This window comes from Trichosurus vulpecula, chromosome 6, assembly GCF_011100635.1.
Source record: "Trichosurus vulpecula isolate mTriVul1 chromosome 6, mTriVul1.pri, whole genome shotgun sequence".
NCBI lineage: Eukaryota > Metazoa > Chordata > Mammalia > Diprotodontia > Phalangeridae > Trichosurus > Trichosurus vulpecula.
Genome location: NC_050578.1, coordinates 271650976 through 271791194, shown reverse-complemented (window position 1 = coordinate 271791194; position 140219 = coordinate 271650976). Strand labels below are relative to the sequence as shown.

The 140219-nt window shown below is 52.8% G+C and overlaps 4 protein-coding genes across 8 annotated transcripts; 2 read left to right on the top strand and 2 right to left on the bottom strand.

Moving 5' to 3' along the window:
• Positions 1-55011: 55011 nt before the first annotated feature.
• On the top strand, positions 55012-70957 carry FADS1 (fatty acid desaturase 1). Of its 3 annotated transcripts, XM_036763403.1 has the most exons (13): positions 55012-55283; positions 59332-59409; positions 60004-60114; positions 60682-60879; positions 62819-62920; positions 63007-63135; positions 65130-65190; positions 66460-66536; positions 66900-66997; positions 67107-67203; positions 67365-67444; positions 67772-67897; positions 68772-70957. In XM_036763403.1, the coding sequence occupies exons 3-13, from the start codon at positions 60052-60054 to the stop codon at positions 68821-68823; spliced, it is 1083 nt and encodes a 360-aa protein (XP_036619298.1). In that variant the 5' UTR covers positions 55012-55283; positions 59332-59409; positions 60004-60051; the 3' UTR covers positions 68824-70957. The 3 variants fall into 3 exon arrangements, with proteins under 3 accessions (XP_036619298.1, XP_036619297.1, XP_036619300.1); XM_036763402.1 differs by lacking the exon at positions 59332-59409 and having other exon boundaries at positions 55018-55283; XM_036763405.1 differs by lacking the exon at positions 55012-55283 and having other exon boundaries at positions 59034-59409.
• A 1274-nt stretch (positions 70958-72231) lies between these two features.
• Positions 72232-75868, bottom strand: FEN1 (flap structure-specific endonuclease 1). The gene is made up of 2 exons (XM_036763993.1): positions 75751-75868; positions 72232-73732 (listed from the first exon to the last, which is right to left on the bottom strand). The coding sequence occupies exon 2, from the start codon at positions 73715-73717 to the stop codon at positions 72575-72577; it is 1143 nt and encodes a 380-aa protein (XP_036619888.1). The 5' UTR covers positions 73718-73732; positions 75751-75868; the 3' UTR covers positions 72232-72574.
• A 140-nt stretch (positions 75869-76008) lies between these two features.
• Positions 76009-77794, top strand: TMEM258 (transmembrane protein 258). Its single transcript, XM_036764715.1, has 4 exons — positions 76009-76090; positions 76844-76953; positions 77186-77314; positions 77681-77794. The coding sequence occupies exons 1-3, from the start codon at positions 76088-76090 to the stop codon at positions 77310-77312; spliced, it is 240 nt and encodes a 79-aa protein (XP_036620610.1). The 5' UTR covers positions 76009-76087; the 3' UTR covers positions 77313-77314; positions 77681-77794.
• A 4033-nt stretch (positions 77795-81827) lies between these two features.
• MYRF (myelin regulatory factor) lies at positions 81828-132020 on the bottom strand. 3 transcript variants are annotated; one of them, XM_036762301.1, is made up of 27 exons: positions 131899-132020; positions 110578-110665; positions 108175-108453; positions 102206-102267; positions 100456-100762; positions 98905-99155; positions 98534-98657; positions 94725-94920; positions 93281-93357; positions 92222-92332; positions 92038-92128; positions 90051-90251; positions 89773-89881; positions 89271-89380; positions 88523-88683; positions 88360-88432; positions 88056-88144; positions 87719-87787; positions 87152-87232; positions 86723-86808; positions 86252-86407; positions 85910-86161; positions 85612-85699; positions 85409-85483; positions 85200-85305; positions 83549-83623; positions 81828-83233 (listed from the first exon to the last, which is right to left on the bottom strand). In XM_036762301.1, exons 1-27 carry the CDS (start codon positions 131942-131944, stop codon positions 83153-83155), a joined length of 3444 nt encoding a protein of 1147 aa, XP_036618196.1. In that variant the 5' UTR covers positions 131945-132020; the 3' UTR covers positions 81828-83152. The 3 variants fall into 3 exon arrangements, with proteins under 3 accessions (XP_036618196.1, XP_036618197.1, XP_036618199.1); XM_036762302.1 differs by lacking the exon at positions 87152-87232; XM_036762304.1 differs by lacking the exons at positions 100456-100762; positions 110578-110665; positions 131899-132020 and having other exon boundaries at positions 102213-102267; positions 108175-108414.
• Positions 132021-140219: the final 8199 nt, after the last annotated feature.

The following is a 140219-nucleotide window of genomic DNA, read 5'->3' as shown; positions in this document are numbered from 1 at the left end:
GATTAAGAGATCACTGTGACTTTGAAGAAAGAAGCTCAGTGGCAGGATGGATTGTAAGCCAGACTACAGAAGGTAGCCAAGAAAGGAAGGAAAGATATAGGAAGACAGCTACCAGGGATGGACAGATCGAGAGAAACAGGCAAGGAACCATAATAACATCTTTAGCATTTTTTAAAATAAATTTTTATCGATATCTATTTTTTACAAGACCAAAATTTTCCCCACTTTCCCCTTCCCTGCCCCTTCCAGAGAGCTATCCTATATAACAAACAATATCTTTTAAAGAAAAAGAGAGAGAGAGAGAGAGAGAAAATCAGCAAAACTACAGAGGAGTCCAGTAGTGATTTCCTTATATCTCTCTGCTTTGGGGCCTCCCTGGATCTTTGCACTTTCAGAACACAAACTTCTATTCGTTTTGTGGTCGTTCTTTCGGTCTACATCGTTGTTTTCCTGCATCAGCTGACTTCACCACATCACTTAAGTCTTCCCAGACTTCTCTTGGAGTTATCATACTGTTCATTTCTTACATCACAGTCACATTCTATTGCATTTAGGTGCCACGATTGATTTAATGGTTCCCCAAGGGATGGCCATCTACTTTGTTCCCAGTTCTTTACTACCACAATGAATGCTGCTATAAACATTTTATTGTATTTCAGGACTTTCTTATTTCCAATGACTTCCTTGGTGTATAAGCCTAGTAATGGAATCTCTGGGTCAAAGGGTATGAACATCTCAGTTACTTAACTTGTAAGAATAAAGCAATTCCCAATTGTTTTCCAAAGTGGTTGTACTGATTCATAGCTCTAACAATGCATTAGTATGTCTACCTTCCCATAATCCCAACAATGTTGGTGTTGTTCAGTTGTTGTCGTGTTCAAGTCTGTATGACCCTGAGTACAAAGCCCATGGGGTTTTCTTGGCAAAGATACTAGAGTGAATTACCATTTCCTTCTCTAGCGTGTCTCCATTTTACATATGAGGAACTGAGGTAAATAGGGGTTAAGCGACTAGCCCAGAGTCACACAGCTAGTAAGTGTCCAAGACCAGAGTTGAACTCAGGCCTGGCACTCTATCCTCCATAACACCTGTTTCCATATTATGCCCCCTTTGCCAATTTGCAGGATGTAAGGTAAAGTCTCAGGTTTGTTTTTATTTGCATATCTCTTATTATTGGTGATTTGAAGTACGCTTTCATGAGGTCCTTAATAGTGTGCAATTCTTTTGAGAATAGTTTGTTCATAAGCTTTGAGTACTTATCTTTTGGGGGCAATGGTTATATCTTATGTAAATTTGTTGGTTGTTTATGTATCCTGAATACCAAGACCCTTGTCTCACATCTATGGATAGGAAACAAATTCTTGACCAAACAAAAGACTGAGGCAATTATGAAAGATAAAATTTAAAAGATAAAAAGATACTATTTTATGTGTGAGAGGAGAAGAAAGAAGGCCAACGTCATTAGATCACAGAATACTTGGAGGGAGGGGGTATTGATTACAGGAAACTGAAAGTTTCCATACAAACAAAATTAATGCACCTAGTATAAGAAAGGAAGCAATTGAGTGGGAAAAATCTTTGTATCGAATTTCTCTGATAAAGGGTTGGTATCCAATACATGCAAACAATTAAACATACACACACACACACACATATGCATATACTTGCTTATGTGTATGTGAGATTAATATCTATTCCACAAAAGATAGGTCTTCAGAGAATATGAACAAGGTGTTCTCAAAAAAGGAATCACAAACTGCTAATAACTACTTGAAAGAATGTTCCAAATTACTAAAAATAAGAGACATGCAGATAAAAACAAACACATGCATGTGGCTAGATTGGCAAGCCTTCCTTGGGCTTGAGAATGCTAGGGAGAAATTGGAAAGCTTTTGCACAAACAAAATTAATACAACCAGGATAAGAAGGAAAGCAGTTGAATGGTGAAAAAAATCTTTGTATCAAATTTCTCCCATACACAAGCAACTAATAGATATAGATAAGACTGAAAGCTATTTATACATATCTTTTAATCATTTATCTATCGGGAAGTAGCTTTCGGTCTTGCCTATACTGTTAGGTGTCTATATATCTTGGATACCAAACCCTTACCGGATAAATCTAATGGAAATGTTTTTCCCCCCATTAACCACTTCCCTTCTTATCCTAGGGTTTGGGCTGATTATAAACAAGCATAAAAAGATCTCCTCATTGGTTAATTCATTCATTAAAGTGACAACCTAGTTTAGTCCAGTGAATCTGGTGAAGGCTTCCTTGGCTTATTCAGGACCACGTGGATCCTGGCACGTGCCCAGCCTCCTTGTACCTCCCACCAGCATGGCATGCAGCCCATCAAGCCACTACATCATCTTACGTATTTAAAAGAGATGAACAAATAAGATAGGTCCAGACTTGAGTAGGAAGAAGATCCTGTATAAATGCCTTCTAGGAAACTGTCCAGGACTTTCAGTGAAATGTTCAAAATGCAGAGGCATCTTAATCAGATAGTAAGACATCCTCTCCCGCAAAAAAATGTTTTGGGGATTTTTTTAAGACTTCATTGGGCCTGAAGGTCTTATCTCCATCAAGAAAATGAAGAACTTTATACATATATTGATATATTGAAATTTATAGAAATTGCCAAATGGAGATGCGATACTGTAACCCCATGACATAAATCACAAAAGGTTAAGAATTTATCCAAGACATAGAGATAAACATGCTTCAGTGGCCTAAAAGCTCACCTGGTTTAAACTTCACCGAAAACCTAAGGTGCATAATTATGGCTAGACTTGGAAAAATAGACTGTTCATCAAAATCTACTTCATATCCAATGTGAGAAGTCTGGTTTCATGATGAATGTTTAAAGAATGTCAAAAACTTTTTGAATTCGCTAAATCATGTAAAAAATCACGTGATTGAACCAAAAGGAGGATGTATTGCATATTGAAATTTTTTAAGTTGAAAGATGAATTATACGTCAATTTGATTTATCCCAGATAATTTGTGTATCCCAGGTTGGAGTTCTTCCTCTGCTACTTAACCATCTGAGTGACCTTGACAAAGTCAACTGACCTCCTGGTGACTCAGTTTCCTCATTTATATTCCAGCTTTTAGCATAGCACTTGGCACACAGTAGATGCTTAATAAGTGCTTGTTGCCTTGCCAGTTATCGAATGAACTTGACAGGTCCCCCACCCTGGACTAAATGGTCTGTAAGGTACCTTCTAAATGTTCAGTGAATTAAATTGGATTTTGAAGCATTTAACTCTAACAACTGACACAGTAACGTTTACAAAATACTTTACATATATTACCTCAACATACTGTAGTGAAAAGAACACTAGACTTGGGGCGGAGAAAAGTCGAGTTCAAACCACTTTAGACAATTCAATAAGCATTTAAATTGCCAGCACTTAGAAAATATTACTTTCCTCCTCTGTGCCTCAGTTTTCTCATCTGTAAAACTGGGGGGTTTGACTCAACAATCTCTGCTGGTTTTTTGATCATTTAAGCCTTCAGGCTCTAAATCTATGACCCTATAATAGACTGCAGGACTTGGGGGAGGGAAAACCTGGGTTCAAATTCTACCTCAGACACACTTATTTAACTGTGAGATCTTGGGCAGATCAGAATGTGTGTTTTAGCCTTTCTTTGTGCCTCAAGCCCTTAGCTTGAAGGTCAGGCACAAGGTAATTCCTTCAATGTTTGCAGACTGACACTTGGTGCCTCAGTTTGTCCTTCTGCAGGAAGGTGGAAGCAAATGTCCAGCGGCAGGAATGAGCTTGAGCTGGCCAAGGGCACTGAGGAAAACCAAGCTGGCAGGAGCAAATGATGTGTTTTGGGGAAGAAGTTTGGATCTCTTCATTTGGGCCAGAAGCACACATCCTGGTTCCTCAAGCCCTTCCTCACCTGGCTGCTTCCTGCTCTTTTAGTCTGGTGACCCTAGAGCACCGTCTTCCTGGCTCTTCCTGATGCTGAGCATTTTCATGTCTGCGACACTCTGCCCCTTGAACCCTTCTGCTAATCCCTCTTAATGTTTGTGATTTCCCTCTGAGATTACCTGGCATTTAGATGCTTTGTTTTCTTTGCAAACGGTTGTTGGCATTTCATTGGGACCTCCTTGAGGGCAGGAGCTATGTTTTGCCTTGCTTTGTACCCCAGCACTGAGCACAATGCCTGGCACGTAGTAGGCATTTACTAAATGCTCACCGCTTGGTGGTTTCTTGACTTGACGCTTGTCAAGAGGTCATCTTGCCTTCCCTTGAAAACCTCACTCCAATTGATGGGGGAGCCCAAGAGGGAGCTCATCCCACTTTGGGATAAACCTAATTTTGAAGAAGTATTTCCTTACCTCGAGCTTAAATCTGCCTCTTTAAACTTCCAGCCCCTTGTTGCTAGCCCTGTTTTCCAGAACAAGTTTATTCCCTCTCTCATATGACAGCCCTCCAAAGACCTGAAGACAGAGGTCAATGACCTCCATCACCAGCCTTCTCTTATCCAGGCTATACACCTCCAGTTCCTTCAAACCATCCTCATTTGGCCTGGTCTACTGCTGAGGCCCTTCAACTGTCTGGTGAGTTACATTGTGCCCAGGCCAATGCCCCGGCCTCTTCCTCAAGGGGTACTAGCCCACCACTGGACTTCTTCCTGCTCTAACATGATCATTCCTTCATGTTTGTGGAGCTGACATGGCCAGAGGAAGGCAGGGGAGGCTGAAGAGCATCCAGCAGTGCCCCGGCCCCTCCGCAGAGCAGGCAGAGTGAGAATCTCTATTGTTATGTGAAGCCTCCACAGCCCCAGTGCCAGTGAACCGGTTTGCCCTGCCAGGGTCCTTGACACAGTCTTTGGACTCTTTCAGAAAACAGAGGAAGCCAGCCCCAGGTGCCTCACATGCCACATACCTTCCTTCCTCCTTGGGCCAAGTGGGTCAAAGGCTGAGCTGGCATCTGGACAAAGGCTTTCGTTTCAGGATTGCTCAGAGAACACACACCTGGACTGCTCCTCTCCTGCAACAGACAAAGAGAGGGCTAGCCTCCTTCTACCACAGCCTCCAATGCCATCCTCTCCTATCAGCCAGGGCTCCATACAACCCCTGGGGTGGGGGGGGGTGGTCTATGGACAGATTTCCTGGGATCTAGGAACTTGGATGAGAAAAATGGTCCCTTTCTCTCCATATAATTGGTTTAGCCTTTAAAGACATTCTGAGAAGGGAATCCTAGGCTTCTCCAAACTGCCCTAAGGAGACCAGGACCCCAGAAAAGCTGAGAACCATGATCTAGAGGCTCAGCAACTGTGGAAACAGTGCTAGCTTCATAGTTGGGCAAGGCCTGGGTTCAAATTCTGCCCTAGACATTCACTAGCAAATCACTGTAACCTGTTGGTACTCTTTGCAACATAGCCTGTACCTTCAGAGCTCAGACGGGATGAAGGCCAACGCCTTTCCCTCCCCATTCTGCAGCTGAGAAAACTAAGGCCCAAGGGGGGAAGCCTTGCCCTGAGCCACCCAGGGGCAGCACCAGAATTCCAATACGGGCTCTTGGCTCCAGAGGCAGCCGAGGCCTCTTTCACCATAAATTGCAAATTAGGTGCTGCTCTGCAGGGCCCTTTAGAGTTATTGGTTTTTTTTTCTCTTTTTTAAAAAATTTTTATTTATTAGCTTATTCAATATATTTCGTTTTCAACATTGATTTTCACAAGAGTTTGAATTATGAATTTTCTCCCCATTTCTATCCTCCCCCCCACTCCAAGATGGCATATATTCTGGTTGCCCTGTTCCCCAGTCAGCCCTCCCTTCTATCATCCCACTGCCCTCCCATCCCCTTTTCCCTTCCTTTCTTATAGGGCAAGCTAAATTTCTACACCCCATTGCTTTTGTATCTTATTTCCTAGTTGCATGCAAAAACTTTTCTTTTTTGTTTTCGAACGTATGTTTTTAAAATTTTGAGTTCCAAATTCTCTCCCCTCCTCCCTCCCCACCCACCCTCCCTAAGAAGGCAAGCAATTCAACAGAGGTCCCATGTGTATCATTATGTGTAACCCTTCCACAATACTCATGTTGTGAAAGCCTAACTATGTTTTGCTCCTTCCTAACCTATCCCCCTTTATTGAATTTTCTCCCTTGACCCTGTCCCTTTTCAAAAGTGTTTGTTTTTGATTAGCTCCTCCCCCTATCTGCCCTCCCTTCTATCATCCCCCCTTTTTTATCTTCTTCCTCCTTCTTTCCTGTGGGGTAATATACCCAATTGAGTGTGTATGGTATTCCCTCCTCAAGTCAAATCCAATGACAGCAAGAATCACTCATTCCCCCTCACCTGCCCCCTCTTCCCTTCCTACAGAACTGCTTTTTCTTGCCACTTTTATGCGAGATAATTTACCCCATTCTATCTCTCCCTTTCTCCCTCTCTCAATATATTCCTCTCTCATCCCTTAATTTGATTTTATTTTTTTAGATATCATCCCTTCATATTCAACTCACCCTGTGCCCTCTGCCCATATATATATATATATATATATATATATATATATATATATATATATATATATATATATATATATGTATATGTATATATGCATATTCCCTTCAGCTACCCTAATACTGAGGTCTCATAAATCATACACATCATCTTTCCATGTAGGAATGTGAATAAAACAGTTCAACTTTAGTAAGTCCCTTGCAATTTCTTTTTCTTGTTCTTTTTCTTGATTACCTTTTCATGCTTCTCTTGATTCTTGTGTTTGAAAGTCAAATTTTCTATTCAGCTCTGGTCTTTTCAATGAGAATGCTTGAAAGTCCTCTATTTTATTGAAAATCCATATTTTGCCTTGGAGCATGATACTCAGTTTTGCTGGGTAGGTGATTCTTGGTTTTAATCCTAGCTCCATTGACCTCCGGAATATCGTATTCCAAGCCCTTCGATCTCTTAAAGCTGCTAGATCTTGGGTTGTTCTGATTGTGTTTCCACAATATTCAAATTGTTTCTTTCTGGCTGCTTGCAATATTTTCTCCTTGATCTGGGAGCTCTGGAATTTGGCAACAATATTCCTAGGAGTTTTCTTTTTGGGATGTTTTTGAGGAGGCGATTGGTGGGTTCTTTCAATTTCTATTTTACCCTCTGGCTCTAGAATATCAGGTCAGTTCTCCTTGATAATTTCTTGAAAGATGATATCTAGGCTCTTTTTTGATCATGGCTTTCAGGTAGTCCAAAAATTTTAAATTGTCTCTCCTGCATCTATTTTCCAGGTCAGTGGTTTTTCCAATGAGATATTTCACATTGTCTTCCACTTTTTCATTCCTTTGGTTTTGTTTTATAATATCTTAATTTCTCATAAAGTCACTAGCTTCCACTTGCTCCAATCTAAACTTTAAGGTGGTATTTTCTTCAGTGGTCTTTTGGACCTCCTTTTTCATTTGGCTAATTCTGCCTTTCAAGGCATTCTTTTCCTCACTGGCTTTTTGGAGCTCTTTTGTCATTTGAGTTAGTCTATTTTTTAAGGTGTTCTTTTCTTCAATATTTTTTTTCCATATTTTTTGGGACTACTTTAGCAAGTCATTGACTTGTTTTTCATGGTTTTCTTGCATCATTCTCATTTCTCTTCTCAATTTTTCCTCTACTTCTCTAACTTGCTTTTCCAAATCCTTTTTGATCTCTTCCACGGCCTGAGACCAGTTCATGTTTTTCTTGGAGGCTTTTGATGTAGGCTCTTTGACTTTGTTGACTTCTTCTGGCTGTATGTTTTGGTCTTCTTTGTCACCAAAGAAAGATTCCAAAGTCTGGGTCTGAATCTGGGTGCGTTTTTGCTGCCTGGCCATGTTCCCAGCCAACTTACTTGACCCTTGAGTGTTTTGTCCGGGTATGACTACTTGTAGAGCAAAGAGTACTGTACAGGATACAGGATAGATACAGGATAGGGGAGAGGCACGATGAGATCTAGCTATTTGGGGGACCAAGATCTGGAGGGGTTTAGGAGACTCTCAGCCCAAGGGGAGCCAGCAGCCTGGGGTGGGGCCCTGGAAGGTGACGGCAATCACACCAGCATAGCCAGGATGGCTGCTAGTGTGGGTTCTTTTAGCTGCTTCACTAAGGAAAGCAACTTTAAAGGGGTCAACAATCTGCTTTAATTACGTAAAATACAAACAGAAGAAATACAGAGAAGAGAAATAAAGACCAACAGATGGGGTTCTACTGCCTGAACCAAAACAATATATATACTTTACATTCACTCCTGAATCGAGAGAGCCTTTACCTCTGAGCAGTCAGGGGTCCGAACATGCCGCTACTTAGAGTCTCATTCAGGGAATCACAAGGTCCTTCTCTTAAGGAAGCCCCCATGGCAAAAGCTCACCTCTTAGAATATATACTCTTTTGGCTAACAGGCTCGGAGCCAGAAGGCATCACCATCCTCCTGACTCAGGGCCTAATTAGCTTAGTACCAAAAGGTGTGGAAGCCTTCCTACAAGCAAGCTTCCCCTAAGTAAGTTTCCCTTAATGGACTCCATATGAGGCCTGTTAGTGGGAGGGGAAGATCTTATTCCCCATAACTTTACAGAAGGCTCATGGAAGGCTGGGCTCTTTCCAGGAATAAGGAGAGGATAGCAAGGCTCTATTCTGCCCCAGACAGGCCTAGTCTGAGGGTATGGAGGAAGAATAGGCTAGGGCCTTGAATTCACATCATCAGTGATCAGAGAATGGAGGAGCTAGAAATGTCTACAGGGAGAAGAGAAGACTCAGGGGGGTGCACTGTAGGTGGATCCAACTATCTGAAGAGCTGACATGCTGAAGAAACATTCAACTTGCAGCATCTGGCACATAATAGGTGCTTAATAAATGCTTGTTGATTGTTGACTGACTGACCCGCAAAACCAGGAGTGGCAAAGACTTCAAGACTTCTAGACTTCAGAAGTTAGGGGGAAAAACTTCCTAAAGAGAAAAGCCTTTGAGAAGGAGGATGGGGGCCCTGGGGAGGCAGGGGTTCCCTCTCACCCTCTTTAAGCAGGGGCTGGACAATGACTTCTGGGTATGTTATGAGGGAGGGGTCCTTTCAGGTACAGGTTGGACTAGAGGGCCACTAAGCCCTTTCCCTTATTCTCTGACACCCTATTCACCAAATCTCCTGGCCTTCCCTTGGGGCTCTTTCTGCTTGGCCTTTTCTCTGACAAGAATTCAGAGTGAGGGGAGAGGGGTTAAGAGAATTGGATGGGTCCTGTGGAGCCACGGAGCCATAGGGCTGCTCCAGCCTCCTCACTTTGAAGGCCCAGGATAGGGAATGAACTTCCACGGGTGGTGACCAAGGTGGGGTTTGAGCCCAATCCTTACATTTCAAATTCAGTGTGCCTTCTCCAGCATCCCAGCTGCTTCTGTCAATAGGAGAGCAGTTGTGGTCAATCACATGACATAAGGTAATCTTGGAAACCCCAGGACAGCCTTGTTGGGGCGCAGGCTAGAGGAAAGGCAGCTGTGCAAAAGAAAGCCTCCTGAAACACCCCCTCCTCTTTCTCTCCTAGATATAGCCAAGGAGCCTCTCTGGGGGGCCCTGTAGAGATGCTCTGAGTCTAAGAGCCTCTGTGCTGGCCTTGGAACTCAGACTGCATGCACCAGGCACTCATACCATATCAGAACCTCAGGACAAGGAATGGCACAACAAGGAAAGACCTTAGAACAGGGAATGTCAGAACTGGGGGAATCTTTAGAACAAGGAATGTCAGAACTGGGAAGCACCTTAGAACATAGAATGTCAGAACAAGGAGAGACCCTAAAATAGGGACTGTCAGAGCTGGAAAGGACCTCAGAACAGGGAATGTCAGAACAGAGGGAATCCTTAAAACAGGGAATGACAGAACGGAGAAGAGGGGTCACAAAACATAGATCATAGAATGTCGGAGCTGGGAGGGATCTTAGAACAGGGAAATGTCAGAAATCTAAGGGGCCTGAGGAGAAGGAAGCTAGGATAGACCTACAAGGTCCAGACTCCTCATTTTACAGAGGCCAACCTGAGAGTCAAGCTTAGGCCTTCGGAGCCTCCGGCCAGCACTCAGACCCCTGTAATATGCTATCTCTGGTTGTCCCAACAGCCAGGGCATGGGCCGGTCTACGGTTTCAGACTTCCTTGGGCATCCAGAAGGTGTCCAGAAGGTGACGTGGTCTTTGGAATTGGCATTAAATAGAGTGGGCCAGCCGCGCTGCATCTCTGGAACTCTCTCCCTCTGCCTTTTTAAGATTAGCTGCTCAGAAGGTATGGGCCACTCACAAAAACAGACAATTTGAGCCCTGTTTGTCCCCGTGCCCAGAGTGAAGAGAAAGTGCTCCTGGGTCCCCAGCTCTCCACTCCCATGCCATCCTCCTCCATGATGACCTGGCTCTGGAGAAGACCCTGTGGAGGGGAGCTGACCTTCCCAGCTCTGGGCTCTCATCACCACCTCCACTACATCCTCCTCCCCACCCCCCAGGTTGTGGGAAGGGAAATGAGGAGGAACGTGTTTGACCTTTTTCTGTTAACTTGGTTTGCATATTGCCCAACATTGGAAAACCCAGGAAGTGAGGTTTGCCCCAGGTCTCTGCCCTTGAGTGAACTCTTCATTTTAAAGGGAGGAGCTGCAGACAGAGCTCTGTTATCATCATCAAAGCCTACCCACCCGGAGCGGAGCGGTAGATTGTGCTGGCCAGATAGAAGGTGGGGGGAAGGTTTGTTGGAGGAGGTGGCACAGAGCAAAGTGGAAAAAAGCAGGGCCTTGCCATCCTGGTGGCCCAGTTCTCAGTCTCTGCTTCCCAATCTGCAAAAAACGGGCAGTTGAACTAAATTAACTGGAGGCAATTGATGGATTTCTGGGTGGGGCGGAGGGGGATCCTCATTTTCACTAGCTTTTGGTTTCCTTCGTATTTCTATATTATTTCATTTTGTGCGTTTTAAAACATTGTTTCCAGACAGGATGAAGCAGATGTCTCTTCACCAGACAGCTCCAGGCTCCACAACACAGATAAGGTGAAGAATTGCTGGACTCGGTGGCCTCTAAGGCGCTTCCAGGGCTTCACCATCTATGAGATTCCGTAGGAAGAGGAAGCAGGGACTGGAGCAGAAGCATGCTGTCTTCGATGATGTGAGGGGCTGGGGAGGCTGGGGAGGATGGAGAGGGAGGACAGGGTGGAGGACAGAGTTACACGAAGTCTGAAGTTTGAAAGAGAGTGGAGCGGAAAGGTGGAGGCCACTCCTGGAGGTCTCTGGCAGCTGTAATCAGAAGCAGGGTGCAGGGGAGGCCTGGGAGGACAGAGAGGGCGGACAGGGAGGGAGGACACAGAGGGAGGACAGGGTGGAGGACAGAGTTACACGGAGTCTGAGGTTTGAAAGAGAATGGAGCCGAAAGGTGGAGGCTGCTCCTGGAGGTCTCTGACAGCTGTAATCAGAAGCAGGGTGCAGGGTCACAAAGGACGTAGAATTGCAGGATTCTGGAGCTGAAACTTCAAGAAATAGAATGTGCAATGTATGGGTTGGGGTGGGTGGGAGAGGACTTTGAACATGGTACCTCAGACCTGAAAGGGACTGATGGAAACAGGATTCTTCAGCAGCGTACGACTCTTCATGAGCCCGTTTTCTTCGCAGAAATGCTGGAGTGGTTTGCCATTCCCTCTCCAACTCACTTTTTTTACAGATGAGGAAACTGAGGCAAGCAGGGTTAAATGAGTTGCCCAGGGTCTGAGCCTGGATTTGAACTCAGGTCTTCCTGACTCCAAGCTCAGTGCTATCTATGTTGACTGAGCCACTTAGTGTCCCCAAGCAGCATTCTAGACTTGCCCTATTGGGTGGCTTCAAAGGACTGTGTGTAAACCCGATATAAGAACTATGGAAAGGTGGATTACTTTCAACAAGCTATAATTAGTTTCCCCAAAAATGTGCTCCTTGTTTCCAGAATGTGCCGTCCCACCGCCCATTTGTCTTCCAAGTCTGTACCACCCTGAATGTTCGTGGTTTCCCAGATGCACTAGAAAGACCAAAAACCAAACATTCCTTTCTCAGCTCAGAGAAGAACTTGGCAAGCGGACTCATTAGTGCTCGTGGTCCAGCTCTCCCCTTGGGGCCGTAAGAAATGAAAAAATGCCTTGGATGAGAAAGGACGGAACTGTTTAAGAACACAGGGGCCTTCGGATACAGAGCATAGACCACGGTGTGGGAGCATGGGTTGGAGTCTGGAAGGTGAGGCAGACAGCTAGGAGGGGGGAGAGAGCTGGCCAGCCTGGACTCCCTCTCAATATTTACCCTGACAAGCAGCTCCTAGGATTGTAGGCCCCAAGCTGGAAGGGAAGCTCTGAGGCCACAGAGGCCATTCCTTTCTTTTGACTGTTGAGAGAACTGATACCTAGTGAGGGAAAGTGACTCCCAGGGTGACACAGAGGCAGGACTGGAACTTGGAACTTCTGACTCCAGAGCTGATATTCATTTTACTGACTCCAGCTAGAGGTTTCCTCTTTTCTCTAATGAAGACAAGCACCAAACCACCCTAAGCCAGAAGGATGGGTCATAGGCTTGTGAAACATTAGTGTTGGAAAAGACTGGAGAGGTCACCTAGTCTGGATCAGGCCCTTTATTTCAGAGATCGCTGTCCATACCAAGGAGGCAGCCCTAAGAGATCTTCTAAGATTTGAAATTACCAAGGAGTTCCTAACCCGCATGGAGGGAGAGTTTCCCCAGGCCTGAGGAAATTACAGACCCCCAGACAAACAGTAAAACCCTCCATTTATTTAGCCATTCAAAGGGGCATAGAAAACCAGATATTTTCCCTCTTGCATGGAAAAGAGAGCATGGTGGAACTAGAGGCACAGTAAAACTGGAGTTGAGTCCTGGGTTCAAATCCCAGATATGGCAGTCCACACATCATTTTCACCTTTCTAAGCCTTTGTATACTCAGCCCCAAAGCCTTAGGCCTTGTGGGCAGGTAGGACACTAAGAAGAAGAGGTGTCTTGTCTCTAGTCAAGTCAAGAAGCATTTATTAAGCTCCTACTGTATGCCAGGCAAAAAGATAGACTCTCCCCTGAAGGAACTCAGGGTCTACTAGGGAAGATCCATGCGGAGGGCCTGGAATGGGGAGTATCTGGGCTTTAAGGGTTACATCTAGATGGTTGCAGGACATACATTATCTCCTTTGACAGACATATGAGATAATGCTCTTACAACATTTTGATCATTATATTTAATCTCTTTACTAGATTGAAAAATCCTTGAAGGCACAGACTACATGTTCATAATTATAGTTCACAGTTTATTGAGACTTTAAGGGTGGCAAAGTCTTTACCTCATATGTTCCTCCTCATTAACTAGTGAAGCTGATGCTACCAGAGATGGGAGATAGGACCTGAACCTGGCATTTCTTCGGTAGAGAGACTCCCAGGTGAGGAAATGCCCTCTACCAATGCAGGTTGGTACCTCTGCAATCTATAATCTTGGAGCAGGGGTTCTTAGCCTTTTTCATGTCCTGACCCCTTAGGGGATCAGTCTAGGGAAGCTTCGGACCTCATTCTCAGAATAATTTTTTAAAGGCATAAAATACATAGGAGTACAGAGGAAACCAATCATCTTGAAATACAGTGACCAAAACATATTTTTTAAAAATTCATGGACCCCAGGTTAAGATCCCCTGCCTACAGCACAGAGAAATAAAATGATTTGCCCAGGGTCCCACAGACCATATGGGTCAGAGGTAGGATTTGAACCCAGGTGATTTGGGTACTGAGGCCAGATTCCTTAAACACTGTCCCAGGCTGCCTCTGGAAGAGAAGCTGTGGTTCACCCTAGGTGGCATAGCTTGGCAAGGGCCTTCCTGACAATGCTTTTCCCATCAAGGTAGGCCTGGTTAGTTGATGGGCTGAGATGCAAGGCTTTGTGCTTTCCCTCTCATCCCTGGTTCTGGATCTCAGCGAGCTATCCTGGTATTTGGAACAAACACCATTAAATCAACTTTCTAAAGGAAAAATTCAACTGGGGCCAGGGGAGGGCCAGAGGAGATCCTGAGAATGACCTCAGATCTCAGAAGCCAAGGTCCTGCTGGAGAAGAGACTTCAGGATACCACGGTGTGGAGCGGGGGGAGAGGCGCTAATGTGAGGCTGGACTTTTCTGGGGAAGCTGTAACTGAGGGCTAGGCTAGGCTGAAGAGAAGCTCACCTGGATTCAGGAAGGCTTTGAGGTCTCATTGTGCCAGAGATAGGTTTCATGAGAGCCTCAGGCTTGCACATGTGTGAGACTCCTCAACTGGTTGTGTGAGAAATAGTTCATTTGGACCACTTCTCTATTCCAATCAGTATTAATCAATTTGATATGATTCCATAGGGGTAGTGTTTATAAGTTCCGTTTATTAGGCCCCAGAGCTATGAGAGACAGATTATAAATTCACTTGTTTAATCTTAGGAAGCTAAGTAGAGGCCCTCCACTCCAGAAGCCAAACCCAACAATGACATAGAAAGTCCTCTAACTTGTTTTTGTACCTCTGGACCACTCTCTCTTGTCCAGCATGGGCAGGTGACCATCTTATGACCCCTTAGTCAGTGAAGACTCCCTATACTTCCCCCAACCCAAGGCCTTCCTGCTGACATACCATTTCTAAACAGTGCATTATTTTTTGGCCCACAAAGCAAGATCTATCAACAAATGGGGTTCTGTACTTTGAATGTTCAGGGATTAAATGTCGTATCAAATTTTATAAAAATAAGGCCCTGGAAGAAGGGGACATCTCAGCTGGTAAGGAAGATCTGAGGTCCACTTCACTAGAGGAGACCACGGACCCTTTAATATAGTACCATTGGCTCAGAGCTCTACCTCAGTCCCTTTTATTGTAGGTTGGGCAATTTTAATCCCCACAGTTGGATAGGTAGCTAGCAATCTACCCCAGAAAAGGAAAGCTGCACTAGAAAGAGCCAACTCATCCTATGGAAAGTCCAGCCCATCCCCCCATGGCACTGCCACATCTCTCAGCTCATAGAAGGAGGCAAAGGAAGGCAGGAAGTTGTCTCCATTGAAGCCAGGTTGCAGGGAGAACATGCCGGTGGTGGGTAGCAGCTGGTGGACCCTGAGGCCCTGGAGAGGGCTATAGATATAATGAAGCCATGGCAGTGTTTGTGGGCCTTGTGAAGGGCAAGCTATGTATGGGCTGGCAGAGAAGATTAAGGCTGCTCCAAAGGACCACCTTGGGAAGGAAGCGTGCCTTACCCCCCAGATAGATATAATAGCATATAGCTATAGAAAGATACAATAAAGTAATCTATCTGTTATTTCTGCCTCCTAAAGGATTGTTAGTGTCTTCAGCTCCAATCATTCCACTCTAGCTAGAGATTTACTATACAAGTAACTTTTTATCTCTTGGAGAGTTTTACTAGAATAAATCGCATTTCTAAGTTCAACAAGGAAATAATAAATAGACCTTATCTTTTTTGGATGAAGTGTAGGCGCTGAGAAAGAATCTGTGACGAGATCTGGGTTCTTAAAAGTAGTCAACTTTCTTCCAGCCTTCTTGCTATCAAATAATCCACATTTCCCAGCCCCCAACGATTGTGGATTTGTGAGCATAGGTTCAGAAGAAAGCCAGCAACAGGTAAACCAGGACGTGAATCTGAAAAACAGACGTTTTCCCCTTCCCTTCCAAACCAGCTTCGCATCCTGACATCACTGGTGTTCTGAAAGGAGTTACCACTCTGTCATTCAGCCAGGCTTCAGTCTTGCCAGACTCTCTAATGTCTGACCTTGGGACAGACCTGGCATCCCTGGTGCAGCAGGTGCCTCAGAAGAGTTTGTTTGTTCTTAAATTCAATTTTGTTTTCAGTTCCGAATTCTCTCCCTCCTTCCTCCTCCCCCATCCATTGAGAAGGCAAGAAAAATAAAACCTATTACAAATATGTATACACACATTCTCTCTCTCTCTCTCTCTCTCTCTCTCTCTCTCTCTCTCTCTCTCTCTATATATATATATATATATACACATACACACATATGTGTATATGTATAAATATATACACACATATACATGCAGACGTGTGTACGTGTATATATGTGTGTGTAAATATGTATACCTATATAATAGATGCATATATACATGCAGACATGTGTATATATGTGTGTAAATATGTATACATATATAATAGACACACATATATACATGCAGACATGTGAATGTGTATGTGTGTAAATATGTATACATATATGTATATAATAGACGCACATATACATGCAGACGTGTGTATGTGTATATATATGTGTGTGTGTAAACATATATACATATATAATAGACGCATATATACATGCAGATGTGTGTATGTGTATATACGTGTGTAAATATATATACATATATATAATAGACACACATATATACATGCAGACCTGTGGATGTGTATATGTGTGTGTGAACATATATACATATATAATAGACGCACATATACATGCAGACATGTGTATATGTGTGTGTAAATATGTATACATATATATGTATATAATAGATGCACATATACATGCAGACGTGTGTATGTGTATATATATGTGTGTGTAAACATATATAAATATATAATAGATGCATATATACATGCAGACGTGTGTATGTGTATATATGTGTGTGTAAACATATATACATATATAATAGATGCATATATACATGCAGACGTGTGTATGTGTATATATGTGTGTAAACATATATACATATATAATAGATGCATATATACATGCAGGCGTGTATATACATGTGTAAATATATATACATATATATAATAGACACACATATATACATGCAGACCTGTGGATGTGTATATATGTGTGTGTGAACATATATACATATATAATAGATGCACATATACATGCAGACATGTGTATGTGTATATGTGTGTAAATATGTATACATATATGTATATAATAGATGCACATATACATGCAGACATGTGTATGTGTATATATGTGTGTGTAAACATATATACATATATAATAGACGCAAATATACATGCAGACGTGTGTATGTGTATATGTGTGTGTGTGCGTGTATATATAATAGACACACATATATACATGCAGACCTGTGGATGTGTATATATATGTGTGTGTGTGTGTAAACATATATACATATATAATAGATGCATATATACATGCAGATGTGTGTGTGTGTATATATATATATAATAGACACACATATATACATGCAGACCTGTGGATGTGTATATATGTGTGTGTAAACATATATACACATATAATAGATGCATATATACATGCAGACATGTGTATGTATATATATATGTGTGTGTGCATACACACATGTGAGTATATATACCCCCCCCCCCCCCACACACACACACAGTCTGAGTCCATCAGCCCTCTCTCTGGAGGTGGATGTGGGTTTCATCATGAACCTTTGGGAGCTGCGGTGGATCATTGTGCTGATCAGAGTTACCATGGCTTCCATAGTTGATTGTCTTTACAATATGGTTGCTAGTGTATAAATTGTTCTCCCAGTTCTGCTCACTGCGCTCAGCATCAGTTCATAAAAGTCTTTCCATGTTTCTCTGAAATCATCCCCTTCATCATTTATTACAACACTGGGGTGGGGGTGGGGAGCCTGACCTCTGTCTTTTGAGACCAGCCACTTTTCAAACTTGAGTGGGTCCACTTGAGCCCAGATGGTGGGAGAAACGCCCCAGGCATGCATTTAGGGTTTAGCCTACAGGCCATGGGTCTACAAATATACGTTGTGTTGAATTATCTGCATACTTGCTGTCCCCCTTTCTCTCCCTCCTCCCCCAGGTAGAAAGAAAGCACCTGCAAGCCAGAGGTTTTCATGTTTTCCTGTGTGTTCTCAGCACTTGATAATTTGGGGAATAGAGTAAAGCTTAGGAACTTGTATAGAATTGTCAGGTGAGGAAGGAAGAACCGGGTCAGCTTAGGCCACTGATCACCCCTTACTTTGGAAACATCATGGCCAGTCAGCCCTCTACAAAATATAAAGGTCATTGTTAGCCTCAGGAAGTCACGGTGCTGAGGATTTCAGGAAGGCCACACTCTGGACCACTTCCAGCTCAGACCCTTCCCTCCAGTCCTCCAGAGTAATAAGTTTGGAAGCAGGACTCTTAAGGGAGCGGTGGATGAAGGGAAGGCATCCTCCCTTCCGGCCCGATGCCCATTAAAGGTCTTCCTGAAATGAGTAGCTGTCTTCCGGGCTCTCATGGAAACTCCCTGACATGCTTTAGATAAAGCAGACATTCTTGGAAGGGGCAGTGAGCTAGAGAACGTTGGGAGGACAAAGGACAATTGTAATATTGTTAACAAACCACCTTCACCTGGGGTGATCTAGGATAGAAGAGAGTATTTGGGATGGAACACGAACCCTGATGTCCTTATTCTCACCTGCTCTCACCCCCAATTCCCGACACACACACACACACACACACACACACACACACACACACACACACTCCCTCCCTCCCCAGCTTACATCAGGATAGAGCCAGGGAATTTTCTGGGAGTTGCTGGTCAGTGACCTCTTCTAGCCACAGCAAAACCTGAGCTTCCTTCACCTCCTAGAGAATGGAGTCTTGGGAACTTGTATGAACGATACCCAGTAAAGTGAGCCCAACCAGCAGGACAATGTATGCAGTAACAACAGATTTGGAAAGACTAACGACTATGAAAGACTCAGGAACTCTCATTAACATGATGGCCAATGACAATTCCAGAGGATCCACGATAAAACACGCTGCCCACCTCTTGCAACGCGATAGACTCAGAGGGAAGATTTACTTGGCCAACAGGGCGGGTTTTTTTGCTCAACTATGTTTGTAACAGGAATTTTGTTTTTCTTGCTTTTCAGTGGAGGAGGTAGAGTAGAAAGGGGGATGGAAAGGAGAGAATGAAGATTTAAAAATAAAATAAAATGGACTTGTTTTTTTAAAGAGATGACTTGACCCTACTTCCTTATTGTATCGACACAAAAGCTAAGGCCCAGAGAAGGGAAGTTATTTGTAATGCCATACGTTCATTCCCCCTATTTACACACACACACACACACCCCTGATCCCAAAGCTCAACCTTCCAAGAGGAGAACCAGATATTGAGCCAATGGCCTTTCAGGTGTTCAGAGTCTTTTAGAGATGGCCACTGTCCCTTGAAAACTGCTTTGTGACTTGGCATGACAGACAGCCAACCCACTCTTAGAAGTCATTCAACTTTTGAGCACCACATACAAACACTCACATTACAAAATGGTAAACACACTCCCCTTCTAAAGATTAATGATTATAAAACACAGGAGCTAGAAACCCCTGAACTCATGTGTCCCAGAGTAAAGGTCATGACAGGCTAGGACCGGTTAGGGCATCCTGTCTGTCACACCACGACTTGGCATCCCGCACCCTTGCCTACATTCCTGCTGCTGCTCCATTTGTCTCTATGATTCGGGCAGTAGGGATGGCGGGGATGGCGCTGAGCCATAGCAGAGCAAACCTGGCTATTCCCTTTCTCACTTGCCCAGCCTGGCACCCTTGGGGAGTAAAGGTTATCAATGCCTGGTTAAGCAGCCTATCTCACTCCCCTTCTCTCTTCAGGGTGCCCCCTGAAGTATCCAGCTGATGTGTGCCTGGCAGAGGCAGCAGGGCCTGAGATCAGAATGGGAAGGGTTCTCCCAGGTGGTCTAGGAACCAATCTAAGTGGCCATCCAACCTCTGCTGGAAGCCCTCCAGAGAGGAACCCACCAAGTATCTCTCAAGAGAGCCCATTGTGATTTGAGGCAGCTCTAATGTTTTCCAAGTTTTCCAAGTCAACCAAGCCAAACTGGGTTCTTTCCAAGGCCTCCCTGTGGCTCCTCCTTCTGCCCTTTGGGACCAAGTAGTCAGTGTGTTCTGTTTCCCACCCCCCCACACCCGCCTTTGCAGAACATATTTCCTTGATGAAATTTTCAGCTTATGAAGATCTGTTGTTGACCCTTCTCCTCATCAAAAAACCCCAAAACAAAACCCCCCAAACAGACAGAACCCCAAACCACGTTCTGTTTCACACAAAGATCGATCTAACCAGTTATTTACTGAAGAACTGTTTCGGTTGTCTACTTGGCCCAAGATGTTTATTTTCCTTGGGACTATTCCCTTCCCAGCTCTCCTTCTGCTCTTACATCTCTCTGTCCTTTCTTCCTGTCCCTAAACATTGAACTGAATATATTTCGATCGACTGCCCTAGTGCTGAGCCAACCTCAGATGTGCACATTATGGCACCAATAAGGTGAGCCCCTGGGGGTGGTGACCTCCCCAGCAGCAGGGCCACCATGCCCACTTACAGCGCAGTGCCTCATAAATAGGTGACACTTAATAAGTGCTTGTTGACTTAAAGACAAAAGAACGGGTCCCACATGTACCAAAAGATTCCTAAGAGCAGTTTACAAAGTAGCAAAAGACTATATGTTTTTTAAAAGTGAGTGCCCCTCTATTAGGGAATGGCTGAACAAACTGTGGTGTGTGAAATAATGAAATGTTATTGTACCATAAAAATTATTTAAGGAATTCCAGGAAACATGGGAAGATTTGCATAAACTTGTGTGATGTAGAGAAAAAGAATCAGACTCAGGAGAACCTGTAGACACAGTAACTTCGAGAATGTAACATCCAAATAAGTGCAAACCAGTCTCTTAAGTGCCTGCTGTTGGCTAATAGGCACTGGGAACACACAGACAAAATGGCCCTGCCCTCAGGGGTCTTACATTCTATCAGAAAAAGCAGCATATGCCCTCAGAGCTAGATGCAAAATAGTTGGCTGTTCTTCCGGTCTTAGTCTGACTCTTCGTGACCCCACTTGGGGTTTTCTTGGCAAAGATACTGGAGTGATTGGCCAGTTCTCCAGATCATTTTACACGTGAGGCAACTGAGGCTCCAGGGTGAAGTGACTTGCCCAGGGTCACACAGCTAGGCAATGTCTGAGACTGGATTTGAACTCAGTACAGATCCTCTGTACTACCTACAAGATAATTCAGCAAGGGGCAGGATTGGGCAAGAAGGGTAGCTGGTGGGAAACAGGAAAGGTGGGGCAGTGGAAAGTGTTGGACCTGGAGTCAGGAGGGCCTGAGTTCAAATCTGACCTCAGACACTTACGAGCTGTGTGATCCTGGGTAAGTCACTTCACTTGTGTCTGCCTCAGTTTCCTCATCTCTAAAATGGAGATGATCATAGCGCCTACCTCCCAGGATTGTTGTAAAGTGCTTAGCACGGTGCTGGGAAATGGTAGGAGTGATATCAATTATATTCTATGGATGAAGATAAATTCTACAGATAAGTATAGAAGGTGGTACTGACTGGCACTTGGGAGGAAGGAAGGCATTCTGAGGCCTGAAGCAGGAAGGGAGGGCATCTGAGGAATGGGAGATTGTGCAAAAGCCTGGCTTCTGGAGATGTGTGAGGGGTACCCAGCAGCTACCAAGGGGAGCGATGCAGAATGAAGCCAAAAAAGGAAGTGTTGTGCATGAGAAACAGGGGCTTGAACTGATCTGAGAGGCAATAGGGACCCATGGGAGCTTCTTGAGCTGGGGAGGGACGTGGGCAGACCCGTGCTTCTCAAGTTTGGCAGCAAACTGGAGGATGAACTGGAGAGGGCAGAAGCCAGACCCAGGAGCCCAATGAGGAGGGCCCCATGGGGGCCTGAACCAGGGTGAGAACCATGTTTGTGGAATGATATCACGGAGGGACAATTGATGAGACTTGGCAGCTGATGGGAAATGTGGTTCAAGGGAGAAGGAAGAGCCCAGGCTGACCGGGAGGTGATGATCCTGGCTGGAAGGACCTTCACTCTACAGGCCCAGCTGGGTTAGAGCTTTGGGCCTAGGGGTCATTCAGGGCCACAGGCCTTGCCCTCATGGAAAGCCTGGACCTGGAGGCAGAGGACGTGCCGGAGGAGCTGGCTTCCCCTCGTTGCCCCTTGGTGAAGGGGAGCTCACTACCTCCTGAAGCAATCCCTTGTACGTGCGAGCCGGTTCTCACTCCTCCATTGCTCTGAGTCCTGCTCACTAGGGTCAAACAAAGCAAGCCCAGTGTCTCTTCCACCACACAGCCCTTTGTGTCCTTGGGGACAACTCCAGGCTGAACTTCTGGTCTCCACCCATTGCTTTTTTTCTGCCTTCCAGGGCCAAGGACAGACTAACAGAATCTCAGAGCTGGGAGCCCTATGGGGTCAACTAATTCAGCTGATACCTGAACAGAAATCAACAACATTCCCGTGACAAGAGGTCATCGTCCCTTGCGTAAGCCTTCCAACTCACTACCTGGCAAAGCGGCCCTTTCTGTTGCTGGATGGCTCTGACAGCTAGAAGCTTGTTTGCTTGTCTAGGGCCCAAATCTATAATCTCTCTGCCCATCTGTTCTCATTCTGGGTAAATGGCCTTGTGGGGGAAAGGGGATTGCTGGGGGCAGGGACCTGGAGGAGGAAGGTAACTGGAATTATACCTGGGAACAGCGGAGGCATTTCACAACTTTATTGTGGGCCAGCCTGACTTCAGATCTTCCTGGGATGAAAATAATCACACGCACCCCAGCTTCCAGCCTCCTACCCCACACACACCAAGCAGTCTGCTGTGCCATCTACATTCATTCAGGCACTAGAAATCTTGGGCTCTAGAACATTTCTCCTTGGAGTGAGCAGGAATCAGTGGTTCATAGGTTGTAGAGCCAGAGGAAGGCTTGGAGCCCATCTGGCCCAAGCCCCTGGCTGTACAGCCCAGAAGTAAATCAGAGTACTCAGGAAGAGCTGGAGCTGCATCTGCTCCCATTCCCGGCCCTTTCCATTGCCTGTTACCACTGGTTCCCCTTAGGTCACGTCCTCCTTCCTCCCCGCTACCTTGTCATTTGAAAAATTAAATTCTTTGCAAATTATCAAACATTTATTTGTCCTCCCTCTCACTACCCGCCCCCCCCCCCCCACCACCACACACACACTGGAAAACCAAAGCAAAGCCTTGGAACAAACAAACATACACAGGCAAAACTAGTTTCTGCACTGATCATGCAAAAAACTGTCTCCTTGTCATGAAGGAGGAGCCGGATGCCGGCCACCCTCCTGCTCTGCCCGGGCCTGGCTCTGGTCCAGCTGCGGGGCCGGGTATGGTGGGATGTACAGTGGTGTGTCTTGTCTCCCTCGGTAGGATGTAAGCTTTTTGTGGGCAGGGCCTTCGCTTGGGTCTTTGCATCCCTAGCCCCAGCTCAGCAGCTGACTCAGGATTTAGGTGCTCCCAAAATATTGGTTGATGGATGGATTTTTTAAAGCGACCGCTGGACAAGAAACGTGGAAATCCAGGTTCTAGTCATGGCCCTGCTTCATGGAATCAGGCACAGAATCACTGGATTTGAGGGTTGGCAGGACAGCAGCCATCACTAGTCCAACCTAGACCCAGAAGGGACCCCCGCCCCCCCACTCCAGGTCCCAGACAAGTGAGCCTTGGTGGGGGAGAGGGGGACTCTGCATCCCGCCTGGGGACAGGGCTTAGCACTGGGCTTCCTGACATAGAGCTTCAGTGTGCCTCTCGGTGAAAAAAAATAAACTTCCCCATAAATGGCTTCAGCTTCTGCAGCCATCCCCTCCTCCATGTGACATCCCTTCAGATGCTCAAACACAGTTCCTAATTCACCCCTTGTCTTCTCTTTGGTCTACACAGCCCTGGCTCATTCAACTGATCCTTCTACGATCCACCTGGGGCTCCTTGTGGTCTCCTTTGGACACTGCCTAGCTTTCCTGAACCTCTCCAGACCTGGGGCCTTCAGACTGAAACCCAAGATTACACAAGATTCTTTGGTTCCAGGGGTGGGAACCTGCGGCCTCCAGGTGACATGTGGCCCACTAGGTCCTCAAGTGTGGCCCTTTGAATCCAAACTTCATAGAACAAATCTCTTCATAAAAGGATTTGTTCTGTAAAACTTGGACTCAGTCAAAAGGCTGCACCCAAGGACCTAGAAGGCTTGTGACCTCGAGGCCCAAGGTTTAGACTGTGATCAGGTAAGGGCAGATTACACCGGCATTTGTGAGCCATTCAGTACTTGGTTATGAGCTAGAACCAAAGCATTCAATAAATCAGAATCTGCTCCAATGCTTTCCTCCCTCCTTCCCTCCCTCCCTTCCTTCCTCTCTCTATTCCCCCCTCCCTTTTCCCCTCCCTCCCTTCCTCCCTCTATTCCCCCCCTTCCTCCTTTCCGTCCCTCCCTCCTTCCTCCCTTTCCCCCTCCCATCCCCCCTCCATTGCCCTCTTCCTCCCTCCCTGCCTCCCTTCCTGACCGATCAGGACAGACAGAAGCACTCTTAGCCCATTATTCCTAGAAGCCGTATCTCTCTTACTATAGCCTGACACCTCATTAGCTTTGGGGGGAGCCTCCACATCACAGCAGGGACTATACGGAGGCTGCCACCCTCTCAACCCTCGGGACAAACCTCGGTGTAGCCTCGCTCCCCCACCCTGTCCTTGAGGAACTAATTTCCCTAAGCCAGGTGTGATACTTTTTCCTGACTGAGTCCTATCAGAAGCGGCCCTGCCCTGAGGAGATCCTTGGGCCAGAGGACTTTGTCCAGTGGCTTGGGGGCTAGGCCCGGCTTTGTGCCTGTTTACAGGGGCTGAGCATCCCAGAGATGCCGGTACGCGAGATGCCTTTTCTGGGCTTCGGGTGCCTCGGCCTCGGAAGGAGGAGGCGGGGCGGACTGACCCGAGTCGTTGCCGGTTCAAAGCTTCTATCGCGCTGCCCCAACCCCCCTGCTCGGGCTGGGTGGGGGTGGGGGGAGCAGCCGTGAAGACAGTCGTCTGTAATCGGCCACGGCTCCCAAGGCTGAGCGGGGCTCCCCGTTATCTCCATCTGATTACACCGATTGCTTTCCTCTCTCTCCTTCCCAGTCTGATTTGCTGGCTTCGGTGGTACCACAGTCACGCTCCTCGGGAGCTGGGCTCCCGCGTCCCATGGGGACCGCTGATTTGTTCCTCGGGGGTCTCAAAGTCCTCCGCTTCCAGGGGAGGAACGGGCAGCTGATCTGGGAGGGTTTGCCCTGCGCTCTGAGGACACAATTTGTTTTCCCCAAGAAGCTTGTCTGTGGGCCAGGCCCGAGCGCAGGACACAGCTGGAAAAGTAGTCTTAAGTTCCTGACCCTGAACTCCCTCCCACTCCACCCATCCACTCTCCTTGGCTCCTGCGGCCTCAGTGGGAGGTTGGGAGCTCTCTCCAAGGCCTCAGAATCCAGTGCTAATGCGAGCATCCCTAGCCTCCTGCATTGGCCAAACCGGCACATGAATACATTAAACAAATCAGGCTCACTAGGCCCAGGCTCGGTGCTAAGACACAAGGAAAAAGATCCTGGCCTCAAGGAGCTTCCATCCAAAGGAGGAAAGAAAAAACACAAAATGGAGCTGAAGGGGGCAGTGGTCCTTAGAGTTTGGGCTGGACCAGCCTTGAAATGAGCATGGCTGGTGTGGGTGGGTATCTTCGCAATGGAGGCTCCACAAAGGACCTCACAAGGAGGAGGAGGAGGAGGAGGGGGAGGAAAGAGGGAGGGAGAGGGAGAGGAGGGGGAGGAGGGGCAGGAGGGGAAAGGGGGGGAGGAGGGATTGCCACCAGGCAAAGGCCACTGGGGCTGACTTGGGCAAGTCCAGGGAGTCATGAGGTGAATCCATATTGTCTAGAGCTATGAATTGGTCTGTTCATCCTGTAAAAATAATTTGTAACCTTGGGAAAAAAATCACTTTGACCTCCTACAGGGCATTGGCTGGTCCCCAAGGAAGTCAGTGCCAGAAAGGAAGATGCCATATTTAACAAAATACTCATGGCAGCACTGCTTGTGGTAGCAAAGACCTGGAAACAAAGTGGATCCTCATCAGCCAGGAAATGGCCTCCAAAAATGGTGGCCTGGGAACTCCACAGGCTATTACTGTGCTGTGAAAATGAATGAGTATGAAGAATTCAGAGAAAACCTGGAGGACTTGTGCGGACTGATGCTGAGCCAAGGCCCAGGCGTACAGTGACAGCAACAGAAATGAAAGGAATGGTAAATCGGAGCCCAGCATTACAGAATTCTAATGACCGACCTTGCCCTAAGAAGACCTAAGGACCTGCCCTGTCCCTTATGCTAAAGACAGGGCACGATGTTTCCTGTTTTAGATGCTCAGAGACATTCATTTCAAGAAGGGAAGGTTTAGGTGAGGCGGGGCTGAGTGGGGAGAGTTGTTTCTGGAAATAACCGTGACAGAAAAAGCGAAAGGCATCATTAAGACTTTTTAAAAGACACTTCTTAAGCCTCATTTTCCCAGTGGATCTGAGCTCAAATCCCAGCTCTGCCACCTACTAGAAACGGGATGGAGAGGGAACATTTGGGTGACTTGGCAATTCGCTCCCCTATTAGGGCCTCAGTGAAATGAGAATGTTGCACTAGATGTCCTCTAAGTTCCCTTTCATCTCTGAAACCCAGGAGTGCCCTGACTTGAGGGTTCTTTCCTTCTGTTCTCCCCTCAACAACAGCCCTACCCTGGAGTCAGAAGGCCGAAGACGTAACTCACTTCCAGTTACAACCCTCAGCTACTGCTCTCCACCCCGCCCCGCCCCCCACCCCAGTTTAGCTAACTGTGAAGCGAAGAACTATATGTAAGGGGGAGGGGCACTGTCCAGTGGGAGGTCCTGGTCCTTGGAACACGCACAAGGTTTTCTGCTTCATACTGACGTGGAGAGTTAGGGAGTCAGTGTCCAGATATGTGTGAAGACACGTAATGAAGGGGCTTTCTTCCCGTCTGCCCACTTCAGTGCCCGCAACTTTGCGATTGTTTCCCGTATAACCACGAAAAGCACTTTAATTGGCTGCTGAGTCAGAACGAAAAGTGCATATCTAGGCTCTCCCCCTCCCTCCCTCTCCGTCTGTCTCTCCCCCGCCCCCTTCTCCATTTCTCTCTCTCCCTTTTATCCTCTCTCCTGTTTGTCTGTCTCTCTGACTCTCCCCTGTGTTTCTGTCTGTCTCTCATTGCTCTGTTTCTGTCTCTGGCATCTTTCCCTCTCTGTCAATCTCTCTCTCTCTCTCTCTCTCTCTCTCTCTCTCTCTCTCTCTCTCTCTCTCTCTCTCTCTCTCACTCTCTCTCACACACACACACCTCTCTCTTGGTGAGATCCCTCCCCCCACCTGGGAGTCTTGTACACGTGGCCCTTTTGTCTCTTCCACCTCTGTTGTATTTATTCTCACCTGATCCTAAGTGAATGAATATCAGACATGAAACAGCTTTTTGAGCCTTCAAAGGTCAGACAGTCCACCTGTGGTCCAGTAAGCACACTCCAGAGCACAGTCTGCCCTGCCAAAGCCGCTGAGCCCAAACAGCTGGAGTCGTGAGTCACCTGTGGGCCTGAGAGCGGCGCTTGATTTATCCAGTAACCTAGGCGTTACCTCCTTCCAGCGAGGGATCCTCCCCACAAGGGAGCTTAGTGGGGGGAATGCTATGGAACTGTCGCATTGAGTTTGAGCCCACTCTCCCCAGGGCCTGAGGGGTATGAGAAGGGGGGCCCTGGTTGTGTGTGTGTGGGGGAACATTTCTGTTTTTTGGTTCTTGCTCTGGCTTTTCACCCCTTTATAAAAGCTAATTGATACTAACTGGTTATCAATGATATCAAGGAGATGAGATAGCCTCTATTAAAATGATAGTGGGTTGCTAAGTAGGGGTTAGAAGACTTTGGAGAAAGATTAACTGGTGTTGACATGGGGGGGGGGGGAAGAGGGGGACACACCAGATTGTGTATGAGGGGGACACTCCTGCCTCCTTAGGGTTACCCTTGGAATCTAGGCACCATGCTAGGTGATAAGGAAACAGTTCTTGTTCTCAAGAGGTTTACACTGTATCACAGAAGACAACTACATTTAATAATAACATATTTCTCCCGAAAAACGGAGAAATAGCCATCCTCTGGGAAGGTGACCCGTTAGTTGGAGCATGCATTGGGAGACTGATCACAGATCCTGTGTGTGCTACAAATAAAAAGCTAGATTCTTTCCTTGCTTCCTAATTAAGAGAATAAATGAGATTTCAGACATTTAGAAGCTGGAGGCTGGAAAAGAAATGACTCAGCTTAGATGGCACTACCACCTGGAAATCCAGGGTGACAGACCGACAAAGAGGCTCTGAGAGATCCAGCCACTGGCCTGAAGTCACACATCCAGGCCAAAACTTTCCCAACCAAACTCTGTCTCCCAGGCCACGTCCCCCCAGCTCCTGGAGGGAGGAAGAGTCTTTGTGATGTATCCCCTCCCACACATAGGCACCTACTACTCCTGAGAGTTCAATGATTTGCATTTTTGTTCATTCAATTGTAAAATCCAAGATTTATTAAGCTCTGAGCCCCCCTCGCCCTCCACCCAGCATTACAGCTCTCATAAGGCTTAGATTGTTAAGGGAAAATAGTGTTGGTGTAAGAAACAAATGATATCAATTAAACTTTAAGATGCAAGTTGAGTCCAGTAGAGGAGAGTCTCTTGGAGTAAGGGGATGTGGGTGGGAGTTCCAGCTCTGGTCTTTTCCTGCAACTGGGACCTTGGGCAGGTTGCTCGGCCACCTTGGCAGTCAGTCAATAGTCAATAAGAATTTTTCAAAAGCCTACTATGTGTGAGGCAGCTAGGTGATTCAGTGGATACAGCACCGGCCCTGGAGTCAGGAGGACCTGGGTTCATAACCCATACCCAGACACTTACTAGCTGTGTGACCCTGGGCAAATCACTCGACCCTGATTGACTTGTTTAAAAAGCCTACTGTGTGCCTGGCACTGTTCAAAAGCTGAGGATACAGACAGTCCCCACCTCCTAGGAACTTACACTCTAATGGGGAAGGCAACATTCAAACAACTATGTATAGATAAGCTCTGGACAGGCTAAATAGGAAATTACCAACAGAGGAAAGGTGCCAGAATGAAAAGGAATTCAAAAAGGATCTTCGTAGAAGGTGAGATTTTAGCTGGTACTTAAAGGAAGCTGGGGAAGCTGAGAGGTGGAAGTGAGGAGGGAATGCCATCCAGGCATGGAGGGCCATGGGTAGAAGAGTCTGGAATTGGGACATCTAGGGTCTTCTCTGAGAAGAGTTACTGGCTCATAGGGCTGTAACTCATAAGAAGACTGGGAAGGTGATGGGCTGGGGGTGGGAGGTGCGGATTCCGCTAGACATTAAAGAACCACTGGAATTTATTGAATAAGGGGGTGCCGTGGACAGATGTGTGCTTTAGGAAGATCACTTTGGTGGTTGATGGACTGGAGTGGGGAGACCCAACAGTAGCATGAGATGAAGAGGACCCACTGGGGTCATAGCCATAGAAGAGGAGAGAAGGGGCAGAATGTGAAAGGTATCATGAAGGTAAAGCCTTAGCATGAAGGACAGCCTTAGCAACAGATTGGATATGCAGAGATAAGAGAGAGGACTCAAGGTGATGCCTAGCTTGTGAGCCTGGGGGACTGGGAGGTACCCTCAACAGTAATAAGGGGGATGGAATGGAGAGGATGTGGAGGGAAAGACAACGAGTTCAGTTGGGGACATAGTGAATTTATGATGTCATAATGGATAGTTGGAAATGCAAGAGTAGAGGTCAAGGGAGATACGTAGATAAGTAGATTTGAGGGTCATCAGCACAAAGATGACACTTGAATCCATGGGAGCTTTTGAGATGACCAAATGAAGCAGAATTGAGGGAGAAGAGGTCCCAAGGCCACAACCACAGTTAGTAAGTATGACTTGGATTAAGATCTAGCAAAGAAAACTGAGAAGGTCACATAGGTAGGAGGAGAGATGAGTGTCCCAAAAACACGGAGAGAAGAGAGTAGTAGGAGAAGAGAGTGCTGGACAATGTCAAATGTTGCAGAAGGGTCAGGAAGGATGAGGATGCAGAAGAAGTCATTCAACTTGTCAGTTATGAGATCACCGGTAACTTTGGAGGGAATTGTTTTGATTGAGTGGTTCAGAAAGGGGCATGAACCCGATTGTAGAGAATTAAGCAGCAAATGGGAGGAGAGGAAGCATTAGTACCCACTGTAGAGGCCTTCTCAAGGAGGCTGGCCACAGAAGACTGGAGAGATATCAGGTGCTGGGCAGGGTATGGAAGGATTAAGAGGGGGTGGGAGAGATGTGGATGTTTTTTGTAGGCAGTAGGGAAGCAGCTGGTAGACAGGGAGGGACTGAAGATAAGTGAGGGAGGGGGCAATCTCTTAGAGAAAAGAAGGCTTAGCCTTGGTAAGAAGAAGAAGAGAGAGGGGTGGAGGAGAAGATAGAGGTAGAAGGCATCTGGGTGCTGGGAGATAAGGAAGAGTGAGATGACAGAGCTCTCTTTTATAATAAAATATGAGGCTGGATTCTCATCTGAAAAGGGAAGGGGAATGGGGAGCCATGGAAAGTTTGAGGAGCATGGGAAGATTTGGAAGAGTCGCTGTGGAGAGTGAGATAATGAGTTAATTAGGGAACTAGAAGGATTGCCTAGCAGCAGTGAGGGCCCAGTTGGGGTTGTAACAGACTCAGTTGCGTGGTTTTCTCTACCTTTGTTCATATCAGCGTGTGTATGTGAGTGAGTGTGTGTGTGTGTGTGTGTGTGTGTGTGTGTGTGTGTGTGTGTCTCAGAGTGAAGGATTCTGGGACACCTCCCCGGCTGAGGCTTGGCAGCGTACAATTGGTGATATGATAAAGGAACAAGGGATTCAAGAGAGGAGGACCGTTGTGTTGAACTGGTTTGCCAAAGGGTCAAGATGGGGAAAGGAAGAGTCTATGGCCTGTGCAGGGGTGGTGGCCTGGGAGAGAACTAAGGGGTCCAAGGTTTGGATGTCTCGGTATAGAAAAACTGGGTTTGATATGGGGAGGCAGTGGGAGAGAATCAGACCAGGGAACTTTAGGGTTCATGAATGTGGAGGTGGTGCCCAGGTGGGTGATGATGTGACCAAGAGGATCATCACCGTTGTGTCTGGCTGAGGTGAGGTGGAGGCGGACGTCATGGGAGGTGAGCAGGATGATTGAGAGATGAGCAGGTGACCACACCCAGTGAGAAAGCCCAAGAGCTAGACTTTAGGGATTTATTTTTTAACCCCAGGAGGGAATTTATGTGTTTTACCAAATCTGCAACCCCTACCCTCCATGCTCATGAAGGGCAGCTTCCATTACTTAAGGAACACGTGTTATTCCAGTTTTGTGGATGAGATAACTGAGGATCTGACAGCTTCAGTCCTGGCTCTGGAGTCACAGGAACTGGGTTCAGTGTGCCTTTGTCCCCTCTGCCCCCTGCGACTTTGACTTTGAGCAAGTGTCATGCTGAGCCTTACTGTGCCTCAGTTTCCACATCTGTACATATGTAGTGGTTGAGGGAGAGATGGCCTTGGCCATCGGTGACTCAGGAAAGGTGTTTGCTTCTGCTGAGTCTGGAAGGGAATGAGGGAATTCTGCAATGAGCCAACTCTAGGGCCCAGAGCCCAGAGATGGAGAGAGCCATAAGGGAGGAACCACAGGGCTGGTTTGGCTGGACTTCGGCGCCCAGGAAGGAAAGCGTCTAAGCTGAGGCTGAGAAGACTAAGAGTGGTACCCCTGGGGATTCTGTAAGAGGGGCCTGGGTTTGCTTTATGCTCAAGGTCCTCAAACATGGAGTCAGGCTTCCCAGAGTCCCACTCGGAGGGCGGACCCTCAATCTTTTTTTTTAATACTATTTTATATTTTTCAAATTGCATATAAAGGCAGTTTTCAACATTCATTTTTTAAAATAAAATTTTGAGTTCCAAATTTTTTCTCCTTCCCCACCTCCCTAAGACAGCAAGCAAAATAGATTACACACATGCATCATATACATCATTAACATATTTCCAAATCAATCATATTGGGAAAGAAGAATCAGAACAGAAAGGGAAAACCACAAAAAACAAAAAAAGTGAAAACAGTGTGCTTTGATCTGCATTCAGACTCCATAGTTCTTTCTCTAGAAGTGGATGGCATTTTCCATCACAAGTCTTTTGGAGTTGTCTTGGATCCTTGCATTGCCTATCAGTTCACAACTCCTCCAACAATGCATTAGTGTCCCAATTTTCCCACATCTTCTTCAACATTTATCATTTTCCTTTTCTGTTATATTAAGTAAGATGGTGCCTCAGAGTTGTTTTGATTTGCATTTCTCTGATTGATAGTGATTTAGAGCATTTTTTCATATGACTATAGATAGATTTAATGTCTTCATCTGAAAACTGCCTGTTCATATCCTTTGGCCATTTATCAATTGGGGAATGACTTGTATTCTTATAAATTTGACTCAGTTCTCTATATATTTGAGAAATGAGGCCTTTATCAGAAATACTGGCCATAAAAATGTTTTTCATCTTTCTGCTTTCTTTTTAATCTTGATTGCATTGCTTTTGTCTGTACAAAAACTTTTTAATTTAATGTAATCAAAATTATCCATTTTGCATTTTGTAATGTTCTCTATTTCTCTTTTGGTCATAAATATTCCCTCATCCTTAGAACTGGCAGGTAAACTATTCCTTGCTCTCCTATGTACTATTGCCTTATGTATCTAAATCATGCACCTATTTTGACCTTATCTTGGTATATGGTATACGATGTTGGTCTATGCCTAGTTTCTGCCATACCGTTTTCCTGTTTTCCCAGCAGTTTTTGTTAAATAGTGAGTTCTGATCCCAGAAGCTGGAGTCTTTGGATTTATCGAACAGTAGATTACTATAGTCATTGACTACTTTGTCTTGTGTACCTAACCTATTCCACTGATCCACCACTATTTCTTAGCCAGTACAAGATACTTTTGATGATTGCTGCTTTATAATATAGTTTTAGATCTGGTATGGCCAGGCCACCTTCCTTTGCATTTTTTTTTCATTAATTCCCTTTATATTCTTGACCTTTTGTTCTTTCATATGAATTTTGTTGTTATTTTTTCTAGCTCTAAAAAATAATTTTTGGTTGTTTGATTTGTAATGTCATTGAATAAGTAAATTAATTTGGGTAGAATTGTCATTTTTATTATATTAGCTCAGCCTACCCATGAGCAACTGATGTTTTTCCAATTATTTAGATCTGACTTTATTTGCATGAAAAATGTTTTGTAATTGTGTTCATATAGTTCCTGGGTTTGTCTTGGCAAGTAGACTCCCAAATATTTTATATTATCTACAGTTTTTAAAAATGGGATTTCTCTTTCTATCTCTTGTTGTCGGGCTTTGTTAGAAATATATAGAAGTGCTGATGATTTATGTGGGTTTATTTTATATCCTGCAACTTTACTAAAGTTTCTAATTATTTCAAGTAGTTTTTTAGTTGATTTTCTAAAATTCTCTAAGTATACCATCATATCATCTGCAAAGAGTGGTAGCTTTGTTTTCTCATTGTTCTAATTCCTTCAATTTTTTTTCTCCTCTTATTGCTAAAGCTAACACTTCTACAATATTGAATAATAGTGATGATAATGGACACCCTTGTTTCTAGCTTATCCCCATTACATATAAAGCTTGCTGATTGTTTTAGATAGATACTACTTATTATTTTAAGGAAAGCTCCTTTTATTCCTATGCTCACTAGTATTTTTAATAGGAATGGGTGCTGTACAGGGTGTTCCTAAAGTCTGGACACATAGGCAAAAATGCATATTTTCAAGAAATGAAATGAATGAAATTTTCAACAACATTTTATTTCATTGGAATATTAACAAATAACATCTTCAATATGATTTCCATCATTTGTGATGCGAAGGTTGATGCGCTTTGCAAGATTCACATGAACTCAATGCAATAATTCCACATTGCCATCAATTTTAGCACATGCACTCTTTATGTGTTCAATCAAGTGTTTTGCATCTGTGATTTTCGTTGAGTGTACCTTCTCCTTTAGCATATCCCAGAAAAAGAAGTCAAGGGGGCTAAGGTCTGTTAATATTCCAAATATCTCAAAATATGCATTTTCCTATGTGTCCAGACTTTAAGGACACCTTGTATTTTGTCAAAAGCTTTTTCTACATATGTTGAAATAATCATATGATTTCTGTTAGTTTTGTTATTGACATGGTCAATTATGCTAATAGTTTTCCTAATATTGAACCAGCCCTGCATTCCTAGTATAAATCCTACCTGTTCATAGTATATCATCCTCATGATAAATTGCTGTAATCTCTTTGCTAATATTTTATTTAACATTTTTGCATCGGTATTCATTAAATATTGGTATTTGGTTTATAATTTGGTCCAAATTGGTCTATAATTTGCTTTCTCTGTTTTGGCTTATCCTGATTTAGGTATCAGCATCATATTTGTGTCATAAAAGGAATTTGATAAGACTCCTTCTTCACCTAATTTTCCAAATCCTTTATAGTTTATATAGTATCGGTAACTGTTCTTTAAGTGTTTGCTAAAATTCACTTGTAAATCCATCTAGCCCTGGAGATTTTTTCTTAGGGAGTTCAGTGATGGTTTATTCAATTTCTTTTTCTGTTAATCTGGGCAATTTATATAATTGTAAATATTCATCCATTTCACTTAGATTGTCAGACTTATTGGCATACAGTTGGGGCAAAATAACTCCTAATTATTGCTTTAATTTCTTCATTGGTGTTACAGTCACCCTTTTTATTTGTGATACTGGTAATTTGGTTTTCTTTTTTTTTTTAATCAAATTAACCAAAAGGTTTCTCTTTTTTTTTCATTAAAAACCAACTCTTAGCTTTATTTATTAATTCAATAATTTTCTTACTTTTCAAAATTGCTAATTTGGTGTTTAATTGGAGATTTTCAATTTGTTCTTTTTCTAGCTTTTTTTAATTGCATGCCCAATTCACTGACCTGCTTTTTTTCTATCTTCTTCATGTAAGCATTTAGGGATAGAACACTCCCCTAAGGACTGCTTTGGCTGCATCCCATCAATTCTGCTGTGCTGTCTCATTATTGTCATTCTTTTGGATGAAGTTCTTGGTTGTTTCTATGATTTGTGTCTGGTCCATTCATCTTTGGGCTTAGATTATTTACTTTCCAATTAATTTTTAATCTAGCTTTCCATTCTGTTGCCTCACAATTCTTTTAGAGGCTTGGCTTAATGTTGTATCCAAGGGAAACTGGGGAGAGCTCAGGCAATTTCCTGGCTTCTCTCCACCATCTTGGCTCCCAGACCTCCAACCTTTAATGAAGCAAGGTCAAACCTCAGTGAGGAAAAACTCTCCGAGAATGGCTGGGAGTTGGGAATGGAATCACTGAGGTAAGATGGTGACTAGTCTTCCCCACTTCAGTGCATGAGTGGCTCCATCTCCCTGGGTCACAGGTCACAGTCGCAGAACCCTCTCTACTTTTTACAGATGAAGAGGCTGAGGCCCAGAGAAGGGAGGGCACTTTCTCAAGGTAAATGGCTGACTCCCTGGCCCCAGAGCCCCAAGACATGATTCTTCCTGTCATACGTATGTTGCCTCCTACAGGCCACATAGTGTGTTCCTTAGAGGAACAGCTTTGGATCAAACAAAAATCCTTACAACAGCTCAGGCATCCTGTCTTCTGTTTTCCCTTTCTGACAGGTCACTTGTGCCCATGGCCTGACCACAATCCTGTGTGTCCTTGGTGTCACAGACTGACACTCAAGAGACTTGGGCTCTGGAATTGACCTGGATGGGTCAACCTTAGACACCAAGGGCTATTCAAGGCTCCTCCCAACCCTGACTGACATTCTATGTTCTAAGGCAACGGGGTTCTCAAACTTTTTTGGTTTTGGGACCTGTTTTCCCTCTCAAAAACTATCGAAGACTCCAAATAGCTTTTGTTCATGGGGAATTACAGCTATCGATATTTACTGTATTAGAAATAAAAACAAATAAGCTGTTAAAATGTTTAGTTAGTAACTCATTTGAAATGATAACAATAAACCTGTTACATGTTAACATAAGTAACATTTTTATGAGAAATAACTATATTTTCTAAAAAAAAGTAGTGAGAAGAGTAGTACTGTTGTATATATTTTTGCAAATATAATGGCTCCCTTAATAGAATTATTATTACAATTATAGCTTTTACTATAAAAGGCAGCTGGAGTCTCCTGTCTCCTCAACATTCAGTGTCTTGAGATAGGTTGTTTTGTTTGAGGCAAATGAAGAAAAATTTAGCCTCACCCAGATATGTAGTTTGAAGAGGGAGGATCATTTTAAGAGGCAAATAACATCTTAGTATTATTATAAAAATAGGTTTGACCTTGTAGTCCCCTGAAAGAGTGTCAGGAACCCCCAAATGCCTACTTTTGGAAAACTGCTGTTGTGAAGCGATAAGAACTGTTTTTGCTCAGTCATATCTGACTCCTTGTGACCCCATTTGGGGTTTTCTTGGCAAAGATAATGGAGTGGTTTTGCTATTTCCCTCTCCAGCTCATTTTACAGGTGAGGAAACTGAGGCAAACAGCGTTAAGCGACTTAGGGCCACACGGCTGGTAAGTGTCTAAGGTAATATTTGAACTCAGGTCTTCCTGACCTCGGGCCCGGCACTCCATGCCACTTGGCTGCCTAATGATAATGATAGCCAGCTGTTGTAGCATCTTAAGGTTTGTAAATTGCTTTACAAATATTATCTCATTTTATCCTCATAACAACTCTGGGAAGTTGGTGCTATTATTAATCTCATTTAACAAATAAGGAGACTGAGGCAGTTCTAGCAGTTAAATTAGCCCAAGGTCACATAGCTAGTGTAGGATTTGCACTCAGGGCTTCCTGACACTCAGACTAGTCCACTCTCTACTGTATCACTTGCTGTTCAAAGGTCCATTCTAGCTTTAACATTCTGCCTTCTATCAATACAAACTACAACCGTGCCCAGCCTTCAACATCCAGTTCTGACCTTCAGACCTATGAAGGGGCCACACTAGGCTCTTATAAATGGCTGCAGTGTAATTACCTAATGTAATTAAGCTGCCAATGAGCTTAAGGTGCCAGTTTAAAAATATATGCTGTGTAAAGGTACAATCCTGGAATCATATGAAATGTGCTAGGATAAGGGTACGATAGCAACTGTTGAACCAAAGAGGGTGGGTCGTGATAGAACCTAGAAAGAGAAATGCTGGAGAACAGGAATGCGTTTCTCTAGCAAATAATGACTATCCGGCCAATAGAAAGGTATTGATGATGAAAAATGCCAGATAACGGAGGCCTTTCCTCTTCTCCCCGACAGACAGGTGGATGTTTGAAGCTGGTCGATGCAATCTCACGGTATTGGCTACAAACCAACAGGAAATGGATGGGATGGTTAGAACCTATGGATGGAGAAACTCCAAATATATCATCTCTGTAAGGATGATTGTCAGAGCCATATTCTCAATGCAGCCCTATTCTCTTTTGAGTGATTCACCTCGGCCCCACATAGGCCACCCACTGGCAAACCTCATCTTTTCCACCTTCACAGCATCTCTCCACTCAGAGCTACCACCGCGGTTCAGGCCTTTATCACCTCTCCACTAGTGCAGTCACCCTTCCTCGTTGCTCCCTGCCTGAAGTCTCTCCAATCCACCAATCCTCCATTCCCAAGGGTTCTGATCCATCCTGAAAGCGTAGCTTCCTAAGGTATAGTTCTGACCCTGAAAGCCCTGCTCAGTCAGCTCTAATGGTGCCTTGTTCCTCCCAGAATCTAATATTAATGCCTTGGCTTGGCATTCAAAGCTCTTTGTAACCATGTTTCCAGTCTTCTCACCTCTTTATTCCTCTTCCACACGATCCATAATCAGGTTACTTGTTGTTCCTGAAAGACAACTCTCAATCTCCCACCTCTGTGCCTTTGCATGGGCCGTCCCCCATACCCTGAATTCTTTCCCTCATGGCCTTTCACTTGCTAATTTCCCCTTCCATCTCAGCTTCCACAGGCCTGCCCTTCCCAGTCTCCTAACTGCTAGACCCTTCCCCTCCGAGATTACTTTCCGCTTCCTCTGTATATATCTTGTATGTGGCTAGTTATCCCTGAGGTCTCCTCCATTAGAATGTCAGCGCAATGAGTGGTACACAGCAAGCTCTCAATAAATGCCCGTTCACTGAGTAGTTATATAAACAGTAACAGGTGCTCGCATTTGTATGTGGCACTTTCAAGTTTACAAAGAACTTTAGGAATTACCTCATTTTATCGTCACAACAACTTTGGGAGATAGATGATATTTTTTTCCCCCATTTTACAGATGAGTAAACTGAGGCAGGCCTTGCCACAAGGTCATACAGCGAGTAAGTATGTGATGCCAGGGTATGAACTCAGGCCTTCCTCACTCACTCTTCTATGACTAGACCAATCATAATAAGCATCGTGGGTTGTTACGATGGTTTCATACCATTGGTGCCCTATGGGGTGCTTTGGGGGAATGGATCCAGGCCAGCCTTCGGGGCTCCCTTCTCTGACTCTAAGGCAGTTGTCACCATGACTCAGGTGCCTTCTTGCCTCGGTGCCCAGGGCACTCTCATTCTGCAGTATCCCTCTGCCATGCTGGCTCCCTTCCTCCTGTGGGTCACCTCCTTTTGAGGCCTCCATTTTGGAATGAGGCCAGTCATGATTCATTACCGCACCCCCCCCGCCCCCGGCTATGCTTCTGACTAATGTCCTCTCTTCTTCCCTCTCCCCTACTTTTCAGCTCCCTTTTATGTCCAAAGTATTTTTCAGACCAAAAGCATTTATTAGGCACCTACCATGTTCCAGGCTAAGCAAAGAGGAAAGAAAAGCACAAAAGTCTGTGCTCTAACAGTGCTCACAAGCTAATGGGGGAGAGAATGTGATGGAATCCTAATAAAGCCGCCCCAGGCTCCAATATTCTAACTTCCTTACAGGCCTCACTGAACAGCAGGCCCACTGCACCTACCTAGCTACTCCCCACCCCCCAGCCCCACCGGCTTCTTCATATATGCCTCACTGCTCACTAGAGCAACAGGTGTGTCCATAAACTCATATTTCTCACAGAAACAGCAGGTGTGTCCATGCACTCAACCACAACCACGTCCATCTAGCCTGAGACAGGACCACAATAGTCTGCCAACCAGAAAGCAGGATGCCCCAGCAGGATGTGGACCCCAAAACAATAGAAGGGACTTTCCTTAAGTAGGCACCTACTGCCTAGAACCGACCTCAGAGAGGCTTATTATATCATTATCATACCGATGTACCACCCCCTGCCATGGGTTTTGCTATATGCATTGTGGGTAATCACATGCGCTGTTCCGCTGTGGCTGGAACCCCTCTCCTATTACCTAATCCCTTAACGAACCCCTCCTGCCTTTATAATAGTCACAATTTCTGTCATGTAATTGCATATTTACCCTATAAAATCCATCTTGCTTTCTCTGAAGTTGCTGGTTTCTCTTGGAACTTAGCCCACTTCATGAGAGGCATCAATCTCAATAAATGCCTATGCTTGGATCAGAGGTGGTCTGACTCTGAATTCTTTGAGACGGTTCCACCGCAACACCTCATGAAACCACAACAGTTTTTGGCATCCCTGGGTGGGCAAAGCCTAAACTCTAACAAATGTGCCAACAATTAGGAACAAGATACATATACACCCGAAGTAGATTGGGGGTGGTCTCAGAGAAGAGACACTAGCATTGAGGAAGACCAGGAAAGCCTCCTTGTACAAGGTGGGGACTGAGCTGAGACTTGGAAGGAAGCCAGAGGTGAGAAGAGAGAGTCTTCCAGGCAGGGGGACAGTCAATGAAAATGCCCATACTTGGGAGGGGAGCATCTTATTGTCACTATATGTGAATGGGACTAAGGTAGAAGAAGACGGGAAAGGCAGGAGGAGGCCAGCTTAGCAGTGCCTTTAAAAGCCAAACAGAGGATTTCATATTCGATCCTGGAGATGGTAGGCAGCCACAGAAGTTTATTTAATAGGAGGGTGACAGTTTGGACTTTGGGAAGATCACTTTGGTGGCTGATTGGAGGATGGACTGGAGGGAGAGAGACTAGGAGCTGCCAGACCAACCCAAAAGGCTGAGTTGTAAGGAACGCTATCTCTCAATTGGGTGTTGCCAGGAAAATGTACCACATGGAGGCTCTGTTGGTCCATTTCTCTGTGGATGGTGTCAGTGGACAATGTGGCCTGAGTCAAATAGATAGCTAGAGCGGTTGCTGCTGATGAAACCTGGTCCCCACCACTCCTTGTCTGAGCTCTGAGGGGCTCCCTGTTCTTTGAGGAAGACGTCAATGCCCCTTATGCTCTGTGGGGACACAGGCACACTTCATCGGTCTGTGCTGTATCAGCCTGAATGACTGATTTCATGAGACCTTCCATTTCTTTTGACTCTGCATCCACCTTCACCAAGAAATCTGGCTTCTTGGATATCTCAACACCAAGAATTGGGTGCTTTGTTTGGCATAAATTGGTATCTTATCACTAGAGAGGACAGCTTCCAGCTTCCAGCTTCCAGCCCCACCGAGCTGAAAAACTGGACCTTGGCCCTCATGCCACTGACAAGACTGTATGACAGAGGGCCAGCCTTGGACTCCCTGCCAGTCCCATCCATGATCACCCCATTTTTAAGTACCTGCTGTATGCCAGACCCTGGGATAAATGCTGAGAATAGAAAGAAGGGGAAAAAAAAAACAGGAGAGAAAAACACAGAAGGGCCTTGGAAGGGTTTATTTAAAGAAAGGCACTTACATAGGCCACATGACCACATTCCACAGATTTTGTTCCCAGTAAATCTGAGAGCCTGTCAGCAGAAGCTGCGTCATGAAAAAAGGAAAAAATACTGGGTTCAGATACTATCTTCAGGAGACAGGCCAAGGGCTTATCTGACAGCAGTTCTGCAAGGCAAACTCTCAGACAGGAATTAACCTGAGATCGAGCAGAAGTTCCCAAGCTGTAGGGCTCCTCGAGGGACCTGGGGGGCGTTTGTCCCATGCCTTCCTTCCAGTTTATAGGAGACCCACACAAGTACCCTCTAGGAACTCGTGGCGAGGCAACAGAGGAGCATGGTGCTGAGAATGGCAGCAGTAACAAAGCTGGAAATTGGAGCTGGAAGGAACCAGATTGGACATGACCCTTGGCAAGTGTCCGAACCTCTCTGTTTCTTCTTTTATAAAAAGAGGGCATTAGACCAGATGACCTTGGAGTCTTCTTCCAACTCTGGATCCATGAACCTATGAAATGATGGCTCACACAAAGGTCTTGTGAGAGGGAGGTGAATAGAAACCAGCATGGCGGAGTCAAGGCAAAGCCGGAAATGGTCCTTTGGAGGGATCCCCTCCTCCTCCTGACCCAGAATCCTTTGTGTGATCCTCTTATGCCTCTACTGGAGGGGTTTATTTACAGGTCTCATCGCCTCCTACTAGACCATAATAAGCAACCAGAGGTCTCTGTGTCTCTTAAGATGCCCAGCTCAAGGTCTTGGGATCCATCAACAGGAGCTGTCTGCTAAGGGCCGGGCCACTGCAGCTGAAAAGTAGGTGCTTTTTTTTTTTTAAGGCAATCAGGGTTAAGTGACTTGCCCTGGGTCACACAGCTAATGGGTGTCTGAGGGTTCCCCTGACTCCAGGGCTGGTGCTCTAACCAGTGCACCACCTAGATGCCCCCAAATAGGTGCTTAATAAAAGTTAGTTGAATGGCCTGTGATTCCCTAGGTGCAAAGTTAGCCCTCCCTACTCTCCCAGAACAGATTCCAACGCCTCTATATCTTCGTGGGCAGCTAGGGGGTGCCGTAGTGCACAGATTGCTGGGTCTAGAGCCAGGGAGATTCATCTTCTCTAGTTCGACTCTGGACGCAGACACTTCCTAGCTGGGTGACCCTGGGAGAGTCGCTTCCCCCTGTTTGCCTCAGTTTCCACACCTGTAAAATGAGCTGGAGAAGGAAATGGCAAATCACTGCCAAATGGAGTCACAGAGAGTCAGACGTGACCAGACAAGGGAGACCTCTGGAAAAATGTCATCATCCTTTGTCCAACCTGGCCGTGGGGCTTTGGCTAGGAAGGCGTAGCAGCAATCGCCAGCAGCTGCTTGTAGGGGTGTAAGACCCACCACAACCAGCACCCAGAAAGCTGTTCTTTGATCTGCTTTACTAAGGAAAGTAACTGTAAGGGGTTAACAATCTCAGTTTAATCAAACATACATATGTCATTCACTTAGTTTGGGGGAAAAGATCAGCCCCCCGAGCCTCAGGGCAAATACAAACAGAAGTTACAAACACCAACAGGCAGACCTTGTCTGATGCAAATCACAATTCACGGTGACCAGAGAAGCACCAACGTCTTATCTGTCTGGGTAACAAAGCCAAGGTGAGGGGCAGTTACGGCTTGCCCAGAGTCTCAACACTCCTTCCGAGAGTGTGCCCCAAAAGTCAAACCGGAAGCTCCCTCAATGATCTCCTGTTCGGAGCCCTGAGGGCTCTGACCTTACCCAGGCTGGGTGTGTGAAAGTTCCCCACCCTAGAATCACATCATATACAATTCAGTGACTCTCCATTGTCTTCTTTTTTTTTTAAATTTTTTTTGGAGGGGGGAAGGCAGGGCAATTGGGGTTAAGTGACCTGCCTAAGGTCACACAGCTAGTGAATGCGTCAAGTGTCTGAGGTCGCATTTGAACTCAGGTCCTCCTGACTCCAGGGCCGGTGCTCTACGCACTGTGCCACCTAGCGGCCCTCTCCATTGTCTTAATGCTGAGAAACAGCTGAGAAATATTCCAAGAGAAAGACAGCAAAAAGTTTTCCCACCCATTCCAACAAAAGGGAGACTGGATAGTCTTAGCATCCCCGAAGGGAAGAAGGGAAGAATGGGGGAAAGTCTGCGTGCCTTAACAGGAGTTCCTCAGAAAAGAGTCCCAGATTTATAGGCTCACCTGGGGCTCGTGCTTACCAGCTTCCAGCTGACATTCATGTGGATCTTAAGGTTTGCAAAGTGCAAACAGGGTGAAGTGACTTGCTCAGGGTCACACAGCTACTACTAAGTGTCTGAGACAGGATTTGAATTCAGGTCCCCCAGATTCCTGGGCCACCACTCCTTTCCCATGCGCACTCATTTCCCACTCATTTCTTCACTAGTCTGGTGGAGTTAAAAAGTCAAGTCAGTAAGCATTTATTAAGCACCCACGATGTGCTAGGCACTGTGCTATGTGCTGAAGATGAAGCAAAGGCCCAAGCAGTCCCTGCCCTCAGGGAGCTCCCAGTTTAAGGGCTTTGGGGGAGGGGCGGGGATTGGGGAGGAAGCTAAGATGCCTGGAAAGGTGGGAAGGGGCCAAGTCACCAAAGAAAAGCCATCTAGGGTGGGATCAGAAGGTTCCTAACCTTTGGGGGATGCTTCGGCCTCACTGGGGGAAATGCCCCCCTCTCTCTTTATGCTTCCCACACTCCTAGATGGACAAAATCATGATAAAGGGCCACAGGCTGCCGAATGCCCAACAGGGGACCTTTCCCTCTGAATACCTCCCCCCTAGTTCTTCCAGGTCTGATGGGCCCATTTTTCCAACTAATAAAATACAGAGGACAGCCAGGGGCACCATAGTGCATAGAGTACAAGACCTAGAGTCAGGAAGACTCATCTTCCTGAGTTCAAATCCGGCCTCAGATACTTACCAGCGGTGTGACCTTGGGCAAGTCACCTAACCGTGTTTGCCTCAGTTTCCTCCTCTGTACAAGGAGCCGGAGAAGGAGATGGCAAACTGCCCCAGCGTCCCTGCCAAGAAAACCCCAAATGGAGTCACGGAGAGTCGGACAGGACTGAAATGTCTCAACCACAACAATAAAATATAGATTCACTGAAACACCTTTACTTAACTCATAGCCGCTTTTTGTCGTGGTCTTTGCTCACTGACCTGGGGTGCAAAGGCTGTCAGTAACGTTGCTCCTTCTCCACTTTGGAAGGGATCAATGACGTCGGTGGGTGATAAACCAGATGTGGGTGAGGCACGGTTGTCATTGGCCGTGCTCTCTCTTCCAGAGTCATTGAAATCCCGTGGCAGGACAAGAGTCAGCAATGGCCCGGGGTGCAGTGATGACCTTGGAGTCTTCCGTGTCTTACCGGTGCTCCACGCCCCCTCTTCCACGGCCATTGGAACAAATTGTTCTCATCTGCCCATTCCGCCAGGGAAATCACACGCTTGGGGTGTTTAGAGAGGACCCACCCTCTGGGGTGAGGGCTCATCCGCCTTTGGCGTCTACCTGCGGCTCCGAGAAGTGGTAGCAGCCACACCCTGGTAAAACCATCTCGGAAAATGGGCAAAACCAGGGTAACAGACGGGCCTCACGCCCGCTGGGATGTCCAGATCGGTAATTACGCAAATAATAAAAATGCCTAATGCTTCGAGGCTTCCAAAGCCCTTTACACTTATCATCCCACAACAATCCTGAGAGGCAGGGGCTATTATTACATCCCCATTTGACAGGTAAGAAAACAGGCCAACGGAGGTTCGAGGCTTGCCCAGCGTCACCCAGCTAGCAAGTGTCTAAGGGAGGATTTGAACTCAGATCTTCTCTATTCGAGGTCTAATGCTTTATCTACTGGGCTGCCTTAGGAAACATCAGTGGAACTCTAGTCAGAAGGCCTGGGTTCTCTATTGGCTCCCCATAGGGCCTTATTTAATGTCCTTGGACTAAGTGGCTTGTGCCTTTAAATCTATGATCCTATATAATTTAAAGGGTGTTTCAAGGTCAACAAAGCATCGAATGTCAACTCTGTAACTTGTTCTCATCCCAGTGGGGCTAGAAGTTACTATGCCTGTTTTAACAGCAACAACTCCCCATGTCCACATTTCTAGGCCTAGGAGGCAGCTGGTGGCTCAGTGGATAGAACACGGAGTCAGGAGGACCCTAGTTCAAATCCAACCTCTGATAGTTACTAGCTGTGTGACCCTGGGCAAGTCACTTGACTCTGTCTACCTCCATTTCTTCATCTGTAAAATGAGAAAGGAATGGCAAACCGCTCCAGTATCTTTCCAAGAAAACCTCAAATGGGGCCATGAAGAGTCAGACACAACTGAACCACAATTTTGTAGAGGAACAAAATGAGAACCAGCAAGAGGGAACTGCTTGTCCAGGGTTACATATGTGTACTAAGTGGCAGAGACTCAAACTCAGGCCCACCTGCCTCCATCACACCCCATGGACTTCTCTTGTTCTTCTCTCCCTCCTTCCTGGCCCCTAGAGAGCCCTCCCCCCAGGCTGCCCCTAGCCTCCTCTCCCTCCTTCCTGGCTCCTAGAGAGACCCCACCTCCCCAAGCTCCCCCTAGCCTCCTCTCCCTCCTTCCTGGCCCAGTCTTGCTCCAAGCCTTGCCTGATGGGCCCAGTCCTAAGGGCTCTGGCCCTCTCCCTGGATTCTTGGCCCCTCCCCAACTCACTTGGCTCATCCTGCCCTGGGTTACAGGTGTGGCCTCTCCTTGAAGGCAGAGCCTGCCCATCCTTCTCCAAGTTCTCAGAAGCTGCAGGTACTTAATCAAAATACCATTGAGGGGGACTGAGTGAAATTCTACTGTCCAGAACATTCCAAGGCCCTCAGATTTTATCAGGAGGAGCTGGAGGAATATTTCAGAGTTCATCAGGCTGGGACTCTCTGTCCCTGCAAGGTCATTAATCAGACCTCTCCAGAACCAGGGGGAGTTGGCCTTCAGTGCTTGCCATGACCCAAACAGCCCATCCCCACTGTGGGCAGCCCAGCTGCAAGAGTCTGCTCTGTGCCAGGCTGGTCCTTGGCCAGCAGATGCACAGTCTATCACTAGGCCTGGCCCTGGAACTTGTCTTGTAGCTGGCACAGCCTTCAGCAAGCCAAGGCCACCCCCCAGGGGACTGCCAGATGTGCTCCAGGGCTCAGTCGAGGATGGGGCCATGGGTGGGATGGAAGCCAGTTCAGACATCCCCCTTCTGCCTCCTCCTTTAACCAAAAGTGGGTATTTACAAGGCCTGGTGCTGCCCAAGGTCCTTTGCAAACCATACCAAGGAGAGAATCCTGGAATCTCACCTGGCAAGGGGCTACAGAGGCCATGTAGTTCAACCTGTTCCTGAGAAGGATCCACTCCAGGACATCCCCAAGGAGTCCTCATCCGGCTTTGGACTGAATACCTCTGAGCAGGATGAATTGGCCCCCTTTGGCTCCTGAGCCCCTGCTGCGGTGCCCTGGATCCTGATGGGTGAAGGCCTCTCAGGGCCCAGTCTATCTAGCCAGCTTCTCCAATTTCCTTATCTTAGACTCCCTTCCATATACAGTATCTGGCTGGTTGGGAGCAATTCCCTGAATTCTCCCCAATAAAACAGGAGTTCCGAGAGGCCACAAACTGTTCTTGTATTTCTTTTATGCTTAGCCCAAAGCCTGAGGCTGCCAAGCCCTATAAGGGTGGGTCATTCGCCTCTGGGTCCACAGCAACCCAACTCTTACCTGGGGCTCCAAGAAGCTGTAGCCCATAGAGTGGCCACACCCCAGTAAACCATCTTGGCAGATGGGCTAAACTGGGCTGAGGGTACCTGAGGGGTTTCACACCCGTCAGTGAGTTAGGGTTTTCTACCCCATGTGTGAAACCTTCCCATGGTGGAATGGGTGGATCAGAACAATTTGTTCCAAAGGCCAGGAGGGGAAGGTGGCTGAAGCAGGCACTGTACAGAAACGGATAGACCTAGAATGTGTGTATATATGCACAGGGATAGCATCAGAGCTTGGTTAGGCATCAGCGATACCAAGGTCACCCACTGCATCCTGGGCCATGGGCAGCTGTCTTGACTTTTGTCTCTACTAAGCCTCAGTGTCTCGATTTATGACATAGGGACTTAGACTATATCATCTCTGAGCCACCTTCTGGCTTCACGCTGCCCCCGGTTCAAGGATTTCCACTAACACCCTCTTGCCTCTAGAATCAGATACAAACTCTTCTATTTGGCTTGTAAAGCCCTCCACTATCTAGCCTGGATTGCTGTAAGTAACTCTGCTTCATTCTAGCTTGCTTGCTTTTCTTCATGAATGAATGAAAAAATACTGACTAAGCCATTGCCATGCGCAAAGCCCTGGAGATCCAAATGGGTGCAGCTTTGGTCCCTGTTAAAAAGCAAATGAACATTTTAAGTTGTCACTAGTCAGTTTGAATAAAGAGTCTTGAGAGTCCATGTGGGATGGGAGGGGAAGAGAAATGGGAGGGGGGGATATTGGGGCCTGGGAGCCCCCACTGAGAAGAACCAACACCAAGGATTATATTCATTCTGAAGACCAATTCTACCTCCTTCTCAATCTGGCCTCAGCCTCTGTACCAATGCCCTCCACCCTTGAGTAAACTTTTATGGGAGGAGGAATCTTTCCCTCCTCTCCTGGTCCCCCTCCTAAAGCTCCAGGCTGATGCAGTGGGCGGTATTTATGCTTGTAGTTAGGATCATCTATTCCAGTCTACTGTCCCCATACAAGATTTGTGTATGCGAGGACAGGTAGTAACTGTCCTGTTCTTAAGCACAACAACATTATGTTCGAGGAAAATTTCAAAAGGCATCCTGTAACAACTTCTAATTGAAGAGAACTTGTCCTTTTCTGTGTAACCTTAATCCTTTAGTGGAATGCCTCCAGCCTTCTTCTGGGGTACTTAGTCTAACCCTTTAATGATTCTAGAAACCCATTGGGGATACATAATGGAAGAGACTTTCCCCACCTTTCAAAGCAGGCAAAAATATTCTCTGAGCTCCAGGTAGAAGGAAGCCTTCTTCTCCTTTTCTCTGGCACCAGAGCAGCAGAGTATCTGCCAGATTAGTTGCAGGGGCAGCGGCAGACTAGCTTTGAGAGAAAGAGGGGCCCTTAGGAAGAAAAAAAAATCAACAAAAAGCAATACCCTACTGGAGGTAAAAAGGAGGTGAGGGTCTGATTGAAAGCACCCCATTTTGTTCTAGTGCCTGGACTGGATGAGAATACATTTCCATTGCATCAAACAATCAGAAACGGAATATGAACAGGGCCTGTATACCTCCCAGAACCAATCAAAGCTGTCACATGAGAAACTGGATCTGCCCTGAGGGCAATTTGTATAAAAGGAATAAATTGTCTCAGAGCAAAGGGAGACAGATCTGAATTTGAGGGGTTGGAGCAAACTGGGTGTTTCCAGAAAATCTTTGAGGAACAAAGGGAAAAAAGGGAGCTGTGGCAGAGATGGGGAGATATTGAAGAAAGTGGTGACTCTCCAGCATCTTGGGCAGAAAACCCAGGCTGAGAGAAGTGTCAAGGAAAGGTCAGCTCCTTCCCCAGGTTCCCTTCTTGATGTCTCTCTGTCCATAGGAACCATAATATAATCTGTTTAGTTCCTGAGATGTTTCCAATAAACTGAATTTTGTCATAACCACAAAGAGGTCAGGGGCTGCCTATAGATAAACGTAAAGAAAGGTGAGGAAGAGACCTCAGCCTTTACCTAAGGATTAGGAATTTTCCTAAGGGGCCTTGGGAGGGATTGGGTCTGAGCTCTGAGCTTTTAAAATAAACTTACTAAAGCCATAAAAGAAGGAACCAAGTAGACCTTCTCTTCCCACTCCCTCCCGCCTCTCCTCTTTTTTTGGTTTTTCTTGGCAGTTCTTCAAGGCATAGGTTTGGTAAATGGGCAGGTACCCAAAAAGAACAGAAGCAGTGAGAGGGGAAGGGAGAACAGGCTCAAATAACTGAGCTGGGAGAACTTGATCCCTGGGCTCTTTGGAGACCTGTCCAAGACAGTTTCCTTGCCAGCAACAGGCTCTTTCTTCTCAATGGAGAAGTCTAAGGGGGAACCAGGGGTGGAGCTATGGCCAGAACCAGGTATTCTCTTTAAGCCCACCATCCCGGCAAGCAGGACAGGCAGTTGTAAAAGGAGTTTTTGTTTTCTTTTTCACTCTTCTGGATATTTTTCTGGACAGTGGGGCTGGTAGGAGCTAGAAGTGGAGGTAAGCACACTCTGTGTCAGGCCCCCTCTTGGTCTTCCTACAAGGCCTATTGATATTTGTGTTTGGTTCCAATCTGGCCCTGGAGAACGGTGGTGCAGATCCCACTCAGAATGAACTCGGATCCAGCCCAAAGCCCGCCCTTTCATGATTCTGGGCCCTTAGAGGGGCAAACCTGCCTCTCACTATTCCCTGATCCCCCCCGCCCCACACACACATACAATCTCCCCAGAAGTTTGCGTTTCCCAGAGTTTTGTAACCTACCATCTCCTACCACCTGATAGTTCATGGCAGTCACTTTGGCCAGACCTCTCAAGAAGAGTCTTTAGACATAGGTTGGGCTCAAGATGGTAATTCCCCCTGAGCTAATCATGGTAGCTTAGAGTCAAAGAGGCTGAGGAACAAAGTATTGTGCTGGTCGAGGGAACTGGGCTCTAGACCTAGTTCTGCTTAGTACCTCAGTATGTGACCCAAGGCACATCCCTCAACCTCTCAGGGAACCCTGTACGGTACAGTGTATGGGTGACCCCTCCGCCAAGGAGATTGGGTAGGGCTAGAAGATGCCTACCTGCCAGCGCACCCCAGGTTTTCCAGGGCCACAGAGGAAAGCCACAGAGAGAAACACGAGAGAAATGTGAAGGAAGAGGGCAGCCATGCTGAGTATGGAGGCACGCGGTGACCAGGCACTGACTCTGGGTTAGAAAACAGGGAAAGCCTGTGGATCAGAGACCTCTGGGAGTGGTGGAGAGAAGGAGGGAGGAAGGGGGAAAGAGACAGGGAGAGGAGGGAGAGACAGAGAAAAAGAGGTGGGGGAAGGGGAGGGAGAGACAGAGACAGAGAGAAGGAGAGAGAGACAGAGATGGAAAGAGGGAGACAGAGAGGGGAACAGGAGGAGGGGAGAGACAGAGAGAGGAGTGAGACAAGAGAAAAGGAGGGAGGGAGGACAGAGAGGGAAGAAAGGAGAGATAGAGGGAGAGAGAGAGACATAGAGATAGATAGATGGAGAGAGAGAGACACAGACAGAGACGTGAACGGCCACACAATTGAATAGTCCAAATCGACTTTGTGGTGGGGGGAGACAGATCACCTGTGTTCTCCCTCCCATCCCCCCAACCTCTTGTTAGTGCTGCCTGGAGGAGAAAAACAGCTGTCGTTTACCAATGCACTTCCTTCCCTCTTCTTCTTGGAGGCCTGGGAGAGCTGGCTGGCCAGGAAAGGGCATCCAGCCCCTCTCCTCTCCTGCAGGGATCAAAGCCTGCAACTACAATCCCTTTAAATGTTTATTTGCACTTCTGTGACTAGAGACTAATGTTTAAAACTACGACTATTTACCAGATTTTGGCCCGAGCTGCCTGGCTAAGGCGGGAGGAGGGGGGAAGCTAACCCCAAAGGCAGCCATATTCCTCAGCTCAACCAGAAATGGGGGCAAATAGACGGGAGAGCAGACTTCTGCCCAGCCTGGTTGTCTGCGCTTGGCCAGGGCTGGCCCTGGCCTAAGCGAGGCAGGGTCTAGTAGCTCCTGAGCCAGCTGTCTATGCTCAAGTTGGGGAGACAGACAACATCCATCCATCTATCTTTCTTTCTTTCTCATCTATCTTTAAATTTATCTATTTATCTTTCTATCTACCTATCATCTGTCTGTCTGTCTATCATCCCAGGTTAATGTGTGGATAACAATCTACACACATCAAGTCAACAAGCATTTATTAATCAACTATGAGGTTCCAGGTACTGTGCTAAGGGCTGGGTCTACAAAAAAAACCAGGCCCTGCCCTCAAGGAGCTTCCAGTCTAAAGTGTGGGCTGAAATGACATATTGACTGACTAGAGTTCGCTAGTTAGAATAATGATAACTTCTGTCTTCACAGCAGCTTTCCTCTTTCTTCCCACCTACACAGTGAGATGGGTTGGGTTGTGCAAGCATTATCTTTTTTTTTTTTGGAGGGGAGAAGGCAGGGCAATTGGGGTTAAGTGGCTTGCCCAATGTCACACAGTTAGCAAGGGTGTCATGCGTTGTGTCTGAGGCTGGATTTGAACTCAGGTCCTCCTGACTCCAGGGCTGGTGCTCCACTCACTGCACCACCTAGCTGTCTCCCTGTGCAAGCATTATCTTGATTGTACAGATGGGAGAATGAATCTCCTTTGAGGATTGAACCCAAGTTCTCAGCTTCTTGGTCCAGTGATCTCTCTACCCCATCATTACACCCTGAGTTTTTTATCTTTTGGGGGGAAGGAGGGCATGGCCACTTTGGGCAGTCAGAAGCCTCTGGGCCCCCTGTCAAGCTCAGGTGTGTAAATGAATAAAATCTGGTGGACGGGATTGCTGAGGAAACCAACTACACTGAACTCCAGTTGTTAAAAGGCTGTACTAGACCAAGCTGCCTTTCAGAAGTCTCCTATAAATAGTATTTAAATTGCACATGGTAGGGCAGCTAGGTGGCTCAGTGGCTAGAGTATCCAGTCTCCAGTCAGGAAGACTAAGTTCAAATCCAGCCTCAGACATTTACTAGCTCTGTGACCCTGGCAAGTCGCTTAACCCTGTTCGCCTCAGTTTCCTCATCTGTAAAGACAGCTGGAGAAGGAAATGGAAAACCAGTCCAGGATCTTTGCCAAGAAAACCCCAAATGGGGTCACAGAGAGGCGGACATGACTGAACACCCAGGCATTGTCTTGAGTCCTGGGCACAATCCTTCTGGTGATCCTGGCCTTTCAAGCCTGTTAGCCTGGTGCTTAAGAAAGGCTTGCTCTCCTCCTCCTGGCGGATTCTACCAAGGAAACATGTTGCTTGCTTAGTTCCCTGTTTTCCATCTACACAATGGCTACCTTAGCTCAGGCGGTCCTCAGATTCTTCCCTGGATACTGCCTTAGTCATGGGCTGGTGAAATGCCAGAAAGCAGCAAAGCCCCCGGCGAAGGAGCCTTATCGGCCTTGCCTCCGCACCCTCTTTGAGGCACACCCTCATTGGGCCTTCCTAGAGGACTCCTCTCCTCCATTTGGAATGTGAGCTCCTTGAAAGAATGGACTCAGTTTTCTGTGTGTACCCCCTGCACTGAGCACACACACACAGTCCTTGGCACAAGGTAAATGCTTCTGCCTTCATTCATCAGCCTCTTTATTGGCTTCCCTGCCTTCAAGTTCCTTTCCTGTCCAACTCAGCCTCTGGAAACCATCTAAAATAAGCCTCCCAAAGTAAAGTTTGGATGACACTCCTCTATAGCTCAAAAACCTTTAGTGGCTCCCTAAGGCCACTGAAATAAAATGCAAATAATAGCAAAAATGCAAAAAATGCAAACTATTCCTGCTCCAGCATTTAAAGCTCTGCATAGCCTGACTCTCATGCGCTTTCCCAGGTTTATTTCTAGGCTACTCCCTTTCTCAGCATTCTCTATATTGTCAGTGAAATTGGCTTACTTGACGTTCAGTGCCTTGGCACAAGCTGCCCCTCCTGCTACCATGCCTGACCATGTTCTCCCTCTTTCTGTCATTGCCATCCTCTTTGGTACCTCAGCTCAGGTACCAACGGGTCAGATAGCATTTCTTCGGTGCCTACTATGTGCCAGACACTGTGCTAAGTTCTGAGGGTACAAAGAAAGGCAAAAGACAGTTTCAGCCCTCAAAGAACTCACAGTCAACAAGGAGAGACTACGTACAAAAAAAGGTTTCCTCCTCGGATAAATTGGGGATAATTACCAGAGGGAAGACACCAGCGTGAAGGGGGATGGGGAAAGGCTTCTCATAGAAGCTGGGATTTTAGCTGAGACTTGAAGCCAGAGGGTGGAGAGGAGGAGTGAGAGCATTCCAGGCAGGGCAAGAGTACAGAACCTCTCAAGATGACACTTGGGGTGGGGGGGAGTAATGGGGAGGGGGATGTTCCTGGCCCCAGTCAGTAACTTGTGGAACAAGGAACAAGAACCTGCTGAAGAGGAGGGACTGAGAAACTAGGGGGTTTCACTCAGGTGGATGATTTGGCATCAACCATCAGTTTGTGTGAGAAATGGGACAAGAACCCCAGACCAGGCATCCAGGCCAGAACAAAGGCCTTCACCCATGGGCTCAAAGGGCTGGGTGCTTACAAAGACTTTACAACTTGTCACAAAAGACAGGGCAAAGTAGGAAAGGCAAGAATGACTGTCATTTCTAGGGCACAGGAGATCTCCTTCTTCTTTAGGAGACAGCTCTAAGGACGGAAGGCAGCAGTGTCCCAAGAAGAGCCCAGAACAATGGCTGGGTACACCCACTCTGGGATCAGGGTTTGGAAAGAGGGAATAGGGAGGCTTAGCAGCAGAGAGGAGAGGGTGACAGGACAATCCTTCCAAGACCTGTTTTTTGTTTTGTTTTGCAGAGTCATCGGATGTAGTGGGTGACACGCTGTGGGTCACCCAGTATCAGAGTATTCCTCTGCTTGGAAAAGAGCATTTCTTAAGATTCTTCCCAGCTTTGAATTTGTCTCTGTGGCTTTGGGGGAAGTTAAAAATTGTCCCAAGAGACACTGAGAAGAAAGGAGCCACATCTCTCACCCCTCCCCTCAACTTCTCTTTCTAGTTACCTATCCTGTTTCTGGAGGAACACTTAAGGGGGCCTAGTCCAATGCCTCCATTTTTCAGATATGGAAACTGAGGCCCACAGAGCCGAAATGACTCCCCCATGGTTGCACATGTGCAACCAGAACTGTGCTGTAGTGGGTCCAGAACTCAAAGCCTGGTCCTCTCATTCTCTAAACTAGAGGGTCTTTTGATTTCTAAAAAAAATTTTTGGAAATAGTAATTTTTTTCCAATTATGTGTTAAGGTAATTTTCTACATTCATTTTTAAATTAAATTTTGAGTTCCAAACTCTTTTCTCCCTCCTCTCTTCCCCCTTCCCCAAGACAGGAAGCAATCTAACATTGGTTAAGCATGTGCAATCACAGAAACATATTTCCACATTAGTGACGTTGTGAAAGAAGAAAGAGAACAAAAGGAGAAAGCCATGGAAAACAAAAACCAACCAGAAAAGAGCAAATAGTATCTTCCATCCCCGTTCAGACTCCAAAGTTCTTTCTCTGCGTGTGGACGTGGATGGCATTTTCCATCGTGAGTCTTGTGGAATTGTCTTGGGTCATTGTATTGCTGAGAAGAGCAAAATAAACTAGAGGATCTTAACCTTCCTTTCTCCCTCCCTCCCTCTAGACCCTTTCTCAGAACAATCTTTTAAAATGAATATAACAAAACACATAGAGTTACAAAGGAGACCAACTATATTTACAAAAATGTTTTAAACAAGTTCCCGGACCCCAGCTCAAGAAGCCCTAACCTCAAGTCCCTGATCTTGCCTCCTTTCACCACCACCCCCCCCCAGGTGAAATCCGTGGACCTCAAATTTCCTGCGGCTCTTTCTGGTGCAAGCCTCCTTTGTAGCCTGGCACCACACTCCTTTGTCCCATGTGTAGGCTGAGGCTGCCATCTGCTCCCTCACTCTGGGTTCTGGTCCCCAGATGCTCTCTTCTCTTGGAGGGGCAGAGGCCAGTCTCACCTCCACCTCTCCGCTTCCCTTCCCCCTCCTTTCACTTCCTACCTCCTGAAGTTTCTTGGTCTCCCCGACTCCCATCCCCAATGCTTCCTTCTGAGGTCATCTCCCATCTATTCTGCAGGTATCATGCATGTATATTTCCATATATATATATATATATTCCTCTCTCCCATTAACCTGATGCCCAGCTCTTAACAATGTGTCTAGCACATAGTAGGTGCTTACCAAATGATTCGACTCAGATTGTCTTATTACCCATAAGCTATTAAGGCCTAAGCTCTTCCAGGGCAGAGGCTGTGCTGTTTGGTTTGTATCACCTCAGATCCAGGACAGGTCAGGGCCTCCCTACTATGTGCTGGGCTCTGTCTTTGCCAGGACAAACACTTATAAGGGCCTCCCTACTATGTGCTGGCCACTCTTTGCCAGGACAAACACTTATAAGGGCCTCCCTACTATGCGCTGCTCACTCTTTGCCGGGACAAGCTCCCTTCCGTGCCTGCCCCTAGCAGCGTACGTGTCCGCGTGCATTCACTGAACCGGGACTCGGGCTGGGACGCCGTCAGGTGCCGGCCCAGCTGAGAGCCGCGTGGGGGTGGAGGGGCTCGGGCGCGCGCCGCGCGATGCCGGGGGCGGGGCCGACCCGCGGGGGCCCCCCCATTCCTCCCGCCCACGCCACGAGGCTCGGCCAATGGGAGCGCGGTCCCCCCGAGCTTGGCCGCCGTCCGCCGCCCCTGGTGCTGAAAACGGCTTCCGCGCGCTCCCCGGCCGGACCCGCCAGCGCGCGCCGCCGCCGCCTGCTCTCGGCCCCCCGCCGCCGCGACCATGGCCCCGCACTCGGAGCCCGCGGGAGCCTCGCCGCGACTCTTCACGTGGGACGAGGTAGCGCAGCGCTCGGGGCGCCAGGAGCGCTGGCTCGTGATAGACCGCAAAGTCTACGACATCAGCGAGTTCAGCCGCAGGCACCCGGGAGGCTCGCGGGTCATCAGCCACTACGCCGGCCAGGATGCCACGGTGAGCGCCGGGGTCCGGGGCTGCAGCGCGGGCGCGGGTGGGACAGGGGCTCGGAGCACTGCACTCCCCGGGGGCTGGGGAGGGGGCCAAGGGGCGGCGGGGCTCGGGGCACTGCACCCCCGGGGGCTGGGGAGGGGGCCGGAGCGTCGGGGTGCTGCACCCCCCTGGGGCGAGGACTGCTGCCCTTCCCGAGCTCGGATGCCGCAGCGCACGCCGGACACCCCAGCTGGAGTGGAGAGGAGCTGGAAAAGCCGGGGAAGGAAGGCCAGAAGGGGCGTGGGGACTCCGACGTCCTTGGAGGGGATGTGGCCGCTGCTGGAGGGACGGCTGGAGGCAGGAAGTGGGTTTTCCCGGTGGCATGGAAGGGGGGGAGCTTCCAATCTGCAAACCTAATGGCCACAGCTCGCAGAGATGGGGGAATGGCACGGAGCTGGGGCACCCGGAGGAAGGGGAGGGACGTTGGCTGGGACTTGGGGCCCGAGGGCACCGCTGCGATGTTCGCGCGTTGGGCAGCACGTGCGGGACTCTGTCCCAGGGCGAAGGAAGGTCCCAAAGGAAGGTCAGGAGCGCTCGGACCCCTGCGTAAAGGTCCAGCCCCAGGAGAGCTGGAGGCCGGCGCCGCGATCCGTCTGTCAAGACCAGAGGCTCGGACTGAGCCTGGAGGGGTGGGGAGTGGGAGTGGGCGTACCAGGACAGGCAAATGCCCGGGCCCTGCCCTCGAGAGCTCAGTCTGGGGGGTGGGGGGAAGGCACCGTTCCGGCCACCGTGCACAAACAAGGCATGGATCGGACCGGCAGGAGATGCCTCCGAGGGAAGGCACCGCACGGGTGATGGGGAAAGGCTTTAGCCGGGACCTCGGGGACGCCTCCGAGGGCGGTCATCCCGGGGGGCCAGTCTGAGGGCCGGGCAAAGAAGGACCGAGGACCAGAAGGGCGGAGGCACGGGGGGCCTGCAGCTGTCGCAGCTCCGTGGACTCGGACCTGGGTAGAACCCGGGGTCAAGGATGCGCCCTGGGGAAGGTGCTCTGCATCCCCCAACCCCAAAGCTGCTCATTGCTCCGTCCGGGTGTTGGGCGTGGGCCCTGGACCCCGGGGCGCAGCGCTCCCCTCCTCCTTCCCCCTGGATGGGGGAGCCGCGTGTCTCTGGTACACTCGTCCCGCTCCTTCCCCCGGCTCTGGTTCGGGATGGCCACCTAGAGGCTCAGATGGCAGGGAGAAGCCCCCCTGCCCCAGCCCTCCTTCTTCCCCTCCCCGCCCTCGTGACACTCGCTGACCGGCTTGGGTCCCCTTGGTATCCCCTGGAGACGGAGCATGCGCAGTGCAGCCCGTAGGCAGGGAGGGGAGGGGCGGGTGCCGCTGCAGGGCTTCGGCCTTTTCCGTTATGTGACATTGTTCCCACTGCGGGGGCGGCGATTGGTCCTAACGAGTGGTACCACCGTACCTTGGTCCCGCCTCTGCCGCCGCTCGTCCAATAGGGGCATGGGAGCGCTCCTTGACCTTGGGGAGGGGGCACGGGGGCGGGGCGAGTCCTGCTCCGCTCGGTGAGCATTCGGAAGCCGCTGCCTGCCACTCGAGGGGGCGGAGGAGAGGCTTTGGGGAGCCCCGAGGGGGGCGTGTCTCCTCTTTGCGCAGGAGCCCCGTTTTACAGATGGGGAAACTGAGCCCGAGAGATGGATGGTCTCCTGGGAAAGGAGTCCCCTGGCTTGGATCCCTTCCGTGATGGGGAGCTCACCAGCTGCTATGGTCCAGCTCCTTGGCTTCCAAGCTTCTCCTGCCTAGAGCCCAAGCGGAGCCCCCGCGGCCGCCTCCCAACACACATGCACACGCACACGCGTGCACACAGGCACTCACACGCTCGCACACTCACATGCGTGTACACAGGCACTGATGCACGCACACGCGTGCACACAGGCACGCACACGCACACACGCGTGCACACAGGCACGCACCCTCGCACACGCGTGCACACAGGCACGCACATGCACGCACGCACACGCACACACGCGTGCACACAGGCACTCACACGCTTGCACACGGGTGCACACAGGCACTCGCACACGCACACATGCACACAGGCACTCACACACTCGCACACGCACACGCGTGCACACACACACGTGTGCACACAGGCACGCACCCTCGCACACGCGTGCACACAGGCACGCACATGCATGCACACAGGTGTGCACACGCTCGCACACGCACACTCGCACACACATGCACACGCGTGCACACAGGCACACACTCGCACACGCACACGCGTGCACACAGGCACTCACACGCTTGCACACGCGTGCGCACAAGCACGCACACTCACACACACGCATGCACACAGGCACGCTCGTTCGCACATGCGTGCACACTCACACGCACGCACACGGTGGGGGGGGGTAGGTCTTGCCTACATGTACCTGGAGGGGTGGGGGTGGGGGCTGGTCCCCGCGAGCCCCCCCACCCCCGCCTCATCTAGCCTGTCTTCCACCTGCCACACATTCCCAGTCACTCCCGCCAATCCCACAGAATATGGTATTTTTAAGAAAATTTAACTATATTCTTTATTTTGAACGTTCTTTTAAAATTCTGACTGCCAATTCTCCCTCCCCCACGACCGAGAAGCCAAGCAGTGTGATGACAGCCCTCCCTGTGGACTCAGGCAGACCGTTTCTATATTGGCCATATCCCAAAAAAAAGTAAGAAAAAGAAAGAAAGAGAGAAAGTCGTGCCTCGGCCTGTGCTCCGAATCCATCAGGTCTTCCTCTCTCTGGAAGCCAGAAGCATGTTTTTCACGTTGTTGAGGCGTGTCCTGCCCATGGATAATGGAGCACTTTGCCATTTCCTTCTCTGGCTACAGAGAAGGAAACTGAGGCAAACAGGGTGAAGTGACCTGCCCAGGGTCACACAGCTGGGAAGTGTCTGGGGCTGGATCTGAACTCAGAAGATGAGCCTTCCAGACCCCGGGCCCTGCACTCTATCCTCCGCAGCCCCTAGCTGCCCCTCCTGGACTCTGGGATTGCCTCAGATCCTCGTATTGATCGCAGTAGCCGGGTCTTTCACAGGTGATCGTTCTGTGCACGGTGCGCTCCCGGTTCTGCTCACTTCGCTTGGAGATGGTTCAAGTAGGAGTTGCCATGTTTTTCTGAAACCAACCTCCTTGTCATTTCTTAAAACAAAACACTACCTCAGAATCCTATGCCAGGATGATTTCCAGTTCTTTGCCACCAGAAACAGAGCTGCTATAAATATTTTTGTACATATAGGTCTTTCCCCTTTCTTTTTATTCCCTTTGGGATACAGACCTAGTCCTGGTATTGCTGGGTCAAAGGGTACGCACAGTTTTATGGCCCTTTGGGTATAGTTCCAAATTGTTCTTCAAAATGGTTGAATCAGTTCACTACTCCACCAGGAGTTCATTAGCAGACCTGTTTTTCCCTCATTCCCTCCAATATTTGTCATTTCTGATAAGTGTGAGGCAGTACAACAGAGTTGTTTTAATTTCCCTTTCTTTAATCAGTAGTTTTTTCATTTGACCATAGATAGTTTTGATTTCTCTTTCTGAAAACTGCCTGTTCATATCTTTTGACCATTTATCGATTAGGGGGAATGGCTCAAATTTTTATAAAATTGACTCAGTTCTCTATACATTTGAGAAATGAGACCTTTATCAGAGAAACTTGCTGTAAAAATTGTTGCTGTAAATTCATGATCTATGATACCTTTTAGCAAAATATAGTTTCCCTGGTTATCTCTTTTAATTAGGTCTGTTTTTGCTTTTCCTTCTTCTAAGATCATGATTGCTATCCCTACCTTTTTAACTTCAGCTCAAGTATATTAGATTGTGCTCTGGTCCTTTATTTTAACTCTGCGTGTGTCTTTCAGTTTCAAGTGGTTCATTTACTGCCCTCCAGACTTGGCATTCCCATGCCCAGAATGCCCTCCCTGCTCAATGACCCTTCAGGGCATAAATCAGGCACTACCTTCCATGGAAATCCTTTCCCTTCCACTGGGCAGTGCTCTTTCCACCCAAGTTTGCCAAGTTCTTTACACCCTAGGTCACATGGAGAATGGGAACTTCCTGAGGACAGGGGCTGGCTTGGCACCCCTGGCACCTCCTGCAGGAGAAAAAATAGGTGATTGGTTTAATTCAGTGCTTGTTGAGGAAGCTGGGGCTCTGAGAGGCTGAGGCATGCCGGTCAGCCTGGGCAGCAGGGTGCAGACCCAGCTTCCCCTGTGAAATATCCGTCTCAGGGAGTGGAGTGTTTTAGCAGCTTGGATGTTGCCTACTGTGTGTTTTATAAGGACTCACCTGTTCTTGGAGTGCAGCCACTGACCCTTACTGGCCTTATGGCCTTACTCTAGCTAGGCCCTGGTGTCCTCAGCTAAATGTGGGGATGCGCGCATTTGTGGGGGTGCATGTATCTATAGGGGGTATATCTGTGGGGGTACATGTATCTGGGGAGGTGCGTGTATCTGTGGGGGGTGTATCTGTGGGGGGACATGTATCTGGGGGGTGCACGTATCTGTGGGGGGTATATCTGTGGGGGTGCGCGTATCTGTTCCCATCCCCTACCAAGCAGGGGCTCTGTGGAGGAGCACAGTTGTTCTTGTAGAGGAGCCCCAGGCAAAGGGTCGGCAGGGCCAGCACCATGGAAGAGGACCCCTGATCTCTGGGCCAGGTCAGGCTCAGGGCAGTTTCTCAGTTCCCTTTCTCTTGGCCTCTCCAGGATCCCTTCACAGCATTCCACATCGACAAAACCTTGGTTCGGAAGTACATGAATTCCCTGCTTATTGGGGAGCTGGCTCCAGACCAGCCCAGCTTCGAGCCCAACAAGAACGTGAGTCGGTTGGGAGGCCGGGTGGTGAATGGGGGCCTGGCACTCTGAGCATCTCAGATGCAGAGCATCCTAGAAAGCCCCTCTGAGGTCAGCCAGGATTTCTCCAAGGAGAGAATAACCCCACAAAATGGAATCTGTTGTCTGCTCCAACAGCTCCAGGGATGGGGAACTCATGACTTTCTACAGCTGTAATTGTCAGGAGGTTGTCTCTTGGACCGCCCCCCCCCCCCATTGTTCTGTGCCCATCCTCGTGCTGGGCCCTGCAGAACAACCAGGTCCCTCTCCAGATGACAGAGCACCCTTTCCCATCAGCTTCTGACTGGGCTATATAGCCAAGGCCCTTCAGCCTCCCCTTCTAAGCAAGGGCTCCTTCCTCCCTAGCCCAGGTTCCATTCTCTCAGACTCACTGCAGGCGGTTGGTGCCCGTCTGTCACTGAGCACAGCCCCAGGGCGTGGGCATGGCCACGCATCTTGGCCGTGGCATTCTACTGAGGCCTGTCAGGATGCCTGCAGCTTTCCTCGCGCCGGCTGGAGTCAGCAGGGCACTGCCCGCCTTCTGTCCCGCAGAAACAGCTGACGGATGAATTCCGAGAGCTGAGGGCCACCGTGGAGCGCATGGGACTCATGAAGGCCAGCCCCCTCTTCTTCACTCTCTACCTGCTGCACATCCTGCTACTGGACGTAGCCGCCTGGCTCACGCTCTGGGTCTTTGGGACGTCGCTGGTTCCCTTCCTCATCAGCGCGGTGCTTCTCAGCACGGTCCAGGTAATGATGCCCAGGTTTCCTGCCTCTCTTAGCACAGCCTGGATGTCCCCTTTATTTCTAGGCATGGGAAATGCTTTTTGTCCTTGGGAGGATGTTGGTGTGAATTGTAGAAAGGAAAGAGGCCCCAAACTCAGGCAGGGAACAAGCATATTAGAGAGGGAAGAGATCTTAGAACGTGGACCGTTTAATACTAGAGCTAGGAAGAACTTTAGAACAGGGAATGTCAGAGCTGGGAGAGTCCTTAGAACAGGGAATGTCAGAGCTGGGAGGGTCCTTAGAACAGGGAATGTCAGAGCTGGGAGAGTCCTTAGAACAGGGAATGCCACAGCTGGGAGGGGCCTTAGAACAGGGAATGCCCCACCCTGTAGTCCTAGACCATGAACCTCCTGGAAAGAATCTATGATCCCAGACCCTGGGCCTCCAGCCGACCATAAGCCATCTGTGGCTCGGTGAATCAGTCTGGGGGTGCCTGAGGCAGGGTGACTTGTCTAGGGTCACTGCCTGTCAGAGCCCCTGCGATGGGACCAGAAGTAACTGGTGTCAGGATGGCCCTGGTGGGGGGGGGCGGGGTTGGTGAGGAAGGAAGGCAGGCATTTCCAAAGGCAAAAACCTGACATTTCATCACTGCAACGTCTTCTCCTTTTCGTTCCCTTTCTTACTGGGGTGCAGTGAGCGCCCTCTTGTTTCCTCCCAGATCCAGCGCCTTGGGCGGCCCTTCTGTCTCACCCCACTCTTTGTCCTCCTGCTCTTTCCCTCTGAAATCTCCCTAGGCCCCTTTGAGCTTGGCTCTTGCCCAGCCCGGCCCCGTTCCCACGGGAATCGATGCTGCTCCAGAATTGAGACTGGCTTCCCAGAAAGGAAAGGCTATTCATTCTGCCCTAGTCTGTGTTTCCCTGCATACTGATAACGTCAAAGCTGGTACTTAGGTCTGGAGCCTCCCAATCTTGGGCCTAGCTCAGCCTTCTCCATGCGCTGGTCCTCAGGCTTCATGAGTACATTGTAGAACTGTCCATCTGTCCCATAATGAGCACTGACTGAGCGCTTGGTATGTTGAAGGCACCACTGGAGAGAGAGAAAAATTTAAAAAACCCCAAACCTGCCCTTCTGGCATTATGGAACTTGCATTCTAATGGGAAAGCACACAGGACACCAGTCCAGCATAGGTGAACGTTAGCCTGAGAAGGGATTCAGCTGGGGTGGGGGCACCAGGGAGGGTCTGCAGGAGGCTGCCCTGAGACTGAGGGGCCCAGGACGCCTCTAGCTGGGGGCTCGGAGGGCAAAGGCCTGGGGATGTTGCGTGTGCAGAATGGCAAGGGGCAGACTCTAAGGAGGTTGGAGATGCAGGTTTTGGCGAGGTGGCTCAGTGTTTGACACTGGAGGCTGAGCAGGGGCTGGAATGGTCCGAGCTGAGCTCCAGGAAGTTCCCTTTGGCAGCCAAGCGCAGGACAGACTTGGGGCCAGTTAGAAAGACCCTGTCCTCACCCAGATGAGGGGGGACTTGGGCCTGCAGCAGGGAGGGGCAAGGAACAGAGAGATGCAGAGAGAGAAGTCCTCTCAGGGCTAAGTGGGGACAGGAGGTCCCTGAGGTCGGCCATCTGGGTGGCTGGAAGGATGGTGGTCACCTTGAAGGTCAGACGAGGGGAGGTCTGGGGGGATGGGTTATGGGTCATCCACTGGGGAGTTTAGTGAGGTCACCCCTTTCATCTTAAGGGTGGGAAGCTGAGGCACAGAGAGCAGTCGCACAGTTAGGAAGCCGGCGATGCCCAAAAGGGGGTGAGCCCCCGCTCTGACGCTCCCGCTGCGTGCTCTTGGCCAAGTCAGCTGACCTCTCAGCCCGCCTCAAAGCAGAGTTTTGTGGGTGATAAAGCTGAGGAGGGGGTGCAGTGGGGAGTGCAGTGTCCTTGCAGGAGTTGGGTCCCAGCCCTGCCCTCTGTCCTAGGCCCAGGCAGGATGGCTGCAACATGACTTCGGACATCTCTCCGTCTGCCGCACGTCCACGTGGAACCACCTGCTTCACCACTTCGTGATTGGCCACCTGAAGGTTGGGAGCCCCCATGCTGGGTTTGGGGAGGGGTGGGAGGGGGTGGCCGCTTCCTCACCACCTCAGTCTGTGCCTGTCATCTCCAGGGGGCCCCTGCCAGCTGGTGGAACCACCTGCACTTCCAGCACCACGCCAAGCCCAACTGCTTCCGGAAAGACCCAGACATCAACATGCACCCCCTCTTCTTCGCCCTGGGGAAGGTTCTGTCAGTGGAGGTAAGCAGGGGCAGGAGGAAAGGGGGCTCCTGGGCCAAGGGATGATGGGGAGGAGGCAGAGCCAGGCGCTTCCTGATTCCCAGGCCTCGCCTCCTCCTCACCGGGCCTCAGTGTGTCTCTGAATCAGCCTGTGATGGGAGAGAGACAACACTGGTGACTGGGGGGCTGCTGCCCCGCTCTGTCAGGTCAGAATCTGTGCCAGAGAATTAGAAGGAAACCAGGAGGGCAGGGCGCTGAGGGGCGTTCACAACTGAGCCCTGTGCTGGGTGACCCACAAAGGCAGCAGCTGCCTGGAGTCAGGAAGAGTCGAGTTCAAATCCAGCCTCAGACATGTACCAGCTGCGTGACCCTGGCCAAGTCACTTAACCCTGTTTGCCTCAGTTTCCTCAACTGTAAAGTGGAGATAACAGCATGGATCGCATTGGGGGTTGGGAGGACCGAGTGAGATGATCTTAGTAAAGGGCCTTGCCAACCTCAGAGCCCTGTGTCAATGGAGCTCATCTCATACGATGTCCAGTACAGAGGAGAGGACGTCAGTGAATGGTCCTGACGCCCAGTGTTCCGTAGCGCGTGTGCTCTCTGGTCCTTGGGATGGAGATCAGGGAAGGCTTCTCGGCTGAGGGGGCCACAGGAGTGCAGAGGCACGGAGGAGGGAGGCATCGCCCGGCCAACTCGCCCCTAACACTCTGGGTGGCTGGAGAAGCGATGTGTCTGTGGCTTTGACGTGCGTCCCCTCCCCCAGCCTCATGGCGGCCCCTGAGGGCAGCACAAGGCCTTTCCCCCATTCTGAGGAAACTGAGGCTTGAGGGTCAGCAGTTTGTCCAGGGCAACAGGATCAATCATTCAATCAGTAAACATTCATTAAGTGCCTCCCACTGCCAGGCACTGTGCCCCGGACATAACACAGCTGGGACCAAGTGTCTCAGGCAGGATCTGAACCCAGGCTATCCTGACTCCCAAGGCCAGGTCACCATCCCCTCCCTCCCTCACCTGCCACCCGCCTCTAGGCCTTGGAGGGTTAGTTCATTGTCACGTGTGTCTTGGTGGAGGGGCAGGAGCCGGATGAGGTCACCGAGGAGGCTCCAGAGGCCTGGACCAGAAAAGATGGGGATGTGGTTTGGCAGGGGCAGAAGGAGAACAGACTGTCCGAGCTTTCCAGGTGGAGGGCAGGATATGCTGGGTGTGACCTTGGCAGGAGAGGTCATGGAGGGGGGACAGGAGCCAGGGCCTGGGCTGCACCTGCCATCTCGGGTCTTCGACCTTGGGTTCAAGGCTAGCCTCTGCAGGCAGCTGCCATGATGGGGAAGCTCCCACATGTCAGGACCTTGACCCTGGATAGGGTACTTGACATTTCTTGGCCACAGCTTCCCTGCTAAAGGCCTCACAAACCCAGCATTTAATCTGGTTTGCTCACACGTGTGTCTCCAACCACACAAGCGCCTTACTTTTCCTGGGGAGCCACACACCAAGAATCACAAGGGGTCTCGGCGGCCATCTTGTCCGGCTGGTACCTCGGCCCCAAGTGCCCCAACAGCCTCCCTGACCGGTGGCCTTCCACTCTCCTCAGGACCTCTGGACCTCCGTTACATGTCCTTGGGGGACCTTGGGGGCTGTGGGTCTGGGTGCTGAACACTCTGCTGTGCCCTGCGGGAAAAGCCAGGGGGCTGTGTGAGGAAAGTGAGCTTGCTTGGTGTCCTGAGACATGGTGGAGGGCTTTAGATGCTCTTTCTAAGCTTCTTCTGGGCTGGAGGGCTCTGATGGCTGCCCCTTGGGGAGGGGCCCAGAAGGTTGGGGTCCCTCGGACCTGAATGACCTCATGGTGACTGTGGGCACCCAGGCCTCTGATCTTGGCAGCACACTGCGCAGACAGGGTCTGGTAGAGGGGCACATGGCCGGCCTGGGGGGCTGGAGTAGCCCCAGGTCCAAGCTGGCAGGGTGGGAGAAGCCCCAGCCCTTTATGGCATCCCTTGTGACCCCGCCTCTCCTCTTTCCAGCTCGGGAAGCAGAAGAAGAAATACATGCCTTATAACCACCAGCACAAGTACTTCTTCCTGAGTGAGTGTCCTGCCCGGGCTGTGGGGGTCAGGTGGGGGCAGGAGAGCGCAGCCTGGCTGGCCCAATGAGGCCCCTTCACGCTGGTCCTGCCTGGGCCACTGGAGTGGGGAGGGTCATTTCTCTTGAGGTGCTTGAAGGTCCCACTTCCTTTGCTTCTCCTTCTTGTAAATCCCCTTTCTCCTCCTTGGCAGAAGAGTCCCCTGGACCTGAATCACCCCCTGGAGCATTTGCAGGGGCAGGTTCTCTGGTCAAGTGGTGACCAGCCAGGTCCCACAGGGCTGGTTTCCAGGAGTGGTGCCTCCCTCTGGACATCAGCCTAGAGAAATGGAGGCTGGGCCAAAATCAGCCCTGGCGGGGCCGAGGCCAGGGGAGGGAGCCCAGGGGCTGGGGGTGATGCTGGGCTTGCTAGGGAGAGAGGCAGCAGCACTGAGGGCCTCAAGTGTCCCAAGTACCCCTTCCTGCAGCCAGGTCCTTCAAGTCTGTTTAGACTGCCCATTTCTTTAAAAAATGCAAACACTCCTGAAAAGGTCAAAGAGGCCTTCCTGTGAGTCAGCTCACTCACATTTGTTTCTGTTCTGAGACCTGCCTTGCTTAGGATGTAAACTTTGGGCAAAGAGAAATTTGTAGGGAGGTCATGGCACCTCCTAGTTCGAGGGCTCTGAGAAGAGGGAAGCTGAGCACTTGGGGATGGCCCAGGGCTGGGATGAAGTTCAGAGCCTTCCCCGTCCCTCCCACGGATGGATGGACAGGTGGCCTCCTGGCTGCTCGGGCCTGCCTGGGGACGCTGCTCCGGAAGGGACGGGCTGTCCTCACACCTGCCCAGGAGAGCTCCCTTCAGACCCCCGCCCCCCACTCCTGCCTGGCTTCTCCAGGCACTAAGACCTCTCTCCCTCCTCCTCCCAGATCTTAACTGGGCATTTTGGATCTGCTCAAATGTCACCATTTTGCTTCCCCCTTTTTCTAATAGTGGGGCCATTGTCTTGTGCCCTGGTGCGTAGCACATGGTTGCGTGTAGAGGACGAGGTGAGCAGGGGCACCTGGTTGGGCGGCTCAGCCTGAAGGGCCCAGCACCCAGTCCTGCTCTGCCCCTGCCAGCTCTGTGACTGCAGGCAGGCCGCTTCTGCCTTGGGAGACTCGGTTTCCCCATCTGTAAAATGAAAGGGATGGATTAAGGCTCTCAGGTTGCTTCCAGTCCTCACTTCTCTGAGCCCAGGATGGAGTGGGCAGCAGTAGGGCCCTGGAGGGCCACTCACGCCTGTGTCTTTGCAGTTGGGCCGCCCGCCTTGCTGCCTGTCTACTTCCAGTGGTACATCTTCTATTTCGTGTTCCAGCGCAAGAAGTGGGTGGTGAGTGTCCTTGGGCCGCTGCCCCCCCCCAGCTCCCTGTTGTTCCAAGGGCCCTGGGGCTGGGGGAGGCACAAGGCCGGGGCTCAGGGTCAGGAGACCTGGGTCTGCCCCAAGCCTGGGACCTTGTCCTGAAAATAAGGACACAAGACCACTGGACCTCTCACATGGGGCTCTTCTTGGAGCAGAGTCAGGCACAAATGTCTCTAGGAAGCCTTGGGGATGCTTTCATTCCAGACCTATTTGTTGACCTCCTGCTAGTGGAAAGGGGGAGACAGAGAGAGACATGGGAGGGGAGGGGGAGACAGAGACAGACGTCTCTAGCTGATCTTGCCTTTTTGATGACTCCTTCCCTCCACATTTTAGGACTTGGCCTGGATGCTCACCTTCTACCTGAGAATGTCCTTAACTTACATACCCCTGCTGGGCCTTCAAGGCCTCCTGGGTCTCTTCTTCATTGTCAGGTAGCAGCTGAGGGTAGGGTGGGATGGGAGGGCTCCCCAGGCTCCGGTGCTGGCCGAGCGGGGGGGCAGGGGACGTTTTACAACATCCACTACGTCTCTGCTTGCCTAGGTTCCTGGAGAGCAACTGGTTTGTGTGGGTGACCCAGATGAACCACATCCCTATGCATATTGACCATGACCGGAACGTGGACTGGGTCTCCACTCAGGTAACGTCTGGAGATGGTGTTGGGAAGCTGCAGGGAGGCAGGAGGACACCCGGAGCCTTTGGGTGGGCTTGTTGAGAGGGGCTCCTGAGGGAGCATTGGTCGCTGGGGGGGGCCCTTGGCTGCGGGTGCCTCACTGTCCCTGTGCTGACTTTCTCCTCCAGCTGCAGGCCACGTGTAACGTGCATGAGTCTTTCTTCAATGACTGGTTCAGCGGCCACCTCAACTTCCAGATTGAGCACCAGTGAGTCTGGGGGGCTGGGAAGGGCAGCAGCCAGGGTCAGGGGGAGGAGGAAGAGAAGGATGAGGACCCAGCAGGGCCTGGGGCTGGGCCAGGGAGGCAGTTGCCCAACAGCTCAGGGACTGAGGAAGAGGAAACCAGAGAGGTCACATGGTCCAGACCCCCTTACTTTACAGATAAAAAAGCTGAGCCCCACAGAGGAGGAGGGGCTGGTCCTCAGGTACAAACCTTCAAAAAATAAACAAATGTTTTTTTTTTTTAAAAATGCACACCTTCCACTGTCTCCACTCAAAGAATCCTGCTAAACGTCTCCCTCACTCTCCCCTGCAGTCTTTTCCCTACTATGCCGAGGCACAATTACCACAAGGTGGCCCCCCTGGTGAGATCCTTGTGCGCCAAGCATGGCATTGAATACCAGTCCAAGCCTCTGCTCTCCGCCTTTGCCGATATCGTCCAGTGAGTACTCAGTCCTAGCAAAGGGCCTAGCCCTCTGGAAGGGATCAGGCTGTGCTGTGGCCTCGAAGCCTGAGGCTTTCTACCAGGCTGCCCTGTCCCTGGTCCCTGCTGGGATCTCAGTCAGCCTTCTCCCCCCCCCTCCCCCCCGCCCCCGCCGAGGCCCCTCCTTCCAGTCACACAGGACCAGCTTCTCTGCCTCCCTTCTTATCCTGCCGGCCCTGAACTGGGGCTTCCGTGTGCAAACGCCCTGTGTAGGCTCTTCCCCGCCCCCCCAGCCAGGTGAACTTGAGAGAAGGTGGAGGGTCCTCTGGCCCTCTGAGTTTGGCCTTCTGCCATTCTCAGGTGTGGATGTGTTTTCTCTTTCCAATTAGATTGAAAGTTCCCTAAGGGCAAGACCTACCATGTTTTGCCTTTGTATTGATTCAATTGGTGCTTTGCACCGTGGGAAGCATGTAATCAATCAACTGAAAGGTTATGTCTCAAATGCCCACGAGGGCCAGACGTAAATGAAATAGGAGCTTCCTGCAAGGAGCTTACACTGTAAGGGAGCCCACATGTTCACTCTAAGTATATACAAGGCGTCCAGGTGTTGGAGCAGAGCTTTGAAGGAGGCCAATGGTTCCAGGAGGGAGAGCATTCTGGGCATGTGGAGGCCCAGAGATGAAACTACTATTCTGCCGCTTGCTTGTGGAGGTCACCTCGTCCTGCCAGGGCACCCCTAGACCATCAGACCCCCGCTTCCTCAGAGCTGGGGGGAGCCGAGAGAGGTTCCTATTATTGGAAATGACCCCACCCAGTGCTGAGATCCCCATCACAATGGGATGGTCCAGAAATCCCCCGGCCCACACGTCCTTTTCTCTGTTTGCCCCCACAGCTCACTGAAGGAGTCTGGGCAGCTCTGGCTGGATGCCTATCTTCAAAAATAAAGCAACAATCTCTGGAGCAGGAGGAGATCTTGGTGCCAGAAGCAGGGGGAGGGATAAGGGACTATGCCACTTGATTCGAATTTCCAGTGGGGGCTGGGAAGATGGGGACGGGAATGGTTAAGGGCAGCAACATGCCAGATCCTTTCTCCAGGTTGGCAGGCACTAGGCTGAGGACTTTTGGAACTTTGGGAAGATTTAGCCAAAACACTTAACCCCTTGAGGTCCCACACCTGCATCATATCCCAGTCAGAGGAGGGAGAGGCCAAGCTGGGCCTTCTCTTTTAGTAAGGGGGCCGACCATTGTTTCCTCAAGGCCCTGGCAGAGCTGAGCCCCTAGGCCTCACCCTCCTCTCATCCCTCACCTCATCTGCCGATTGGTCCACTAGCAAGAGGAGAGTGGCAGTTTGAGCCTCTGGAGATGAAAATTTAAGAGGAAGACTCAGGAATGCTCCCTTCAAACCTAGGATTCTTCAGAATTCTTTAGCTTGACCTAAGGGTGTGTTCCAAGGCATGGGCCCAGAATAGATGGGCAGCCCCAAAGCTAACTGAAGCCTCCAGGAGGGGCCCCATTGCTTTAAGGGCAGAAGGGCCCATATCTCTGGGGAGGGTTTGGGGAACAGGAGACACGTCCGACCCAGCCTGCCCAGCGTTATCTGCCTCCTTCCCCCTCCAGGGCACGCCAAGCGAATTGGGTTCTAGTTGTGGCCAATATATCCATTTCACATTTGGTATACAATGCTGTAGTTCATTAGAGATCCATTCCATGTGCTGAAAACACCTCATTTTCCCTCCATACCTTTTCCTATCTCCACTTACAGAAAAGAACTCCAGGAGAGGCATAGCCAGGAGTTATTCTAGCCCTCCATGGTGTTCCATGGGAAGGCAGGTCTTTCCTTCCTCCCCTGTCAACAAATGGGGCTCCCAAAGGTTTCCCCTTATCTCCCCACCTACAAGTTCTAGCTAATGTAGCTGCAGCCAGCCAGGATGGAGGACAGGAAGGCACCTACCTGCCAAGCTCTCAGAAAACATTAAAAGGACTCCCTCGGTGGTGGCTGGATCCTGCCGTAAACCCAATTACCTGAGGCTTTGTTGAACATAGGATTAAGGCAGTGTTCTTGGTCAGCTGATGAAAGCCACAGGGCATGTGTTCATCTCACCTTGTGGTGCAAGATGCAAAGACACTGCCTCCCAGACACACAAATAACCGTGTGGCCATCTGGGGAGCTGAGCTGGTGCTCTCCTCTGGACCACTTTCCTGCCCTTGACTCCCAGTCCAGAACAGTTTGAGGTCCTCAATCTCTGCCCCACCACTTCATAGGTCATCTGGTAGATTATGGGGAAGGACTCTGAAACCCCGCTGTGCTGACAGAGCTGGCTCCCTTCAGAGGGAGAACAGTAAGTGGGACAAAGAGAGCCTAAAACCATTGTGGGTGAGGGAATGGAGCCAGGGTATAGTTTGGATAATTAGGGTGATGTGGAGTAGATAGCCCAGCTTACAAGATGTATTGTGATAGGTACACAGTAGGTGCCTAATAAGTGCTTGATGACTGGTTGGAGTGTGGAAGAGATTTATGAGGCCATGTGACAAATTGAATGTAAGGTGTGGAGTCAGAGGGAACAGGTGTTTTTCAAATTGGATACCCTTGAATCGGCTGTCAGAGAACTCTCTGGTTGGTCTTGTTCGCCTGCAGCTCCTCCCCAATTCCCTGGCTCTCTCCTTCCAGGACCCCAGGTGCTAGTCAGTCCTCCCCGCCATCCTGGGCCTCCTGGGTTTTGGTGCTACCATTCTACCCAGAGAAGGGGGATATGACTTGTGGAGGTTCAGCCAGCTCGGGGACCTCTGAGTCTGTGGGGTGTCCCATGTGGCCCTGCCTAGAATACTTTTAAACAAAGTGGCCTTCCCTATTCTCAGCCTGGTCCTGTGGTCACTAAAGAGCAGCTGGAGGAATGGCCCATGGCAGGCCTCACGAAAGGCCAGTAACCAAAATCTCCCCCTCCCTCTCATCTTTCCAGATCCCATCAGGTGGCAGGTCTCTGCCAGGTCTGGTTCAGTGCCTGTGCCAATTATGTTGCTGTAAAAAATCAAGGATGGAACTCGATGTTGATGAATAAAACTAATGTCTTTTGGGTCCAAGTTCTTCTGTGATCAAAGGAGCTCTGACCACACCAAGCTCTGGGCAGGGGCCTAGAGCCAGGGGTGGGGGTGGGGTGACTGACCCCAGCCAGCCCCAGGGATCCTACAGCTGTTCTCCAAGCTCTTCTTGGTCCCTTTTCCTCCCCCCCAGGTTCCCCCACCCTCACTTTGTCCTTGTACTTCCAGCCAGGTTTCCTTGTGCCCACTAAGTTTGGGTTGGCTTTGAAGCTTTCCCAGCCTGAACAGGAAACTTGGGCTTTGTTAGCCTTACTTAGCCTAATGCTACTTGGAATGCATAAAGCTCTGGGCCTGGCTGCCAAGCGGGCTCCCCTCTGCTGCCCGGATGAACGCTAAGCTCTGTCTGAAGCACACTCTTCTTAAGAGATTGTTGGCTCATCAAATACCAGGCAGCAGCGGCCTGAGAACAAAGTGCCCCCCCCCCCCAGCTTTTCAGAGTGAAAACTGCCCCCAAAGGTCACCCCCTTCACTGTCAGAATGCCTGCCCCTGGGGAGGACTCCCTGGATCGTCATTGACACCTGGTTTATCCTCGGATGCGCCCCAGGCCTCTCACTGTCCTAGGGACCTGCTTGTGGCTCACTGGCCTCTGCCACCCGTTGAGTCCTTCACAGGCAGACCTTTCTCTGCCAGCTTCTGATGGCCCCCAGCCATTTGAGTTCTCCCAAGCACACCCACAAATGGGATGTGAGGCTCAGGCAAGTAATTGCTGCCCCACCCCCAGCCTAATCATGCCACCCTGCCTGGCAACCACCAAACTGCCTAAATTCCATGCCTGAAATCAGCTCGAATGTGATGCCACTCACACCCACCCCTGGTTTAGGAGCAGAATCTGGGAGACTGCCTCCCAAATTTAACACCCTGGTGGCTGAGAACTGGTATGACTGGTTTGCTTTCTCCAAGGATAAAACCCCCTTGGAAGGCAGGATCTCATCCCCCTTTGGAGCAAGGGCAGAAATTACAAGCTCCGCTCCTACCTTGGGCAGAGGTGACAACTGTCTTAATTCCTTTGTCAAACTGGGGATGGAAAAATAAGTAGGCCCATGAGACATGTCCCTTGCCCTCACCCCTCCAACTGTAGGGATACACAGCAGGCCACCCACAGCACGGAGGGGAGCCTCCAGGCGGGGACCACTAAGCAGGGTCCAGGAGGGCGGGGCTGCTGGGCTATTTCATAGGGAATGTCGCCACCTTGTGGCCACTCCCCAGCATCCCTGGCTAACCCAGGCCAGTTGCATGAATGGCTTTCAAAGACCCCTTGAGCATCTAACAACTTTATTAACTTTTTTAAAGAAGCTTAAGCAAATATGAAAACAACTATCTTGTCCTGAGGATCCAGGTGGGCCCGATTCTCGGGCCAGGAGAAGAACAAGGACAGACGTGGTGGTTTCTGGCTCATCCCAGACGTCTGGGGACGGGGGGCACCTTTGAATCCTCTCGGCAGGCCCGACTGCCTGCTACCAGGCCCACTACCAAGCTAGTGACAAGAGCTCGAGAGCCAGCCCTGGCTGCCTGCCCCAGACACCCCCAAGTTGATGAGGAAACGGCACTCCCAACCACAAGACCCCAAAGGCACACCTGTGGAGGGGGAGGGCATGGTTTTATTTCCCCTTTCTGGGCTTGCCCGCCGCAGCAGACTTTGCTTTCTTTTTGGCGGCCCCCTTGGGCTCCGGCCCCTTCCGTTTGGCCGACGTGAGACAGCCCGTGACCTTGAAGAAGTCATCCAGCCGGCCCTGGGTGCTGCCCTGGCGGCTCTTGCTCAGCCGCTTGACCCCGCCGCGGATCCGCTCCTCGTTGAACTGCTTCTCTCCGCACATGAACGCGACCAGGCCCTCCTCGTCGGGCTCGCCCCACCGGAGCTCCACGGCATCGGCGTCCAGCACCTCGGGCTCCAGGAAGAGGCTCCGGGCCTCCTTGTGCAGCCAGTTGTCGGGCACCGGGTACTTGTTGGGGTCCAGCCGCCGGACGATCTCCTCGATGCTCCTGTGCTGCTGGATGAGGTCCATGGCGCGCTTGGGTCCGATGCCGCGGATGCTCTCGCAGTAGTCGCTGCCCAGCAGGATGCACAGGTCCACAAACTGCTCCTGGGTGAGGCCCAGCTCCTGCAGCACGCGGCTCAGGTGGAACTCCTGGATAGGCAGCTTCTTGGCCTCGCTGGCGGTCAGGTGCCGCATCAGCACAGGGCTGCCGAAGGTCAGGCAGTCCATGTCTTCAGTGGCGGCGGCATAGACCTTGCCGGCCTTCACCAGGGCGGCGCAGCTGGCCTCGGCCTCGCTGGGCGCCTCCAGGTAGGGGATGCCCATCAGGCCTAGCAGCCGCTTGCACTCGTCATTGTGCTGCTTGGTGACCTTCACCAGCCGTTTGGTGAACTTCTCCACCTCCTCCTCGGCGCCCGCCTCCTGCGCCTGCTGCAGCTGCTTCTCGGCCTCGGCTCGCCGCTCGCCGCGCTTGGCCAGCTCGCCCGACTTGAGCTGGGGCGGCTTGCCGTCGAAGACGTACACGGGCTTGATGCCGTTCTCCACCATGCGGATGGTCCGGTAGAACATGCCCATCAGGTGGCTGGTGGCCTCGCCTTCCTCGTTCTGGAGCACGTCCCCGCCGTGCCGCACCGCGATCAGGAACTGGTAGATGCTCATGGAGGCGTCGATGGCCACCTTCCGCCCAAAGTAGCTCTTGATGTCATTCTCCCGAATGGCTCCAGGCGCCACGTCGGCGATCAGCTTGGCCAGGCCGTGGATTCCCATGGTGGTCAGGGGCACCTGAGAAAGGGAGGGAGAAGGAGAGGGAGAGAGAGAGAGGGAGAGGGGGAGGTCAGGACAGACGCCACCACCTCCTCCTCCAAAGAAGCCGGCCCGTTCTTGCCTCCCCTGTGGGACCCCCGGTGTGGCGCCGAGTGCCTCCCCCTCTTCAGGACCGCGACCACGGGCGGCCTCCACAAAGCTTCACTGCCTCGGCTTTCCCAAGCATGCCCAAATCTTATTCTCCACTCGGCACAGCCTAGACGTGTACGTACATAGCCTCTGCTCTATTAATTTGTATATATTTCTACATTCCCAGGACAGCTAGGTGGCCCCACTGTGCCTAGGGCACCAGGCCTGGAATCGGGAAGATCTGAATTCAAATCTGGCTTCGGACACTTTCTAGCTGTGCGACTCTGGCCCCGTTGGCCTCAGTTTCCTCATCTGTAAGATGGAGAAGAAAATGGCAGACCAGTGTCTTTGCCAAGAAAACCCCAAAGGGGGCCATGGGGACTTAGACACCCCGAAACGAGAACAACAAACACGTTCCCGAGTTTTCCACTTCTCCGGCGTTGCGTCCGGGGTGCGCTGGAGCCAGGCCGCGGCAGACCCACAAAGCAGGCAGCTAGGAAGGGCTCTGCATTTTTGGTCACATTTTGGGGCGCTGAGTTCAGAGGCGGGGCCGGACTGCGGAGCCCCGGGGTAGACATAAGGAAGCAGCTTCCACTGGAAAGGGAGGCACACCCCGGGGCCCCAACCAGGCGCCCGTTTCACTGCCACATAAACCCTTCTTCAGCATCAGGCCCCTGGAGCTAAGAAACAAAGGTCAAGGAAGCGTCCACCGAGGCCCAGCGGCAGAAACGAGCCTGGCACCGTCTGGGCCCGGGAACGTTCACAGGGCCCTGGGAAGACAAAGGCACGGCCACGGGGAGCAGGGCCGAGGGAGGGAGACAAGGACAAGGACAAGGGCCAGGGCCAGGGCCAGGGCCGGAGCCGGACTGGAGAAGCCTGGGGGAGGAGGGGAGGGCCAAGGAGACAGGTCAGGATCTGACAGCAAGGAAGAGGCACATCCAGGGCATCCTTCCTTCATTCATGCATTCATTCACAACGATAATTAATTAATAAATAATAATTAACCAGCCCACCCTCCCTGCCCCACTCTGCTCCTTAGCTCCCCATCTGTAGGACGGGTCCGGCTTCAATCAGAAGAGAAGTCCAAGTCCAGAGGGGCCCCCTGCCTTCCAGGAGGCACCGGCCTGGCCCTTCTCACACCCGTGCCCCCCCCCCACCCCAAGTGTCTGCCCTCCATGCCCGCTGGCAGCGCCCTCCTTCCTGCTCCCAAGACTCCCCGGCTTCCTTCGGGGTTGCTCCAGCCCACCTCGCACACAAAGCCCGGAAGGGGAACAAGCATTTATGGGGCACCTACTGCGTGCACTTTACAAACACTGTCGCATTTGCTCCTGCGAAGTCGCTGCTGTTTTCACCCCCGTTTTACAGATGAGGAAACTGAGGCAGGGAAATGACTTGCGCAGGGTCACCCAGCTACGGAGCGTGTGAGGCTGGATTGGAACCCGACGCCGGCGGAGTTGCCTTGTGTCCCTTTGGGCCGCATTACCCCCTGCCTCGTTTTCCCCACTTGTCCCAAGACAGGGAGGGGAGCCCACCCGCGGACGTCGCAACCCGGCCCAGACACGCCCTTGCTGTGGGACCCTAAGCAAGTGCCTTCCCTCTGCCTGCCTCAGTTTGCCCGTCTGTAAAATGGGGATCGTAACGACGCCCACCTCCGGGGTGGTGGTGAGGATCACATGATCCTGGAACCCAGTGGCGCTCAATAAATGCCCATCCCCTTCCCCACGTTCCACGGGCGCTTAATAAATGCTTGCTTCCTTCCATTTGCACAAATGGGGGAGGGGAGGTTTTCACTTGTACAAGAGAAGACGGAGCTGGGGGTCCCCTGCGGCACGCGTCCCCCTCCTGCGGCCTCAGTTTCCCCCCGGGGCAGCGAGCAGACCACGGCCCTGTGCGAGACGGCCACTCACCGGTGTCCGTTGGGGTCGCGGGGCTGCGCGCGCGCTCTCGCTCCTCCTCAGCTCCGAGACGGCGGCCGCCGGCGCCTTCCAAAGCCCGCGCTCCCGTCACGTGGGCCTCCCGCCGCGCGCGGCATGCCGGGACTTGTAGTCCACGCTCCCGATGCCGCGCTCGGAGGGGCGGCCCGCGGGACTACGAGACCCATGATGCTCCGCGCGGGGCCCGGCGCCGGCCCAGTCGCCTCTTCCGCTTCCGCTCCCGCTCCTGCTTCCGGCGGCGCCGTTCCTGTCACGGCAGACGTGGCCTTCCGGTCCTGGAGTCCGAGCGGAGACCCCGGCTGCCGGCAGGATGGTGAGGGGGGCTGCGGGGAGGGACGTGCGGAGGCCCCGGCCCAGCCGCGGCTAGAGGGCTTAGCCGCCGCCCGGGCCCCGCCTTACAGGCCGGGAAACTGAGGCCCTTAAAGCGTCTGGCGACGCCGCTTGGCTTCGCTGCGCCTCAGTTTCCCCATGTATAAAAGGAGGAGTTGGGTTCCTCCCCGCTCCTTAAGCCGTGGTCCTGCGCCGCCGCTTCCGGGATTCCCCCCTCGATTCTCCGGCCCACCCCCCTCCCGGCTTTGTTGAGAGTCCCCATTTCACAGATGGGGAAACTGAGGCAGACAGGTTCAGAGACCGGGGTCACCCAGCTAGGGAGTGCCTTGGGTCGGATTTGAACTCGGGACTCCTCCACCCCAGCACCGGAGAGCGGCCGTGCAGGGACCTCTGGGCTGCTCGGAGCCTCAGTTTCCCCATCTGTAGAACAGGGGTGACAGTCATCACCGCTGCTTCCCACAGCCCCGGCCAAGCTCCCAGGAGCCGATGGCTTTGCAAACAGTAGGCGCCACCTAGATGTTAACTGTGCCCTGTTATTTCTGTCCAAGCGTGGAGTCTCTGGGGGCTCAGGTCCCCCTCCACCAGCTCATCCTGTGACCGATGTGACTCCACGGCCGGGGTTCGAGGCAGCAGAGAAGGCCCGGAAGCTTTCCCGGAGTCCCAGTGTCTCCAGGCGCCCGGTATGCAGTAGGCGCCTAATCCGTGCGAGCTGACACCGGGCCATTTGTTTCCACAGGAGCTGGAGGCCATGAGTAGATACACGAGCCCAGTGAACCCGGCGGTGTTCCCCCATCTCACCGTGGTGCTGCTGGCCATCGGCATGTTCTTCACTGCCTGGTTCTTCGTGTATCCTGGGGTGGGGGTGGGGGGGTGGGGAGAGGGCCTCCTGCCTGTGGGTCTGGGGGGGATTTCCCTGGGGGGGGTTTCCTGGCAGGTAGGGGTCCTCCCTGGGGGGCATCCTGCCTGGGGGGTGGGAGTCCCGGGGGGGGGGCCCCTCCTGCCTGTGGGGCTGGGGGGGTGGCGTGCCCGCTGCCCCGCAGAGTCTGAGCCTGTGTCCGGTCCTTAATGGCCTGCCAAGCTATGAGGTCACGTCCACCAAGTACACACGGGACATCTACAAGGAGCTGCTCATCTCGCTGGTGGCCTCGCTCTTCATGGGCTTCGGGGTCCTCTTCCTGCTGCTCTGGGTCGGCATATACGTATGACGGTGAGCGGGAGTCCCCAGTGGGGCACAAGCCGGGGCTGCCTTCACTTCCCCGTCTCCACTGCCCAGACCCCTTATGGTGCAAGAACTGTGCCTCAGTGTCCCCAGATGTAAAAACGGGAGGGCTTGGATTCCGGGGTCTGTGGAGGGCGATGGGGGCGTGAAGCACACCCGGGGTCAGCATGGCGCCCGGGCCTCGCTCTCTCTTGGCTCCAGGAGGGAGCACAAGTCATTTCTCCCACTGGAGCCTGGGTGGGGGGGCCAGATCCAGGGACACCCCCTCAGTCATGAAGCTGGAGGGCGCGGGGGCGGGGCGGGGGTGAGGAAGGCCGGCCTGGGGTCTCGCTCATCCCCCTCTCCTCCTTTCAGGTTCTGCCTGCACGAGGTCATGGACCCCATCTTTGTGTCCCCTGCAGTTTTGTATCTTGTTCAGCACACATTTCCACTGACTCTAATAAAGGAGGTGTTTGCCTTTGTGAATAAGCCGGCCTGATCTCAGTGCGGGGCGGGGGGGGCCTCTGACGAGCCCCTGAGGGGGCTGAGCCCTGAATGATGGCGCTGCCAGCCTGGTTACCCATGTACCCCACAGCAAGTACACACCAGGAGGGGGCCCCCTCATACCTGCCTCCAGGAAGGCCTGCCTCCCCCTCTGGGGCTGGCATAACTGGTGGGGGAGGGACAGCCCGGGCACCGACCTTGTGTGGGTACGGCAGCCTTGGCATCTCTGTGCCCTGGGGCATTTCAGTCAGGCACTGCCAGCCTAACGTGCCGCTTCTGATTCTCATGAAGAGGAACAGAAGGAGGCGGAAGCGCTTGTTCCACAACGTCACATGAGAGGTGGTTAGTGACCCGAGCCCTGGAGCCCCCTGGTTCCGGCAGGACCGGGTCAGGCCCGTCTGTGAGAAGGGGGCACTAGCCTGGCAGCCAACGGGAGCGCCGACGAACTTGGCAGTGTCTGTCGTGCTCTCATAGACGGAAGGTGGGGGCCGTTGCGCTGGGAGTGCCCAGGGATTCCGCTCGGAGGGGGCGCAGTGAGGGAGGGGTGCCCAGACCACAGGATGGCACAGTTAGCCGGGGATTGGGCGACTGCATGGCCTCGCCCGGTCCTGGGCCGGTCACTCAATCTATTTGCCTCAGTTTCCTCAGCTGCCAAACGGCTAGTAATAGCACTTCCTCCCAGGCTGAGACGACAACTGTAAAGCCTCCGCGCTTAGTAGGCACTCTGTGGATGTCAGCTATAATCATTACTGTTGGTGCTGAGTCCAGGACCCCTCGGGCAGGACATCTGGGCAAGCCCAGGCCCCCCACTCAAGGTCATGGTAAAGGCACAGCAAACCCGGGTCACAGAGGATGACAAAGGACACTGAGCGTCAGGAGACGCAGCGATCGAAATACTAAAATGAGCTTGGACCCCGGGCCGGCTCCTACGGACTGTTCAGGGGCAAACGTAAAACCCATGGTTGACTGTGGTGGGCAGGGGTGCAGCCTGTCTGAAAATGACCTGGGTGTTTAGTGGGGTTTAAACCCATGAGCGAGCAGCCTGCCACGGCAGCCGAGGAAACCCTTGCCTTCTGGGGCTGCACCGGGGGTCCTGGCCCACCAAGAGAATGGTCCCATTTGCATGCCTGTCCTGGTCGGACTGCAAGGGGGTGCCACATTTAAGGAGGAGCCCGTTGATCAATGACTGGTTGCCTAAGAGGGTACCCGACACTGCTTCCCCCCCCCCCCCCCCCCCGCTGTATTCTTCTTGTAGGATGTGAGGGCTCCCTGTCCCTGCCCGGGGCTCTCCCCAACCTTCCAAACCATGCTCTCTTCAAACAGCTTTTACCCAGTGTCCCCTCTGTGGGGCATCCCAGGATACAAAGATGAGGTGCTGGCACCTTCCCGAAGACTCCAAATGCACCCCGAGAAGTCAAAACTGCGATGGGAGAAGGGGAGGTGAATGTTAAGGGATTCACTGCCAGGGAGCCCTCAGCAGCCGGTGTGAGAGAAGGGGTCCCCAAAGGCATGGGGGGAGGTGGTGCAGGGTGTGCGGTGAACAGGCGGGGGATATGTGGGAAGGCCCGAAGGGGAGGTTGGGGGGCTCTCCTCCAGCCAGTCAAGGCGAAGGAGTTTGTGTCACTCAAGGTTTTGAGCAGAGGAGGGCCATGGCCATACTGGGCCTTGGGAAGATACTTTCGGCACCTTTGTGGGCCCACTCCCCCTGGTGCTTTGTCGTAATCTCGCCCATCCTGGGTTCCATTATCACCTGCGCACACGACTGACCCATGGGTGTACAAGGCCAGCCCTCATCCAGCCATGTTTGACATCTCCGCCTACAGGCACAGAATCCGTCGACCCTACCAATCTGCTCCTCTGCCAAAGTCCCCCTTCCTGCCTTCCGGTCGCTTGGATTTGAGGCCTCCTTGACCCCCCTCCCCCTTCCCCCACACAATCAGTGACTAAACTCTGGTAGATTTTCCTGCACCCTGCTCTGTTTCATTCATGAGGCTGCTGCCCTAGTTGGGACCTGCATCACCTCCCACCTGGGCAGTTGGGTCTGCCAGCCTGCAGCCTCTACCTCCTCTTGTGCATCATCTCACCCCCTAATACACTCATCCGACCACATGACTCCTGCTCAAGAACCTTCCATGGCTCCCTAGTGCCCCCAGGATAAATCCTTTCTAACCTAGGGGGTGCTGCTGTGCTCTGCCTTTCCAGGCTTACTTCATTTACACTGTTCTTTGTCCACTGTTTCATCCAAACCGGACTCCTTCCCCATGTCTGGTCCGGTTGCCTCTCCATGCATTCTGTGACTCAAGCCTGTGCCGGCAATGAACCTCCTCCTGGGTCTGTGTGAGTCAGCCATGTGACAGCCCCCAAAGGACTCTGTTGGATATGATGTGGGAGGGGATAATGCTGCTCTTCTGGGCCCTGGTTAACCCGTACCTGGCTTCAGTTCTAGGCAGCACCTTTGAGGAAGGACCTCGATAATCTAGAGTGTCCGGAGGAGGGCACCCACTTCAGGGAAGGGTCTCAGCATCATGCCAGAATTGTTTGAAGGAGCTGGAAATGATGACATTGAGTCTGGGGGAGTATCTAAAGGGCAGCCCCCAGAAAGAGAGGCTAGAATGGGCAGTGTCACAAGAATGCTGGAGAATGGGCTGCCCCGGCAGGCAGGCAGGTTCCTTCTCGCCAGCGGTCTTCAGAAGGCAGCTCAGTGGCCGCTGACCAGGGAATTGTTCAGACGCTGGGCTGTGTGCTCCCTTCTATCTGACCTGGGACTTGTGAAATCACAGGGTCCAGCCGGGCAATGCCCCCTGTAGGTTTGCCCTCCCTCTTCATGTCTTCCTGGAGCACTGGAGGGTCTCTGCTCCTCTAATACAATGCCTTATATTATACTGCCTATCCTCTCAACCCCCACAGACCAGAAGATGCTCGAGGGCAGGGTCTTCCCCCGCTCATTGCCATCTCTATCCCTCGTCTAACAGGTAAGGGGCATTTAATAAAGGTCTGGTCAATCGGATGGAGGTCTAGCCCTGACCCACTGGGAACAAAACCTCTCTCTCTGGGGCTCAGCCCAATGAGAGGATTCTGTCTAGTGAGACTGGCCAGCATGGGTCCCACGGTGGGCTTCAAGAAGAGCTGAGGCCGCAAACTTGGATACAAAGCAGTATTTATAGATTTATTTATATATGTATATTTGCCTCCGGAAAAAGGACGGTCCAGGTCGGGAAGCCAACAGAAATCGAGCGAGAGCGGGTACTCCCGTCCCACCGTCAGACTTAGCACGGTATAAATATGACTCAGAGAGAGGGGAAGGGTGGGTGTGGGCACAGGGTGGTTAACACAAGGGAAGGGCCATGGCCGGAGGCCTGCGGGGGCGGGGGTGGGGTGAGAGCAAGCGGACAGTTAGTGCCAGGGGGTCGTATTTACAGCAGGGGTGGAGGATTCGGGGAAGTAGCTAAAGAAACAAAGACTAGGGGGTCAGGAAGGCTTCTGATGCCCATGGCTGGGGGAGGGGGGGAGGTCCTCTGGGCCTACCAGCACCAGAATGGGGGCTCTCCCCCCTCAGGAATAAGGCAACTTTGGTCCAAAATTAACGCCCCCTCGGGACTTCCTCTGGGTCATCCCCCCACATCCACCCCGGTACAGACTGGCCCAGAGCCTGCTGTTGCCCAAGGCAGAGCTGCCGTTTCCCTCCTGGGGGGCAGTGGAGAGACCCTTCCTGGTGCAGGATGGGAAATTTGTAGCACTTAGGGAAGTGGTTTTAAGGCACGAAGTGGGACTGCCCCCCAATAACAGGGACAGAGGGGAGGGCAGGCAATTTCCTATAGAGTCCATCCTCTTGCTCTGATAGGAACTGACTTCAGTCCTCTGCCAGGGGAGACCAGCTGGGCCCCTTGGGACTAGAGGTCCTTGCTGACACCTGCCTCCAAACTTCACCCTCCCCTGGGATAAGCGCTTTGAGATCCCTAAGTGCAAAAGCATTGTTGAGGAACAGCGCCTGCTGCTGCAGCTGGCCAAGTGTGAGGGGTGTGGAGGAGGGGCCAAGGCCAGAGAATGGGGGGGGGGGTGTTCCCTTCCCACGGAGGCTCCTCCCGGCACAGGAGGGAAGCATTGCAGCAGCTTCCCTGTAAATTCGTGCCCCACACGTGCAGCTTTGGGGTTCTGGGCAAGATGGCCAGCAGCTGGGGGACAGAGAGGTCTGGAGAGGAGGGGGCCGAGGACCACTTTGGCAGTGGAAGGCTTTAGGCCGGGCAGAACTTGGGATGCACGACCCTGATGGACACGTAGCCCTCAGGGGTCTTCCTGCTTTCTCATGCCCAGGTCTGCCCTGGTCCAAGTGCATTTGAGTGATCAGCTCATAACAGCAAACGGAAGGAACGATTAATTGCACCCTAGGGCTGTGGCCATCTCTCCAGCTCCTCTGTCCGGCTCTCCCCAGCTGCTAAACAAAACTTGCCAGACCGCAGCAGTGACTGACAGTTGGGGTTCCAATATGGCTAGGTGAAGGGCAGCCGGTCAGCCTCATGTCCAATTGGAGGATTCCCAGGCATGTTTCCTCTTTGCACGCCCCTCTTGACCCTGACCCTGACTGCTCAGCACAGGTAGGCAGGATGAGGGGGTGAAGGCAGCCCAGGCTCACGGGCCCTCCAGCTGTAAGATGGCCCATCCTGGGGGGCCAGGCTTCCTTTCAGGTTTAAAGCTCAGTCATCTGCCCTAGATGTAACAGGGGACCCCTGGAGAGTCTCCCTGACCCCAGCCCCATCCTGCAAAGACTCTGGACCAATGCCAGGGATGGGGGCAGGAGGAAATCTCAGGCCTGCCCAAGGGCTGGGCATGTCATCTGAGCTGGATGGGGGGAGGTATCAGAAAAGTGGGGCCATGACCATCACAAGCACAGCCACCTCGCCAGTGGGGCCCCCTAACAGTCACATCTGGACCGTCAGCATGAACTGGTCTGGCTCCCATCCTGAACCAGAGAAAGTCTACAGGCTGCCGGCAGGGCCAGAGCGCACTAGGCCCCAGGCAAGCTTCGGGCCTCTGCCCTTCTCCAGGAGAGCAGCAGGGCAGGCGGGCTTCAGGGACAGTAACTCCAGTGTATGGACTTCCAGTTTCTTCAGTCCAGTCCAGCCCCCAGCTTTAGTCTCTGCAGCAGGAATTCCAGCGTGTGCCCTGAGAGCTACGGTGTCAGACGGCCGAGCGGATAGCAGCCCCAAGGGGTGGGGGGTGGGTGCAGGGTCACCCCTCCACCCTGCTCCAGTGTAACATGGTCACATCCAGTGTGGGAGAAGAGAAGCAGCCTCGAGGGGCCCCGGGGTCCAGGGGTGGGGGCCCCTCGGGGCACAGGGGCCCAGCTCAGTCACACAGGCGGTAGAAATAGAAGAAATAGTCTGTGACTGCATGGGTGGGTGCCTCCAAGCTGCAGTTGGCCTGACCCTGGGGAGGAAGGGCAGGGGGACAGGGCTGAGCTCATCTTCCTCCTGGGCTGGCTGGCAGGCCTTCTGTCCTGGGGCCCAGCTTCCCTGCCGTTCCCTGACACCACTTGAGAAAATTCAGCTCTGGTGTATTAATGAAGCGCCGGCTGTGTGCCGAGGCCTGGGCAAAGCCCTTTTTGAATTGGGACATCCTCTCCAGAGCCTTGGAGTTTGAATAACCCCCGCCCCCAGCGTGTGTTTGGGCATGGGGAGGGAGGTGCACAGGGCCAGGGTGGGGCGGGGTGGGGTGGGGTGGGGTGGGGGGCACGGTACTCACCAGCAGGGCCACTCGGAAATGGTACGCAAAGTCCCGGAAGGACAAGATGGTCACCGGCCACTGGTGGGAGGTACCCTGGGGAGGAGGGGGTGGAGAGAGTGAGGGACAGCCAAGAAGTCCCTACCCTGGATCTTGGCCTAACTCCTCACACCTCCAGGCCCGCTGCGTCTCTGGAAAGCATATGGGGGACACTGAGGCCGCCCAATACATCAGAGGTGGAGGGAGACTGGGAGCTAGCAGTGACAATGGCAGCCCATCCATCAATCCAGCATCTATTAAGCACCTACTGTATGCCAGGTACTCTGCATCCTGGAGACCCAAAGGTCCTCAAAAAAGACCTTGGAGGCGTCTACACAAGCTGAAGACAATGGCCTGTCTACAGGGCTCCGAGGCAGCCTCAACATCCCTGGGTGATACATGCTGTTCTTAGCCTAGTTACAGATGAGCCAAAGGAGGCTGACAGTTGCAGAACTGGGAAGCAGCGAGGGCAGAATTTGAATTCGGGGCTGGCTTCCTCCCTCCAAGCCCAGCACCATGATCCGAGCCACCCAGGGTCACAAAGTGCAAAGAATGCACACAAACCAACCCACGGCAGACAGGAAGGGAGGGCGCAGGGGGAGCTTCAGGGAAGGGGGCTCCGTGCAGCGCCTCCTAGGCGTATGGGGGTGGCCAGCCCAAAGAGGGGGGCCAAGGAGGGAAGGAAAGGGGAACAAGCACTAATTAAGCACCTACTATGTGCAGGCACTGAACCACATACTTACAAGTATTACCTAATTCGATTCTCAACAATCTGGTGGTTTATGCCTATTTTACAGCTGAAGAAACTGAGGCAGACAAAGGTTAAATGACCTGCCCGAGGCCAGCTGGGCGGTGCAGTGGATAAAGTGCTGGGCCTGAAGTCAAGAAGACTCATCTCCCTGAGTTCAAATCCGGCCTCAGACACTTCCCTGTTGTGAGACCCTGGGCAAGTCACTTCACCCTGTGTGCCTCAGTTTCCTCACCTGTAAAATGAGCAGGAGAAGGAAAGGGCAAACCGCTCCAGCATCTCTGCCAAGAAACCCCCCAAAGGGGGCCTAACCTTAAGAGTCAGACACCACTGAAAACAACCAAACAAAAACAACCACTACCGTCCAAACCGTGAGCTCCCCGAGGCCTCCTTCTATCCCCAGGGCTCGGCCCCGTGCTTTTCACAGAGTAAGTGCTTTGTCATTCATTCATTCATTCAGTTATCCTGGCACACAATCTCCATCTCCCACCTCCGAGTCTTTGCCTAGGCTGTGTCCTATGCTTTGCAAACACTCTCACTTCCCCTCCGTCTCTTCAGGCCAACCCAAGTTTCCTTCAAACATCTGCTGCATCACTACCTTCTGCATGAAGGGGCCCCGGCTGCCAAAATCCCTTTCATACTGTTCTGTATCTCCTATAGAAGGGAAGCTTCTGGAGGGCAGGGACTGCTTCTCCTTTGCCCTTGTCTCCCTCTGGCCTAGCGCAATGCCCGGCGCACAGTAGGTACTTATGAGGGACCGAATGCCTGATTTCCTCATCCATACCCCAGGGATGGCCACGCTTGCTGTCTTGGTTCCCAGGCCTCCCCCACCCTGGCCCTGCCTGTGGCCCCTCTGCCTGGAGGCTCCCCAGGGCCAGCCCCTACCTGGGTGTCACTGTGGACTTGGAGGCTAAGGGGAAAGCTGGCCTCCTCACATGGGTTCTCCTGAGACACCAGGCTGCAGAATGTCACCGAGACAGGGGAGCTGGAGCTGGGGAAAGACAGTGGAGCAGGAGCGGGGTTGAACTCCAGGCTGACTGGCAGCCCCTCCCCCCACCAAACCCCTCCCCCTCCCTGGACCCCCAAGAACATACTTCATCTGCAGGGTCAAGCTGAGGTGGAGGGGGGTGTTGCTGCTGATGGGGATGCGGTAGGTGAAGTTCCCTGGCCTGCAGGGAGGGCAGATATTAGCATGTGAACCGCCCAGTCCCAGTCTGGGATGGCCATCCCTTTGGGGGATCCCCAGCCGTCTGCCCCCGCCCCCCCCAACGATCTGTCAGGGAGGCCCTCTGCTCACCTGCAGGCATCACCCGGAGCACAGTATTGGGATGTGATGGGCAGAGAGTTCTCCAGGACCCGGATAGAGCTCAGGGCAGGCCGTGCACCTGCAGGGAGAAAGCAGGACCAGGGCTGGCCTCAGGCAACCTGGCAGGGGCAGAAAGGGCTGCCGGCCCCTTGGGGACCCTCCTTCCCCCACTTCCTGGGGTTCCAAGGCCAGCTAAGGGTCCCTCCCATCGCTTAAATGAGCAATGAGAGAGAAGGGAAACAGGCGTTCAGCTTGCTTGACCACCGGAGGTGCTGGCCCACATCCTTACCGAGCAGGCCGTCCGAGTGGGCGGGCATGGACGTGGCAGGGCTGAGCAGGGGGGCCCCACGGCGGGCACGGGCAGGGATAGACAGGTTGGGGCTGTTCTTGGCCTTGCCCTGCATGCCAGTGAAAGGGGCTGAGGGGCTGGCTGGGGGCTCCAGGCTCTTGGGGGGCTTGACATGAGCGATCCCGTTGGCCGAAAGGCCCCAAGACTTGGCTCTGATGCTGGTGACCGGCAGCAGCGAGGTCTGGCTTGGGCCTGGGAGAGGGAGAAAGCGGTCTGAGGACACAGGGGAAGGGCTGGGTCGCCCTGCCCTGCTCTCCCTGCCCCTCCCCCTTCCATCCATACCTGAGCGGTTGGCAGTGGGGCTGGGGGCAGGGCTCCGGCCAGAGGAGGGGCTCGGGGTGGGCAGGGAGCAGCAAACAACCGGACAGGGAGGCCTGGGGCACAGGTCCAAGCCAGGGACAGTGAGGGTGGGGGCTGAATCTGGCAGGCTGGTGACCGCTGTGAGGTGAGTTGGGAGAGAGGAGAGACGGGTCAGGCTGGGGCACTGGGCTGATGGCAGTGACAACGGACATTCATAGAGCACCTACTGTGTGCCAGGCACTTTGCTCCTCACAAACACACTGACAGGCAGGTGCTATCATGATCCCCGTTTTTACAGTTGGGGAAACTGAGGCAGGCATCGGTCCAGTGACTCAGACACCACTAGGAAGCATCTGGCGCTAAATCTGAGCGCTTAGCTTCTAGCCCCCACGTCACCCTGGGCCCCAGACTCCAGCCATCCTTCTCTCTTTCCCTTCGGGAGGGGACACGCACCGGGCTGGGAGGAGGACCGGGGGCCTGGCGGGCTGCTGGAGGCTGGCGACTGGCGGAGTTGAGTGGTCCCGTAGCTCTGACTGGACCTGCCATGGGAACACAGGGGCTGAGCTTGAATGGCCCAACGGTGATAGAGAGAAAAGACAGGACGGCACCAAGTGAGGCAAGATCAGGAAAAGAGGAGAGGTCGAGGGGTGACGGGACAGCAGTGGGTCCTGGAAGGGACCTTTGACGCTCTAAATTCAACTCTCCCTTTACAGAGGAAGCGGGAAGTGGGGGGCAGGGCAGAGTCAGGATCTGAACCCAGGGCTTTGCCCTAGCTGGACTGGGGAGGAAAAGAAGGGGGTGGGAAACAAGGATGGGAGGAGGAATGGAGAAGCTGGGTGGAGAGGGACCCGGCACACAGCAAAGGCAGGGGCAGTCACGTACCATGGGCACAGGGCCACACTCCCCCCCGGGTCCCGGGGCCGGAGGAGGGCCAGAAGACAGGAAGCAGACACAGCGAAAGAGCTGAGGACAAGTGGAGGGGGAGGGGGCGTAGGCCAAGGAGGAGGAGAAACAGAAGACACATCAGCAAAGGCCCCCCAAGAAGGGCTGGGGAGAGAAGAGCCAGAGACTCCCCACTCCCAGCCCCAGGGCCAGGCCCACAGGAGGCAGGAAAGATGGGCTTCATGTAAACAGGAGACAGAACAGAGCCCAGGCCACCCTCCTCCCACCAGGCCTCAGTTTCCCCTTCTCATCAGTGATAGAGACCTGCCAAGGAAAAGCTGGCTGTGGCCCCTGAGCCCGCAAGCCACGTGGCCCCTTTTGTAAGGCTGCCACGACAAGTGGTCCCCCGCCCTGTAAGCTTCCCTTGGCAATCTCGACGGTGGGGGGGACACCACCTACATGGGCCATCCCTCCCCCCCATTCCCACTGGGCCACCCCTACCCCAAGTTACTGGGCTTAGGGATCAAGGACCTATCGGGAATGGCTTTGGGCCCCAAGGGGACGTACCCGTCCATGTCCATTGGATCTTCCTCGTTCCGAAGGCTCAGCACGTACAGTGTAGACATGGACACCACGCTGGTGAGCAGAGAGGAGGGAGAAGAGCCGTCAGCTGCTGGGTCCTCCTGAGGCCCCTCGTACCCATCCCCCCTCCCTCTCGGGCCAGCGGAGGCTTCGATGGGGAGGAGAGCATCCTCCAGGGAGGACACTGTGGCCTGGGCTGGCGGCCCCCTCTGGAACCCTGGGATGGGATGATCAAAGTCGGGTCTATTCCCCAGATCCGGGCCAGGGGCTGGCACTAGCTGTGGTCACATGTGGTCACCCCTGGCTGGAAGGGGGCCGTCACCTGAAGGCCATGACCACCACCAGGGCGATGATGGTCCCCTGCAGGAAGCGCTGGCTGACGCATGCCTGGTCCGGGACCACGGAGGGCGACTGGAGGGGGAAGGCACAGAGACCCAGAGAGATGAGGATTCCAGGGCAGGGTGACCCCGAGGAGGAAGAGCCCAGGAGGAAGGAGAACAGGGGGCAGGGGGCTACGGGAAGAACGTGCTGGCCGAGCCCAAAGGGCAGGGGCCCTCAGGGGGAAAGAGACCAGTGAGGAAGACGTGGTGTGGGAGCCCCCCAGATTCTCCTCCCAGGCCCTTCACCTTGCTGGCCATCTTAGGAGGCCGCTTCTTGTGGGGGACGCTCCCAGCTCTGCTGAACTGGCTGTCTGCTTGGCTGCGGTGAGAGGGGCTGGGTTAGAAGGAGTGGGAGGAGGACAGCCCCCGGCCTCTCACCCCCCAGGCCTGGCACCCCGCAGAGGCCCACCTGAAGGCCCCAGAGCTGCCCGTGGACTTCATGCTGTCCAGCCGCCGCAGCTTGGCCAGCTTGTGGCTCCAGCGCTCCAGCTCGTCGATCCGCGTCTCCAGGTTGTCGGTCAGCTTGCAAAGTTCCTTCACAGCCCCCACGTTCTCCATGAAGATCCGCTCCTGCCCAGAGACACGAGAAACCCATGCACACCCAGGAGGTGGGCGCTCACCCGGGCCAGGGCTCATCCCTGAACGCCCTTCCCCTGGGGGGCCAACTGCGTTCAGGGGACCCAGGACCGCATCAACCACAGCTCTGTTAATTCACCTGACCTCTGGGCCTTGGTTTCCCCATCTGTAAAAGGAGGGTGTTGGCCACCCTGTGATCTCCATGTCCCATGTTCTAAGGTCTCCTCCAGGTCTGACATTCAAAGTTCTATGTTCTAAGGCCCCTCCCAGCTCTGACATTCTGTGTTCTAAGGCCCCTCCCAGCTCTGACTTTTCTGTATTCTAGGGCCCCTTAACAGTCTATGATTCCCTTCCCTAGGTCCTCAGGGCACCCTTCTCGATTCACCGACGCCAGCCCCACAGCCCTGAGGACCTCGCTGGGCCCAGGGTCTCCTGCCACACCTACAGGAGTGGGGCCAGGCCCATGCCAGGCCAGGGTGGAGGGCTTGCCAGCCAAAGCAGCTGCTGCCTAAGCCCTACCCAGGTGACGGCTCCAGCTCCGTCCCCTCCTCCAGCCTGGGCACCCCTATCCCTTCACTGACCTTGTTCACTACCAGGAAGTTCTCGATGGTCTTCCCATTGGCAAAGACCACGTCTCCGGTGTCCTTCACGGCCTCAGGGAGGATTTCCTTCACCTCCTGGGCAATGACCCCTGCACAAGGGACAATCCTGAGGCTGCAGGCTGGGGGTGGGGAGGGGAAGGCGAGGGAGCTGCGTGCCAGGCACTGTGCTCAGTGCTTTAGAAACATCTCATGGGCAATACGGGCGATGAGAGCTTCTGGTCAGCCAGGGGCTGCAGGGGGAGGTCTACAGGAACCGTGAGGGAAGGCCCCAGGGCAGGAGCAGAGATCCTGAGCTGGACAAGCCCTTAGAGGCTGGCTACTCCTCTTAGCTGACAGATTGGTAAACTGAGGCCTCTTGCCTAGGGTCACACTGGCAGTAAGTGGAAGTGCCAGAAATTGAAACCAGATCTGGTGACCCCAAGGTGAGTGCTCGTACTTCACCGTCCCCCCAGCCCCATCCCAGGTCAGGCCAGCTCCATACCAGTCTCAGGGGAGGCCTCAATGCCCACGCTGGCTGCAAACTCAGGCTTGTAGCTATAGTGGACCAGCCGCATCCGGGAAATCCTCTTCAGCTGCTCAGTGGTGTCCACCTGGACAGGGAACAGGGCGCTGAGCACCCACACCTCTCTGCTCTGTCCGGATGCTGAGCGAGAGACCCACCCTGGCCAGGTCTTGGAGCCACCAGCTGGCCCGTGGCCTGAGGGACCCGGATGGATGTTGGGCTGGCTCCTCCCCAGAAGCCCAGCCCTAGGGTCTCACCTCCTGTACATGCTCCTTGGCGCGTATGTCTGAAGGGTGCATGAGCGAGCCCATCACTTTCACGTTGCCGTGGACCACCAGAGCCTCGTCGGGCCGGTCTGTGTTGATGCCCACACGGCCGTGGTGGAAGACCGTGTCGGGCAGCTGGGCCCGCTGCCACAGGACGTCGCTGTCACTCTCAAACTGGCCTGGGTTGGAGGCCTGAGGGTGGGAGGGCACAAGTCTCTTTACTCAGCACCGGAGGTCCAAAGTCTGCCCTGCAGCCCCAAGCCCCCACTTCTCCCACCACCTACTGTGTCCTTCCTTCCCTCAGATGGCCCTTCTCATCACCAAGGCCAACCCCTCTGTGCATACCTGGGACCCCATCTCCCAGTCCTCACCAGCGGATTTTCCTCCATCACTGTCCCCTTCTCTCTCACCTAAGTCTCCTCCATTCTAAAAGCCACCCCCCAGCACCCCCATTAGCTGCTGCTCTGCAGCCCCTTCCCCTCCAAAAGGCCAACTCGGCTCATCGCCCCCACCCCTATCCCTTCACGGAACCTTCTCTCTCCAAAGACGTCAACCACATCCTAAGTGCCCCCTCCCTCATGGCCTCTTCTCCATCTTTTTCCTCAGCCTTTGACACCCCTCTCCGGGAGGTTCTCTGCCCTCTGGGTTTGGGGGACACTGCCCTCTCCTGCTTTGCCTCATCTCTACCTAATGGGGATACTGCAAACCACTGTCCTGGGTCCTTTCCTCTGTACTGTGTTTCTAGTTAATGGCCTGCTCTCCCCCATTAGATCATATACTCCGAGGCAGGGGCTGTTTCTGTGGTTTTGCCTTTTTTTGTATCTGCAGCACTGAGCTCAGAATTTGGCATAAAGTGCTTAATAAATGCTTGCTGCCTGCCTACGAACTCTGAGAAAACTCTTCAAGCCTAGAGGTGAGGGAGGGAGGGAAGGATTCTTAGGGAGGATGGCAAAGGGCCTCCAGGACAGAGAATTAAGTGGTTACTTCCAGGCTGGTGTGGGATGGCTGCCTGCCGAACCCTCAGAGGCCCCTAGGGCAGGGCCTTCCTCACCCAAGGGACAAGTGGCCAGGCCGGGTTCCCTCTGGCCAGAGTCTGCAAAGTGCCAGCATAGCATGGCTGGTGTCAACGAGATAAGGAGGGGGGCAGCCATGCAAACAGCTGGCCTGGAAGGAATGCTAGACCCAACCAAGCTCACACCCAAGTGTGAAGGGCTTCCTGAGGCCAACCATCCACTGAGGTCTGGGCGGCAGAAAAGAGGGGCTCTGGGCCAGACCAGACAAATGGGGTCAGCTTGGAGAAATGGGAGAGAAAGAGCATGCTCGAGAATCTGTGAGATCTAAGGTTTTTTCTTTAAACTTTGCCTTCATTTTCTAAAACAAAATGTTCTTTTCAAGAAATAAAATTTTGTCTCCAGAGATTTAAGGAAGAAGCTTCTCTGGACCTCAAATTTCAGCTCTGTAAAATTTAGACTAGATGACCCAAGGTCCCTTCCAGTTCTGACATTCCCTGTTCTAAGGTCCCTCCCAGCTCTGACATTCCATGTTCTAAGGTCCCTTCCAGCTCTGACATTTTCTGTTCCAAGGTCCCTCCCAGCTCTGACATTCCATGTCCTAAGGTCCCTCCCAGCTCTGACATTCTCTGTTCTAAGGTCCCTCCCAGCTCTGATACTCTCTGTTCTGAGACCCTTTTAAGCTCTGACATTCCACATTCTAAGATCCCTCCCAGCTCTAGTACTTCAATTTCTAAAATCCTTCCTAGCGCTGACATTCCATGTTCTATGTTCTAAGATCTTCTCCAGCATCAACATTCTAGGCTCTAAAGTCGTCTATCCCAGTCCTGACAGTCTATCTTTTAAGGTCCCTCCCAGCTCTGACGCTGTGTTTCTAAGCTGATTCTGTGGCCCTACACCCAACCCCAGAGGACCTCCCCCAGTGGGGTGGGCTGCTCCCCCATGCCTCGTAGTAAGGCTTCTCTTACCCTGACGATAATGCGCTCTGAAATCTGGGCTGCCAGTGTATACGTCTGGTTTTGGGCATGAGCCTGCAACGCCACCACCAGCATGAAGTACCTGCAGTGCACATCACAAGATTAGTGTCCTTCATTCCTGTGCCCATTTGTGCCCCTGTGCCCGCTCCCCCCACCATAGCCCGGCCCGGCTCACCGCTGGTCCGGGTTCGGTTTGCCTTTCTTGCGCATGTTGTTGGCTGTGGTCTCGCTGAAGTGCAGGCGGCCCACAGTCACCTTGGTGACTTGCTCTGGGGGCAGCGTGACCCTGCAGGAGATGGAACGGCTTAGAGACGCCAGCCCTCCACAAGGCTGGGGACCTGGGACAGAGGGCGGCTCAGGTGCTTCCCTTCCCCTGCTCCCCTTTGATACTAGATAACAATATCCCATTAAGGCTGTTCTTGGCCCAGAGGATGAGCCAGTTCCTGCACAGTCACTGATTCTAGGTATTCAGAAGACAAGTCCTTGCTCAGGGGATGGGGGCTGTGGACGAAGCGCTGAGGGGCTGAGGGAGATGAGGCTGGGCCTTTTTCCCACTAAGAAATGTGGGAAGGAGCAGGCTTAGACAAGAGACCCTTGTCCACATTCTTATCAGTCGCTTCTAGACTTAGAGTCAATAACAGTAAGGAAAAAGTTGGAAGAAAGGCAGGTGTGTCATCAAAGAAGAAACAAAAGTGTCCGTTTGCAGACTTGATGGTCTACCTAGAAAACCCCAGAGAATCAGCAAAGACACTACCTAAAGCAGTAGTTCCAATAAAGCATCAGGATACAAAATAAATGCTCAAACAGTATCAGCAGGTCTATATAGCAAAAACAGAAACCAGGTGCAATGGTAGTGAAATCTCATGAGAAATCCCACAAAATTCATTAAAAAGCCTGGGAGGGAATCTTCAGTGTCAGAAGTGTTATCAGTGGGAAAAGGACTATGCTTTGGCCCCAGGGGATAGAAATGGAAGGGAGGTAAATAGAAGGTAGATAGAAGGACAAATTTCCAACCAGAGGTCCCAGAGTGGAATGGGCAGCCTCAGATGCAAGTGAATTCCTCCTTACAAACGTCCATAAGGGGAGCCCGGACGATGCCTTGGTGGGAGGGGATGGAGGGCATTTCTATTTGGGTCTGGGTTGGATTAGAAGGTCTTTGAGGGCCCTTCCAGCTTGGAGGGTCTGCCCGCACCTACTCCCCCAGTTTCTCCCCTCCTTGAGGGTTGGGACTCACGTCACTGGGTTGAAGGGCCGCTTGCTCCGGTCAGACTGGGACTGCTCAATGTTGATGGACTGATTCAAGGCCTCCAGCTGGGGGGAGGGAGAGAGAGAGAGATTTCAGGGTTCAAGGAGGGCGCTTTAGGAGGAGGGAGGAATTACTTATGTCTCTTTATGATTTGAAAATGGCTTTCTTCAAAATAACCCTGTAAGGTCATGGTGGTGCTTCATATTTAGCTCTGTTGGCAAAGCACTGGGCATGTGTTACCTTATAACCTACAGAACCCTGGGAGGTAGATGCAATTATGTGCCTTTGTTTCACAAATGGGGAAATAGAGGCTGAGAGGTTAAGTGACTTGCCTAGAATCACCCCATAAGAACCTGAGGCAGGATTCAAATTCAGGTCTTCCTGACTCCGAGCCCAGTGCCCTGCCCCCTAATCCATGGTCACACAAGGGATAAATGTCAAAGATGGCTTTACAAATCTCTAGACTCTTGGATGCCCGGCGCGTCTCCACTTTGCAAAGGAAAAAAATCATCATGAACCCCACGGATAATCAGGCATAAACACAAATGGGGTTCTGGCTTTGCAGAAATGGGATAAAATGCATGTGCTCCAGAATTCTATCTATGAGCTCTGGTATTTTTATTTATTAAATTTATTTAATCTTTATTACATTTATTTAATATTTATTATTTATTTATTGGGGGAGGTATTTTTCAGTGGGCAGCTAGGTAGCACAGTGGATAGAACACCAGCCCTGGAGTCAGGAGGCCTTGAGTTCAAATCCTGCCTCAGACACTTACTGGTTGTGTGACCCTGGGCAAGTCACTTCACCTCATTTGCCTCAATTTTCTCATCTGTAAAATGAGCTGGAGAAGGAAATGGCAAACAGCTCTAATATTTTTGCCAGGAAAACCCCAAATGGGCATACGAATTCGGACACAAATGAAATGACTTGAACAACAAACAAAAAATTTTAAGTTTGCCTTCACTTTCTAAAATAAAATAAATATGAAAGGCATGGTATTAGCATTTATATAAATTTAATTTTTTTATTTAAAATTATTTTTCATTTTATTTTTTTAAATTTAAAATAAAATAAAAGGAATAAAGAGGGGGTGATTTGGGGTCCAGGACAAACGTGCAGTGTATGCAACCTTGGGTGTTTCCATTCTCTGGGCCCTGTGAAACGGGGATGATAACAGCACCTGCCTGCCGAGGTTGTTGTGAGGATCCAGTGAGATAATCTTCACAAAGCACTCAGCGAATCTTAACATGCCCATGTCCATGCCAGCCGTTACCCCTTGATTTTACAGCTGGGGAAGTCGAGGCCCAGCAGGGGGAGGGACCCAGGCAGTAAGGCCAGACCCGGGGCCAGCTGCGGCCCTGGCAGCTAAAGCCCATGCAGCTGACCGTGGCTTCAGCACCGCCCCTCCGCCCCCCGCCCCAAACCTGCCTTGACTCCGTGTAGCTTCAGGTAGAAGCAGTCCAGGGGCTTCAGGCCCTCGGGGGTCTTGACATACTTGGGCTCCCCGAGCATGCCGATGTACACCGTCACCTGGAAATGGTTCTTCTTCTGACATACGAAGGCGTCGTCGCCCACCGAGAAATTGAAGCCCTTGTCTGCGTCCACCCGGTAAGTGAGCATAGGTCTGCGGGCAAGGGACAAAGATGGTGGGCTGTGCTCAGGGCAGGTCCGCTCCCAGACTGCCAGGGGTGCATGGCCTGGTGCCCAGGACTACAGGTTAGGAGGGGAGAGGGGGAAACTGAGGCATGCCCATGCTCCCACATCACCACCACCTCTTTGCTGCTTCTCACTGGAGAGACCTCATCTCCTGACTCCATGTGTTTACTCTGGCTGTGCCCCATGCCTGGAACTCTCCCTTCCTTGTCTCTGCTTCCTGGGCTCCCTGGTTTCCTTGAAGGCCCAGAGACAACCTGCCCTTCTATCAGAAGCCCCTTCCAGCTCCTCGGAGGGCCAGCACCTTCCCTCCAGGGTCCTCTGCAGACTGCCTCGTGGGACCCACGAGAACTCGAGCTCCCCAGGTGTGGTCTTCAAAAGCACACCCACCATGAGATGTCCAAATCACAACCCACATGTCCAGGGTCACAGGGACCTCAGAGGGTGTTTAAAGAGGGGGAAACTGAGGCAAGTGACAGTCACAAACATGGTGCTGGAAGGGCCTCGTCTGTCCCCTGACGCAGGCCCCCACTTTACAGATAAGGAAAATGAAGTTCAGGAAGTGGAAGGTACTTGGCAAGGTCACAAAGCAAGTGTCAGACATGGGATTTGAACCCAGGCCCTCTGACTCTGGGCGGTTGGTGCCATAGTGCACAGAGAGCTGGGTCTGGAGTCAGAAAGACCTGAGTTTGAATCCAGCCTCAGATGCTTCCTAGCTGTGTGACCCTGGGCAAGTCACTTCATATTGCTTGCCTCAGTTTCATCACCTGTAAAATGAGCTGGAGAAGGAAATGGCAAATTACTCTGGTATCTTTGCCAAGAAAACCCCAGACGGGGCCTTGGAGGGTCAGACATGATTGAAACGACTGAACAGAGTCTAAGCGTCTGACTCCAACAGACAACGCTCTCTGTATTCAAGGTTTATGGACACATAAGGAGGACACCTGCCCCATTTTAAAGATGTAGATGCTGAGGTTCAGAGTGGGCCACACAGTTTGTCAGAATAAGCTGCAGTTCAGGGCCAGGTGTCTCCTGGCGCCCAGGTCAGAGGACTCTCTCTAGGCAGTCAGCCAGAGGAAAGCCGGAGTCCTCAGGCTGGCATGGCTAAAGTCTGCCTGTCCTGCTGTGGCCTAGAGGGTCACTTCATCCTGGTGGGGGCTCAGGCAGGGAGGAGTTAAAGATGTCCCCTCCAAGGAAGGTGTCAGGGAGGGCTGGGCTGGTGGGGGAGGCAGGAGGTCCTCGTCCCTGCTCCAGCCTTCCCTGGCAAATCACAACCACCTGGAGCCCCACCACGGCCCCTTCCCCGGAGAGGGTGAGGCACGCAGGGGCCGGGGCCTTGGGGGAGAAGCCGCCATCTGGGGAGCCTCATCTCGGCTGACAGCCCGTTGCCCTGGAGACGCTGAAACTATGCAGCGGCTGATGGGCCGACAAGCCCAGCTCCCCGCTCCGGCCCCCGCCCGTCCCACGGGCATCTCATCCTGCCTGGGCTGGGGCCATTTCATTAGTCTTGGGGTCTCCGAGGGGCCAGGCACCGGCCTGCACCGTCTGCACAGTCCCCCACCCTCCCACTGAGCTGCTTCCCCTCCTCCGCCTCCCAAAGGGCAGAATCCAGGCAGCATTTGGGGCGGGAGCCCTGGCTCTGGTCTCAGCTCTGGGACTTTGGGGGGTTAGCACAGTGGGCAGGGCACAGGACAACCTCAGCCTCTTCCTAGCTGTGTGATCTTGGACTGGTCACTGCCCTCGTGTCCCACGCCCTCCCCTGGAAAAACAAGGGCCTTGGACCTCTAACTTCCCAACTCTAAATACTACAAGCATGTGACTCAGTTTCCTCCTCAGTCACTTGAGGATGGACCTATCTGCGCCCCACCCCCAACCCTGGACAGCGAGGAAGGTGGGAGAGGGGGGAAACAACATATATGAGAGTGATTGGAAACGAAGAAAGGCAAGACAGCCTGGTGCTCAGCCTCTGGGCCAAGTGCTGCCTCCATCTCTGCACCAGTGGGCCCCTAAGTTCCACCTCCAAGCACAGCTGCTCTCTGGGCCTCCCTCTCCCCAGGCCCAGGTCCTCAAGAGCTCTTCAGAAGACCCTGGAGCCCAGGACCATGGGAGAATATAGTGTTCTGACTGGAAGGGAAGGGAGGAGGGGAGGAGGAGGATGAAGAACAGGAGGAAGAGGAGGAGGGGGAAGAGGAGGAGGAAGGGGGGAGGAAGATAAGGAGGAAGAAGAGGAAAAGCAGGAGGAAGAGGAAGGGGGAGGAGGAGGAGGAAGAGGAAGGGAGAGCAAGAGGAGGAGGAAGAGGAAGGGGGAGAAGGAGGAAGAGGAGGAGGAAGAAGAAGAGGAGAAGGAGGGAGCCAACAGGGGCTCCTGGGATCTGGTTAAACTCCAGTTGGGAAGAGCATCGGTTTTGCTGCTGCTACCTCCTCCTCCCCCCTCCTCCTCCTTTTCTTCCTCTTCCTCCCCATCCTCCTCCTCCCTCCTCCTCCTCTCCCTCCTCCTCTTCTTCCTCCTCCTCCCCCTTTTCCTCCTCCCCTTCTCTTCTTCCTCCCCTTCTCTTCTTCCTCCTCTTCCCCCTTCCTCCTCCCAAGCAGCCCATGCACAATGTTCCAGGACTGACCCGAGCTCTGGGGGGCCACCATCAGCTCAGTGCTGGCCAGAGGGACAAGGTCAGGGAGAACAGGGCTTGGGAAGAGCTAAGAGGCCGTGTGTTTCTGTGGTACCAGAGCCAGAGGAACTGGATTCAAATCCTGGTTCTGCGCCTCACTTTGGGTCAGTCACTGGAGTCCCTGGACCTCAGTCCCTCCCGCCCCAGTAAAAGAAGGGGTCTGGATTAGAGGGCCTTGGAGCCCCTGGGGTTGGGGGGAGTGTGGCAAGGTGAAACTACTGGGGGCCTCCTCTGTCCCCTCAGCCCCCTGAGCTGCTCACACTGGGGCCACATCTCCCTGGACGTCTCTGAGGAAGAGCCCCCAACCCAGCCAGGACTCGGCCACCATCCCCTGGGAGGGGGTCCTGTGGGACAAACTTCCCAAAGCAGGCTGGGGAAGTTCCCAGGGGTCCTGACGCTGAGGCCCAGCACTGGTGAGCTCTGCCACTGCCTTTTCATTCCCCGAGGTAGGAAGGCCCCTGCCAGGCCAGGGTCAAGCTGCCCTCAGGGCCAGTTCAAATGGGGAGGGGAGACAGCCCTGACGGTCCTTACAGGGGCAGGGCTTTGAATGCCTAGCCAAGCCTCCTGCACCCCAGTCCTAGATCTGATTCTAGGAGGGAGGGCGGTGCAGGGAGATCTGTGGGTTCCTGGAAGACCCCTCCTCAGCCCTCTCTAGCCAACTTCCTGTCACTTTTCTGGAATGCAGGGAGGAGTGAGCCAGTCACCTCTGCCCCAAACATCCACCTGCCAGAGCCTGCCTCCCCTGGCCAACAGACCTCTCTCTTCCTCCTCCTCCTCCCCTGAACTGGCCTTTTCTGGAGGTGGGACAGAGGCCGCCCTAAGCCTCAGGGAGGAAGGAAGGGAGTTCATCTGCCCCAGGCCCCCCCCCATCCCAGGGCCCCCTCCCCCAGGCTCCCCCTGCCCCAGGGCCCGGTCACTCACAGCTCCTTGTAATTGGCATCATAGAGTGTGGCCCACTTGTTCTGCTGGTGTGGCTGCCACTTAATAGACTGGTAATTGGGATCCAGGTAAGAGCCATTCAGGCTCTCGGTGTCCTGCATGAGGCCTGGGAGAGGAGGGGGCACCCCAGCTCATTCCTGTTCCAGCTCCCGCCCCACTGAGCCCTAGGAGCTGGGCTGCTTCCTTCCCTCTCCCCATCTGGGTATGCTCCACCTGTCCTCCCTCTTTGCCCCAATCCCTCTGCCTGCCCCAAGTGGCAGTGCCAATGGGTGCCCCCTCCTACCCCATCCTCCCAAAAGGTGCCACTGAGGGACCTAGGCTTCTAATGGGGCTGGGGAACAGAGGTGGCATACCTGGTGAAGGTGCCCCCTGCGGATGCCAGGGCGGCGTCTGGACTCTGGCAATGCTGAGGGGGAGGGATCCCGGGCCTGGCGAGAGGGGACCTTGCTGATGCCAGGGTGGCGTTGGGGCTCTGGCAGGATGGAGGGGCAGGGACGCCACCGTACCTGGCTCCTGTTTTATCATCCCGTTGAGCATCTGGGCGTTGAGGGTGTTGGGGGGTGACTCGGAGTGTTTCCTCTTCTTGGATGGGTGTGCAGGGAGCCTGGCAGGAAGCCAGGACCCTGAGCTGCTGGGGGTGGGCACCCCGCTCCCGCATGAGGAGCCCCTCAACCCCTGTCCTGCCCTAGTCACACACCCAGCTCCCTATCATGATATCATACTTCCTGCTGTCTGGCTAAGCTATTCTGCCCCCATGATCTCCCACCTCCAAACCTTTGCGTATGACCAGGATGCCCTCCTTCCCCAACAGTGCCTGATGAATCTCCTCCTGTCTACTGATAGGCCATCTCGAACGTTCTTTTCTAAGGCACTTAACATCAGACCCACTAAGAGTTAACTGTGTTTATGTATCTTCTTCCTATTGGCTGCAAGCTCCACAAAGGGGAAGGGGGGAGGCGTCCATGGGCATCTGTGCCCTGCCCAGAGTTGGTGCTAAAAAGGTGCTTTTTGAATGAAACTGAATTGTCAGAGGAGAGGCAACATGGCGGGATCCAAGAAGAGCAGCACGTCCTGGGCCCGAGTGAGAAGGCGGACAGGCACCCTCCCTTCTCTCTGCCTCAGTTTCCTTCTCCGTAAAATGAGATCAGACTGAACGGTGGCCAAAGTCCTGTGGACTACGAGCCTATGAATGACATTCCCCTCTCCTGTATCTTTACTTAGCGTGCGAGATTCGCCCTATGCAGCCACAGGATACATGGCTGCCTCTGCTTCTTGTCTGTAAAATGAACTCAGGCTGAATTGGGGGGTCTTAGCCCGGGGTCTGCGAACTTTTTGTTTTAATATTTTATGATATATTTCAATATAATTGGTTATCTCTGTAATCCTATGTATTTCATTTTGTGCCTTTAAAAACCTTCTTGGTAGGTATTTAAAAACGTTCTGAGAAGGGGGTCCTCAGGTTTCACTACAGGACCCATGGGATCCAGGACCTAGACGTGGTCCTGGACTCTTGGGCTCACTTGATGTTGAGGCACCTTCCAGCTCTCAGGTCTGACACCCCTTTCCCATATGTAGACAGTGGCTGCCTCAGTTTACAGCTCTGCACACTGAGCCTAGACTCGCTGATATCCCAGATCTGAAGGCCTACAAGCCTATGAATTCTCCCTCTCTCCTCTTTACCCTCCCATAGCATGACCGGCCCCCGGGGGCCTCTCTCCTGCCAGCACCTCCCCCCGTGCAACAGCCACAGCCAAGGGGTGACGTCAGCCCACCTGGCTCCCACTCAGGGCTCCATGAGCTCACCCCAGGCCCTGTCACGGGGCCCACGAAGCCCAAACGGGTCCTACCCCGCTCTCCCTCTGTTCTGCAGCCCAGGGAGCAGGGGAGGAGGGCAGGGTGCTTACTCAGTCCCATGCTGCTGCAGCAGCTGGTGAAGCATCTGGGACTGCTGGGCATGGTGCAGGTCTCCGGGGGCCACGCCCTGCCCCATGGCATAGGGGGGCATGAGAGGCTCTGCCTTCATGTACAGATCACGCTGCAGGACAGGGTAGTGGGGAGGGGGAGGCAGGGGAGGACCAGCCAGGTGGGTTGGAGGAGGGGGAGGGCCGGCCAGGTGGGTCGAGGGAGGTGGAGGGGGCGGGTGCTCCAGGCGGGAGGGGATGCTGACGTGGCACATGTTCTCGGGGGTCATCGTTCGCAAGAGGTGAGGGTCTTCAGGAGAGGGAGAGAGCAGGAAGGCGGTGGTTAGAGAAGGAGCTCTGCCCCCTTCCTCAACCCTGCCTGCTTCTGTCTCCTCCCCAGCTGTCATAGTGTCCTTTCCTGGGCTCTTCCCCGACCCCGCAAGGCCCCTGAATTTTTGGCCCAGGCACCAGACATATGGGACTTACAGAGCCGAGGCTGGGAGAAATGAGAAAGCCGGGACAGTGAGCCCCTGAGAGGGCACCCATCCCCCTCCCTGCACCCCAAGAAAGCCTCTCCTCAGCCCAGTAGTCAGACCGCCCAGCCCATCTCTCCATTCCTCCAATGCTCCCTGGAGAGGGGGAAGGGGTGCACCTTCACACCTAGCCAGGTGCACAAGCCCCCAGGAAGGGAGGAGGCCCAATGGGCCAATAGCCAAGGAAGCCATTCTCCTCCTCGGCCTCTGGGGCGTACCACTGTCATGGTAGGGCAAACCTGGCCTTTCCCATTTGGCTGAAGCCAAGGAAAGGCTGGTAGATCAGCAGGCCCACTGAGCAAATGCGTGTTACTGCCCAGACAAAGCTGAAGGAAGCCCTGGCTTTGGTGCCCCCCACTCCCCACCCCAACACAGTCAAGGGGCGGCTTTCAAAGCCAGCAGCAGGCTCCGAACGGGAGGGTCGGAGGGATGAGGCAGCCCCAAGGGGGAGCTTTCCCCAGGCAGCCCAGGCTCCCCCACCTCCCCTGGCCTCTGCTCCTAGCGTGCTCAGCTGTGGAGGCTGCCCTGGAGAAAGCAGACCCTCCCCCCTTCCCCTGTGCCTCCTTCTCCCCTTCTCCTGGGGTAGAGGGGCCATGGTGGGGAGGGGGCCAAACTCCCTTTGTTCCCCCCAGAGGAATTCCAGGCATGTTTCTGGTAAGATAAACAGAACTCTTGACCCTTCTCTCAGCTGCACTCCCCAAGCCGACAGTCAGGGCGCTGCCAGGGTACGGAGGGCCCCCCACCAGACACAAGCCACCCCCTCCCCACAATCAGTGGGTGGCTCCCAGCTCCAAGAAGGGGTAAAGCATGGGAAAAGCCCACCCCGGCTAAACTTGAACCCCCAGCTCCAGCCACCAAAGCCACTCAGGATGGGCACCCCAAGCCCCACGCCCCCCATGTGAGGCCCGGCCCACACTTACCCCCAAAGGGCGAATGCGTAGTGGCCCAGAAATGCCGGGCTGCATCTCGGGGAGGCAGAGGCAGCCTCTGGGGCCGGAGCTGGATGCGGTTCCCTGCCCGTGCTGCCAACCCTAGTGCCCCCCACCCCCACCCCACTGCCTGAACAATAGGCAAAAGTCAGGGAGTATTTGCCCAGTGATAATCTCCCCACGTTCAGCAGGAGGCTGCCTCCCTCCCCCACCTCCCCCCACACCCCGATAACGCCGCTCGAACCACTTTCCCAAAAGCCAGAGGGGGAGGGAGGTGCCCGCTGGACTTACCATTCACCTGCTGGGGAGAGTAGGCTTCCGAGCCGGAGTCTGGAGGGGAGTCGGGCAGGGCGCTGTGGAGAAACAGAGGCCAACTGCGCTCAGGCTGGCCCCTCGTGGGCACAGGGAAGCCGTTGCCCCAACGGGGCTGCTTCAAAGCTCTCCTTCCTTAGAACTCCCCAAGGTTCTGAGCTAGAAGGAAACTCCCCTCTCCCCATTGTACAGGGGAGACCACTGAGGCTAAGAGAAGCCCAAATTCACACAAACAGTAGCTAGCAGACCCAGAACCTCCCAGACTGGCCTCAAGCAGGGCGGGGACAGTCCACTGTCTGCTCACTGGGGCCCACCAGGGTCTGTGCCCCCAGCTGGGAAGCCCAGTCTGAGGCTGCCTTTGCCCCTTCCCCAGGTGGTCTTCCCTGGGCCTCCTCCTCTAAGAGCGCCTTCCATCTCCTCCGTGTACACTTTGGGTCTATTCAGTTATTTACATTTTGTCTCCATCGTTAGAATGGAAGCTTCTTGAGGTCAGGTACTGTCTTTGTCTTTCTGTGTTGGCGCAGTGCCTGGCACACAGTAGGTGCTTAATACATGCATATTGACTTCGCTTGACTTCTCCATGGGCAGAAAGAGCTTCTGTCTTAGGAAGGAGGGGACAGGGGACCTTAGGAGCCATTGGGAAAAAAACGGAAAGCTGGAGGGTGCAGGAGCAGGGGGAAGGTTCTCCAGCTCATCCTGTGGATGCCAGTCCAGGGCCTCTCAGGAGTGCGGACGAGGGACAGAAGGCTCTGCAGCCTGGGCCAACAGCTCCAGGCTGACCCTCCCTGGGACCCAGCCAGAGCCAGACTCAACTTCCTGCCTCCCCACCCTCCCATAAGGCAGGACTATACTAGCCCTTCCAGAGACAGCCTCACCCCAGCTCCCCCATTTCTGCAAAAAGCCAAGGGGGCGGTGCCTTCTGCTCTGCCCCTGGCCGGGAAGGGGAGGGATCTAAGGGAGGCCAGGGAGGGGCAGGTGTGGTGCCCAGGTGGCTGGATGCCCAGCTCCTGGGGGAAGGGGAGGGGAAAGGAGGGTTCTTTTTTTTATCAGTGGCTCAGGCAGAGGAAAAACGTGAACCCAGAAAGGTCATGATGTACCCAGCAAACCCCTCCTGGAACACTGGGAGGGCTGGAGGGAGGGCCAGGCTAGACATGCCCAGGTCACAGGTCTTGGGTGAGGGGTAATTCCTTCCTGCCGTGGCCAGAAGCCTTCCTTCCCATGCTGGCTGGAGGCTGGGGCCTTCAGATGGGGCAGAGAGAATGAGCAAACAGGAGGGGAGGACCCTCCCCACAGCCCAGCTTCTAGAGTGGAACCAATAAGGGACCTGGTGTATTCTGGCGTTGGGGAAGGGGTCCCCCCCCTCTCTGGGGCCCTTCCCAGGACAGTGGCTGGAGCCTCTCCCCCTCACCTCCCTGCCTATCCCAATCAGGGTTTGAGCAGGGCCAGGAGGACCATCAGGGGCCTGGCCGGCCCCTCCAGCCAGGGGGGAGAGGGGCTGCAGGGTCCAGCAAGGAAGTGCCTCCAGTGCACTCTGGAAGAAATCTAGGTAGGGTGGGGCAAAGAGTCTCCCCTCGCTCAGCATGCCTCTCCCTAGAGAGACAGAACCAATGCACGAGGGTCAGTGGATGGCCCAGGATGAAAGCTTGGACTTCTGTCTTATCACACAGGGCCCACGACACTGCCCAATGTGGCCCTCACAGGATACATGCTCCCCAGATCCCCTAGGAGGTACCCCTGAAAGAGCCCCAGGGGCCTGCCAACTCAACCCAGGAACGAAGGTCCCCGGGCTCTCAAAGCAACCCCATCGGCCTCATCCCGTACCAGGGCAGTCATGTTTGGAGGCAGCTGGATGTTGCAGTGGGCTGACCCTGGTGTCAGGAAGACCCGAGCTTAAATCCTCTCTCAGACGCTTACTAGCTGTGTGACCACTGTCTGCCTCAGTTTTCCCATCTATGAAATGGAAGCACCTACCTCCCAGGGTTCTGGGGAAGCTCAAGTGAGAGAATATTAGTAAAGTGCTTTGAAAACCTCAAATCCTAGTTATTTCAGCAGGTGTGGCCTGATGCCCTTGGGCAATGCCACCTGTCTACATCAGCACCATGCTAGAAGCAACTACGTGGAGAAGGATTGCCAGAGGACTTGGAGCAAGGACACAGGGGAAAACCTGGATCTGGCCCAGCATCCCTCACACAGTGGACGCTTAATAATGGGCCTGGCTTGGGCAAATCACTGACCTAGGGTGACCCTCAGCCCCACCGGAGAGGGGGTCTCAGCATGTAGGCTATAGCCAATGTTGGGGGGGCCTCCTTCGTAATGTCTCTCTCCCCTGAACCCTGAGTTCCCTTCATAATTCATTGAGGCTCCATCATCAGGATGTCCAAAGTGGAATGAGATGCCTTCAGAAGTAGCAAGTTCCCAGTCACTGGAGGTATTTAACTGGACGACCCCTTGTAGAAGAAATCGTAGAAGGATTCACTGGCCAGGTTAGAGTTGGCCTGAACGGCCTCTCAAGGGAGGACCCTTCCGACTCTTGAGATTCTGATTCTGCCCCTTTGGATATTTCTGTGGGACCACCGCTTGGTGGGCAGTGAGCCGACCCCCTGGTCCAGATGGAGAGGAAATGAAAGAATTGAAATGATAGCCACCAACAGCTCCAACTTGCCTGCTCTGGGTTCTGTAGCCTGGCACAGGGCCTGGTATACAGTAGGCAATTACTGAATGCTTCTCGACTGACTGACTTGATGATCACAGAATGGGGGGGGGGCAGCAGAACGTCAGAAGACTGGAAAGGTAGGAGGGGGCCGGTTCCAAACAAAGGCTTTTCTATTTGATTCTGGGGAGTAGGGGAGTGACCCATCACTGTAGGAAAATCACTTGATGAGGAAGCGGACTAGAGAAGGGAGGAAAGTGATGAACAGAACCTGGAGAAGAATGGGGAGGGGGTGGGAGGTGATGGGGGAAGGTAGCAGGGACCCCAGGGCAGCAGCAGGGAGGGCTGGAGGCCAAAGTCTCAAAGACCCAGACTGTCTCCTGAAATGGCAAGCCCGCCAGTATCTTTGCCCAAAAATCCCCAGATGGGGACAACAGCAAATCCCACAGGGCCTGGCACATAGTAGGCATTTAATAGATGCCTGTTGAATGGAAAGAGTTACATACATTCTCTATGAAAGAATGAAAAGGGCATTTATTGAGCGCTTACTGTGTGCAAAGCACCAGAGATACAGATAAGCCAGACCCCTACTCTCAAGCAGCTCATGTCGAAATGAGGGAGACAACAGTATCTGGAATATTAGGCGAAGTCGGACCCTTTGGCGATCATAGATTTAGGGCTAGACATTTAAGGTTCATCCTGTTGGAGTCCCTGATTTTACAGAGAGGTAAACTGAGGCCAAGAGAACAAGAGCCCAGAGTCTCTCCACTAATAATGAGCCAGTCTGGATTTGAATCTAGGGCTTCTGACTCTAAGCCCTACAAACTTTTCCTGAGCTTACACTGACCTCTCTCGAGTGTCAGAAAGCCTGGCACCCACCCATCCCCTTCCCCTTGGCCAGGACGGGATCAATGAATCTCTGTTTGGCCAGTGGGTACCACTGAAGATTCAACAGCGTCTGAGCCATCCCTTCATGCTCACTCTTGGCTTCAGCGTGTCTTCAGTGTGTCTTCATGACTCGCTTGGTTCTCCTTCCCCCTACTCCCTCACCCCCATCGTCACTAGAATGACCATTCCGGGCTGTCTTGGGCCTGGCCCTACATTTCTGGAGAAGCCAGTGCTCCAGGGGCAGATCTGCCATGATTTTAAGCAAGGGGAGTCTTCGACCTGGGAAGGCCACCTCACACTTGGAAGAGACCCTCTCCACATCCTCCCTAGATGTCTAGCTTGGAGACTCAAAGAAGGAAAGACCGACTCCTGCCCAAAGTTGCCCATTAGGCTGCGGGACAGCTTCATTCTCCCCCGTGTGAAACCTGAGTCAGCCGCTGCCACTTCTACCCTCTGTTCCTGGTGACTACCAAGTTTCTTTCATTAATGGACCCCTCTACGGCACAGCGTCAAGGCCCCACATCAATCTTTACTGTGAGTTTCCAATCGCAACTCTCAGTCCTTGGACAACATGGTGCCATGCTTTCAGACAGATGCTAAGTGGAGACCTGGAGGGAACTGGGAGTCTGTGCTGAGGCACAAGGAAGGCTCGGCCCCCAGCCTTCTTAGAGGCAGGATCCAGGGAGCCCAAGCCCAACCCCAAGAATGAAGCCAAGAGACCTATGGCCTACCCTGGTATCAGGCATGCTCCTTTGGTCCCCCAGTGCCTTCTGCCAGGCACCATGGAGTGGGAGTGTGTGAGTATGAGGGCATGTGCATGTGTGTGCATGTGAGTGCGAGTGCATGTGTGTGAGTGCATGAGTGTGAGGGCATGCACGTGTGTGTACATATGCATGTGAGTATGTGTGAGTGTAAGTGTACGTGTGTGAGTGTGAGGAAGTGCGTGGGAGTGTGAGGGTGTGTGTGTGCATGTGAGTGTGTGTGCATATGCATGTAACTACGTGTGAGTGTGAGGGCATGTGCATGTGGGTGCATGTGTGTGAGTACATGAGTGTGAGGGCATGCGCGTGAGTGCATGTGACTGTGCATGTGAGTGTGCGTGTGAGTGTGTGTTTGCACATGCAGATGCCACACCCCTGGAAGAAATCGTAGAGCCTTAGATAAGAGAATCTCAGGATGTCACCGCTAGAAAGGCCCTCACAGCCCAGAGTTCTAAGAGATCGGGGAGCCTAGCCTGAGAGCTGGGCAAGGCTAATCCCCTCATTCTAGAGAGGAGGAAACCAAGGCTCGGAAAGGTTAAGAGGTCAAAGGCGGGTAGGTGGCAGAATGGCCTGGAGTCAGGAAGAACTGAGTTGAAATTCAGCCTCAGACACTTACTAGTTGTGGGACCCTGCGCAAGTCACTTAACAGCTGCCTGCCTCAGTTTCCTTACCTGTCAAATGGGCGTGCCAATAGCACCCACCTCCCAGGGCTCTTCTGAAGAGCAGAGGAGATAACACTATGACCCTTTAAGCTCTGCGTAAATGCTATGATGATGATAATGCTGCTGCTGCTGCAACTGATGACGGGGCTACAGAGGTAACTAGGGGCAGGGTTGTGATTGGAATCCTGAAGCGCCAAGCCTGAGCGCGAGGGGACCCCGGCCCATCCTCGAGCCCCTCTTCTCCAGCAGCCCCCTCCCCTTGGGCACAGGCTCCCCACACTGAGCCTACATTTGTCCGTTTGTATCTTCCCTCCCTGGCTCCGGATTCTGCCCTCGGGGCCGAGCAGAAGAGTCAGACCCGCTGCCAGCCAGCAGCCCTCCAGATACTGGAGAACGTGATCATGTGTCCCACCAAGGGGAGGTGGGGGCACTGCTCAAGGGTCTAAACATGCCCAGAGGAGGGCACAGGACCCCTGAATCCCAGCCCTGCTCTCCTGAGCTAGAAGGGACAACAGAACACGGAATATCAGACTTGGGAGTGAACTTAGAACACAGGACATCAGGGCTGGGAGCGGACTCGGAGCTTAGAACATAGAACATAAGAGTCCACTTCTTTGTGTGAGTCCCAGAGTAGGGCACTGACATGTCCAGGGACTTAACCACAGACACAGGAAGTGCCTGTACACGTGTGCTCCCCTGGGCATGTCCGTGAGGCTGACACAATAGGGTGTAGGGGGTAGCGCTTCTGACCCTGGTCAGCCGGTCCCTAAAGCCACAGAATGCCGTTGCTGGAGGGACCTCTGAGGCCACCCAACCCCTCCATTTCACAGAGCGAGGAGCTGAGGCCTCCTCTCCTGCCCACTCCCTGCGTGACCAGCGGCCAGACACAGCTGCTTCTCACCCCTCAGCCGAGGCTGCCCTCTGTGTTAGTGCCTGGCCACACCCCAAGGCCCCTCCTGCCCCCTGCCCAGCCCCTTCCTCACTCACCCTGGGGCATAGGCTGCCTTGGGCTCCGATTTGATGGGTGGCCCCGAGCCCCCGCTTGGGCAGTGCCCCGCAAAGCCTTTGGGCACCGCCAGAGCATTGTTGTTGTTGGTGTTGAGGTGGGCACTGAAGCCAGACCCGCAGGGCGGGGGTGGGAGGGGGCCATGGCGGCCTGAGGAGGGTCCTCCCCCACCCCCTGGCGGGCTCAGGTGGTGGCCACCGCTGGAGCCAGAGGGCTGGGTGTGTGGGTAGCCGGCAGGAGCAGGTATATCGGGGAAGCAGCTGTGGGCAGAAGCAGAGGGTTCAGGGAGGGATCGGGCAAGAGCCCGAGGCGCCAACCCCCAGCCTCAGGGACGGAGCCCTGGGTTCTAGTCCCGCCTCAGACACTCGCCAGCTGTGTGACCCTGGCCAAGTCCCAGAACCCTGCTCTCTCAGACTCAAGATTCCTTGTCTGTAAAATGGGGATGATACAGCGCCCACCAGCCAGGGCTGTTCTGATCAAAGGACCCCATGTTCAGTGCTTTGCAAACCTTAAAGACCAATCGATACAGACGGTATCGTAAGACAATGAGAGTGATAACTTGAGTGTGGAGCTTTGAAGTTTATTCAGTTCTCAGCCTGAAGCAGTCTGATCAGGGTTGGAGTCTGAGGCAGAGGTCCTGAGTTCTAATCAGGACCGTTTAGCACAGGGCCTGGCGCATAGTAGGTGTTATGTAAAGCTGTACTCCCCCTTACTCCCTTAGGGTTTCCAGGTTTAAGAAGCACTTTCCCTAATGAGAACCAGGTGAAGAAGGAGGGTCATTTATGACCATCCCCAGAGGGCAGGAAGGCTCAGAAAAGCCGGGCCCTGGCTCACACAGAGCTGGGGTTGGCAGCGGTCCTCCATCGTTCCTGGAGGAACCCAATGCTCCCCAACCAGGGACGGGCTGGGCCTCTGGAATCTGGCTCCTCCAGCCCTTCTGAATCGATTGTGCCTTCCTGCCCCTCCAAGTGCCCGAGGTCCAGCCACCCCGGCCTGAACGTGCCATTTCCCACCCAGGCTGTCCTGGACACCTGGCAGGTCCTCCCTCCTCCCCTCTGCCTCATTTCAGTCATATCGGACTCTCCGGGACCCCATTCAGGGTGTCCCTGGCAAAGATACACTAGCAGTTTGCCATGTCCTTCTCCAGTTCATTTTACAGATGAGGAAACTGAGGCAAGCAGGGTTAAGTGTCTTGCCCAGGGTCACCCGGCTGGTAAGTGTCTCAGGAAGGTGCCAGGTTCCTGACTCTCAGCCTGGTGCTCTGCGCACCATGGTGCCCCCAGTCTCTCCTAGAGGCTCCACCCAGGTGCCACCTCTCCAAGGAAGCCTGCCCTGATTTTCTCCAATCCTCCAATCGCTTCCTATTTCTTTATCTGGGTATATACAATATCCCTTCCTGCCCTCCAAGTAACGTAAGCCCCTTGAGGTTAGTGACTGTTTCATCAGTCAGTCAACAAACATTTATTAAATGTTTGCCGTGTGTGGCTCACTGTGTTAAAATGCTACTTCATCTCTGTCTTCTGACTTCGTTTAATAAGACTAATGATAATCATAATTATTAATAACGACTCATCACCTGGGAACTATCTATCTTCTAGCAATAATACGAACAGTTAATATTTATATAGCACCGCAAACACACACACAGGTCTGCAAAGCATCTCACATACGGAGGATCTTATCTGACCTGCCCGTGGGGCAGCTACTGTTGGGACCTGAATTTGACAGATGAGGAAACTGAGGCTGAGAGAGGCTTGTTCTTGGCCTTTGCAGGCAGTGGGTAATTACCAAATGACGGTCTCCATATATAATATCCCATTTCCCACCTCCACGCCTTTGCACAGCCCGGAATGCCCTCCTTTTCCCCCTCTGCCTCTCGGAATCTCTAGCTTCCTTAAGGCTCAGCTGCTACAGGAGGAAGGCTTTTCCTCAGCCCCCACTCACTCCTTTCACCCCTTCAAGCTCCCCTCCCAAATTATGATGAATGAACTTTGTGTACATTTTGCATTCCCATTCTCCAGAGGAATGTAAGCTTCTCCAGGCCAGGGACTTTTCCTCTTGTCTCGGGGTCCCACAGTCTGGCCCATAGTAGGCACTCTATCAAAGCTGCTTGGATCAGACCGGCCCCCTTCTCAGGAATTCACAGATCCCGTCTCTCCAGCCTTTTAGGGCTCATAGGCACCTTCCTCCTGACACTCTCATGAAGAATGCTTTAATCTCGCTTTACTAATGAGCAAATTGAGGCTGAGTTGGGCAGATTTCCAGGGACCTCCAACCCCGGACCATCAGGCAGCGGACAGTCTCCTCTCCGGCCCCGGTCCCCGGGAGATTGGCCATAGGAGCCCCTGCAGGGAGGGAGAGGGGGGTAGGCAGGACAGACTTACATGTCTGAAGAGTCCTCTTTGCTGATATATTCCTCCAGGATGCTTGTGTCTATGTTAGAAGGCTCAAGGGCCCCATTGATGTCGTGGCCTGGGGGAAGGAGACATAATAAAGGAGGGAGGTTAGCCCAGGAACACATCTGGACAGAGTCACCTCCCCACACACTTCCTCCAGCTGCCAAGGACCCAGGAAGCCGATTCTCTACCTTCAGACCTTCGAGCCTGGGGAACAGGGGTTCCTGTGTCCCCCCCAACCCCATCTGACCCCCAAGCCTGGAGCGCACAGTCAGTGCTTAATCAGCATCTGTAGAATGACCCACGCTTGTAGATGGGGTAGGCTCCCACTCCCTGGAGGTCTGGCAGCAGAGGCTGGAGGACCACTTGTGGGTGCATTATGGTGGGGATTCTTTGTGGATGTGGGCTGGGGATGCGGGGGGTGGGCTGTGTGCTAGAGACTGCTGAGACCTCTCCCAGCCCTCAAATTCTATGAATAAATGGATCAGGTCCTTTAGCTGATACAGCCACCTCACCTCCCAGACGCCTTCCCAGCTGCTCCCAGAAGCCTCACTGGGCTCCTAGCAGTACCTTTCTGCTGTGTACTATCTCCTCTCTTCTTTTACATATTTCTATTGCTGTCTTTTGATTTTACATCACTTTCATTTCCCACCATGACCCCTCCTCACCCAGGTCCATGTATCCAGCCCTCCACCCCCCACTGCCTACTGGACGTTTCCATCTGGACGTCCCGCAGGCATCTCCAACCGGATGCAGCCCAAACAAGAGGCATTCCCTTCCTCTCTCATCATCCAAGGCACTGCCGTGATTCCCATGACTCGGAGCCACAGTCTCGGGGTCATCCCCTCCTCTTCATTCTCACTTGATCCACAATCTAACCAGGCACCAGATATCGTCAACAAGCATTAATTAGGCGCTTACTGTGCGCCAGGCACCGCACTGAATCTCGTCTACATCTCTCACCTAGCCCCTCCTCACACAGGGGTCACTCTACCTCAGCCTGTCGTGAGCTGCTCCGTTTTCTACCCGGCCTCCCTGCCTCCGTCTCTCCACACTTCCACCCTTCTTCCTCTCGGCTGCCAGAGTGATTTTTTCAGTGTGTAGACCTGACTGTGTGATCCCTCTGCCAAATAAACTCCAGGGGCTCCCCAATATCTCCAAGATCCAGTAAAAATGATTCTGTTTGGCCTTGAGAGCTCCCCCAATCCCCCCGGGTCTTCTGACTCATCATTCCTTTTCACATAGTCTCTGGCCCAGCCAACACGGCGCTCCCATCTCCCCCTTCCATGTTGGCACCAGGAGCTCCCCTTGAATGGGGTGTTCCCCCTCCTCTCAGAATCCCTACTTTCCTTCAAAGTTCAGCTCAAATGCCCTTCCTCCCCCGACCACCTAGCGCTCCCTCCCCAAGTTACTGTGTATTTACTTCATAGATACGTTTGTATCCATTCCTGAGTGTAGTGTTTCATCCCCAAGAGACTGGAAGCTCCCTTCGGGCAAGGCCTGATTTTGTCTTTGTAGCTCCTAGGTCACAGTAGGTGCTTAATAAATGCTCGATGGCCTATTGCTTTCCTCACAAGCATGCTGTAAAATTCTCATTTTACAGAAAAGGAAACTGAGTTCAGAGAGGGATGGCGACTTGCTTAGGGTCACTCGGCTCAAAAGTGGAACGGCTTGAACCGGTCCTTGGAGGGTCTGTCAACTCTAGGTCTGTGGCTTACTTTTCCACATCTGAAGAATCTCAGGGATGAATGGACCAGCCCGGGGCCAACGAGTCTGAGAAGGAAACCCTTTCACAGAAGCCCAAAGGGTGCTTGTATAACCTCTGCTCACATCCCTGGGGAGGAGGAGCCCTCCTGACATCTGTAGAACCCTTTAATGTTTGAACCTCACAACAGCCATGTAGTAGGCTACCGTTACACCCATTTTACAGACGGGAAAGCTGAGCGACTTAAGAGGTTGACAACCTCCCCACCACCCTTGATTCCTGTCTCTTGATCACCCCACACATCCAACCAATTACCAATTTGTCATTTCTTTTCCTATAACATCTCTTAGGCTTGCACATGTATATATCTCCCCTTGCCTCTTCTGCCACGGCCCCTGCCCTGGTGCATGCCCTCGTCACCTCATGTCTATACTACTGTAGCAGCTGCTTGGGGACTGGCCCACTTCCAGTTTCTCCCCCTCCAATCCACTGTCCATTCAGTCACTAAAGGGACTTTCCTGAAATGCAGGTCTGATCATGTCTCTTCCCTCCCCCCCAAATAAACTCCAGTGGCCCCCTATTCCCCCAGGATCAACTATAAAGTCCTTAGTTTGACATTCAGTGACCTCCAGGACCTGGCCTCTTCCTACCTTTCCAAATTACAGTCCTACATATTTCATTCCTCTCACATAATACTCTCCCACCTTGGTGTCTTTGCACTGGCTGTGCCCCCTGCCTGGAATGTTCTCCCTCTCCATCTCCTCGTCTTAGAATCAATCCCCAGCCAAGCACCGTCTCCTTCAGGACCATTTCCTATTCCCCTCTCTCCTCAGCTGCTGGTACCATCTCCTTGAAGGGGATCTTTCATCTACTCTGTATTTTCGTCGTATGTTCTGACTTAGGAGTGTCATTCTCCCATTAGACTGAGACCTTCCCTGAAGGCAGGGGCTGTTCTTGCTTTCTTTTTATTCGGCTCTTACACAGAGTAGGCACTTAATAAACACTTGTTGAATGACTGACTTCACCACAGATAATAAGTGTTGAAGGGGAGATTCAAACCCAGTTTTCTGACCCAAGTTCATCCTCCCATTTCCTACATCACCACTGCCCTCAGACAAACCATTCCATCCATCACTCCATGCATCCATCCACTGAGTGAGCAAGTGAGCCATTACTGAGCACCTACTATGTGCCTGAGCTTTTATTCTACACCACCAGGCTGCACAGAGCCAGAGGCCTGGGCTTGACCCTGGCTCAGACCCTCACTGCTTGTGCAATATAGCCCAGACCCTTCAGTTTCTTCAACTGTGAAATGGGGGTGTGTACCAGAGCTCCCTTGCCCTAGACCCGCTCTGGGCCCTGGAGGCCGGTGTTCCATCAGCCTGGTCCTGGGCCCCAGTCTGAGCCTTCCCAGTCCAGGATTGTGCCAGAAGCTCTCCCTGCCCCTGCCCATTGAGGGGGAGACTCATCAGGCCCTGCCCAGAAGAAATATCTGCCCAACCCAGGGCCCTCCCAGCCCTGTTCTGAGATGCCAGGCAGGGGAGGGAAGGAAGGAGGGGCTGGCCTCTCTCCCTCCCTGAGGTCACCTTCCCAGGAGAGAAGCTGAGGTGATAACAGTTCTGACGCCAATGGTGCGTCAGGCAGGCTGGGTAGTCAAGGGAGAGGCCGGTGGGCAGGGTCCCAGCTGCCCACCCCCACACGCACAGCTTGCAGACTCACCCTGGCCCGACACCCCCAACCTCGGCTCTCATGGCCACTCCTGGATTCAAATCTTCCTTCCCACCCTTCAGAGAGACAGAATGCTGTGTGATAGAGAGCTGGCCTGAAAGTCAGGGGTTCAAGCCCCACCTCTGACCCTCACTAGCTGGGTGACCCTGGATGTTCTAGCTGGGAAGGTACTGATCTGCACTGGTGAAGGGTGTTTCCCCACCTGGGAGATCCCAGTCCCAGTTCTTCACTCTCTTATTTCAGGATGGCACTGGGCACTCTTCTTAACACCAGGCATCGACACCTGTCCTGGCTAAGCCCTCTCTCCCTGCCTCTCTCCCTCCTTACTCCTCACCCTCACACCAGCTTCCACCTCTCCTCTCTCTCCCAGTTCTGGCTTCTGTTCATCATTCTCCCCAGCCCATCATCTCCAAGAGGACAAAGAGCTCAGCACTTGGTGCCAGCAGGGGAATGTGGCAGGAGAATGGGAAGGCCATCTGCCACCCCCCAGAGACCTCAGTCTCCCCATCTGTAACATGATCGCTAGGATACTTCCCAGCTGGGGAGCTCTCTATGCCTCAGTTTCCCTGTCCTGAAACTACGCCCTCAGAAGGATGACCGGGAGGCTCAACCATGGAGTGTGAAGTAGTTTGTAATCCTCAAACATTACAGTAATGTCAGCGGGTCTTCCCAATCTGTCTGCCCTCCTGCCCATCCTCAGGGCCTGATCCTGCCACCCAGCCTGCATCCAAGCCCCCACCCCCAGCTGCCCAAAGGCAAGGCATCTGTGGAATGCCCATGGCCCCAGCTGAGCCCTCCGAGGCTCCCGGGGGCCACCTCCAGGCCAGCTTAGCTGATTAAGGAGAGTCACGAGCTGCCAGCGACAGTCCTGAGACCCTCCCGCCTCCTTCCCCAGTCCTTCCCTAGCCAGGGATTAGGAAGCGAGCAGGCCTGGGGGCCCGGACACCCACTGAGGTTCCAGGACAGGGGGCTGACAGACAGGGCCTCCAGCCAGAGCAACGAAGGTCCTCCACCCCTGGACGCCTGCCCAGGGAATCCTGATGTGTGAAGGGCTGCCCCCTGCCCCCATCAGCTGCCCTGGAGAGTCAGTCCCGATGCCTGCCCTGAGCAGCAGGGCCTGCCTTATTCCACAGTCTCCCCTCTTGACCCATGATAGCAGCATCAGAGATAGATTTTAGGCATTGGCTACACCAACCTGCCCATTTTGCAGATGGGGGAGTGGAGGCCTGGGGAGTAGAAATGACTTCTAATTAACTAAGCTAATTAACAACACGGTTAGGATAAGGAAGGTAGGCAGCACAGTAGTGGGAACACATTGGAGTTGAAGATAAGACCCTGGTTTCCCACCCCTCTAGCTGTGGGACCTTTCTCTCTGGGCCTCAGTTTCTTTGGCTGTTACTGTGAGGTCTGGGGCGGATCAGTGGTTCTGAAGCCTCCCTCTCGATCCAATTCCAGGCATCTAACCACTGGACCATGGAGTCTTGCTTGCTCTGTCCTTGGGCCCCCTGGGTGGGGACAGCAAGATCTGGGTGCCCCGAGTCTCAGCTCTTCGGGCCGCTAATATCCCTGTGAATCTGGGGACTGTCCATACCAGCAAGACCCTGGGCCTGAAGAGGTTAATGGCTCCAGCCCTCCCCACCCTGCTTATTTGCAGGTTTTTGAGATTAAACTGCAGAATTTACCTTGTGCGATAGGCTGATATGTTGATGGTATTTCTATTTATAACCAGCCTGCTCCCTGCTCTCTCCCCTCCCTCTCTGGGCCAAGCTCGCTCTAATCACCCCTAATCCTCCCTGCTTCCCTCCTGGGGGATGGGGTGGGAGGGTGGCCGCAGCGAGAGGCATCCTGGGATACCCCAACTAATGAGAAGCAGATGTGGCTATCGGGCCAGGCTGGATGGGTGGGGAGGGGAGGGCTGGGGCACAGATCCCCAGGACCAGTGGCCCAGTGAGGGAGGGGGAGCCAGCGTGGGGGGGGGGGTGGTTCTGGACACTCAAGCCTGGCCTGGGCAGTACCGACATCACCAGGCCCATGTCTATACGCCCTGCCCCCGCCGAACTGACTCGGGCACTCTGCTAGGGAGGGCGGTACAATGGTCAGAGCCCTAACTTATGGACTTGACCCAGAGTCTCCCCAAGAAAGGGGTCAATAGGAACGCAGATTAAGAGCTGGAAGGTCTAACCCTCTCCTTCTTTGGGGAGGACACTGAGGCAGCGGGGCGGGGCCGGGGGGGGGGCAGTGACTGAGCCTCATCAAAGGGGTGCTTCAACAGCCAGAGCGCAGACCTCCGGCCCCTCCCCCCACTGCCTGAGCACTGGCCCATCAGCTCTGTGACCCCAAGAATCCACACTTGAGATTTCTAAGCAAACACTGAGGTGGCCGGGCTGCTGGAGAGGAGGGGCTGGCCCACCTCCCGGGAGGAGTCAGAGAGCCCCAGCCTGGGCCCTCGACTTCCCTGGGGAGGGAAGGGGTCCACACTAGACAAGCCCTTCAAAGGCCCCTGACTCTACCAGCTCCCCACAAACCCAGTGCAGTAAGCCTCAGGGGGAGCAGAGGGAGGGGAGTCCCAAAGGAAACATGTGTGTCTGTGAGTCTGGGGGTAGGGAGAGGGGGCAGGCAGTCGTCGCCCTCAGCCCATCCCCACCCCCACCGGCGTCCACCCCTTTCCCTCCATGGGTTAATCCCATCCCCCTCCCAGACATGGGCCGCACTCTCCCTGCTAAGCTATGTTGTAAGCATTCCTCATTAATTATTCGAATTATTACCTGACTCTAACGATAACCAGTCGGCCCTTCTGCCCTTCCCCCAGCTTCCCTGTTGGAGAGCGAAGATATGACCACCCTCCCCTCCCCCCTTTCCCTCCAGACCACCCAGGGCTCCCTCCCCCTCCACAGACCCCAAAGCACTCCTGGCAGGGGCCAAGGATGAGCCCAGTTACCCAGGAGGCAGTGGGGCGGCCTGGAGAGAACCAAGGTGGGGTCTGAACCCCACAATCTGCTACTTGCTTTTTGGGTGACCTCAGGCCAGTCTCAGAGGGGTGGGCCAGAACAGGGATTCTGAGTGTGTCTGTGTATGTATGTGTGGGTATGAGTGTATTGTGCGTGTTTGTGTATGTATAGCATGTGTTTGTGTGTGTATATGTGTGTATAGTGAGTATATGGTGTGTGCATGTGAGTGAATATGTGTATGTACGAGTATGTATGTGTGAGTGTGTGGGTGTCTGTGTGAGTGTGTAGGTGTGAGTGCATATGTGTGAGGGTGTGCATGTGCACGTATATCTCTGTGTGAGTGTGTATATGTGTGTGAGTGTGTGTGTGCATATGTGTAATATGTGAGTATGTATGTGTGTGGGTGTCTGTGTGAGTGCGTAGGTGTGAGAGTATATATGGGCACATATGTCTCTGTGTGTGTGACTGTGCATGTGTGTGAGTGTGTGAGTGCGTATATAGGTGAGTGTGTGTGCCCACTGAGTGCTCCAGACCTGTGGGGCAATCCGGGGAAGCCTATGGCTGCTGTCTGGGAGCCCTTTGAGGTGACTCAAGGGTGAGGGCTCAGTGGAAATGGGGTCCCATTTTTTTCTGATCCCAGTTCACAGACCCCCTGCAATCCAGGCCCGGCCTCCAAGGGCTCTCTCCCAACGTCCTAGGATCTCGGAGGGTCCGTGGGCTGGGGGGGGGTCACTGAGGGTCACTGGGATAAGGGCATTAATGAATGGGGGATAAGACTGACTGGGAAGGGGATGGCGGGGCCACAGGTGGTACCCTGTCCCTCAGCCCTTGAGGGGAACATCATCAGGCCCCTCCTTGTCCCACCCCTTTCCGGCCCCCCCCACCCCTGCTCCCCACCAGCTGTGGCTGTTGGCTCAGACCAGCCCATTGTCCATAGGGCAGGGGGAGGGAAGGTGGGAGCCTGGGCACAGTGGGAGGTTTGTGCCCTGCCTGGGTGCCCCCCTCCACGGCCCCCGTCAATGGGTCACTTGTCAATTCATGCACCAAAGATGGCGGAAGTCACCAGCAACACCACAGCGGGGGCAGGGGCCAGGGACACATTGCCCTGTTTGTTTGACACCCGGGAGCCTGGGTTGGACACACGACTGGCCTCAGGCCTCAGACCCCAGGCCCCGAGGTGGCCTCCTCCACACCTGGTCCAGTGGCCACAGGCCACAGCCACACAGTTAAGATAATGGTGCTGGTGGAAAAAGCACAGAACTTCCAGGTGGATGGAGGACCTGGGTTCGAATTTCAACTTAGCTACTCACTATCTGTGTGGCTCTGGGCAATCTCTTGGCCTCTGTGGGCCTCAGCTTCCTCATCCATAGGGTCAGATTAGCTCTCTAAAGGCCCTTCCTTTATCTAAATCACAGCACCATGCCTTGCATCTGGAACCACCATCTCCTCCCTCCCCAGGGCTCCCACCTGGGACCCCCTGTCCATAATCCCAGGTCCTTATGTATCTACCCAAGCCCCTACTCCAAGCCAAAGGCAGTGCCAACCTCACTAAGCTCAGGGCCTGGTGGGAAAATCGCCCCCGTTCTCAGACCCAAGCAGCCCACAGGAGCCGGTATGCTCTGTGAGCGCGGACAAGCCTGGGTTAGTTAGGATTCCCACGAAAGCAGGAGGTCAGGAGCAGGCTTAGAATGGCAGCTCATGCTTCTCTATCAGAATCCCTCCTCTCCAAGCCCAGGGCAATACTTCCTGTCTGCCCTCAGCTTAAACCTCTACTCCTTATCTTTCTTTTGGCTTCTACCTCCTCCTTCCCTTCTGATAGCTCTGAGCCCTTGGCTAGGGCTCCTCCAGGAGCGGGGCTCTAACGAGAACACTAGACCAGGAACCAGGAGACCCAGGTTCGAATCCTAGCCCTGACACTCTCTGACTTGCACAAGGCATTTGATTTCTTTAGATTTCCTTTCCTTCATCTATAAAATGAGAGACTTGGGCTAGATGACCTCTCAGGCCCCTTCCAGCTCTATATCTTTGAGCCTATGGCCTTGGACAAGTCGCTTCTCTTTGGGCCTCAGTTTCCACTTCTTTAAAATGGAGCTCTGTACATGTCAGGAAGGGGAAGGGGAGGACTAATCTCAGAGTTGACTGCCATGAACACCACCTATCCTCCCCTGGCAAGATTAAAAGCTGACATTGCTCACAAGCAAGCAATCTCCTCTTCTGTAAAGTAAAGAAAAGAATCCCTGGATGTGAGAAGGGCCAGGGACAGGGAAGGGGACAGTGTTGACAGTCTCCTACACACGTGACTCTCCACTGGCACTCTGTAAAACCTCAGGAAAGAGGGCGGACTCGTTATTATCTCAGAAAATCCTCCTCCCCTTCTTTATATTGTATTGGGAGAGATGTCAGGTGACTTGTCCAGGGTCATAGAGTGAGTGAGCATCTGTGGTGAGGGTCACTCAGGGCTCTAGTCACTGCTCCACACGGCTTCCAGGGGACCTAGGTCCTTGACGACTCTGCCAGGGAAACCTGAGCAGGCCCTACACCAATCTAGAACAGCCGTCCACATGGGCCCGAGAACCAGCCACACTGAAGGCATTGAGTCCGACCTGTCCATGGCCAGGAATCCCTTTCTACAATGGCCCCCATGATCCTCCCAGTGAGGTGGAGCCCAGCACCTCATGCTACTCATTGGGAAGTATAAATTTGCCTCCATCAAACTCTGCTCCCCCAGTCCGGCCCCTGCTTCCATCGTGGCCCCATGGGGCCAAGCAGAGCATGAGACAACCCTCTTCTGCCAGGCTGCCCTTCAAATGGTTTCCCATTCTCTCCTCCTTCCACTGATCCTCCAAAGCCCCCATCTCTGAGGTCTTCATCATCCTGGCTGCCTGCCTCTGGACACACTCTAGCTCATCGATGTCCTTTCCTAAAAGGCGGCACCCAGAAATGAATGCAAGACTCTGGACAGTCAGAGCAGAGCAGAGAGTATTGAGAATATGGCCCCTCCTTCTGTAGCCCCTGACCCCCTAGTCCAGGATCCCACTGGTGGCTCCAAGCCAGCAGGCACAGAATCACAGACTTGAGGGTTGGCAGGGTCCTCTACAGCCAGCTAGCCCACCCCAGGCCTGAAAGGAGTTCCCACCACTGCGTCACATACAGTGACTCCCAAAGAGTGTGAGACCAGAGGCTGCCTATTCCACTTTGGTACGGTTCTTTTCCTTAGGAATATCTCCCCCAAATCAGGTCTAAACTCACCCCTATGCAGCTTCCCCCCTTCCTGGTTCTGTCCCCTGAGGCCAAACAGAAAACAATCCTCTAAAGCCCACAGAGCTGTTAGAGATGGAGTACCCTTGAGCCACACCTCCTCTATCTTAATGTATCTGTGAAATTGATTGTTTGGACCCATGTGCAAGACTTTACATTGATGCCCATTAAATTCACCTCCATATTTTTACCTATCGTGACCTTTTTGGATCCTGATTTTATCAATCAATAGGTTATCACTTAACCCCTCCCAGTCTTGGCACATCTGCAACTTTCACCAGCATCTCATCTATGCCTTTATCCAAGTGATGGCTAAAAAGCTCCCAGAACCAAACCCAGAACTCTAGAGCCTGCCTGCCAAGAAGGCCCTGAGCTGCCATGTTTAGAACTGGCCACCTGAGCCACATCCATCCATCTTTTCCATAACGCTATCACGAGAGGCTCTGCCACCAGAAGGTATGCATTAAGAACCTGAGACTTCCCCAGAGCGGGCACTCCCTCCACTAGTGAGGATGGTGCCTCGTCTTCCCTTTCAAAGTCTCCATGAGTTACTGCAACCAAAACTTCTGTGGCCTCATGGCCAACCTGGCGACACGCTGCTCGGAGCTTGACCAGCCTGGTTCTCAAACAGTGCACGTGTGCCCCATCACCTGGCCTATTCTCAGCTTCTATAGCAAAATTTAATACTTTGAGAGCCTGGGGTCCAGTCCACGCTGGGATGAGCCAGAGTTAGGCGGGACCTCGAGGGCTACTGAGTCTGACCTCTTCATTTTATACATGAGAAAACTGAGCCCTGAGAGACCAAGTGACTTGCCCAAGGTGACACAGCTCAAGTGTTCCTTCTGGGGGGCCACAGAGCACATCCCTCAGCTTGGAGCTGGAAGAGCCCCAAGAGGCCAAGTGGCAACCCCCCCATTTTACAGATGAGGAAGGTGAGGCAAGGAGAAGTGAAGTCACGTGCCCAAGGCAGCAGGTGACACAGGGGATCTGAACCCACGCGCTGGCATGCCAGGGCAGGGGCCCTCTCCTCGGCATCATGTTTCCTGTTCATCACCGTTCTTGGTTTTCCCATATGAGACTCTCGACTTCCACTCATCAACAGCTGCTTTCTTTACTGCCCCTCAGGCTGGGGGTCCCCTCCGCCATATCTGGGGCTCCCTTCCTCCCTGCACACCTTCCCCCACACCGCTGGCCTCCCCTTCCTCTATCCGGACACTCCTGGAGAAGCCTTCCTGGGCTGAGTGCACATGGGCACACCCACACACCCGACCCTCTCCTTGTCTGCCAGGTGAGGCAAGAGATGGGGATGAGACACAGGCCCCTCTGATGCAGCCTCTGAGGCTTTCCTGCTTTGGTTTCCTGTGGCTGAGCATCCCAGGACAGCCACCGGCATAGGGTCTGACTGGTGGGAGCCCGACACCCCCAACCCTGGCTGAGCAATTAGTGCAATGCTGTGGTACAGAGGAGAGAGCCCTGGCTCTCCTTCCTCATCCTTCCTGACTTCAGCCCAGGGGACTGGGTTCAAGTCCCATCTCAGGTACTCAGAAGCTGTGTGTCCTTGGCCAAGTCACTCAACAGCTCTGGGCCTCAGCTTTCTCATCTGTCTGTCCTGCTCTAAGTCTGTGATCATTTGACCCAGAGCTGGACAGGACCTTAGAGTTCATCCGGTCCAAGCCTTGGAGAAAGGGCAGGCCTCCAGCCAGGTCTCCAGCTGGCCTTGGGCTCCTTCATGGCCCTTGATGGGCCCTGCCCCCTTCACCGTCTGTCTGGGGGTGAAGGCTAGGCCTCAGAGAGCCCAGCTTACAACTGCCCTCCTCTAATCCTTGGCAGGTGAGCCAACAGAGGAGGGCCAGCCAAGCCTTCAGGAGAGGAGGCCAAACTCAGTGCCTGAAACGTCTCAGGCACTTACTAGCTGAGTGCCACATCCACCCCCAAGCAGGTGGTCTTCCCTCTAAGCCCTACCTCCCAAGGGGGTAATGGGCACAAGGTGCTTTTCAAACCTTGAAGTGCTACCAAAATGTCAGGGGTGACTTCTATCATCACCAAGAGGCTTTGGCCTTTCCTGCCTTTCAGTCTGGCCAGACCAGCTTGTTCCTTACACACATACCACACTCGTCTCCTCCCTCTAAGCCTTTGCCCAGGCTGTGCCCCATGCTCTTCCTCCTTACTGCCAGCTCTTGGAACCACCAGCCCCCTTCAGAGCTTAACACCTCCTACAGGAAGCCCTCCCCTCCAGCTACAAGGACATCTCTGCTCTCCAATTACAAACATGCACCCTTCTATACACATATGGTAGATACACATAAATACATACACATGTTCTGCCTCTACAGAATATCAGCTGCAGGAAGGCAGGGATGGCTCTGTTTCTCTTTGTAGCTCTGGTGTCTAGCGCACTGCCTGGCATAGAGCAGGAGCCTGGGAAGTGCTTGTTGACTGATTGGCTGATCTGTGACCCCTGAATACAGAACAGAAGGCTAGCCTCCTACAGTGAGTCCCCAGCTCTTGGCAGGGAGACAGGGAGGGGATTTATCCTTTATGACCTCAGTTCTCCTCCCTCTGTCTGGGGCAAGAGACCCAAAGAAGTCAGGGAAAGTATCCGGAGGGCTGGAAGGAAGAAAGGGAGGGAAGGAGGAAGAGGAAGGAAAGAAACATTTATTGAATGCCTACTATGTGCCAAACACTTTACAAATATTACTGCATTTGGTCCTTACAACCAGCTTGGGAGGACAGTGCTATTATAACCCCCATTTTACAAGTAAGGAAACTGAGGCAGATGGAGGTTAGGGGACTTGCCTAGGGTCACACAGTAAGAATCTGAGGAAGGATTTGAACTCAGATCTTCCAGACTCCAGATCCAGCCTCCACCCACTAGCTGCACAGCTGCCTGACTCCAGAACAAGGGCACGCAGAGATCTTTGTAGGGCATCCTGACTGCCCTGAAAAATGCCCCCAGATCTGCTCACAGAATCACAGGACTGGAGCTGGCAGGGACCTCAGAGGGCAGTTCGTCCAAGTCCAAACCCATCATTTTACTGACGGCACAACTGAGGCCCGGGGAGGGGAGTGACTTCCTGGGCCACACGAAGAGCATCAGAGGTGGGATCTGAGCTCAGGTCGCCCGACTCCAAAGCCAGTGCTTTCCATACCCAGCCAGCCCAGCCACAGAGGGATGGTGAGGCAGCCAGGCCCACACATACAACCAGCTTCAGATGTGTTATGAGCATGCTCCAAATGCTGGAAGTCTCTCTAGCCTTCTCTTCACTCTGGCAGAGTCTGGAGAACTCGGGGATCCAGAGCTCTGTCCCATCACCAGAACCCTCTCAACTACGGAGCTGGTGAAGCTGGTGGGGGCTCCGAGGACAGAGAGAGAGAGAGGAATTGGGCTTACTCAGCCCAAGAAAGGGGTCTGAGTGGGACTCCCCAGCAACCTTCAGCCCTACAAAGGGTCATGGACCAGATGCGGAGATCAGCTGATCCCCAGTCCCTCTCCTGAGGCTGGAACAATGGATGCCAGAAACCCTAAGAACTGGGGGCAGACAGAAGGAAGAACTTTATTTACCACAAGGAGCATGATGGGATAATGGAAGCGGGGAGCCCAAGGGCAGCTAGGGAACCTCCTGCCCTGGATGGGAAGTGGCTGGAAGGTGAGTGCTCCAAGTTCCTCCGGGCCCAAAGCTTGCTCTAAGAATCCAGGGCTGATCCACTTCTGCTGTCCATGGTCCTATTGTCACTGACCTTGGCAGAGAACAGAGCCGGGGTCCAGGGGTGACCCATCCAGGGCCCTTCTCCTTCCTGGAACTGCAGGCCTGGAAGAGACCTCAGAAGCCATCTAGTCCAGCTAATGCCTATAGGCAGCTACATGGCCTAATGATAGAATATCTTGACTTGGAGTCACAAGACCCAAGTTCAAACCCTCCCTCAGACACTAGCTGTGTGACCTCATCTTCTCAGCCTCAGCTTCCTCGTCTGTTAAATGGGGTTATATTAGCGCCTACCTCCTAAGGAGGTGTTACCTACTGTGAGGATCAAGTGAGATAACCCATGGAAAAGCACTTCACAAATCCTAAAGCCTTACATGAATATTGGCAATTATTGTTATCGAGAATATGACAACAAAGGCAGAGTGGGGAGGGGAAGAAAGAGGAGAAGGAGGAAGGGAAAGAGGAGAGGAGAAAGGAGAGAAGGAGGAGGAGGGAGGAAGAAGGGAAAAGCAGAGGAGGAGGAGGAAGGAGGAGGAGGGAGAGGAAAAGGAAGAAGAGGTGGAGGAAGGGAAAAGAGGAGGGAAAGGAAAAGGAAGAGGAGGAGGAGGAAGAGAAAGGAAGAGGAGGAGGAAAGAGAAGGAGGAGGAAGGAGAAGAAGGAAGAAGGAGAAGGAGGAGGAAGGAAAAGGAGGAAGAAGGAGGAGGAAGGAAAAGGAAGAGGAAGAAGAAGGGGAAGGAGGAGGAAGGAAAAGAAGAGGGAGAGGAAAAGGAAGGGGGGGAGGAGGAAGAGAAAGGAAGAGGAAGAAGAGGAGGATGGAGAAAGAGGAAGAAGAAGGAGGAGGAAGAAGGAAAAGGAAGAAGAAAGAGAAGAAAGAGGGAGGAAGGAGAAGGAGGGAGGAGGAGGAAAGAGGAAGAAAGAAAAGGAGGAAGAAAGAGAAGGAAGAGGGAGGAGGGAGGAGGAGGAGGAGGAAGGAAGAGGAGGAGGAAAGAGGAGGAGGAGGCTCAGGCCCTCTACAACATTCCCATTCCACAATGCTCCCAGGACCATTTTTCCCCACTCAGCACTCTCCCTCATCCTTGTCACCTCTAACCATTCTCCCGTCCTTCCCTCTGGGGCCTGACAGAGCCCGTCTGATCTCTTTTCAATGCCAGGTTCTGATGCCTGCTGACAGCCATCATGTCCCCCTGAAGTTTCCTCTTCAGGCTAAATATTCCCAGCCTTCCCATCGGCCTCCATACGTTCAGCCCTCAGGCCTCTCCCCATCTTGGCCAGCTCCCATCCCCCACTCCTCACCCTCGGCTACCCAGGCTAGTGACATCAGAGCCTCCCAGGCTGAAAAGACCATTCACTAGGAGAGGAGAACACCCAACAGAGCGCGGACTCCAGCACTGTCCTCCCTGCTCTTACTATTAACGTAATTAATGTTCATAGCTCGCCATTCGATGGTGAACTACATTTCATACCGCGCTTTACTCAACACTGCCCTGTGAGGGAGTGCTATGGACCCATTTCAGAGACAAGGAAACTGATTTTGAGCTGGCAGAGACTTCTGGGATCAATGCATCCAACCCAATTTTTTTTCAGATAAGGAAACTGAGGCTTGCCCAGGGTCATGCTGGCATTAAGAGGCACAGCTGGAGATTTTAGTCCCACACTTCCCACCAGGTCACACCCACGGTCTGGGGTTCACGGAGCTAGGATATGAAGCTACATCTCTGGACTACAAGCCCAAGTGCTCCCCACAGCTCCCCACTGCAGCTTGGGGGGAGAGGAGGTCAGAAAACGCAAGGGACCAAGCCCCGAGTGGGGCCAAGGCCCCAGGCCTGTGGTCTTGGGGGGTTCCTGCCCAAACCTTGCCGAGGTTCTCCTCCCCCAACCCTAAAGAAGGCCAATGGGAATGGGGGGTGGGGATTACCTTAACAGGGCAAGAAGAAGACAAAGCTAGATGGATTGTAGAGAAAGCCCGTGGGTCATGGGGACACAGCCAGCAGGGAAATGATGGGGCCATCCCTCTGGTCCTGATGCTGAAGGTACCCAGTCACCCCAAGGACAAGGGGGTGGAGATGGGGAGCCCCCAGAACTCTGCTCCTCAGTTTTTTCCATGAAGCTAGTACCTCTCCATCAGGCCCAGGCCACAGAGGAGAATGGGGGTGCAATCCCCCTTCTGCCTCCCCAAACCGGGGCAATGGGCACTTGGCCAGCCAGGCCAAACGTCTGCCCCTCCCCCCCCCCCCCCCCCCGGCTCTAATCATTCCCTTTATGAAGGGGAAAAGAGCCCTGAGCTCCGAGTGAGGAAAACCAGACACCGGCTCTGACACGTACTAACTGTGTGACCCTGGACAAGTCACCTAACCTTCAACCATCTCAGTTTCCTTATCTGGGAAATGGGGATGGTAACCTTGGTCTCCCAGCCCCAGAGGGTGGCTATGAGCAAAGTTCTGGGCTTCACGCTAAGGCTCAGAATGAACTGTCCAGTTATCTCACAACAGCTCACAATAGGTCTTCGAGGGACGTCTCCAGGACCTTTCCAATCTGACGGATGAGGCCTGCCCAAGGTCACAGTGTAAATACCCAGGGCCCCTCCGGATTCCAAATTCACTGTGTCATTGATCGTCCAGGGCTGTGGAGATGTGAATTATTCCAGCTGGCTCAGGGCATGGGACCAAACGGGAGGCATGGAGCAGTCTAATGGAAGAAACTGAGGCACAGGCTGGGTGAGGAGCCCCAGAAGGCTGGGCTCAGTCTAGAGGACCTGAGTTTGAACCCTACTCTGCATATAGATGTGACCCTGGCAAGTTGCTTTCAGCACTTGGGGCTCAGTTTCTCTATCTGTAAAAGGAGGGGGTTGCACCATATGGCCTCTGAGTCCCCTCCTGGCTCTAAATCTAGGACCAGGGGATACTCAGAAAGAGGACCCATGGATCCTGGGCTTTCCCCACCCCCACCCCACGCCCCCCTGACTGCTGCCTGGGGGAGGGAGAGGCCTTGGCCAGGGCTGGGCAGACTATGGGGAGCCCCAGGTTAATAATTCCGGTAAATGATTTCTACTTCAGGTTTCTTATCAGCCAGCACAAAGTCCAAGGCAAAGCCAATCAGAGGGCAACACTAGATGGTTACCCAGCATGCTATGCTCCTGCTGTTCCCCCCAACACACACCCACACCCACCAATGAAGTAGGGAGAGGGAGGCGGCCCCCTCAGGAACCATCCTAGGCCAGTCTTAACGAGGGCAAGCAACATCCAGCCATTCAGAGTTGAAAGGGACATCAGCCACTCTAACCTTTCATTCTACTCATGGGGAAACTGAGGACCAGAGAGGGGGAGTCACTCACCCCACCTAATTACCATCGGCCTCCTGACTCCCGATCCATCCACTACCTACCACCGGACTTCCCCAATCCAGCCGTGGGAGAATCCCCCTCCGAGACCCATTCCCTGAGACGACCTCTGAGGCCGTCTGCCTCTGGCTGTCCTTCCCTCCCTCCATCCCTCCCTCTCTTGACCTTACCTATCCAGGACATTCTGCCCCTCATCCCCCAACTTCCTCCAAGCCAGCCTCCATCTGGATCCCTATGTCCAGACTCCCAATCACTCCTACATCAGGCAAAGACTCTTCGACATCCTCCCCCATTCCTCCTGATCACGACCCCCTCCTCCCCAAGTCCTCTGCCTTCGTCTTCCCCTCCAAAGGGGAACAAGGACCTTGTCTTCCCGAGCCTTCACTCCCCACCTCTTCCAGGGTTCTTCTCCTCCCACCCCAGACCATCTGCGCTTCCCATCATAGGACAGACATTCACAGAAAAGGCTGAGGCCATCACTGGGACCAGTCCCCGCATTTTATAGCTTCACATCCATCCTCACAGTCAGAGGAAGAGTTTTAGGGGAACCCCCAGTGTCCTGATGGGAAGCCTCGGGCTCCTCCCAGCACCCCAGAGAAGCTTCCTCCCCAGGGAGCCCCTCCTTCTCCCTTTATCTTTCTGCATTTCCTGTCTCCTCTCAGATTTTGCCCCCTCCCCTTGGGGCTTGGGCCCCAAGCTCTGACTCTCAGCCCTGGCTGGTGAGAGCCCCGCCACCCCCCGCACCCCAGTCCCTTGTCCCTTCCCCACCCCTCCAATCTCCCTCCTAGCACACCACACCCAGGGCCCCGATATCATTCTCCCCCTTGACCCAGTTCTAAGCTTCTCCCATTCTGAAGTCCCCCTCAGAGGGGTTTCCTGGCCCTACCAGGACCTGAAGGTGTGTCTCAGGTCCTGGGTACCACCTGCTCAAGAGACTGATTAAGCAGCTGCAGGCCCTCCCTGAGGCACCTGGGGTTACCTGCATGAAACCAATGCATTCTGTCCCTTCTTGGGGATGTCTGCCTTCCACCAGCCCCACGGCCCAGCTCTTCTGTGGCCTCTGCCACGGTCAGTCCTCCAGACTGAGGGGGCTGGGGATTACCTGGGGCTGAGCCTGGGGGGCTGGGCAGTGCCAGGCTCCTGGAGGCTGCCACAAAGCTCCTTAGCTCCCCCCTCAATCCCGAAGCCCCTGCCAGGTGGGGAGGCTGGAAAGAACACTCACTATGGAGATGGAGGATACTGGTTTGAGTCCTGACCTGAGGTCCCTTCCCTCCCTAAGGCAATGACCCCATGGAATGGAGCAAGAGGGGACAAAGATTTCCTCTCTTCCCCTTGACTGTATGCAGGATGTGCCATGCCTCACAATGGCCCAAACTGGCCATGAGACTCAGAGACTGAAATAGCGCAGTAGAACCGGAGTCTTGTCTCAGGCCGCCAAACCTAGAGGAGGCTAAAAACAATGGAGGGCAGCTAGGTGGTGCAGTGGTTAGAGTGCCAGCCCTGGATACAGTAGGACCTGAGTTCAAACCCAGCCTCAGTCACTTCCTAGCTGCGTGACCCTGGGCAAGTCACGTCACTGTCTGCCTCAGTTTCCTCATCTGTGAGATGAGCTGGAGAAGGAAACCTCTCCAGTATCTCTGCCAAGAAGACCCCCAGTGGGGTCAAGAAGAGACTGAAAAGACACGACTAAAACCAGTGAACAACCACAACAGCAACACAAGGGTAGGTTGCCCCCCACCCCACGATGGCTGTGGGGCACATTCTGTGCTACTCTCCCCACGCGCCATAACTGCTAGTTATGGCTCTGCCCTTTCCCTCTCCATCTCCCAGACTCCATCTCCACCGTCTCTCCTACCCTGCCTCGAGGAGGAAGAGGAGGGTCCCAGAACACAACAGCAGATCTGAGTGAAGGGTGCTGTATTTGAATCCTGGCTTGGCTTGGGTCACCTTGGACAAGGGCTTTTCTTTCTCTGGGCCTCCAAATCGAGGGCTGGACTAGGTGGCCTCCTCAGCCCCTTGGGCTTGAGGCCTGTGATCCCATGATCTTTTCTGCTTGAAAATTCTAAGCCGCTTTATTCCCCTCCTCCCCAACACATACACATCTCTCCCACTCTCTGGTGATAAGGAAGACTAATGTTTCTGCAGTGCCTAGAAGATGGGGAAGGCAAGGGTCAGCTCCATTGTACAGATGGGGAAACCGAGGCTCGAGAGGGAGCCTGGACTAGGGCCAGAACACTGGAGCACACACGCGCACTTGTGCACACACACGTGCACGCACACACTCACACTTATACATGTGCACACTTGTACACATACTCACACACACGACTTTACACCAGCAGCAGGCACCGGGTTAGGCTCATTTCCTATCCCACACACTGGCTCCTGGAGGCAGACACCCCCCTGCATGCTCACCCCAAAGCCTCAGCCCCACACACAAAGGGATGAGCACACAGGCCGTCTGTGCCCCTCCCCCTGTTTCTGTCCCTTCACACTCTAGCCCAAAGCCCCCTGAGCGGGTGGGCAGGGCCCCCTCTCCCCACAAACATTCTTCAGCAGCCTCTTATCTCCCAGGATGAGAGCTGCATGGCTAAGCCATGGCGTCAGCATGGGCTGCCCCCCCACCCCCACCCTGAGGCTGCCAAGGCGGAAGGTTTGGGTTTCTGGAGAAGGGCTCTCCTATACAAAAGACAGACCCTCTTAGGGGAGACCTTCTCCGCCCCTGTCCTAGCCCAGCTCTGCCCTTCCAGGACTTCCCCTCTCCTTCTCTGGTCCCCCAGAACAAGGAGCCCCCCAAAATAAGAAGCCCACAATGACCCACTATTCCTCCATGGTTTCCCTAGAATAAGAACCTACAGGGCTCTCATTTCCACTCCCTGGTCACCCTCAAGAACGAGGGGGAGTGAATTCCTGGCTTTGCCTGCCTTCTCCCCAGAATGTGTGACCACACCCTACCTCTCTGGCCCCTCAAATAAGGGGGATCCCATTGGACCCCCACCCCCAACACAACTTTGGCTGGAAGGCTGGCAGAGAGGGTAACGGGTAGGTATAGTTCTCCCTCCCTCCACCCCCAGATGGCCTGTGTGAGGGGACATCCTGTCCCCAGGCGGGGAGAAGTGAGAACATGAAGGGAACCTAGTCCTGGACAGGGGCCCAGCCTCCAGTGCAGAGGGGAGCAAGTGGACGAAGCACTCCCTCTGCCAGAGGCCCTCCTGCTGCCTGAGGGATGGCTCCTCCTTCAGGGAATGCTCCCCAATGATCCCCTGTCATGACGCTGTGCCCACAATTGGTGCCCCCTCCCTCCTGGGCACCCTGGAATTAGAGCGAGCCAGCAAAGCCTCTTGGGCCAGGACCTCACAGAATCCCTAACACCATCATGGAAAATGAGTCCCAGGATGGGCTGGGGGAGGCAGAGCTGAAGAGCCCCGCTGGCTCCTTGGCTTTTTTCCTCTCTCCCCTGGGCTGGGGAGCCCCCACCCCACTCCTACAAAGGCCTCCTTCCAGGAGCAGGGAGGCAGGAGCTTTTAGATTCTTGGGCTCTGGGTGCTGCCTTGATGTGGGGTCTCAGACTCAGCTTGTACCCCGCCCCCCCCCCCCATACACACTAGGGGACAAGCTGTCTGGGCCCTCTCCTCAGATGCAGAGGATACAGTATATAGACCCTGAGGACAGAGAAAGGCAAATGACCTACTGAGGTTAGGATGAACTCTAGTTTGGGCAAAGATTGGGGGGAAGACTGGGAGCAGGGGGCTGCAGGGAAGAGAAGCCCACTCCTCCATTTCACTGGGAGATGAGAAGGAAACCCACCCCCCACCTACATCTTGCCTAAGAGGGGGCAGAGAAAACTGGGACTGAACTCAGGTGTCCTGACTCCCAGGCTCTCCAGTAGGTGGGGAGTGGGGGGCTCCCCAAGAGGAAAGCACCAGAAGGATGCGTGTTTGGAGCCACGGGTCTGGGGAGACGAGAGCCGCCAGTGAGAGCCCAGGGCAGGGTCCGACAGCAAGAACCCCGCTGGATTGGGGCACGTCCTAGCAGCCGAGGGTTCACCCGCTCCTGGCCCCCAGCAAGGGGAGCCAATGGCCTGAAACCCGGGGGATACAGAACCCCAGTCCTGTATTGGGCTTCGGGCCGTGGGGAATATGGAGGCATAGGGACAGGGAGTGAGGCGGGAACCGAGGCGGGGTTGACACGGGGGGCTGGGGTGGGATGGGGACCAGGGACGCTCGGTCTTCTTTAGGGCTGGATTCTTGGTGGGGGGGACCTTGCACGTTGGCCAATATTTGGTGAGTGGGGTGCTGGGGAGCCAGTGTGGCAGACCCCGGCCAGGGCAGGGGGAGGACGTCTGAGGATAAGGTTACCCAGTGTGGAACAAGAAAAGCGGGGTGGGGGGCTCCGCTGGGAGAATGGGAAAAACACCCAGTGCCCTCCCCCAGCCCTGATTCTGACGCGGGTGGGGTGGGTGGGACGGGTGGGCAGGCCCGGGGGCAGAGGAAAGGGGGCCGGGCAGACGCGGAGGGGACCGAACGGGGGGGATGGAGGTGCAGAAGCCCCCGGGCACTCTCCCCGGACTGAGGGGTTCGCCGGGGGGTGGGGAAGGTCATGGCCAGGTCCGGCCCCAGCCGCTCTCACCTTCGAAAAACCGCTGCAGTGCCTCCGTCTCGTCCACCACCTCCATGTCCGCCCGGGCCCCGGCTCCGGCCGCTACAGTCCGGCCCGGCGGGGCCACATCCCCGGCGCGGTGCGGCGGTGCGGCGGCAGCAGCAGCGGGTCCAGGTTCCGGCCCCGGCCGCCCCCCGCTGCGCTGGGCTGCGCTGCGCCCTGTGCGCTCCCTGCGCCCCCCACTGCGCTCTCCGCGCGCCCTGCGCCCCCCGCTGCGCCCTGCGCTCTCCGCGCTCCCCCGGGCTCCGCTGCTCCTCCGTGGGTCCGTCCCCGCCCCGTGGGCCCGCCCCCTGGCGGCCACGCCCCGCGCTGCTGCCCACTGGGCAGCCCCCCGAGCTGCCGGCCCCGCGGGCCCCTGGTGCGAGTCCCGAGGCGGACCGTCCAGCAACCAAATCATTTGGACTAGACCAGCCCTAGATCTACGACCCTTTATCAATTATTACGGGATTTCCCTCTCCCCAACTGAGGCCCATTGCCTGAGGCATAATTAGAACCCAGATCCAGCGCTTTATGGTGAGGCAGCTTCGCTGGGCAGTCACAGTACCGGATGCCGGGTTCAAATCTTGCCTGGGACACGTCCTTCAGCGCTTTCCTCGTCTCAGTTTTCTGCTCTCTAAAGCGGGGATGATAGCGAAGTCTCTACCTCGCAGCATTGTTAGAGGGGTCAGAGGGCTTCCCAAACTTTAAAGCGCTCCATCCATCGAGGCTCGCGATGGTCAGCACCCCTGTGGGGCAGTCCCTCGCATTTACTGTCTTCAGTTCCCTCTTCTGTAAAGTGGAGGTGGGGGGAGGCTGGACCGGACGCGTGCTTTTGTCCGCTCCTGTTCTTTGCGGACAGGCCCGAGACAGTCTCCTGGTGCTGGTCTTGTCCAGGGTCTTCGGAACGCTCGGAACTTGACCAAACCCACGTTCCTCAGCAGTATGAGTAGGCCCAGCGGACCGAGCCCTGGAGTCTCTAACTCGGGGAGCGGGTGGATCTGGGGCTTTGTATCTCAGGGTTTGGGAGACGCGGGTCATAGAAGGGGCTTAACGCGTGGTCGGTGACTGGCGGAGGTGAGGGACCTGCCTCTGGACCCTGGACAAGTCTTTCAGGCTCCGTCCCTCAACGGAATGAAAGGCTTGGCTGGAAGACGCCCTGCCGACTTAATCCCCGTGTTCTATTTACAGATGGGGAAACTGAGGTTCTTGAATTGGAGTGACTTGTCCAAGGTCACAGAGTCAGCAAGGGTCAGAGCTGAGAGAGGATGGTTTCCCCAGGGGCCGACGACCCGGCCTCACCCGCTCCTACCCCCGGACACCGGGTGGGTGCGTGTCTGTGTGGAGGTGGGGGTGCGGGGTGGGCAGACCCCGACCAGGGCTGTCCAGATGTGGGCAGGGGAGGGTCAATGCCTAGCCCGGCCGGGCTGGGGTGGGGGAGGGGGTGCCGCACTGGGCCTCATTCTCCCCATGCAGGGCCGGCTCACAATGAGGTTTTGTCTACCCCGGGCCTGCCCAGTAGCCTTCTTCTCTTACATATAGAATCGGATTTTGCTGGAAGCCCCAGCTGTGCGCTGACCAATTCTTCTCTGGGGGAGGGAGAAGGGAATAGGGTGGAGGGAGGGGGAGGGCACACTAATAGGCCTATTCTTTCAGGGCTGAAAAGCCCAGGAGGTCTCTCTTCCTCTACTGAGACCCTGAGGAAGACAATTGTTATCTCTCTGCTCCTGCCCTCCCTGCACCCCTTCCCCCAGGACTAGCCCCATCATCAGACCAGGCTGCTACCCCTTGGTGTCAGGAAGGGTCCACTGCCCCCAAATGTCTCCCCTGCCAAGCCTAAGATTGAATCATTACGGATTCATTCCTTTGGGTAAAGCATGGCCTCTTAGAGAGAGGCAGGTTCATGTAGTTGAAAGAGACCTAAGCCAGAGAGCTGAATTTGAATCCAGGCTCTCCACCTACTGGCTGTGTGGGACCACAAACCAATGGTCTGCTGAAGTCCAGGGTCCCCTTCCAGAGCCACGAAGGACAGCAAAGGACGCTGACTCCATGGAGGTGGACCCTGTGGAGTCCACAGGCCCAGGTTAAAGAGCCCTTGGAGGGGAGTCATTCTTATTAAAATGCAAAGCCTCCTGGGACAGGAGCACATGGCATCCCTGATAGGATAGTGGAAATTCCCGCTATCTGGTGCTTCCCAGAATGAAGGGGGTGGGGAGAAGTGGGGAGGACCCTGCCAGTTCAAGATCACCAGGGGAGGGAAGGGGCAGGGATACTCAATTACAGAATTGAGAGCCAGAAGAGAGGTTTTTGTTGTTCCCCCCATTCTGCTGATGGGGAAACTGAGGCCCAGAGGGGAGGAGGGGTGTGCCCCTCAGGCCAATGGGGTCCCAGCTTGGTGCCCTCTGCCCAGGATTCTGCTGGCAGATGGCTAACACTTCCTCCTGGGACTGGGCTGGGCTCTCTGCGTGGGGCTGTCACCCTTATTGGCCATTGACCCTCATCTGATGCCTTCTCAGGCAGGGAGAAGCTCAGGACAGACAGGAGATCCAGGGTCTCACCTTGAAACAGAGGCAGCAGCAGGAACCATTGTCAAGGGTCCTCCCCCTCCCCCTCTGACTTTCTGTCTGTCTCTTCACTGTCACCTCCCCAGAGCCATTGAAGAGGGCCATCCCGAAGCCCAGCGCCTGGCCTTGGGGCCCTGGCACTTGATGGGAGGTCTGTGGTGGCTGGGGCTGCTTCTCCAAGCCAGAAGAGCCTGTGAGCAGGAGTCAGTCCCAGGTTCCAGTCTGGACCCTGCCATTAACTTGACTTTAGACTCATGACATGGGCCTCAGTTTCTCTTTTGTTTAAAGAAACAAGAGCATTAGATTGGCTAATCTCTGAGGTCCTTTCCAACTCCAAATCCTATCTTTTATGGATTCTGCGAACTCAGCTCAACCCTGTCCTGGGCTTGGGCCATGTCCCCTCTTTGGGGGGAAGGGAGGGAGGAGGGAAAGAAAGAAAGGAGAAAGGAAGGAAGGAGGGAGGAAGGAAGGGAGGAAGGGAGAGAGGAAAGAGGCAGGGAAGGAAGGGAGAAGTGAAGGAAGGAGGAAGGGAGGAAGGAGGGAAGGAAGGAAGGGAGGGAGGAGGGAAAGAAGGAAGTAGGGAGGCAGGAAGGGAGAGAGGAAGGAGGCAGGGAAGGAAGGAGAAAGGGAAGGAAGGGAGGGAGGAGGAAGGGAAGGAAGGAAGGAAATACTTTTTAAGGACCTGCTATGTGCCAGGCACTTTATAAATATTATCTCATTCAATTCTTACCAAACCCTGGGTGGTAAAGTGCTATTATGATCTCTATTTTGCACAGAAGGAAGGTGAGGCAAACAGAAGCTTGTAAGCAGAGTATCTATCCAAGGTGACCCAGCTAGTAAGTGTCTGAGGCTGGATTTGAATTCGGGGCTTTATCTACTGCACCACCTGGCTGTCTTCAGATGGGATGGGCTCAAGATCTGGGGATGAGAAGGTGGGTTCTCTTTCATGGGGTCTGAGTGAGAGTTGATGCAAAAGGCCCAGGTAGGAAGATTCTAGCCAGAAGAAAACACCATGCTTAAGTGCCTTGCATAGGTGTGGGTGTTGATGTTGGATGTGGGGGTGGGGAGGGATCTGACCCTCCCTCTCACTCCCAGGGCTCGGCCATCGAGATCTGCTCTGCACCCAGTGGTCTCCCGGTGCACACGGAGAAGACAGACCCACAAAGCGGTCCAGTGCCACCTTAGGCTCCCCTCAAAAGCCCTTTCTATCCCCTTTCTTCATTGAGCTGTGGCCAGAGAGGCACAGGGACGCAGTCCAAAGCTCCCTGGCTCGGGGTCAGAGAACTTGGGTTCAGATCCAGTCCTTGAGGCTCCAGACCTTCGGGATCCAGGGCAGGTGGCTTCACCTCCTTCCCCCTCCACTTCCTCATCGGTTAAAAAAAGCGAGGATGTAAGGGGGTTGGACTGGATGACCTCTGAGCTCCTTCCATTTAAAGGGTGTGTGCCTTATGTATACTTCACTTTGCCGTATTGTTTCCTCCCATTAGACTGTAAGCCCCCTGAGGGGAGGGAGTGTTTGTTGTCTCTCCAGCCCTTAGCCCAGTGCCTGGCACACAGTAAGCGCTTAATAAATGCTTATTGGCTAAACCATTTCTTTCTGACGTGGAGCTGGTGGAGCTGGCGAGCTGGAACTGAGGAGGATGCAACCCCCCGACGGGTTCTGAATCGGACAGCAACCTGAGGGAGCGGAGTGGGGGAAGGGCTTGATCTTGGGGACCGTCTCTAATTCCCTAATCTAGATGTCCGTGGCACCGTCCCCTTCAACGGCGCCGTCTCCCCTTCTGACTAATGTGCTGTGACTTTGGGAGAGTTGCTTTCTGGGCCTCAGTTTCTTCATGTGTAAAGGGTCTCTGAGGTCTTTGAAAGCCTGTGGCCGTCACCGGATGTCTCAGTTCCTGGAAGAAGGGACCCTGGGGCACGGAGACCCCATCCCATGGTTAGGTCCAAAGGGAGAGCCAACATCTCCCTCTGCAGCCGCGACTGCTCCCTGAAGGCCCAGCAGTGCCACCTGCTGTCTGAAAGCAGAACATCTTCCCGCTTTGGGTTTCCCGATTCATCACACCATAAATTTAGAGCAGCGAGGGACGTGAGAACCCAAGCCTTTCATTTTACAGAGAGAGAAACTGAGGCCCAGAAGGCTGAGTGACTTACCCAAGGCAGGAAGCCAGGACTGGGATTCCAGACTTAGAGCTATGAAGGGGCCTCAAAGGCCATCTGGTTCAACCCGCTCATTTTACAGAGAGGGAAACTGAGTTAAGTTGTCCAAGGTCATCTGGAAGTTATCTAGTTGGGCACTCCCTGACCCCCTACATCTTGTGACTGTGGGAAGTGAAGTTAATGGAAGGGACTGGTTACCTAGACACCTAGGCTCCCAGACATTGTGGACGGGCTGGGACTGTCCTGCTCACAGCTAGTTGTTAGGAGGGGCTGGAGAGGGACCTTAGAGATCACCTAGCTCACCCCACCCACTGTCACAGAAAAGGAACCGAGGCCTAGATGAAGGGCTGCTCCCCTCTGGGTTTTCATGATTGTTCCATCACAGTTTCCTCATCCTTCTGTCTCTCTTGCAAAACCATCATACACATCCCACTTTCCGTTTCGGGTGTATCCACCCCAGAGCCCTGTCCTGGGTCAGCCTGCGCCTCCCTGTCTCACTCCCCTCACACTCCCCCTCCTCCCGGCCCCCCCCCTTTACCTCTCTTCTTTTCTCTTCTCTCTCTCCTCTCTCTTCCCTTCTTCCTCTCTCTCTTCCCCTTTCTTCCTTTCTCTCTCTTCCCCTTTCTCTCTCTCTCTCTCTCTCCTTCTCTTCTCTCTCTCCTCTCTCTTCCCCTTTCTTCCTCTCTGTCTCTCTCTCTTTCCTCTCTCTCTGCCTCTCCCCTGTCTCTCTCTCTCATCAGTTTCCATGGGTTCAAACTATCATTTCTACCCAGGTAACTCCCAAATTATATCCCTCTCCTGAGCTCCAGTACCACATCTCCACCTGCCTGCTTGACATCTGCACCTTGTGGTCCCATAGGCATCTCCAGCTCAAGGTGTCCAAACCAGAACTCATTCCCCTTTGCCTCAGAGTTCCCTTCCTCCCTGATCCCCTCCCTGACCAGGAGGCTGCCCTTCCAGTCAGCTGGGTTTACACCTGGCAGCTCTCACCAGCTTTTCCAGCTCACTCATCTTCATCTATCCAGTTGCCAAGTCTTGCTGATTCTGCTCCTCAACACGTCTCACAACCAGCCCCTCGGCCAGGCTCTCCCTACAGCCCCACTGGTCTCTCTGCCTCTAGACTCATTCTTCGCTCGCTGCCAAATTGAGATTCTTAAAGCCCAAGCACAACTAAGTCATTTCCTTGCTCAAAAACATTTCAGTCGTTTCCTTGGCCTTTAGGATAAAATGCAGATGTCTCTGGAATTTGAAGCCCTTGAGATCTGGCGCAAGCTTATCTTTCCAGCCTGACTATACAGCTCTCCCTTCACATACATTATGGTTGAACTGAACTGGCCTAATTGATGCTCTCCATACACAAAATTCATCTCCCACCTCTATGCCTTTACTTAGACTGTCCTCCATGCCTGCAATGCTATGCTAGCTCACCTTCACCTCTTGGAATCCCTCACTCCCTTCAAGGCTCAGTATAGGGGCCACCTCCTTCAAGGGGCCTCTGTGCTCCTTTTTCCTTTGTCCCATCATCTCTCTCTCTCTCTCTCTCTCTCTCTCTCTCTCTCTCTCACACACACACACACACATGCACACTTTCAACATTTACTTAGTCACAAAAATGCAAGCATATTTGGGCCCCCAACTCAATACAGAGGAAGGGGAATAAGCATTTAGATAGTACCTACTGTGAGCCAGGCACTGTCTTAAGCCCTTTTATAAATATCTCATTTGATCCTCATAACCCTGGGAGGCAGGTGATAGTATAAAACCCATTTACAGTTGAGGAAACTGAGGCAGAGGTTGAGTGACTTACCCAGGGTCACACAGCTAGCAAGTGTCTGGGGCTGGATTTGAACTCAGGTCTTCCTGATGACAGCCCCAGCATTCCATTCACTTTAATAAATGCTGGTTGATCGATGCCCAAGGTTCTAGTATCAGACCTAGAGCCTCATTTCACATTTAAGCAAACTAATGCCCAGGGAAGTTAAATGACTTGTGTAAGGTCCCTCAGGCAGTAAATATCAGACAGAATCTGGCCCCAGAACGCTTTCCATCGTACTATACTATTACATGGAGATATGCAGCTGAACGGATATTTCCACCCATATCTTCTGACTCCGAATCCTGTGTTTATCCTACCAAGGTAGGCCATCTGCAGGGAGGGTAGGGCAGGTGCTCCCAGGTTAGGGCACTGCTCTGGTCCAAAGTCCTGAGCTCTTCCCACCCTGGACTGGGGGAAGAGGGAAAGGAAAATCCCTTCTCGTTTGCCCATTCTCCAGATCGAGGTCTTCAACGAGGATCACAATGCACTTTTCCCCTGTGATATTCTCAAGACTCTATTTGCTAGCTTCCAGAGAGATGGGAATCTAAAGGCTGGAAGGGGCTTTGAGACAGCCCTTCCCCATCCAAAGCACCCTGAAGTGTGACGCCAACTCCTAATGATATTTCAGGGCCTTAAGAGAGAAGGGCTTCACTCTGGTCCAAAGTCACAGGATCACAGGAATTGAGAACTACGGGGAATCTTAGGGGTGATGCACTGTCCTCTTTGGCCACCTCATTTTCTTGTTCATCCAGGACACAGGTGAGCCCTGGAGTGCAACCTCTCCCTCCTTGGCCCTCTTTGGGCCTGTTGCTTCTGTGCACCAACTCTTCCAACCCCCATCCCTCTACCCATCCCCATCTTGGTTTGACATTGACAGCTCTTTGGAACTAGGCTCCTTTCCAGGAACTAGGCTCCGCCCTTTGCCTCTTAGTACCCCTGGATTTCATGACTCGGCTCAAACGCCACCTTCCATGGGAAACCTGACTTTCTAATGTCACCTTCCATCTCTATGTATACAGACGGACCTAATTATTTGCACGTTTTCTCTCCCATTAGATTCGAAGCCATTGGCAGGGTGGAGGGGTGAGGTTTGCTTTTTACATTCTCTACATTCCTTAGTGTTCAACACAGGGCCTGGCACATAACAATAACCAGTATTTATAAAGCACTCTCAACTTTGCCAAGCACTTTACAAATGACGTATCCTTTGCACTCTGGAAAGCAGGAGCAGTTGTTGCTGTCCAGTCCTGACTTTTCGTGATTCCATCTGGGGTTTTCTTGGCAAAGACACTGAAACGTGTGCCATTTCCTTCTCCAGCTCATTTTACATTTGAGGAAACTGAGGCAAACTGGGCCACCTGGCTGTGCTCATCTTACAGATAGGGCGACTGGAGTGAGCTCAGGGCAGTGTCTGAGGCAGGAGGCCTCGAGTCCAGCGCTCCGTCCGCTGTCCCGGCCAGCAGTCAGAATAAAGACCTAAGAAATGCTTGTTGACCGACAGACCTTGGAGAAGGCCAGTCTGCTGAAACGGGCGTTGGACATAAGCTCCATGAGATGGGAACGACTTCATTTTGTCTTTGAATCCCAGACCCAAGAACAGTGCCTGATGCTGAATAAAAAGCTGTCGATTGATTGGCAAGTGTCCCCCGCCTGTGCCCAGCACCTGCTGGGAAAAGTCACTCACACCAAGCCTGCTTCTACAACCAGTTTATACACAGCTCTATACAATATACAGAAACTTCTATATACAGATAGATTTATAGAATAAGCTATATTAA

Bases quoted from the DNA above. Each gene is read 5' to 3' on its own strand.
- MYRF (XM_036762301.1), bottom strand. From the start codon at position 131,944: ATGGAGGTGGTGGACGAGACGGAGGCACTGCAGCGGTTTTTCGAAG. The intron at 92,129-92,221 runs GTGAGCCGGGCC...TGTGCACTGCAG, and splicing joins AAACCGAACCCGGACCAGCG to GTACTTCATGCTGGTGGTGG. The intron at 85,306-85,408 runs GTATGTTCTTGG...GTCTTTCCCCAG, and splicing joins AGCTTGACCCTGCAGATGAA to CTCCAGCTCCCCTGTCTCGG.
- FEN1 (XM_036763993.1), bottom strand. From the start codon at position 73,717: ATGGGAATCCACGGCCTGGCCAAGCTGATCGCCGACGTGGCGCCTGGA.
- FADS1 (XM_036763402.1), top strand. From the start codon at position 55,095: ATGGCCCCGCACTCGGAGCCCGCGGGAGCCTCGCCGCGACTCTTCACG. The intron at 67,204-67,364 runs GTAACGTCTGGA...TTTCTCCTCCAG, and splicing joins TGGACTGGGTCTCCACTCAG to CTGCAGGCCACGTGTAACGT. The intron at 67,445-67,771 runs GTGAGTCTGGGG...TCTCCCCTGCAG, and splicing joins AACTTCCAGATTGAGCACCA to TCTTTTCCCTACTATGCCGA.
- TMEM258 (XM_036764715.1), top strand. The intron at 76,954-77,185 runs GTATCCTGGGGT...TGGCCTGCCAAG, and splicing joins TTCACTGCCTGGTTCTTCGT to CTATGAGGTCACGTCCACCA.